Here is a 142,949-nt window from a genome sequence, read left to right on the forward strand (position 1 = left end):
TCCTGTCTGTGTAAGTGTCCTATCCCTCCTGTCTGTATAAGTGTCCTATCCGTCCTGTCTGTATACTGTAAGTGTCCTATCCGTCCTGTCTGTATACTGTAAGTGTCCTATCCGTCCTGTCTGTATAAGTGTCATATCCCTCCTGTCTATGTAAGTGTCCTATCCGTCCTGTCTGTGTAAGTGTTCTATCCGTCCTGTCTGTATAAGTGTCCTATCCGTCCTGTCTGTATAAGTGTCCTATCCGTCCTGTCTGTATAAGTGTCCTATCCGTCCTGTCTGTGTACTGTAAGTGTCCTATCCGTCTGTGTAAGTGTCATATCCCTCCTGTCTATATATAAGTGTCCTATCTGTCCTATCTGCCAATTATGTATCAGCCATGCAGCCATTTCGTGATGGTTCCTGTCTTACCTCACTTTGACGGTGGCAAAGACACCGTCAAAGTGACGCCATGTATTTATACAGTATTTCACCGTATTGTCACGTGTCACGTGAGGCTTGACCAATCGGTGTGTCATATTTAGAAAGTGAAAACAAAACTCTCCTACGGAGAGTAATAACTACGGAGAGTAATAATAACTAGAAAAAGTGCTCCTCGGAGCACAAGTCTCCGCCAGCAGACTTGTGTTGGGAATGTTGGGAATGTTCTAATTCTTATGTTCTAATTCTTTAAAAAAAATAGAACATGTTACTGTGTCAAAGTAACATGACACAAGTGTCCTATCCGTCTGTATAACTGTCCTATCCGTCCTGTCTGTATAAGTGTCCTGTCTGTATAAGTGTCCTATCCGTCCTGTCTGTATAAGTGTCCTATCCGTCCTGTCTATGTAAGTGTTCTATCCGTCCTGTCTGTGTAAGTGTCCTGTCTGTATAAGTGTCTTATCCGTCCTGTCTGTATAAGTGTCCTATCTGTCCTGTCTGTGTAAGTGTCCTATCCAATTGTTACAGTATCCGCCATTTCGTGATTATTCCTGTCTTACCTCACTTTGAAAGAGGCTAAGACTCTTTCAAAGTGACACATGTATTTATAGGCCGCTATACGTCACTAGCCAATCAGATCACACTATTTCACCGTATTGTCACGTGTCACGTGAGGCTTGACCAATGTTAGCTTGACATGTGGAAATTGAAAACAATGTCTCCTGGCGGAGACAATAATGACATGTGACGTGGCTCTGTAAGATGCTCTGTAAGAGATATTTATGAACCATGACGGCTAATTATAGCTCTGCACACACGTCATGCGAAGTCCGTCTCCCCTCGGCTCCCCGCTTTGCTTTGCTTTGCGGCCCTAACCTCTAGCCATGTCTGCACACACGTCAGACCTGGCCTATATGGCCTATGACCCCCTAGATCCGAGGTCCAAAACTCATCAGATGTCAGGGCCGCTTCAAACTCTCCAAACATTTCCTCTGTCATTCCTTCTAAATAGTCAATTTCCTCCTCATCCTTCAATGGTGTGGCTAACAGTCTGATACAATCATCATAGGCCTAATATATAGGCCAGGTCTGCACACACGTCATGCGAAGTCCGGCTTCTCTGGCCTCCCCTCTCCTCCCGGCTCCTCTCCTCCCCTCTCCTCCCTCCCCGATTTGCTTTGCGGCCATAGCCTCTAGTCACATCCTCCCAACCTCCCAACCTCGGTCATGTTATAAAGAGGTCAGACTTCCTGTACCTGGTTGCTATGGCAACCTGCCAGATCAGGCTGAGGGTCTGATAGGCAAATCAGATAATCAATCAAACCGAGAGTCCAATCATAGATCGAGGTAGGGTAAGTTGCCTAAAACATAGCCATAGCTCTGATCAACAGTCTGTGGCAAATCTCGGGGCAAATGGAGTGATCCTGTGCTTGCTTACCCCGCACGAACTTTCGGAGCTTTTGTCAATTATATAGTACTAGAAGTTCGGGCCGCTGCGCGGCCCTCACATCTAGCGTCCGCGCGACGTCGCACTGTGTAGGTGTGTACATGTAGTGTGCAAGGAAGTAGTAGTGTTGAGTAATGTGATTGAGGCAAGAGAAGTATTGGGTATGAATGTAGGCGGGTTGTTGTTGATTGAAATGAGATTGCATTGTTTGTTAGATAGCATGGTTTATTGGCATGGTGTGATGTCGGACAGTGTTGGTGGCAACATGTAAATGTGAGAAAGGCAAAATAGCAGTGAAATGAAATGACATCCAGAATAACATTAACAGTGAAGCATTAATCAGGAGCAGGTGTACAGTATGTTGCATTGGGGGGAGAATACAAACAAAGGCAATGGCAATTATGTTGAAGAATGAAGGTCATTTGTCACTATGCAATCAGGGAGTAGCAGCACATGCAAAGTGTTTGAATGAGCATGTTTGGATTAATAAAAGAGTTCGGGATAAACAACGTTGTCAGTAATTCCCTCATCATTGTTCACAATGAAAACTTTGACGGCGCTGGCTCTCTTTCCCCTGGAGAAGGCTGTGTAGAGTTGGCCATGAGCGAACACAGGTTGAGGCAAGTAGATGCCAACTCGTTCGTTCTCTTGCCCCTGCCCCTTATTGATGGTAACAGAGAAAGCTAAGCGGATAGGGAACTGTCGTCTGATGAAGGTGAAGGGAAGCTCCTCATCTCTGTCAATGTAGTGGGTTTGGCTGCTGCTATGGCCTCCTGTGCATGGCCTTCTCTGAAGACTATGCTCTGCTGGCCGTCTGTGTGGATGGCGAGATTGGTGACAGCAGGGAGTCTGTCCTGGATCTTGTACTCCATAGTCCTCCAGTGTGCATCATGAGCATCAATGGTTCTGGCATTGATGAATTTGGAGATCTCATCCCTGTCTTCAATGTCGAGGGTGCCAACATCAGCTCCCTTATGTACGTATTTGTACAGGTACTTGATGGTCTGGAAGGAGCCTACAAATTCAACGTTGATGTGGCATTTGTATTTGAGAAGGACCCAGGGGTTGTAAGGAACGAACGTGCGAAGTTGTGGGTACTGTGTAGTAAAGTTTCCTGTTGTCTCTGTGTCGTTCTGTGTACTGCGTAGTAAAGTTTCCTGTTGTCTCTGTGTCGTTCTGTGTGCTCTGCGGGGGTAGGGGCTACGTGCAGTAGAGGGGGTAGGGGCTACGTGCAGTAGAGTTGCAAGGCAACAACACGTGGACGTGTGTGGCATTGGTAGCGTCGCTGAGGACACTGGCATTGGCCAGGGCATCCAGGTCCTTTATAGTGATGGCTGTGCCCCTGTCATTATGGTGATGTCAGATAGTGTCAGACATCTCCATATATGGAGCTGCCTAATATCAGTTATGCCCAAATATGGGACCGTGATGGCTGTGCCCCTGTCATTATGGTGATGTCAGATAGTGTCAGACATCTCCATATATGGAGCTGCCTATATCAGTTATGCCCAAATATGTGGGTTCTCTGATGTCAGACCAAAATAAGCACCCGGAAGTGAATTTCGCGCTGGGGAAGAGATTTGCATAGTATTGGGGCATAATGCGTTTCATATTTATTGTACATCATGGAAGTAGAGTAACGGTATGGGAAGCAGCCGGTTCAGAGGCAGAATATTGAGGAATTTTGGGGTAAAATGTGGAGTTAGTTGGGCCATGTGTGTGCGTGGAGACCGCGCACACACACATGTGTAGCCCCATGAGTTTGGCCGTCAATTATAGGTGCAAGATAAGTAAGATGAAGACAGGTTGAAAATGGGTGAACTCGTCAATCCTGATGTGAAAGAAAAATATTAATATAGAAGAACAAAAAGATTGTTTGGTTGACAGCACCTCAGTAAAACTATGAAGGTGCTGTGAAGTTGGGAGGCACAAGGGGAAAATGAATGACCCCTGCTGGTGGAGCTTCCTCACCACAAGTATATCATTCTAAGGGGTTTACGGTTTTATGTCCCACAAAGGTTTGATAGTCTTGCAACATACTTTTGTGAGCCGTAGCTTTGATCTAAAAAAAAGAAAAAGAAAAGGCATTAAAAACAACATCGTACAGTCATTACATGTGGTGTTAATGACTGTCTGTAGATCCTATTGCTTACATGTTAGACTACAACTTTTACTTTGAAGGACAAAGACCATGTGATTTAACACATAGTCACGTGACTTCTTTGTTTTGATGAAAAATGTAGATTTAAAGATGACTGACATTTTGAAAAACAAAGACAAAAAAACATGTTTTCCTTTGTCAGTCCCAAATCAAAATACGCCAAAATACTAATCAGAATATTAGAAAAATGGAGCATTTTCCTGATTTTTGGGTAGGCGACAAATTTGGAAAAATGAAGCCATTCTTTGATTTTTGTTCTGGGATAAAAAAATGTCAAAACCCGTTTTTAAGAGCTTTTTTCAGTGTCAGTCCCAAATCAAAAGATGCCAAAAGACTAATCAGAATATCAGAAAAATGGAGCATTTTCCTGATTTTTGGGTAGGCTAGAAATTTGGAAAATTGAAGCCATTCTTTGATTTTTGTTCTGGGATGAAAAAATGGCAAAAGCCGTTTTTAAGAGATTTTTTCAGTGTCAGTCCCAAATCAAAAGAAGCCAAAATACTAAGCAGAATATCAGAAAAATTGAGCATTTTCCTGATTTTTGGGTAGGCTAGAAAATTGGAAAAATGAAGACATTCTTTGATTTTTATTCTGGGATGAAAGATTTGAAAAAAAAACTATTTTGAGCTTTTCTCAGTGTCAGTCCCGAATCAAAACAAGACAAAATACTAAGCAGAATATCAGAAAAATGGAGCATTTTCCTGATTTTTTGGTGGGATAGAAAATTGAAAAAATGAAGCAATGTTTTATCTAGGTTCTGAAACGAAAATCAGTAAAATAGACTTGAGAAGTGAATTCGAATTGAATCTCAGATTATACTAAGATTCCTTCACAGGCTTATGGGATTTTAGTATAATCTGAGCTTCAAATTGGAAGTGAATATTTGAAAAATTGAGCAATATCTAATTTGGGGTCTGAAAGGAAAATCAGTAAAATATTTTTTTAAAAAGTGAATTGGACTGAAATGTAAGATTATACTAAGATCCCCTGACCCATGTTCACAGTAAGGTGGAGCGCAAATGATGTGAATGGAGTTTCTAGGTGAAAGTGTTTTTTTGAGGTCCCAAAATCTTCCATCGACCTCCATTATAAATCTCTGAACTTTTAAAGGAGTACTATTCTAAAACAATGAAACATTTCAAAGATCCCGTTTCAGGAAAAAATGTCCATATTAGGATGAACATTTTAAAGTTTGAATGGGGTTTCTATTCTATATATGACATTTTGAATCTTTACAGTCAGTTCACCTTCTTTTGGGTCTTGAGTCGAACCAATTACTCCCGCGGAGACATCAAATTTCTCTTTTGGGCCTTGAGTCTTGGGACTCAAGGCCCAAAAGAGAAATTTGATATCTCCGCGGGAGTAATTGATTCGACTCAAGACTCTTTTGGGTCTTGAGTCTTGGGAAAGAAAAAAAAAGTGCGCCAGTTGGATTTGAACCGAGAACCTTGTGGTTGCAAGTCCTGTATCTAAACCACTGCACCGCAGAGGTCCTCACCTGCTCTATTGACTTGCGTGAAGTTTTCTCAAAGATTATATAAAGGTAAAAGCCCCAGGTAAAAGTTAGAAAGATGTCCTTGTAGGGTTTGAACTCAGGACCTTCAGTATGCAAGGCCTGAATCCTAACCACTGCTCCGCCATGGTGCATTCTTTCCATGGTCTCTTACACGCTCTTCACTGAAAGATCAGATAAAGGTTTTTCGGATTTAACTTTCGTTTCGGTAGTGACCAACTTTCGTTTCGGTAGTGACCCAATGGTGAATTTACTAAGTCCAGAGCTCGATGAATGTTAGGGACCCAAAAAAATGTCACTACAAAGTACTACCAATCAACTCTAAATTGCCTGAAACGTACCCCTAACAGGTTTTCGGGTGGACGATTTTGGCCTCCACACTTAGTGATTTTTTCGGATTTAATAGCCATTGCCATAGACAATGCATTAGGCGCTTAAAGTTAAATATTTCAAAAACTACAAATCATTTCAAAGTAAAACATCTCAAGGATGCATGTTCACAGTAAGGGGGAATTTTTTAACTGTGAATGGAGTTTCTAGGTGAAAGTGTTTTTTTGAGGTCCCAAAACCTTCCATCCGCCTCCATTATAAATCTCTGAACTTTTAAAGGAGTACAATTCTAAAACTATGCAACATTTCAAAGATTCCTTTTCAGGCAAACATGTCCACAGTAAGATGAACATTTTAAAGTATGAATGAGGTTACTAGGCGTAAGTATGTAGTTGTAAGCCTGCCTTTAAATGTCCATTGCCGCATCGACAATGCATGGGGCGCTTAAAGTTAAATATCTCCAAAACTACAAATTATTTTTACAAAAAAATCTCAAGCATGCATGTCCACAGTAAGGTGTTTTTTTTTAACTGTGAATGGAGTTTCTAGGTGAACGTGTTTTTTTGAGGTCCCTATACCCTAACCCTAACCTTCCATCCGCCTCCATTATAAATCTCTGAACTTTTAAAGGAGTACAATTCTAAAACTATGCAACATTTCAAAGATTCCTTTTCAGGCAAACATGTCCACAGTAAGATGAACATTTTAAAGTATGAATGAGGTTACTAGGCGTAAGTATGTAGTTGTAAGCCTGCCTTTAAATGTCCATTGCCGCATCGACAATGCATGGGGCGCTTAAAGTTAAATATCTCCAAAACCACAAATGATTTAAAAAAAAAAAATCTCAAGCATGAATGTCCACAGTAAGGTGGGTTTTTTGAACTGTGAATGGAGTTTCTAGGTGAACGTGTTTTTTTGAGGTCCCTATACCCTAACCCTAACCTTCCATCCGCCTCCATTCTAAATCTCTGAACTTTTAAAGGAGTACAACTCTAAAACTATGCAACATTTCAAAGATTCCTTTTCAGGCAAACATGTCCACAGTAAGATGAACATTTTAAAGTATGAATGGGGTTACTAGGAGTAAGTATGTAGGATTTGTAGCCTGTACTCGTTTCCCATTGCCGCATCGACAATGCATGGGAGGCTTAAAGTTAAATATCTCCCAAACTACAAATGATTTCAAAGAAAAATCTCAAGCATGCATGTTCACAGTAAGGTGGAGCACAAATGATGTGAATGGAGTTTCTAGGTGAAAGTGTTTTTTTGAGGTCCCAAAATCTTCCATCGACCTCCATTATAAATCTCTGAACTTTTAAAGGAGTACTATTCTAAAACAATGAAACATTTCAAAGATCCCTTTTCAGGAAAAAATCTCCATATTAGGATGAATATTTTAAAGTTTGAATGGGGTTTCTATTCTATACGTATATGACATTTTGAATCTTTACAGTCAGTTCACCTTCTTTTGGGTCTTGAGTCGAACTAATTACTCCTGCGGAGACATCAAATTTCTCTTTTGGGCCTTGAGTCTTGGGACTCAAGGCCCAAAAGAGAAATTTGATATCTCCGCGGGAGTAATTGGTTCGACTCAAGACTCTTTTGGGTCTTGAGTCTTGGGACTCAAGACTCAAATCCTGGAAACCAAATCCTGGAAATGTCAAATCAGCATGTGTGGGATACGAAGGTGCAAGAGTCAGGTAAAAGTTGGAAAAATATCCAAGTCGGATTTGAACTGGGAACCTTCCGGTTGTAAGCCCTGTATCTTACCCACTGCACCACAGTGATTCTTACTGACTTTGTCCACTTGCGTGTTGTTCACTAAAAGATTAGATAAAGGTGCAGGAGTCAGGTAAAAGTTGGAAAAATGTCCTCATTGGATTTGAACCAGCAACCCTCTGGTTATAAGCCCTGTATCTAAACCACTGCACCAGAGCGGTTCTTATTTCTTTTGTTAACTTGCGTGGTATTTAGTGAAAGATTAGATGAAGGTAAAAGCCCCAGGTAAAAGTGGGAAAGATGTCCTTTCTGGTTTTGAACTCAGGCCATCTGTGTGCAAGGCCTGTATCTTAACCACTGCTCCACCATGGTTATTACTTTTTTGGGTCTCTTGCACATTCTTCAGTGAAAGATTAGATAAAGGTGCAAGAGTCAGGTAAAAGTTGGAAAAATGTCCTAATTGGTTTTGAACTGTGAACCTCCTGGTTACAAACCCTGTATCTAAACCACTGCACCACAGTGATTCTTACTGACTTTGTTCACTTGCGTGTTCTTCACTAAAAGATTAGATAAAGGTGCAGGAGTCAGGTAAAAGTTGGGAAAATGTCCTAATTGGATTTGAACCAGCAACCCTCTTGTTACAAGCCCTGTATCTAAACCACTGCACCAGAGCGGTTCTTATTTATTTTGTTAACTTGCGTGGTATTTAGTGAAAGATTAGATGAAGGTAAAAGCCCCAGGTAAAAGTGGGAAAGATGTCCTTTCTGGTTTTGAACTCAGGCCATCTGTGTGCAAGGCCTGTATCTTAACCACTGCTCCACCATGGTTAATACTTTTTTTGGTCTCTTGCACATTCTTCAGTGAAAGATTAGATAAAGGTGCAAGAGTCAGGTAAAAGTTGGAAAAATGTCCTCGTTGGTTTTGAACTGTGAACCTCCTGGTTACAAGCCCTGTATCTAAAACACTTTACCACAGTGGTTCTTAATCTGTTCACTTGTGTGGTCTTCAATGAAAGATTAAATAAAGGTAAAAGCCAAAGTTTGTACTTTCCCCCCTTTAAATGTCCATTGCCATTGACAATGCATTGGGCGCTTAAAGTTAAATATTTCAAAAACTACAAATTATTTCAAAGTAAAACATCTCAAGGATGCATGCCCACAGTAAGGTGGAATTTTTGAACTGTGAATGGAGTTTCTAGGTGAAAGTGTTTTTTTGAGGTCACAAAATCGTCCATCGACCTCCATTATAAATCTCTGAACTTTTAAAGGAGTACAATTCTAAAACTATTAAACATTTCAAAGATTCCTTTTCAGGAAAACATGTCCACAGTAAGATGAACATTTTTTTTTTATTATTATAATTTTTATCCCGCGATTTTTGTAACCCATTTTTTTCACCCGGTGCCAATTTCCTAAGTGATCCTGGGCGGAGTGGGCGCTACACCAGCCCTACACCAGCGCTACACCAGTCCCCCACAGCCAGGGAGGCCAGGGCCGAGCTCATGCTTCCTTCAGTGCATGAGAGCCAACTGACCTTCTTGTCACCTGACAGGGGGGAGTTTCCCTGGTTGGACATAGCGCGTGGAAGGAACACGTTATTCCAACCAGTTCCCTTCCCCTCCATCAGGCGCCCCGGCTGTCATGGGGGAGGCGGTATAGCGACCAGGATTACTACATGTTTTTGTGAGGGTATTAACTACCCTAGGAGACACGGGGAGAACATGCAAACTCCACACAGAGTAGGCCCTTTCGCCAACCCCACCCTGGGTATGGGCGCTGATGACGCGGAGGAGAAGACACGCCCCCAGCGCCCACAGCGTCCCTGGCGGGAATCGAACCCAGGACCTTCTAGCTGTGAGGCGAGATGAACATTTTAAAGTATGAATGAGGTTACTAGGCGTAAGTATGTAGTTGTAAGCCTGTCTTTAAATGTCCATTGCCGCATTGACAATGCATTGGGCGCTTAAAGTAAAATATCTCCAAAACTACAAATGATTTCAAAGAAAAAATCTCAAGCATGCATGTCCACAGTAAGGTGGATTTTTTTAACTGTGAATGGAGTTTCTAGGTGAAAGTGTTTTTTTGAGGTCCCAAAATCGTCCATCAACCTCCATTATAAATCTCTGAAATTTTAAAGGAGTATAATTCTAAAACTATTAAACATTTCAAAGATTCATTTTCAGGCAAACATTTCCACAGTAAGATGAACATTTTAAAGTATGAATGAGGTTACTACAGTACATCTTGATCACATGACCCCAGAGTTAATGTGTACTGGTTTGTGTGTTTTGCACAAAAAGTTGCAAAAATAGCCGATTTACAAGCTCACAACGCGTCGCATCGCGCCACATTGTGAGCTTGTACTATTGTGCTATTTTTGAAAAAATTACGAAAATGAAAGTGGTTGAGTGTGCCTATGGGTTTTATAAACGTAGAACCAATGAAAAGCAGAGCTCCATTTCCTGAAAAGTAATGGTTTTGGACATGAAAGGTTTCCACCCAACGACGATATCACAATTGCCTTTATATCATCTGCAATTTATCAGGTGTTGCAGTTTCAGGTTTCTCATTAATTGTCTCCGCCAGGCCGAAGATATGGCGAGAGAGTATGTTTTACCCTCCGTCCCTCCGTCCGTCCGTCCGTCCGTCCGTCCGTGTGTGTGTGTGTGTGTGTGTGTGTGTCCGTGTGTGTGTGTGTCCGTCCTGTCTGTGTGTTACCAGCTAATCTCCGGCACCGTTGGCCCGTTCGCTCCGAAACTGTGCACACACACTCCCTGGATGCCAATTCAGAACCTCTGCCCCATTTTTTCACATGGGCCTGTTATAGCGCCACCAGGAGGCCGATTTGTTCAAAACACATTTATTTACATTACTCCTACAGATTGTATCCAAACGTCATGCAAATCGGTACACAGTATCTCTATAGTCATGTGATCAACACGCATCTGTCCGATTTCCCATATTCCATCCTCATTGCCTATGGTTGGCTTCCAACGTTTGCAGGATTGGTCAGTTTTGAACAAAAAGCCTCAAACTATGCACGCAGCTTGCGATTTCCGTGAAATTTCACACGCATATTCCCACTAGGCCGAGGAAGAAATGCCACCCTTTTCACATTGGCCTGTTATAGCGCCACCAGCAGGTCTAATTTAGCAAAACACATTTTTGGAACAAAATGCAAAACATGAATGCAGTGTCTGATTGCCGTGAAAGACCTAAGAATAGATGGCACCCTTTTCACATTGGCCTATTATAGCGCCACCAGGAGGCCAGAATAACGTACCTGACCTGGCGGAGGCCTGTGCTCCGAGGAGCACTTTTTCTAGTTAATGTATTGTATCATGTAGTACAAGTAGCTTATCGACAAGCTCACAACACCAATGGCACAGAAAGAAACGTACTTGTTTCTGGTCTGCAAAACGGTTATGTTTTGCATTAATACATTTAAAGTTTGGATGACTTTTCAAAAAGAGGTCCTATAATAATATTCTAAAAAGTGAAATGTGTTTTTCAAGTCTGTCTGTGTAACATCTATTTTAGATTTCTGTTGTCTTGGTACTGCGACTCCCAGGATTAAGTTAACAAACACACAGACGTAGGCCTACTGCTCAAAAATTAATGCTGCAAGGTCCTAGCACCAAGGTCATTTTGGAACACATTGTCAGAAACAGTCAATTTTTACTTTTAAATACATAAACAAATAAATTTCTGGTACATTTCCATTGCCTGCATCATTATGTGTAGGTGACTAAAAGGTTTAGAGAAGTTATAAAGCAAACACACTCATTTACTGTATGTGGAATGGCATCCCTGTTTTGGGAACATTTTTAATTAAATCTTTAAAAAATAATTTAATATTTAAAAAAAATAGCCAAAATAGCAGATCGACAAACACAAAGCATTGCGATGTGACAAAGGCTCAAGTGGTTAATTCCAATACACACAAACAAATTTGACAAACATCATGAAAGTTTGTCTTCATAACATGTTGAGGGTCCATTAAAATAACCGTTGGTTAAAATTCAAAGGATACTTAGATCTTATAGCAGATTATACTTAAATGTTTTATTGAATTAAATGAAAAGACAGATAACAAGGCACAAGGTTTATTTTTGCATCATAGTCAAGCTTTGGCATCATTTGCTGGTACAATGTGGCTTCATTTTAATAAGGATAAGTTGTCCATTAAGCTTATAATTGTTAGTACATTGTGGTTTCTGAACTATAAGACGGCTGTTAATAGCAAACTAGGTTTTTCCAAAAGTCTCGTATTGTTGGCATAATAATATATTTGAACTGCTGAGCAGGCTGTTTCCAGCCAGAAACGTCTGGCCTATTGTTGTTCGGACTGAGGGTGGAAATGACTGGACTGCAGGCTTGTGTGAGAATGTCATGGGTTCGGAATGTGTACTGTAAGTGCAGTTACAGTATAATGTTAAGTACTGTAAGTGTTACAGTATAATGTATGTATGTATATATATATATATATATATACATAATATTATATTATATATTATATATATACATAATACGGAGATACAAGGTTTCCGCCCAACAGCAACAATATAATTAATTGTGCTGTAAGTAATGTAATGTAAATGCAGGTATTGTTTAATGTACGTAGGTTAGTGTGGTCTGATGTGCGAGAATGTCATGGGTTCTGAGTCAGCCTAAATGACTACATGTACTACAGTACTTCTTATACTATTACATTTTACAACATGCACTACTTCTACAGTTACAGTATAATTCAGTGGTTCTCAAAGTGTGGTTCGGGGACCCCCAGGGGGTCCTTGAGGTAGTTCCAGGGGGTCCCCCGCAAAGGTTCATATATATATATATATATATATATATATATATATATATATATATATATATATATATATATACAGTTAATATATATAGCATCAAAATGAGTTTAACCACTTAAAACCTTTATACAGCTATTTTCAAAACATCTTGAAAAAAACAAATCTGAAAATGTTTTAATATTTTTGAACCATTTTAATACCACAAATCTTGTATGGATGTCCATGGCCAATTCCATATTAATTTGGGGGTTCTTGACATGAAAAGGTTTGAGAACCACCGGTATAATGTAATGTACTGTAAAGTGCAGTTTCATTATAATGTAAGTTACTGTGGTCAAATCAGCATGAAGAGTGGACGTCACAGGAGCAGTCCTCCTCAGAGGTCACTGCTCATTGTTCTCACTTGCACAGGACTTCCATTTTTTTCTGTTAACAGATACCTGTACATGCTGGTGTAAGTTATGTGCTATATTTCTATCCAGAGTTCACTTCAATCCCCAAATTTGGACAACGCTGATGTTGCAGGAGCATTCCACTCTGAGTCCTAACCATTTACATTATACGGTAGGTGGCAGTGACAGTTCCAGACCGTTGGTCAGTATGTCAATGAGATTGTCCAGACCCCATAAGTAGCCATCTTCTCGATTCCCCTCTACCCAGGGAGTGCGATGATCCAAGGTGAGGGGTGGTGGTAAGGCAACAGTCTTTCCAAAATCGATCATCCAGACCCCTGTTTTCCCTGTTCCATCATGTACAAACAACAGGGAGCTGCCTACTACCTGCAGGGAGACAAGTGTTCGTGCTGATTAGTGTGGTTGCCCGAATAGGGCAACCAGACTATAGTAATAGATGAACTTTTTTCTTTCTATCTATATTCTAGATAAACTTTATTTTGGAACGCTACTCCTCCCACAGTTTCTTTTTCAAAAATTCGTGCCATATGTCAAAATGACCAGCTTCACCGGGAATTGTGCGCTTGTATTTTGCTAAGAGATTGGTTACATAGTTTAATTGATATTGATGTATTAGTGCATTACATTTCCCCATCCACTTATGGAAAATGGGAAAATGAAAAAAATCTCAATCAAGTGTTTTTTTCTCAGAAACCGTAAGGGCTATAGTTACAAGGCTTGGAGGGGAGGTTCATAATTTAGTCCAAAATCATTTTAAAAATAATTACACCAGTAGGCCTCATGGTGGCACTATAACAGCCCACTTTACGTTTTGGCCTATAACTCTTTAACCGTAGGTCGTAGAATAAAAAAAATATTTTCCCCCTAAATTCCTTGGGTCATGACGCAACTCCCCATATAGGCCACGCCCATTTGCGTCAGGATAGATTTTCCACCATTTTGAACTTTCTTCAAAACACACTTTTAGCTCCTCCTCCCACATATTTTGTCCAAATTTCACAAAAATCGGTACACAGGATCTCTGGACCCATGCGATAAACATCTCTGAGCGGAATTTTGATAGTCATTACCGTTCGTCTGTAAATGGCTTCCAAAGTTAGTGGGAGGGGCCCGTTTTACCAAAAATGCCAAAAATCACGAACAAAATGTCCGGTCAATCCCAAATTTGAATCACATGTGGAGGGTGGTTTACTCAATGAATCCCCAAAAGCATTTCCACTTTGATCCATAGCGGGCGCCACAAATGCACAAAACGTAACCATTTGATGCAAAAAACAGATTAACGAGGGGATCAATCTTCTCAAAATGAAACGCGAGTGATCTAAGGAGTGACGTGGCGTGACTATATAATTGGCCCGCTACATTTGTGGGAGGGGCCTGTTTCTTTGGTGGGAGGGGCCTATTTCCTCAAATCAAAACGGCACGTGTCACGAACGCGGGATCCGATCGGCACCGAATTCGAATCGCACGTCGCGCGGCCTCCGACGGTATCCTCCAGGCGTATTCCTCGAGTCCCGGCGGTCGCGGGTCGCAACCACACTTTCGCAATTTCCCAGAATTGCGACGCGTCTAGTTGTGGATTGTACTCTAAGGTTTAACCACTCGACCTGACGTCCATATTTTGGGCATGTTATTATAGGTGAAATGAATGACTATTCATTGTATGATGAGGTAAATAGGGTTTAGTGTTTTATACGTTATACAAATGACCAGGTTGCTCACCGCAAATATGTTATTTCACTTATTTTCTGCGATTGACACAGTTGAACGACAACTAACTTTCCAGTGTCACGTTCACAACATTTAATAAACAGTGGCAAAAGAGAGCTAGAATCCATCCCACCTCATGCATTCTGAAGAAGTGTGATGTCTCCAGCACCCGACGTAACTGTTTCAGCCGCCTCAGATATCCCAGCTGAAGAAAGAGAGCGAGAGAAGAGAACTTCAAAAGAGGAAACAAGAATGGAAACGTTGGACGTAAATTCAAAGTAATAACAAGGTCAGACTCACCACAATTTGGGTGTTGGAATCAAAAAAGTTTTTCAGAGCCTCCATCACCTGCTCTCTACTTTTGGTCCTTTTGAAGTTTGTCTGACACACTCCATTTGCCTGCTGCACAGGTAATTAGAAGACAAAGAATAGAATACAGAACTACAGTAGATGCAGGGGCGTCACGGCCATTCACTGTGCGTACGACGCGACACCCTCACTCTCACAGATCCGTGATTTCATAACCCCCACTTTTTGAAAAAATAAATATATATTTTTTGATAATACATCGGTAAAATCAGGCAAAAATAAGATTTAAATAACCTAACCCTAACCCTGAAACCGAAATAAAGTAACCAAAACACGAAAAAAAACTAACAAAATACGCCCAATATGCTATTTTTGAATAGCCAAAGTGTAAAGTAAGGGGTATAGTCCACCGAAAGTCCATCCCCCCCACCTTCTGGGAGCCTGTGACGTCCCTGAGTAGATGGAACTGTATGCCACTCTATGGCACAGCATTTGTTTTTATTATTTTGGGGGGCATTTGTACTTTCTGACATGGCAATGAGAGACAGGATACTGAGGACATGTAAAGTGACATGTTTCCGAGCCGGAAGCCATCCAGGGATGTTGTGGTTGTATCATGACAGTGACGTGACAGTTGTTTATGTGCTGTAGTACAATAGTGGTTCTCAACCTTTTCAGGATCAGGGCTTGAAAATGTCGAAAAGCGTTCACGGCACACCCATCTGACCACTTAACACAGCATGCCATGTTAAGTGGTCAGATGGGTGGACCATGTGCATCTTCAGTTTTATTTTCATGTTTATTTTAATCAATCGATCGATTGTGTTCCAGCTTCAATCAATGGAACTAACGTAGTATATTTTTAAGTTCCCCTTTATCAGTATCACAAAGAAAACCTTTTACCAAGGTTTTAAAGAGACAATTGCACATTATTGTTTTGTATTAACACATTAAAATGTGTTTTGGGGGCCCACTTGCAATATCCCACAACAGCCCATAGGTTGGGAATCACTGTGTAGTAGTACTTACTCTCACTCCCTCTATCCGGAAACCCAGTGTTGTTGTGGAACTCAGGCTCTCCCTCCATTGCATGTATCTTGTTTTGAGTACTGCCTGCTGGTCTTGCTCCTGGGCTGTGGGGGCCCCTGGATCCACAGCCACCATCTTTTCATACATGTCTTTACGAGGCTGAGGCCGCTCCCTTGCCATCAGCAGCTCCTCCTCAAGGTATGTACTGTAAGAGACAGTCCCTAAGCACTGAGTCTATTTGCTCTTCTCAAGTATGTGACGTGAGCAGACAGGCTCCTCTTCCATTTGCTGTCTAGAATGGTGTTTCATATCAAGGACCCCCAAATTGATAGGTATTTGGCCGGCAGACCCCCATCTCGAAAGATTTTGTGCCAGGGGCCCCAAAAGAGAAGATTTGCATCTAATTTATATTCTTATGGGTTTTTTCAAATGTTTTGAAAATTGCAGATCTACAAGCTCACAATGCGTTGCATTGCGACACAACATAAAGCTCTTACACTTACCGGCTGCCCATCTTACAGTCCATTATGGCCGGAGTGTTGAAATGAGTGAGCAGATTATCCATCATGTTGTAATCCTGCTCATCTCGCTGCACCACACCATGGTAGGCTGGCACAAACGGCTTCAGAGCGTCCTCCATCAGCCCCTGGAAACACTGTCGCTCCCGTTCGCAGAATCTCTTCAGCAGCAGGCCATAGTCCCCGGCAAGGAAATTTCCTGCAAAAGAGGTGAAAAAAGGAAACAAGAGAACAAACAATATTTTGTCAGTTTATAAAAAGCCCTTAATTTAGCTGCTTGCCTCAAGAAGGCAGCCATGTAAAGCAAAGTGAGCACGGCTGGTGATGATCAGTGGTGGAAAGTGACTAAGTACAGGTACTCAAGTACTGTACTTAAGTACAATTTTGAGGTCTTTTTTACTTTACTGGAGTATTTCCAATTTTCTATACTTTTGCTTCTACTCCACTACATCTTAGAGACAAATATTGTACTTTTACTCCACTACAATTATTTGAAAACTTTAGTTACTAGTTACTTTGTGGATTTTGATTATTTTTACAAAACATACATTAACCATTCAGCCCTATTTAAACTTTGGCAATTTGAAAATAGACAATCTACAATCTGCTATTTTCAAATGAATTTATACATTTTGAAAACATGATGACCTGCATAATGACCACTTTTACTTTTGGTACTTTAAAGTACATTTTGATGCCAATACTTTTGTACTTTTATTCAAGTAAATTCTGAACACCAGACTTGTACTCGCAAAAGTAGCATTTCTGCATTGTAAGCATTGACACTTTTACTTAAGTAAAAAAAAACTGTGAGTACTTCTTCCACCACTGGTGATGATCCATCCAACAACAAACCTGCATGTCCAACCACTTGCAGCCACTCCTGCTGTTTCTCCGGGGCCTTGGAGATGGGAGATGATGAGATCCCCAGGCTTGTCTGTGTCTTCCATATGCTGCTCTGCATGGGGAAGGAGAGCATTCATTAGACCTTTAGACAGTCATTCCTCAACATGCATGCCTCCCCCGCCAAGACTGCATTCCACGGCTTGTTTTTGCAACGTCTCTCCGCTGACACAGACAGACAGACAGACAGACAGGAGGACCTCAGACTTCAGACTGACCACCACCAACTCAACTTCAGTGTTGTGTTGCCAGATCGTGTGAGAGAAACAAGCAACCAGGTCTATGAAAACAAGCCCAAAAGAAGCGACTATAGGACTATTTGAAAATAGCCGATCTACAAGCTCACAACTTGTCGTGAGCTTGTAGATCGGCTATTTAAAAAAGAAAAGAAACAAATAATCTTGGGGGGGAAATGTAAATTGGGGGGGGGGGGGGGGGTCCATGGCACATAATATTTTCAGATGGGGGGGTCTGTGGACGAATACATATTAAGGGGGTCCTTGCTATGAAAATGTTTGAGAACCACTGGTTTAAACAACATTAGGAAACGAACCTAAATAAAAGCGACTACACTTTAGACCCCTAGAGGGTCCTCAGAGTTACTACAGGGGGTTACTACAGGGGGTCCGCCAAATCTTTGAGTGTTATCTTTTTTTTTTTACCTTAACCACTTGAACCCTGGCATCCCTTTTCTGCGGAGAACTTTAGCCAAAAATAGCAGATCTACAAGCTCACAACGCCTCGCGCAAGTAAACAAAAAAAGTTTAATCTGAAACACAATTTTATACAATATGGGGTCCCTGCTTCATCTCTCTCTCAGCTAGGGATCCTTGGCCTGAAAACGTTGAAGACCCCTGCTTTAGAAACAAGCCCCAAACAAACACAACCCACAACCACCAATATATTTACAAGCAACTTCTCAGATATAAGCAGACATGGCAACACTGCTCAACTTCTGCCTTTTAACGCCTACATGTATGTTGCGCCGTACGACGGTGTCGCGCGCAGGGGCAAAAATAAAATGATAGTCGATCCACAAGCTCACAGCGTGTCACGAACGCGACCCGCTGTGAGCTTGTGGATCGGCACATTTTCCCAGCGCACGACACGGTCCTACGACGAAGTACATCAGGCCGTTATGGCCAGTGGTGGAAAAAGTACTCACATCACATTCTTTACTTAAAAGTATCAATACTGCAATGTAGAAATACTCTGTGACAAGTAAAAGTCCGTAATTCAAAATGTATTTGAGTAAAAGTACAAAAGTATTGGTATCAAAATGTACTTAAGTACCAAAAGTAGAAAATACTCAGAATGTCCCATTTCAAGTTTTCAAATGTAACAATCTTTTGAAAATAGCAGATCTGCAAGTTCACAATGCGTTGCATGTCGCGATGCATTGTGAGCTTGTAGATCGGCTATTTTCAGGACCGTTTTGAGGTAAAAAAAAAAAAAAAAAAAAAGACCTCCACCTACATTTCTTGAGTAAATGTACTTAGTTACTTTCCACCACTGATTACATCGTTATGGCTGTATTATGTCTCCATGGAAACAGTCATTGACCACTAGACTGTGCGGACGCATGCATGCAGAGGAGGAGGAGGGGGGGGGGGGGTCTAGCTCACTTATATTATGCAACAGGTGCATAACGTTCATCAAACATTTACAGGCCGGAGTTGTTTTCTACAAAAGCTCACACAATGGAATGTTAAGAAGCACACGCTTTGTGTAGCCTGTGATGCTACGTCACATTAAACCATTTATTAGAAACACATTAAAATTTTAAATTAAAACATCAGTCTATACAAGTGGTTTTCAACCTTTTTCATGCCAAGGACCCCTAAATTGTTATACATTTGGCTGCGGACCACCACTTGAAAATGTTTTGTGCCAGGGACCGCCAAAAGCAAAGATATCAGTTAATTTTTGCTTTAAAAGAATATAAATATTCAAAGATATGCACACACTTTTTCAAGGTTTTTCAAAAATAGCAGATCTACAAGCTCATGAGCTTGTATATCTGCTATTTTTGAATAGCCAAAGCTAAGCGGTTAAAATGATTGTGAGTGACGCTTATGTTAACTCATTTCGCTGTTACTCCCTCAAGGATGAAAACCACTGGTCTATACCATAGAGAGGTAATATAACTATATAACGGTCTATACCCGTGTGATAGCCTAATAGGATCACAAGACGGTCATCTTTCATGACCGTCTTAGATGATCTTCCAAAATAGTGTTTGCACTTTCTTCCTTTTTGGACTTATAGTAAAAGTACAGAAAATTGGAAATACTCCAGTAAAGTTAAAAAAAAAACTAAAATATGTCCTCAACTACAGTACTTGAGTAAATGTACTTTAATAGTAACTTTACACCACTGGACATTATTATATTTTAGAAGTTAATAGACCTACCATTCTTTTAAAGACAAGAGTATTTCCTTGTCATCACCCGTGGATGGCAGTAGTTCACCTACACGTGCGATGATGACCGTGCTTCTCCCAAGAAGAAGAAGAAGAAGAAGGAGCAGAAGAAGACGACGACGACAACAAGCGTAGAAGAAGAGTTCAACGTTCCCGGTGGTTCTGGCGCTCCATTATTTGCCATTAGTCTGACTGTGATTGTTGTGGTTTTTAACAGCTATTTAAGGTCTCAGACTATGTTTTTCAAGGCGTAGCTAATCCGGCACGTTACCCACGTTTGAGCTCATCACCGCCGCCGACGGGTAAACGTATGTGTTTGGTTGTTTCTGAGCCGCTTTATATTGACATCGAAGTAACGTTTGACACAGAGCACAGCTAGTACTGTTGCCAGGTTTTGTGAGAGAAATAAGCAACCAGGTCTAGGAAAACAAGCCCAAAAGAAGCGTCTACTCTTAGGCCAGTGGTTCTCAACCTTTTTCGTGCCATGGACCCCTAAATTGATACACATTTGACCGCGGACCCCCATTTGAAAATGTTTTGTGCCAGGGACCCCCAGAAGCAAAGATATATATTGCTGAGAATAATATGCAATATTTTTGCTACTTTACAGAAAAACAAGCCCCAAAGTCGCTTATAATAAGCGGAAATGGCAACACGGACAGCTAACTGCCCAGTGACGTGACGACCACCAGACCAGTGTTGTGTTGTTAGCTTTATCCATACTATAGACTTATAATATCTTTTATATCACTATTCAGCTTTATCTCACCATTCAGGGTTTTGTGCCGAAAAACGACTGCCTGCCAAAAAGTGACTGCATCCGACGTATGTATAATACATTTGTCGTATATGATGCATATAAGTCATGATAACGGAGAGGCGATAGACTATTATTTGATATATAATGAAAATAGTTATTTTGTTTGTTTGTTTTTCCTTCTGTTGGGGGGATAAGATAATCCACTGGGCTGATGTGTTATTAGTTGTTTGAAATGCATTTTTGCCATGTTTTGCAAAGCAGTGATTCTCTGTCAAGGACCCTCCAGTTTGATATTTATGCACATTCCAGTGGCAAAGCCTGCCAGTATGCATAAATATCAAAATCGTATTATTGTGCCACAGACTCCCATTTGATACAATTTGTAGCTCTGGCCCAGACCTACAAATCGTATCAGATGGGGGTCTTTATTTATTATTTATTTTACAGTGTAGATTGAGGTCCCAGAGCCTCTGGGACCTCAATCTACACTGTAAAATAATACACTGTAAAATAAATTCTGAGAGTGTCCAAATGGATTACTTTACTACATGAATACATACAGTATAGCCTGCAGTACATGTACATCTACTTTGGTTTACCACTTATTATAACATGCAAAAAATTTAGCGTGCCTTGCATTGGTGAGTGTCTTTACTTTGGTTTATTATCATTTAATCAATGAGACTACAGTCTCAAGAAGGACATCTGGTGTTCAATAAGTGCAATACATGAAAATAACCAGCCTCAGATGGTCATAGCCTCATTAAGCTCATTATGTAAGCATAACGTGACTTTACAGAATATTTGCAGTTGCTCTGACTCTGTAAATAAAAGTCTCTGTTGGTTTTAGGTCCTTCGTGGATTAGGGTATGGCAGTGTGCCTTCCCTACATGTATTTGATGCTTTCATTGGGTCATAATTTGTGGACACACTTGTAACATGTACAGGTGATACTCAGTTTCTTTGTACTACAGACATTTTTAATCATATGTTCATGACATCCACCAAAACTAAACAAAAATCCTCAGTTAATGTCACTGTAAAATCTTTTTTCTAGGGTCTTCAATTCAAGGGTTTGCCGGAGGACTTACTGTCAATAACAAAACATTGACATTTGAACACAGGTCTAGAGCCATGGAGGTGGGCTCAGCAGTGCTGGAGGATATTGTTTTCAGAGGTGTGGAGTTCACTGTGAAGATAGAATTGGAGAAGGGTTTGCTGATTGTCGAGATCTCTGATTCAATGACAGCTGATCAATGGCGGGGAGAATTTGAGCCGGCATGTGAGTGACAAATATCATTAACATGAATCCATTGTCATAGGCACAACCAAACACACTGACTCAAACTATTCTTTTATTTTGTAGATATTGAGGACCTCACTCGCAAAACTGGCAACTTCAAGCAATTTCCTATCTTTTGTAGTATGTTGGAAAGTGCTGTTAAAAAGGTAAGCCTCACACTTCACTTACTGGTGCCTGGTAAAATTAGCTAATGCTAACTGCTGTTATTGTATTTCTCCTTTTTCAACAATTTGTTTAAATTGATGAAAGGTGGAAAGATGCCTGTGGTCTTTTTGGATAAAAAACAATCAGAAGATCAGAAGGCAGCTTGGTACATGAGAAAAGTGAAGTCCTATTTGTATCACTGTCTCGTCTTAGTCATTAGAACAATTAAAGGGATTAATCATTTTAAACTGTAACATTGCTGAGCAGATCACTTTTATTAGTGGTGATGGTATAGACTAACCTGGAATCCAGACTGAATCGCTCCGTTCTGCAGACTTTTTTTTCTCTCACTTTGTTTAATAAAAAAAATAATTATCCCACAATTTGTAACCTTTACTTTAATTCACCCGGTGCCAATTTTCTAATTGATCCTGGCCGCTACACTCCCCCACCAGCCTAGGGAGCCCAGGGCCGAGCTCATGCCTCCTTCAATGCGTGAGAGCCAACTGACCTTCTTGTCACCTGACAGGGGGGAGTTTCCCCGGTAGGACGTAGCGCGTGGAAGGAACACATTACTCCAACCAGTTCCCTTCCCCTCCATCAGGCGCCCCGAAAAGAAATGTATGCTGAACGGAGCGAATCAGTCTGGACCAATTGTTCAATTGCGTGTTCTCAAAAAATGCACTTAACATGACCTTTTCCTGCAGACTAGTGATTCTGTTACCCTTGACCTCCTGACGTATGGTGATCTGGAGCTCCTACGTAACAGAAAGGCTGGGGTTGTGGGCCGCCCTCGTGGCCAGCAGCAGTCACCTGCTCTCAGTGCCAAAAGATATCTGATCCTCATCTACACTGTGGAGTTTGACAGGTTTGTGTCTCTTTTTTTGGATATTCTTACAAGTAATATCTCAAGACAGATTCAGAGCTCCCTTTTTGTGCCGATGGGTTCATTTTGACAAGTTAGATTGTTGGATGTAGAAATAATTGATTAGGCATAGATATAGATTTTCTGTCTTTTACATAATTTTTGGCTTTTTTAAAATGTATTTTTACTGTAGATCGAAGAGTGTAGTCTACACTCTCTATACTATAAAGAGACAGGAAGCTGGGGGTTGAGAGGGGGATTGACATGCAGTAAAGGTCTCTGGCTTGAAGTGAACCAGGGTCGTGCAATTACTTTATGTGGTTCAATTCAATTCAATTTCAATTCAAAGGGCTTTATTGGCATGAGAAAACATACGTTTACATTGCCAAAGCAAAAAGCACAATACAACAATACAGCAATACAATCAAAACAAAAAAAATGTACATTTGAAAGTCAGAATCTTCAATAGATCAATTTCTATGTACCAAGATCACTGGGTGCAGGTATAGTGCAGGAATATACACAATGATTAGTCTATTGGTGCTCCCCTGATTTTCTGGTTTTACAGCATACTGTAGTTACTAGTTTGTGTCTAGATCTGGGAGATATGACTTTAAATTGTTATCGCAATATTTATGGACTGAGCTGGGAGATGTTACTTAAAAAACTTCACTAACACATTTGTTGAAGATATTCCCACAAATCAACACATAAAGATTTTTGAATCACACAGGCAGTTGATGTACTGAAATAAAAGAAAACTGTTGCGATATTAACGGGTGTAATTTATGTGACCAAAATGTGTTAACTATAAGCCTAATTTTCGGCATGAATTGAAAACCCCCAAAAAGCCTGGGGCAACCCAATAGCCAAGTGGTTTGGGCACATACCACATGGGAGAAGATGTGCCCTGATCAGTGAGTCTCCTGTTCTAATCCTGGCCAGCCGGACCATTTGCTGAATGTCATTCCCCTACTCTCTGTATTTCCTGTCTCTGTTCGCAGGATACACTACCCGTTGCCTCTGCCCTACCAGGGGAAACCTGATCCTGCTGCCCTGCAGAAAGAGATCAGAGCGCTGAGGATGGAGCTCAGTGCCGTCACCTCTCATGGAGGTCACAAACCAGCAGACCGTGCCGAGATACAACGACTACGATCAGAGTACGTTTTGTGTGTGTGTTTGGTCTGTCATTTTCTCCTAAGCCAACAGATAAGAGAAGTTATGAGGCTTTACTTACCTTATGTCTTCAAGACTCTGTCTGATAAAAGAAGAGAAGGAGGCCATGGGTAAGGCTCTGGAGCGCCTGCAGGTTGGGGGGGTTGTCTCCGCAACCGGAGTGGAGTCATGGAGGAGCAGAGATGTGGTGAGGACTTTGGAGGAACAGCTTCTGAAGGAGAGAGCTAAAAGTCAGCGCTCTGCAAGCAAGAGAGGTCAGGAGCAACTTCTGTTAGTGGAGCAGGTGGTGCTTTCTTTTACTTTACAATCTAGTCACTGTTCAGTAAAGGTGGTATTTGTCAGTTGGTTTAACGTTTTTTTGCTTTGTCTAGTTGGAGGAGCTCAGGGCATCAGAGTGTGCTCTGCAGATTCGAGTCAAGAGCCTGATGAGTGAACTGGCATTACTACGGAGAGGGTTAGACAATCTAAGCATGTATATCTTTTTTCTCTCTTTTCTCTCTCCCATTCATTCACTTGTGTTGCGTGTTCTGTACCTCTTTGAGTTCTTTCCGACCTCCACATTTGACCTCCACATTTAGCTAATATGCACACATCTGTTTGTCCGTAGCAGGGTGACACCTGTCCACTTTGGCCGCCCTGGCTCTCGGGGTGATGGGGAAATCTATCGCTCGCTGTCCCGTGAGCGGAGATCAGGACACATAGCGATCAGGGCTCGTTCAGGGTCAAGAGAAAGGATAGAGCACAGAGGGCTATGGTCAGAGGAAAGAGGGAGGAGAGCAGACTCCTCAGGGCCCCGTGCTCGTATTCCCAGGCCATCACCTTCTCCCACAGGTAATAGGTTTTGATAGTGCTTGTTGCCATTATCTCACACAGACAAAGACGTTGTCTCTTTCTTTGGTTTGACTTCAATAAAGTAATCAACAACATGGATACCAATATACTGTACAGTGCCAGTCTGTATTTATATTAAAATGTGTGTTAAAGGTAGGGTAAATGATTTGTTTTGGTTAAAACAAAAAGTATTTTGTTAAAAGGTTAAAGCACTATATTCTGATAGTAATCATTGCTATAGAGTGTTTGTTCAGTAACAGGAGTCTCCCCGTCTCTCCAGCTCTTTAATAAACAGAAAATACATTTTCCGGTAGGTGTCAAAATCTCAGCCAATGAGGAGAAAGTACCCATTTTTAAGCTTCATTTTTATAGTGTTCCAGATCAAATTTTGCCTGCTCATTTGTTAGTGTCATCACTTCCAATTTCACTTGTTTAATCTATATCCTGATTGAGTTCTCTATCCTGATTGGATAAAATTGGAAATGAAACGAAAATGCATTTTCTGTTTTATAAAGAGCTCCTTTTACTGAACAAACACTCTATAGCAATGAGTACTATCAGAATATAGAGCTATTTAACACTTATTTTAACCAAAGAAAATCACTTACCCTACCTTTAACTATTTAAAAATATATACAAAGTTTGTGAAAAAATATGATACGATACGATACGATACGATAATACTTTATTGTCAGTTCACACTGAAAAAAATCTACTTCCTTGGCCAACTGGCAGCGTACACAAAAGATATGGCACTGGTCGGTCCAGAGCAGTTTGCGACGTCAATTCCAGATGGATAATTGAGATAACTAAATCGAATCAACCTTTCTTTTGAGCAACACAGTGGCACTCACTTTATGTGCGAGTTAAAGACGGATCTGACCACATCAACATGGACAAATGCTTCCCATTCGTTACATTTTTTACATAACTTAAGTTGCTGTGACTGACAAAGCTTCCTGGTCCCCTAATCCACCCCATTAGCTTTCTTTTTTTTGTTGTTTTCCTACTCATTCTTTTTTATTATTATTATTATTATTTTTACAACTTTATTTTACAGTTTTTATGTTATACACATGTACAAAGGTATAGCATATTATACAAAAAGATCACATAAACACACATAGGTATAACATACAAAGACCACATAAAACACACATACAATCCCCCCTCCCCCCTTAGGCTCCAACCATTAGCTTTCTTACAAGATTTGCAAGATCAAAAGACACAGAGGGAAAATCGTTCAATGCATTCAGATTTAATCTTAAATCCACATAATTCTTTTCAGGGTCACGGGTACAACGCTTTAACCCAACTGCTTACGTAGAAGACAAACAACGCAGACAGAAAGAAGCAGACCTTAAAAAGTGAGTTGCTATTTTTATTTTGTAATTCAAATTGTTTTTTTTTGTCAGTTACAAAAAGCAACACACCAATACTTGCATTTCTGGCTGCTTAACTCTGTTCCCCCCTCCCATCAGACAGAGAAAAGTGCGGAGGGAAATGTTGACATCACCGGTCATCCCAGAGAGAGGGCGTTCACGTTCAAGAGAGGTCTATCCTCAGCAGACCCGGGATGGCAGCAGAGGCAGGAGTTTATCTGTGGAGCGTAGAGGGAGCAGGAACTCCTCTGAAAGCTCACTTGTAGACAGGGACGAAATGGACAGACCTCTTGTATTCAGGTGAAGTAGTTCATTAGCTAATACTATGCCTTGTCTTAAAAAATATGCCCTACTATTATATGATCAGAAATACCACATACGGTATTATGTCTTCAACAATATTACGTACTGTACAGAAACAGGATACACTAAACTACTTTTAAAAAGTAATTTACTATTTAGTAAAAAAAAAGGTATATAATCCAAAAAGACACAAAGATACCAACTATATCCCAAATATATGCCCTATTATAGTTTGTTTAAAAAATAAATAACACATACTAGACTAGGTTGTTAAAAATAACACATACTACACTACTGTATGTCATCAGATATAAGCCATATTGTACTGTCATCAAAAATACTTCGACTAGTATGGAATAACCTTCATTAAAATGTTTAATGAAGGCCGCCTTCTTTACTTTTTTCCCCACTGTTTTCAGGGAAAGAAATCGCATGTACAATGGTCCTAGCATTGTCAGTGACAGAGGAAACCTGTTGACCAGGAAGCCATTATGTAGCACTCCCACATACAGGATGAAGACAGACAAAGGTAACCGGCCACATGACTGTACATCATTCATGGACTAAAACTCAGAAGTTCTTCTAGATGATAGTTCCTAAAACATGCAGAATATTGTACCATCACAAAATACACAAAGTACTGTTTGAATTCCAACCATTACATTATGTCTCCACTCCAGAACGTTCCATAGATACTGGTGCTGCTGAGCTGTCAGAGATTGATGCCAGGCTACATGCCCTTCAGGAATATATGAGGGACCTGGACACAGGACACTAAGTACCAGTGGCACTACATGCTACTCAGGCCAACTGCACAACACTGAACTCAAACTGTGGATTTTGGTTTTATTTAATTTTTTATTTGTTTCATTTTATCAGCATGGACTGACCAAGGCCCATATTATGATGCAAACATGACTGACACATAAAAGTGTTGCATTCATATAAGTGGCTTATTTGCTCAGGAAGGCTGGAGTAACTACCACTGTGAGGGGTACTGTGTTTAACTTAAATGTGATTTTTATGATTTATACTGTATGGTTTTATTAAAAGATTCACCTTTTAAAAGGTGAATTTTGTCTTGATTACAACATTCCTTGCCATTTTACACAAAGCTCCCACCAAAACATGGATTTTCTATCTTAACTGCTCCTAAATATTTTTCTTTTATACACTGGTGTGCATTTTGTTTGATGTATTATATACATTTGAAGTGAGCATTTCCAACAAATTCCTTCAACTGCACCTTAGTTTGTGGATCCACATAGAATACTGAAATTGACCTTTTCCTGTCTTAACAAAGCACTTTCCTAAATTGTTCACTTTTTGTGGAAACGTTTTTTTTTTATCCTTCGATGTCATTAAGTGTCAAACTAGTAGTGCTCTGCTGTTGATGAATGGGAGAACCAATTTGCCAATAGGAAAGTTCAGGCTGGATAATTTTTCTATAAAAAGATATTAAGCGATCCAAGACTTTTCATACAGTACGTGAACCCCTTGTAGTGCATAAAAGCTGGTGGTAATGATCATGTTCAAAAGGAAAACTAAATTTGGTTACCCAGTATCGTTGCTGTCGGGTAGAAAACTAAAAGTTACTTTTCATGGAATTATGTACGTAGTTATTTAGTCACAAGCGCTTAATACTTTGCACTGGTTGGATATTTATATAACCCACAGACATGACCACTTTCAATGTAGCGTCCCTATTTTGGGCTTTTCATTATCAGTGAAAATGTTAATTAACACTCAACACGTTGCATTACCATGCATTGTCATATGAAGTATAAAATAGGTCATTAACATGAAATATTAAATCTGTACTGTAGATACAAGGCTTCTGCTCTATGTATTTATTGATAAGAAATACATAGAGGAAATTCTAGATTATTCACACAAATCCTTAACTGACAATACTTGCATTAGTTGACATGGAGCTCACAGGCATCTGCCACTACAGCTGGCTGGGTTTCATTAATTAACAACTCTCTGAACATGGAGCGCTCTCTCCAGGCAATATCTCAGTTGCTTGAACAGCTGCTATTTATACTGGGATACTGAGATGCGAGAAATTATCGTGTTCTTTATGCTTAGAGATTCTTTGTAATTAATGCACAGTACAGTACACTTATATTTTAAAAGTTTTTAATTGCAGTGCCATTTTGTCAGCAGAAACAGATTAATCAAGAACTGATATTTTCTTTACCTGTTCAGCCTACATTTACCTGGCCAGGTGGTCTGGTCAGAATCTATCATAGAGCACTTCTGTAACTTTCACTATTTTGCAATAGGGAAATCAAAGTAAGCCAAGCTATGCAGAAATCAGAAGTGTGATTCCAAAAGGTATCGTTTGTTCGCCTTCCTTCAATAGTGTAATGTGCCATTAAATGTTCTTGAAATTGATTTTTCAATGTATAATTTTCTAATATGTTGAATAAAATGGTAGTGATGAATGGGGAAAAACGTTCACGGAGGCCGTAAAAGACAAGCTTAGAGGGTAACATGTTAAGTATAGTACTAGAAATAGGAGGAACATGCACACCGAAAACCCAGGTAAGTCTACTTACAGCCAAAGATTCACTTTCAGACCGCTGAAAAGAAAAGCTGCAGCGCTGTGCATTGCCTCGTTGCAGCTCGGCTGATAGAGCTGCAAGAGATTCAAGCAACCAATCAGTCATAACCTTGAGCTTGCCGAGTGATTTCACAGACAAACGGATAAAAGAATATTCTCATCTTTATTAGAGCATAAAAAATTAAAATAAAAACCAAGATGAATTAACATTGACAGAAAACTAAAATAATCTGCTAACTAAAAGTATATACAAGTTTGGACAGCAGCATGAAATTGATTACCATCGTTGCTGTTGGGCAGAAACCTTGTATCTCCGAATTTAACCCCCCCCCCCCGTTAATTAGTGCCCTACTTAAGTGTACTTGAGTGTTGCACAAAAGTAGTGAAAATAGCAGATCTACAAGCTCAAGGTGAGCTTGTAGATCTGCTTGCTATTTTCACTATTTAAAATAGTTTATAAAATAATAAAAAAGGAACGGTTTTGGATAAAAGGTTTCCACCCGACAGCAACGCTATATTACTTTAGAGGTGTAAAAAGAAGACTTAAGTACACCATCAGCTTAATTTAGGCAGTTTTGGCAGTTCTTCAGTGCAGTAAAGCTGACTTTACCATATATACAAAAAGAAAAAAAGGACAAAATACATTCATTTAAATAGAAAAATACACCAGAGTGCTTTATTTACTCGTTAAAGCAGTACCCCCAAAAAATTGGAGCTTAAAGGAGTAGTTCGCCCAAAATATTACACACCCCACGAAGCCTTGAATTCATGGAGATTTTTTTTGTTGCATTCCTAAGCCAATAATTTGATGACCGGCGGTCATCAAATTATTGGCTCAGGAATGTGACAAAAACAAAAAAAGCCTCCATGAATTCAATGCTTCATGGGGTGTGTAATATTTTGTTACTACTTCTTTACGCTTTATTCTTATTCCGGGCACCCTCTAGCAGAAAACACGCTGAAGGCCAGGAACTTCCAATCATAACATGTTCTTACACAAGTGTCCCATTTGGGTTCACAGTCACACAGTCACAGTCAGAATCGTAGGCTCCTTCTCTTGGTTTCTTCTGTTCAATATGGACCGGATGTTCTGCGTGAGCTATGGAGGGCAAAGTCAAGAGGCATTAAAAATGGCACACATACACATACAGGTAAAGTATAGCATCTGAAGGAGTCATCTACACAGTAAGAGGGTCTGTGTGTGTGTTTGTCTGGAGGTAATCTCACAAACCGCCAAGCGGCGCCAAATTTACTGCCAGTAGGCCAAAATGTGTTTTTTGCTCATGTTTTATTTATAGCTTTGAAATATTCATCTTTAATTTCATAATGCAAGTCAATTCCTCAGATCGGACTGAAACGTGCCCACATTTGGAGATGACTGTGATCGATACGTCATGATAGAGCCTTTATCGTCAATACTACTTACTTAGAAGTAAGCGATAAGTTTAACTACAACACAATGAGGGGTCGTGTCCACAGAAAGTGTTTCATTCGCGGTGGAGCACTTTCGATATCATGTCCAGAGTGCCCGCAAACAGCATTTATTGATGCCCGAAATGTTCAAACCAATCAACCGTTGCTGTGCTCGAACATCCTGTCAACTTCATTATTAGCACAAATAGCTTAGCTGAAACAATATAAACATGGACTTCTCCGTGGTAACGACTCAACGTTAGGTTGTAAATTACCAGCTTGTCAGACACAATGAGGAGCATCAAATGACCGGCGCTCCTCTCCGAAAGTTGAACTATTGTCTGAGGAGCCCAGGGTGCTCCACCAAAAGACACTGGGGGCCGAGAGCACTGAAGTGCGATGCTCGGGTGCGGGGAAGAGGAGCGCACCAGTGTGTCTTTACCATAGAATTGCATGGCAGTCAGGCGCTGCCAGCTAAAAAAATGCTTTCTGTGGACACGGCCCCTGACTATCCATATTAGGCAAGACTAACGACATCAATATGTCAGAGATCCACATTGGAGGCATTATTAGACCCAGTCTTGTTTACTTACAGCTTGTTGTTTTCCACAGACGTCTCTGTATACAGCTTGTCTACGCTGCACTTCCAAGTCATTGGATAATTTCCAAGCCAAGGCCTTGGCCCTGACTTGCTTCTCATCCAAATTGGGATTGGCATGCCACTGTAAAGGTGCAACAAATTGAAATGTACAATTAATCATTTATTTATTCACCAATTATGACATGACAGCTACTCTAATAGACTGCACAACATCTTTGATGTTCCCAAAAAAAACTTTATTAAAGCGGAGTACGTTTCGACCTGTGCGGTCTTGGTCAGGTATATAGATATAAAACTATATAAAAGTTTGGAAACGTAACTTCGGTTAATCATTTCTCCCCTTCAATAATACCAATTGGTATTGTATTTTATATGGTTATCGTTGATTAGTCACCTTTACAACGAGGTATAACTTGTAAGGATAGTGCAATTGTGAAATGAGCAACACAGCTAAACGTGTGGGTAGCGCCGCCATAAATTTGCCAAAATCCCCCAATTTGCTTCTGTTGGTATTCGCTCTCGTTTTGAGCGACCTACCAGCACACCTGCTGGCAGGTGTGGGGAGTTGCCTTCTTGGGACGACCACTTTCGCAGTCTGTCGTTGACTTCACCAGTCTCACGGAACTTGGTCCTAAGTTTGGAAATGGTACCAGGGCTGACACCAAATAATGCTGCCACTCTGCGTAATGGAACACCAGCTTCCACTTTCCCTATTGCACCTTATCCTGAAGGGACAAACTTGGCATCTTTCCATAGAGGCAGTGTTGCTGCTTGGAGCATACATAAACTCAACAAAGTTGTCAGTCACACACCTGTGGCAGTTCGCTCAAAACGAGAGCGATTAACAACAGAAACGTATTGGGGGATTTTTTTGGCACATTTTTGGAGGACGCTTCCTACACGTTTAGCTGTGTTGCTCATTACACGATTGCACGATCCTTACAAGTTATACCTCGTTGTAAAGGTGGCTACTAATCAACGATAACAACGATATCAAATACAATACCAACTTGTATTATTGAAGAGGAGAAATAATCAACCGAAGTTAAGTTTCCAAACTTTTTATTTCATATGTATATGTATATGTATACGTCTCTCTCACGAGTGCAGTTACTCACCAATCGCACAATGCAGTCTTCCAGGGTTAGGACCCTAATCGATTTCAGTGACACAATGGCCTTGTTGACATTTTCTCGACACTCATTCAACATAATCTGCAAAGTATGAGAAGTAATATAACAGTGTAAGAAAATCAAACATGACATATTGGCAAGTCAATAGCTAGAAAAGCAGCTAGATGTGTACCGTTAGCTGTTGATTGCTCCTCTGGGCCAGGGCGGTGTGAATGGACTGAAGACGCTGATCTGAAGGCCCAGTGATGTTTGATGGCTTCTTCGAGATGATGGCACCCTTTGTTGTATAAGACGTAAGCGTGTTTAAATAAGAACAAAATAATGGTATAAAATTGGGTCTATTAACCACTTTCACTTTGGCATCCATACTTTGGGCATGTCAATATAACCGACATATAAAAAAAATTGTGAAAACCTTTCAAAAAATAATTAAATAGATCTACAAGCTAACAACTCGTGATTGGATGTGAAGTTGGGACCTGAAAATGTTCATGGTATTAAGTCTAATATTTTGTTGGACGACCATGTCACTCGATGAAAATAACGTTCAAGTTTTTCAGTTGAAAATCTTATTTTCGCCGAGCGACATGGTCATCCAACAAAGTATAACTGTTCCTGTGTGCTAATGTAGGTGTTCTTTACCTCTGCTTCGTACTCGGCCCAGGCAGCTTTGCGGTCAGCCTCGCTCAGCTCCTCCTCCGTTTTATGGTCAAGCAGAGACTCATGCTCATGGTAGGACACTATGTGTTCCTTAGAATTTTGCAATAATTCTGCCAGGACAAAATCCTGAGACAGATGGACAGAAAAAGTTCAGGCCATTCTGAAAACTCAATCTGAATAACCATGTAAATGTACTGGCTTCAAGCCAGAGAAAATGACAAACTAAGTGGTTCTCAAAATGGCATCCAGGGACCCTCAGGGTTTCTTGAGGTGGTCCCAAATGGATCCTTACAGGTCTGTAACTCTGAGAGTGTACAAATGGACCTGTAAAGTTTGAGAACCACTGAACTAAACAATCAAAATGAAATCCTTTAATTACCTTGGGCAACACAGGGGTGGCCCGCTTGCTCTTTTTAGAGTTGGGGTCATCCAGCAGGTCTGGGTCAAACATGTAGAGTTCAGTCAGTTCAACTTGGGTGAAGTGCCTCTCTGTCTGTTGTTGGTCCACCACACGGAATGCCAGAGACTGCTTGGCCACCTGACGATCATAGATCTTCTCCTCCATTGTGCCCTAGAGTTTGAAAAACAAAAAAGACACAAAAAAAAAACATTGAATGGTTTCAACATGTCAGAATGTATCAAACCTTTAAGAATTCCAGTTTGACAGGGGGGCAAGTGATTCTCGATTTATCTTACAAGCTTGACACTTAAGCCCAGGCTATCTGCAGGTATCAGCACTTCAACAATGTTTTAAGACCTTTGTAATACCAGTGAGAGGGTCCATTTAAGACCAATTTTACATCAAAACATTCTATTGTTAAATGTCATCCCCAATCCGTATCAATCTTTGCAATGCCAATGCAAGGATGCCAACATTCAGGGATTGATTAGAGGGGGTTATGGCTGCACATATGGTTCATGTAAACATATGTTAATCAGAGCCTTGGTACCAATTAGGGTGGTTTTATTCAATATTGAGGCTGTTTTGCGTGTATAAAACCCCTAAATACACAGCAAGCCCAAGCTGGTTATCATCATTTAACATTTTACTGACTATTACATATTATATCGTTACAGACAACCTTTATGAACAAAACTGTTTTATCTTATCAAATCTTATTATCTTATTATTACTTATCAAAAAAAGAAAGAAAAAAAGAACCTACTTATTTTCATCTCAAAGCATGAAATTGATAGATCAATGATAACACACAATGAAGAGTTTAGATACCTGAGCCAAGAAGCGATACACAAACACGTTCTTCTGCTGACCGAAGCGATACACCCTGAAGATGCTCTGCGTGTCGTAGGACGGATTCCATGAGGCGTCAAAGATAATGACCCTGTTGGCTGCTACAAGGTTGATGCCCAGTGACCCGGCTTTCGTTGAGATCAGAAACAGCCGACCACTATGGGAAAAGATTAAGGCAGAGGGGAGAAGCTTAGTAACAGAAGAAGGGAAGCACACTGGAAAATGTTCCCAGAGCAATTAATTTAGTGCCACCACATGTGACATTTCAACGGTCAGTTCTTCATCAGACAGGCATTGTCCGTTTTTCTGTCCAGCACCTTTATTTTGCAGTATTTAATGTTTGAATGTGCTTAAGTTCACACAAATGTGGGGAAATGTGTAACATCATGCTGTCATCAAACATTAAATACTTCTTGTTAGTAAAGAGTTCTACTGTAGTCAGAGCACGTGAGCGGAGCGGGTGGAAATGCCGCTCGGCTTGGAGCGGCAGGCGGTCCTCGCTCTGACCTGAGCGCTACAACCTTTTTATAAACCAGCTCCGCGCTCACGTCAAAATCGCGTCGCTCCGCTCCGCTCACATGCTCTGACTGTAGTGTAGTAATATGTAGGTGGATATTAAGTACCGAACATTAGTCGCATCATTGAACAGTTCGGTCCATTTCTTCCTAGAGGTAGCAGTTGTTGACCCGTCAAGACGATAGTAATCAGTGTTTCTAATCCAGCTGCCAGTACCTACAAAGGCAAGAGTTTGAAGCAGAAGGACAGTGACACATTTTAACACCCTCAACTAATACATTGTGCAGGTGTATTGCAATATGAAAGAATACCACAGTACCTTCAAATGGGGATGATTTTCCACTCATTGCGGTATGGTGAGCAGATTCCAGAAAATCTTCAATCAAGTCTAATGCTAGCAAGGATTGACTGAACACCAACCTAAGAACGCAAAATAAAGAAAACAATCATTCGGTATGGAGAACATTAGAGATGTCATCACATAATGTATCTCTGTATTTAAAATGTCCACAGAAAAGACATACACTTTGTCATCTAGCGCTTCAGCCATCCTAAGAATCTCGAACAAGAGAACCATCTTCCCCGAGTGCTCCAAGATGTGGGCATCTGCTCGAGTCAGCATGTTCTTGTACCAGTCTTCAGCTTGGCTATTAGGTCTCGAGCTGCTGGTCACCATCTCTCCTGTATACAGTTAGCACAGGGAAAACCGTTTTAGATGTTCACTTTACATGCTATTGGCTGGAGGCATTTCTAGCATGTGGTGTCTTAATACCTTGCCCTCCTGCAGTGCCTTTGTTGTTGTGCGTCCCTTTATTCTCTCTCTCTCCACTGTACAAGGTATGCAATGGACAGAAGGGGAAATAATTATGAGAGATCTTTGGTTTTAAATTCAATTTAGCAAACATAAATGTAACATGTTTAGTCAGTGCAAGTGCTTGGATTCAAACTTGGTAAAGAGGTGCACACACATCCATAAGTCGGCTATTTCGACGGGTACTAGATCAGAATAGATAACATTGTAGAGAGGGAGAAGGTCCGCACGCCAATGCTCCCAGAAAATCAATGTGTGAAAATTAAACTCACCTCTGAACATCAGCGGATTCTTCACCTCCCAACAGAGCATTGGCTTTAATGTAATTTCTTCCATCAAAATGCCCCTGCAATCAAAAAGCATAACCACCAGTTAAGTGAAATTAAACGACGTCAAGCCAAGATATAAAGACAAGCACTTTGGTCAGTATGTTTACTTTGTTTTCTTTGCTGATGTAGTTAAGATGCAGGCACCAGGGATGTGTCCAGACTCTGCAGAGTATCTGGTAGTCTTTGAAGAGACTTGTTCCACTTCCAATCCTGACAGTGGCTCCACCCCCCATGGAGCCCGCACCTGCAAAAGCGGTTTGCTTCAGACTGTCTCAAAATTCAACAAAAGCCATAACATTTGACATATACTGTACATACATACATGCATGCATTGCCCAGTATGTCCAACAGGGAAAACAACTTTGATAGAACTACCACAGCTACTTATATGGATTTGACTGGATTTACTTTCAGTCCAATGGATAATTAAGCATCTTATCTGCTGCCAGAAACTTGGCCTTAAAAAAGTATTTAGACTTCCATTATGATGGGAAAAATAAATAAATATATATATTTATATGTGAATAATGTGAGCAAAAATGGGTAATAATGGACCACACACCAACATAATTTAAAACTTATATGTAATAACCACAACACACACATACACACTTCATATATTAGTGAATTTTACTATTGAATTATAATTTCCTTCTCATGTTTTCACAACAGATTAATTGTGGAATACTTGGAAGAGAGTTCCTTACCAGTGAAGTGCTCAATGTAGTGGCGATACAACTTATACTGCAGTGGGGTCACCCTCACTAGTAGCACATACTCATATTTGGGAGGCAGGAATTGGGTCAATTCTGAATAGTCTCTTCTCTAGTAGGACGACAAAAAAAGAACAGACTTAACATGAAAAGGAAACAATTTAATTTATGTTCTCATTCAAATTAAGTTGAATACATTTTTTTGTGATTTGATTTGCAAAAGCTGTTTATCATAAACTATTTAATATAGTATTTAATTTGTGTATCAATGGCAGCCGATTCCTCGAGAACATTGGAATAGTAAATTACTGTTAAGTGATTACATACATGAGAGCTGGGGTTTGAAATTATTGCGTGCACATGGCACATAGGTAGGCTGAACATTCAGAAGACATGCTCACCTGTACACATCCAGCCAGCAAAGAATGAATGACATGCGCACGGTTTTTCATGATTCGGACATCTTTAGGGGTTGAGTCAGCGCACTGACCATTCTGTATGGGATTGATGAATCGGTTTCGGAATTCCTTCAATGAGCCAAGGAGGTTCTCCTTGATGAAATTGACCATGCAGTGGTCTGGGACGGCAGAAAATGTATTCCATGACCATCTGAACACACATAATTTAGTTATTTTAATACCATAATATAGTCTGTATAGGGTGTAGTGCAGCCTTACACTCGATCAGGTTGTTTTGCATCGGTGTTCCAGTTAGCACCACTCTCCGTCTGGTCTTAATGCCACTCATGGCTCTGGAGATGTTGGTCGCTTCATTCTTTAGGATGTGGCCCTCGTCACAAATCACAAAGTCTGGACCTGGAGAATAAACAACAAATGCCTACAAATTTACAACTGTTCCAATGTGCAAGGCAATGGAACATACAATATATATATTTTTTTTTTAGTAACATGTCATTTTACTGTTAATTTACCTGGATCAACAAGCACTCTCTTAATCGTTTTCTTTAATTCTTCATTGTGGATATTGCGGCCAAGTGAGAGGTTGCGATACATCTCATACCCTATAATCATGACACCTCCAATCCTGTGCCATTTCTGGAGAGCCACGTTGCGGTCCTGAGGTCCCTTAAGTGTGGCCAATTCTGTAACCTGCAACATGTTTGCGTATTTGAGAAATAAAAAGTTACATAAAGTTATAACCTGGTGGCACATTATGATGCCATAAGGAGAAGATTTGGGGGGCTATGTAAGTAATTGTCGGGGGGAGTGTGTGACATACAGCAGGGACTAAGTGGGGCCCGGGGACCCCAGGGGTCCTTGAGGGGGTTCCAGGGGGTCCCCAGTAAAATTAGTTAATAAACCGTAGCATCACAATCATTTTAACCACTTTAACCCTATTTTCTACTTTGACTATTTAAAATTAACCAATCTACAAACTCACAACACATCGCAATGCAACGCGTTGTAAGCTTGTAGACCTGCTATTTTGTACAGATTTGGAAAAATCTTTTTTTTTTTTTTTTTTTTACACATATCTCCTCTTCTGGGGGTCCCTGGCACACAACATTTTCAGATGGGGGTCCAAGGCCAAATACATATCAATTTGGGGGTCCTGCACATGAAAGCGATGACTGTCCATTAGGCCATATCAATTAATAATGCCTTCATGTCATTTGCAAGAGTCAAATCATTAAAAAGTTTAACCACCTTGACTCTATCGTTTCCCATGCTTTCTTGCCATTTGTCGAACTCATTGATCCAGTTGAGGATGGTGTTGAGTGGACAAACCACAAGAGCAGTTTTGAAATTCAGAACTTTAGACTGCAGCATTGTGTGGAGGAATGTTACAACCTGTAGGACAACAGACAGCAACACCATGAACACAGTTCAAGACAAACAAAATGTGAAACATTGTAGCCAAATACAGTGCAGACTAAGTACATGGGATGTGTGCCTGCTCTACAAGTATAGATGTTTCTTCTGTCACACCTGAAGAGTCTTCCCCAGGCCCATGCAGTGTGCAAGTATACATCCAGATCCAGGGCTGGAATTGGCCTTCTTCACAGACTCACAACAACAGTCCCAGATGAACTGGACACCTGTAGTGAAATGAAGCCAAAATACTGTTGACAGTTGTATATGCAACATCATTGGGGAATACTATTGGCCAAAAAAATAGAAATATAAACATAAGAAGCACTTCAGTATAGTACATTTATTGCCCCACAATGTTTTGGGCGTGGTCCTTACTTGCCCAGTATGTAAGGCAAATATCTGACAGTGAGTCCAACATTTAGACCCAATCCACAATTCAAGTTATTAGTTTAGTTCATGAATACTACTGGCATTCATAGTATGTAGTATTACATAGCATTCATATACAAGTCATAGAATTTCTGACTAACCATCCACCTGGTGAGGCTTCAGCCTAGTCACCAGGTTCCGATGAACCTGAACAATCGGTTCCTTAGTGGTGCTATCCTGATCCAAGACCAGCTTGGTGGTGACGGGACATGTCACCTGCGACACTTCATCCTCTATAACGATCACCTGGAAGACAATGGTAAACTTTAAGTAAGAGTAAACCACTAACTCAACATACACTGAATGCAGGGTTCTGTGCACTTCCAGAATGATAGTACCAGTTTTACCCAGCAGCATGGCAGAAGTTGTCATTGAATGCTTTCGTGGATATGGCAATAAGTACCACCCTAAATTTCTTCCCAGTTGAACATGAGATTTGGAGATTCTGGAACAAGTCCTGAAAGAGTACCCAATCACTGTGGGTGGATACCCGCCGATATACCAGAGTCAAGTGTGGCTGTAGATGTGTAACTGCTAGTGTTGTGTGCACGTGTTCCGATCAATGGTACAGTGAAAGTGAAATCCATCTTTGCATACCTCTCTCAGGGCCTCCCTCTGCTGTTCTCTGTCTGCCAAGCGTTTGCGTCTCTCCTCTTCCTCCCTCAGTGCACTTTGGGTCTCAGCACGAAGGTGTTCATCATTGATGATCCTGCGGATCTTTTTGCGGCCCTTTGGTGTGCCTTTAAGGTCTCCCTCTTCATCCTCCTCATCCTGTTACAAAACAATATATATGCATATATTATTATTGTAATCAAGCTCATTCAAAAGCCAATATGACCGCCTCCCAAGAACCAATAAGCAGTAGCGGTGCAGGAGGAGTGTAAGGTTCTAAGTTATTGATAAACATAACAGCAATAAGGGTTCCCAGTACCTTTTCATCACCGGAGTCTGACAACACAATCAAGGGTGGTGGTTTTTTCTGTAGATAACTTCGAACTGCTTCCTTCTCCACTCTGGTGGATAATCTGAGGTGTTGCAAAAGCAACACAAAGAAAGACATTACACTTAAAGGTAGGGTAAGTGATATTTTTGGGTTAAAACAAAAAGTATTTTGTTAAAAGGTTAAAGCACTATATTCTGATAGTAATCATTGCTATAGAGTGTTTGTTCAGTAACAGGAGTCTCCCCGTCTCTCCAGCTCTTTAATAAACAGAAAATACATTTTCTGGTAGGTGTCAAAATCTCAGCCAATCAGGAGAAAGTACCAATTTTTAAGCTTCATTTTTATAGTGTTCCAGTTCCAATTTTGCATGCTCATTTCTTAGTGTCATCACTTCCAATTTCACTTGTTTAATCTATATCCTGATTGAGTTCTCTATCCTGATTGGATAAAATTGGAAATGAAACTGAAACTTAAACGAAAATGCATTTTCTGTTTTATAAAGAGCTGGAGAGACATGGAGACTCCTTATATGGACAGGACACTCTATAGTAACGAGCACTATCAGAACATAGACCAATTTTGCAATTATTTGAATAATTGCAAATCACTTACCCTACCTTTAATCCATAGACGATGCACAATCCTGTCAATCTAATAAAAGCAGTACTGATATATTCTGCATCAATTGAAGGCCATATGATTTACTGATTAAATAATGAGAATATGATCACATTTTTCAAACTGATCTAGTGTTTTTTTGTTAAGTCCTTATACGAGCTATCTATATGTGCCAGTTTCACAAATAGATATTTATACGTATACAATAAATTAAATTACCTTTTCGACTTCTCTTCATTGCCATCATCCTCTGATGAACTGAGTTCTTCGCTGATACCAGACTCTTCTAGCTCTGACTGGCTATTGTCACTACCACTCTCTGCATCTATTCAAGAGAAATGCAGATAGGCCTACTGTTAAGACGTGTTCTCTCAACTGATAGCCTGTCATTGTTAAGAGGCATCCTTGCTCTCCATTACTCCGTTACCTTGGCTCCTGACTCTTCTTTTGCCTTCTCTCTTCTCTCCATTCCTTACTCCTGGAGTCTTATCAGCTGCCGTCTCATCATCAAGGGTGAGTTTGTGACGCAGTAGGTGGTGCCTGCCTCTGGGAACATCAGAATTTGTGTCTGATGATTCTGAGGTCAAGCTCGAGTCTTCCCCTGCAGGAAAACATATTTGATTATTAGGCAGAGAGCATTCTTATTTCCTGATTAAACCCCAGACTCTGTGTCCTGTCAGCTCCACCCCAAAAATGACAGCCCTGGGTAGGCAACCCAGCCTGGCGGAGATCTGTGCTCTAAGGAGCACACTAGTTGATATAGTCTACAATTCTCCAAATGTGAAGTGCTGATGTGAAATATATGGACGTTATAAATGAAATACCATTCAGTTCAGCGGCGTCAGTGTGGCAAAAAAGTAACTACTTAAACCCTATTACAAAAACATATCATTATTTTTCTCTACACTACAGGTGTTCAGTTTATCTGGGACTGTTGTCAGTCTGGGAAGGCTTGTAGATTGGCCACTCTTTTGTTTTATAAAAACGGTGAAAATGCTGGCGTATAATGAAATGCCCAGAACAGGGATACCAGCCTGAAATTGGTTAATGAATGTATGGTTGCAGACAAGAAAACATGTCACAATGTAGATGGACAAATGTGGATTGAGATGCACTCAAAATCAGATTAATCTGCACAATCTGTTCAGAAGGAAAATATGCATTAAAGAGCCGAATTTGAGGTTCATTGCAATTACCAGGGGTGGCAATTGCCATCCCCTGGGACCCCAAATAACACCCCTGAGTCAGTTGTATTTGAGACACAAGGTGAACAATATGCTAAAGACTGACTTACCATTTTCATCTCTGTTGTCATCCTGTTTGTTTTCTTTAAATTCCTTGTCTCCATCAGACTCAGATTCATCTTCCTGTGTCTCATCATCTGAAGAGAAATCTTCCCCCGAGGAGTAGTTGGCAGTGATTTGGGCCAAGAGCATTTTCTTAGCAATTCTTTTAGAAGCAGGGGAAGAGAAGGAGAAAAGGGACCTGAGGTTCATTTCATAAGAAATATGTTGTCTCCAGATATGTGCTATCAACAGATACATTTACAAAAATGTGTTGTAGAATTTCTAGAAAGGCTGCTAAAATGGAGTGTTAAAGAGACAACCAAAAGGGCTCTTTAGTCTCATTTGGTCAGTAAGTCTGAAATAATGTGAACAAAACCAAGCCAAATTCAAGCAATATTTTCTAAAATAAACATGGAGAATATTCTGTTCCACTGACATAAGCCCTGCAAACCCATCACTTATAACTCTGTTTTTTCACAAAAGGCTAAAACAAAACAGTACTGGATAAAATCAGACAGACACTGGAATGTTTACATTTATTACATACAATTTCTCAAATATAATTAACTTAAAAGCTTAAGTCAAATATCTACTTAATGTAAAAAGAAACATTGTGGATAGAATAACACATTTGAAAGGTAGTCACTATGTGAATGTTTAACATTTCAAATGTTTTACTTATTTTTTGGCAATCTGTACATTACGTATATCTATGACTGCTTCAAGTCATATTCAAAGCTGAAATGCATTGTGTTGTCTGTTAAATAACAATACTCCTAATTCAGTTCTCCATTAGTTAACATGACATGGTTGGAAAAGTTGTGGAACCATAAGGAAGCGAAAGTGTAAAGAAACATACATTGCAGGAGAAAAACTCTACATCACTGCCACACAGACGTTGGGAGGGACTGACCTCACGAGAACATTTTGACTTTTGAAGTCAAAGCATGGATTTGCCATGATAAACGTACTTCCAAATAGATGGAAAGATACTTTAAACAGTGTTACAGTAAAAAGAAAAGCCAACACAACTGTTTACTAGTAGTGTCAGTGAGTTAACTAGATAGCTCTGATTTCGACTGGGCCATGGCCTACTGTACTGTCAAAACATTTTTTTGGGCAACAAAGCTTTGTGCTACAATTAAGTACTCAAATTCTCAGGCGAGCGGTTTCATTTAACAATGGCCATTTTTCTTTTATCAAATCAAAAGTCAATAAAGCTCTAAGCTGATGACTTACAATTACAAATAGTAAATTCAACAGGATGTTGACATTTTTATTAAAAATAAAATAAAAATTGATTTTGTGATATGTATTGGAAGAATCAGAAGCTTTAAAATGTCAGACATTTAAAGGCCCAACAGTTGCAGACAATGTAAAGAGTTATCTTGCCATGATGTAACTCAAAATTGTCGAGATTTCTATTTATCTATCTATAATAGTAACTTTTTTTAAATTAATATTCCAAAATATTCTCATTGATTTACAATGTACAGGTCTCAAAGTAAAAGTTATGTTTTTAGCACATGAATGAACATAATCAAAGAAGATTCTGCCAATGTAGAACATTACAAAGCCCGAAAGTGTTTATTTATTTATTTAATAAAAATGTCAACTTCATGTTGATTTAGCTATTTGACTTTGGAAGAAGATACAGATTGTATCCATGGATTGGGATCAACAGTAAGTGGGTAAACAGTAAGTAAATATTTTTTAAAAGGAAGTCATATTTTGCAGGGGGCACCCGATAGCCAGATGGTTATGGCGTGTAGCCGTGTACCCGGGCAGACCATTCGCTGCATGTCACTTCCCTGCTCTCTTTCTGTTTCCTGTCTATCTCCACTGTACCCATCAATAAAGGCTCAGATTTCATTTTATTTTGTATACACTAATGAGGTGCCCAGTCAGAACGGGCCGACAGCTTGGCTCCCAGTATTGCTGCTTGCAGCATTTTCAGGGGTATTGCCTGTTTGGAGCATGTGGCCGTTCGGCACGGGACGATCGCTTGGCCCCCAGAAATGCTGCGTGCAGCGTTTGTTTCGACAACTGCGCATTCGATCAACTTCACATTCAACACCGTACTCAATAACCCTAACCCACGCTCAAGTGTGGAGTTGAACTGATGAAAGGTTCTCAAGATATGCTAAGGATACAGATTATAGAATATACAGATGTTCAAAAGGTCTCACAAAACAGAAATCAATGTAATTGCGGATGAACAGAATAATAAATAAAACAAGGATGTCATACTCTTGTTTAATAACATGAAAGGCAGCCTACATTATAGCTTATTTTAATTACAGTATCTGGGGAAATAACACTGCCAAAGGGAAACGTGGATGTTATTTTATTAAAAGATTTTCTTCACTTTCAGAATCCCTAAAGTCTCCCTTAAAAAAAAAGCAGGAAAATTATTTCCTATACCTTACAAACACTTGCATTTGAAAATATCACAAACAAAACAAATACTGTATGTACAGTAGAGCAGAGCCCACTGTGTTTTAGGGCAACTTCAATGACCTTTAACCTGAATCCTAGCATTCTATTGAGAGGACGTGAATGCATTTTTGAGTGCTTGCAGGCAGCACTGTAAAATCTGTTAGCCTACGGATATACACGTCCTCTTCACAGTAGAACGATAAGATGCAGTTTTAAATACAAATATTTTTAGTGTTTCAACTAAATCGCAGCAGCAACAAAAATGTAACCAAGAAACAAGTATTGAAGGAAGCAGATGCACAAGTACATCTACTTAAGTAAATTGGTATGGTTTCATTCTAATAATCAAACCTAACCCATCAATGGCAGACTTATATCTTTACGAAGGTTTTGATAGTTAAGCATGTAAGTTTTTCAAAATACTCACAATCTTCTCAAACGTAAACTATAATCGTTTACGATAAGCTAAAATTTGTATAGAGTGAAAATCAATTACACTTTATACACTTTTAATGCAAGTGTTTAATGCAAGTGCAAATAATCTGGCAAGCAAAAGCTTCTTAACAACTTGCATACTTAACCAAAGTTCTACTCTCAAATGTAACCATACTGCTTACAGTCATTCTTTTATGCATATATAATGGGACAGCTCAGTAGGAGACTAACATTTAAAGATTATTTTTTAAGCAATCATGCTTTATTGAAATGAAAGACAGGAAATTGAGAGCAGAAGAAGGGATGACATGTAAGAGGCTCTGAGGCAGAAAATGAAACCCAGGACATTTCAGTTATGTGGTCCGCACATTAACTAGCTGGCCCACCTCTGTGTTCAAAGAGACCAAAATTCAAAACAGTCTAAACATAGAACAAATATGCTCGCGATAAACTTTAGATATATCTTTGTATGGAGTTACAAAAATATTAGATACAAAATGTGCTTAATTTGTTCTCTACGCTAGCTAGTGCCAAGTATTATGCTCATGGACCAGAATCCTGATGTTAACAGTCAATGCCAAATTAATTCCAAAATAATCTTAACCAAGAAAACCTTCAAATGTCAAGTTGGCCAATCATTCTTAAGACAGGCAAGGTTTGTCAAGGATTGATATCAGGTTCATCAAGTGCACTTAACACTGTACATTTAGAACGTATATTTGATTGCTGCTGGTCTACTGCAGCTACGTTTTGGTCGCAACCGGCTTGTTTCGATGACAGGACTGACACCAGATTTAGCACAGGACTTGAGGTTCTTAGGAGCTGTAGGCGTTCCCCCACATTTAGAGTGTGTTACAAATGTTAAGTCCTGTCTTTTTGAGCCATACCTATTTTCTGGGTCATCATCTTCCTCTGCTGCCCAAGAGGGCCCAGAATGGGACTGCTCCTCATCCCCTAAATAATAAAAGTACAAAAAAAACGTAAAAGTGAGCAAGTTGTACACGGCACATATTCACCACATGTTTTTGACCAAAGATTTGACAGAGACGTGTTTGATCATATCACCCAGAACAACCCGTTTTCATTGACCAAAATGCATGACTAGAATTAAGCCACATGGATTCATTTTCTCTCCAAAGACTCAATTGCTTTTTTTTCCTTTTTCCATTTATTTCCCCAAGATAAAACTTTATTTTGTGTGTGAATTCTGAATTTGATCTTGACCTTACTTCAGGAATGGTATTTGCATTGATATAAACAAAGTAACCATTTCACAGTTGCGTTGATCTGTCTGTCATTGTACTGATCTGTACCATGTGACTTTTACCAGTCAGTCTCACAGAAGATTAAAAGTTTATTAAATTGATTTGTTGAGTGACTGCCCCTCCCAGACAAAGGTGATTCAAATCACTATGAAGTACAATATAAATCACATGACACTACTACTATATTCATGCTCTGAAGAAGGCCGACTAGGCCGGAAATGTTTTTTTAAGTTTGTGAGTGCTCTTTAGATACTGTGTTTTTTTAAGTACTCAAGACTTAATAATCCCAATACCCAATATTCAGGGTATGAGAAAAAAAGTAAGAGAGACAATTTGAGTGACATGTGCTTAATTATATTCGTGCACATAGGTAAAGAGAGGTTCACCGGATGACTGATGGAATGTCGCTGCTCCCTGCATGGACACATCCTCTAGAATTGGCTTCATCTTCTGGACATCTGTATCACTCTCAGAATCCAAGTCCACATCGTGTTCCTCATCGCTTGATGAGGCTGAGGTCTCCATTTCCTTCTGTGATTTGGCTACATTCTTAGACTTCCTGGTTTGTAGTCTACCCTCCTTTCTAGCAGTACCAGGGTCATGTCTCTTCATTAAGCAAGACCTAATTTTCTTCCGGTCTTTCATTTCACTCTGCACATTTTGGTCATCACTAGAGGAATCTGTGCTACCTCTCTGAACTTTGGCTCTTCTGTCACCCCGATCAGATTCAGAGGAACAATGCGAAACTTTGCGTTTGCGGTGAACCCTTTCTGGTGGGGTCCTAGTGAGCCCAAAGAGACATTTCTTTGTTACTTGTGTCGATCCTTTCTCGTCTTCATCAGTCTGGGGCTCATCAGAGCTGTGTGCCATGGCTGCCCGCTGGAGCAGAACAGCAGGGACTTCATCCGAATCTGAGTCCTCTCTTAGTCTGCTAAACCCTTGATCTTCGGCCTCATTGGCTGCCTTTGTGGTAGGGATATCCTCAGGATCTGAATCACTGTCACTGTTAGCAGCTGAAAGGGAGGGTTTGGTCTTCACATCGCTGGGTCGACGCAAAGGTGTAGTCTTCACTCGAGGAGATCGTCTGTTTGTATGTTCCTCTTCAACATGTGAAGACTCGGCTCCTGCGCTGATTTCATATTTTCTATCTTCATCAGCTTTAATATTTACAACCCGTTTCTCTCCGTCCACAACGTTTTTGTCTTCCTTCTTGTCCCTCAGGTGCATGGCTGTGTCGGCCTTCTCTTCCTTCTGCTCCCTCCTGTGCACAGCTGTCTTGGTCTTTAGCAATGCACACAGGGAAGGAAAAGGAAGAGGTTCCTTTTCCTTCCCCGTGTGCATTGCTAAATCCGTCTTCGGTTCCGTCTCCCTGAAGTGCCTGGCTGCCTCAGTCTCTTCCTTCTCCTCAATTCTGTGCACGGCTGCCTGGGTCTCCTCTTCCTTCTCTTCCATGTGCATGGCTGCCTCGGTCGCTGGGGTATTAGAAGGCAGTTTTTGTTCCACAGGCACTAGTTTAACTACTAGTTTCTTAGTCATGTCCAGGTCAGCAGGAATCTGGAGATCTTGTCTGTGTCTCCCCCTGAAGCGACTTGATGGTGACCTCAGATAATCATCTGGACAGTTGCGTGCAGCTTTCTCATGCGTTAAGGAGGAATCTTTTGAGTCAGAATCGTGGTCTTCCAAATGTTCAGCAGCCAACTTCTGTAACTCGTTCATGCATCTTTCATCAGAATTACTGAGTTCGGCGCCAATATTCTCTATATCAAAGTCCTCATTAAGCAAGCTTTCCCATGAGTCCAACATACCCAAGTCACTGAACTCCTCCTTAAGACCTTCCTCCAGTGCGTTGTAAGTTTTACGCAGGCCTTTCAGCACAGAGAGGAAAGACTTTAGATGGAGAAGTCTAACACCAGCCGTTTGCTTGGCCTTTGAACCACTTTGAATGAAATTCACAAATGATCTGTTTATTGTGTTTGTTGAGTCCATCAAGTACTTGGCCTTTTTGGTGAGCTCCTTTGGGATCTGCAGCATGTTGTAGTTGTACACCACATTGCCATCCATACCACTGTGGTCCCACTTATCTAAGGCAATGTTTTCGGGCTTTGGCAACGTATCAAAAAGTTCAGATTGCTCCCGTGCTGCATGGTTCCTTCTGTGCTGCTGATGCCAGAGATCTTCCATGTTGACGAGAACACTGTCACAGGCCACTACCAGATCAATCAGGGGCTCTGGGCTGCAGACGTAGCAGTACCATTTGCTCTCCAAAATGCCTGATAGTTCCTTCCTCCCCAAATTTCTTAAAATGCACTTTTTACAAAAGGCATTACTACAGTAGTCGCAACATATCAAGTTGCCTCCTTCTGCACACCATCTGTATGAAAAGAAAATAGAAAACCTTAACAACTTAATTTTATGTGGCAACAGGTTACTGAAAATGGTTAATACAACCCTCATACCTGCACTGTTCATCCATCCCGTCTCCATCCTTACTGATGTCATCACTTGAGTAATACTTGATACAAAGCTGATGAAGAACAAAACAAAGACTATTAAGACTCACTGATAGACAGAATACATTTCAGGAAGCTAAATGGCATAAATTACCATGACTATGTCTACACATTCAAAGTTTGATCGCAAGCTAAACAAAACAATTCTTCCAACATCATGTAAATGTTTTAATTCAAGTAAGATCTTACAACAACAACAACAAAATATTTATATTGTCATAGTTTCAATAGACACCACTTACAGGTGTTATGTCCAGATTGAATTAGTATTTTATTTTAGGGAGCATTTGACCCATTTTCAACTTTATCTTCATATAATTGATCATTGTCACTAATGCTCATTATATGATGGTACCATTTCTGTCTACTCGTTCTGTGTCTCAGAGGTGGGCTGTGGACAGTTCTGAACCATCTGTAGGCATTTTATTTTTATTTTATTAACTTTCCAGGAAGAGAAAGTCTGCAGTTTACGGTATAGTCTATTAGCTTGGAATCCCCATAGATTATTTCATTGATAGGCAGGTTTCTGTACTGACCGTAGCCCACTTCTGAGAGACAGAGCGAGTAGGGGGAAATGGTGTCAACTTATGAGCATTAGTGAATAGTGAGGACCAATGATATGAACATAAGGTTGAAAATGGGTGATGTGCTCCGTTAAGTGTTATATAGGACATAGAGTAACTAGTTCAACAACTACAGTTCTTTTTGTATTGCCTCTACCAAAAGTATTTAAATAGGAGTCATTCTATCATGTAATATCATTCTATGATATGATATTCATATCAAATCATGATTATATTATTGATTATATTCATTCACCAACCATCCCACAGTACATGACAGTCCAAATAATTGAGGAGCTAAGAATAAAGGTACCATCTCAACAGGCTTACCTTGCATACAAGTACTTTGAGAACTGGATGCCGATACAAAGAGTCTCTCTGGAAGTGGTTAACTTGACGGCCACAGGCTGTACAGTTTATAATTTGCTGTTGTGCACCTCCTATAAAAACACAACGATGTCATTAGCCAAGGAAAATAGTTACTTGTTGATTAATAGTGATTGGAAATTAAAATGTCATTAGAGCTATCAAAGTGTGATATACTATTGCTCCGCAACCCCCACCAACCGCCGCACAAACATGCATTCAACCGGCTGGCTACTTATTGACATACTAGAGCGGTAGGTAGGGGTGAATCTTTCACTATTCTTGTGAATACATGTCACTGTGTGTAGCATGGAACATTTTCTTGCATTTATTTACTTCCAAGTCTCTTTGTGTTGCGCTCTTTTATCCATTGGGAAACATTTAAACTAGATGTTGTAAATGAGACATTAAAATCAATGTTGAGTACCGGCATGGCCTATTTCTTGCCTTAATGTTACCATAAACTGTTTTTGATGGGCTGTATAGGTTAAAATGGAGACTGCTTCAGATAGTGTTAGCTTAGCACTCTTGTGGTTTAGAGCAGACGGGGAACGAGGGCAGTTGTAAACGGCATTGCTAAAGGAAAAGCAAACCCAGGAGTGGGGGTATTGCACAGGGATCAGAGTTCAATGGAAATGCTTTGATAGATGAGACCAAGTAGAGCAGAGTAAAGGCGAGGGGAGCTGATACTATGTGTGGAAGGAGCCATAAGAGGCGTTTATTATGCAAACAAACACGGCCCAAATTTACATACATGACTATCAGCACACAACAGCAGGGTCCAGTGCAGCGCTCGTCAGCAGAGCTCCCCTTAAAAACTCCAAACTCTCCCTCGGAACACACAAACTGTGCTGGTGGGTTGGCTCCTCATTCACTAAGTAAGTAAGCCAGGAGACCCGAACAGCCGAAGGCGGAGGATTATGTTTTTGCCATTGTGAGTCTGTCCGTCTGTTCATTTGAACAGCTAATCTCTGGCGCCGTTGGACCAATCCGCATGAAACTGTGCACGCACCCTCCCAGTAAGCCAAGAAGAACCACATATTTTGTTCAAGTTGCATTATGCGCAGGCATGCACAAGAATAAACATCCAGTCCATGGCCTCACTAACCTGGTTTCCATAAACATGTTTTTTATGCACATTCTGGATTTTGCACATAAAGCCCTGAATGGAAACACCGAAAATTCTAAAGAATTGTGATAATTTGCCCCTAAAAAAAGTTTGGGACGGACAGACAGACCTTTATTGATCCCGTGGGGGAAATTCAGTTTCCCTCACGCACTGAAACAGACATTGACAGGCCACTTGTTTAAATTTGAAGCGTCAAACTCATCTCTGTATTCGGGTGCAATCAATTGTTACTAATTTGAACCACTTCGCATGCACACCCGAATGAAACGAGGGACGTAGGCTACACACACACGCACAAGGACAAATAAGCATACACGCGCTCGCTTGCATGTACGACGTGTAGCTCTGTCATTCACCCTCTCTTTCTCGATCTCTCTCTGTCTCACGTGCTTCGGCAATGGCACCGGCAAAGCACTCTTCTCTTGGAACTTGATTTGTGGCTACTTTTGTACATAAATATTATGTATGAATATTTTTGCAGTTGAAACTGAAAGCGCTGCTGATACGAGCAAAGGAAAGATGGTGGACAATGGAACTGCCTCATTGTATTCACTTTCAACATGGATTCTTGAGGTTGGGATAGATACTCTTATAGCTTTAATATAGCAGCCTATAAGTGGGACTGTCTGTTTGATACTGAAAAATGAATAATAATCATAAAAACAATACTTTTTTTTATCGTCTACTCAGGCTTTTGTGAACTTTTTAAGTTGCTTGATTCAGTATTTAGACATTAAGATATTCATTTGATCAGACACGCCCCCTTCCTATACATACCCATTGTAACTTCAAACATTTTTACCACGTTAAGATTCATCAGAAACAGCCGTCCTTCGTTCTGGTGACTGATATTGTCCTTCTAATACGTGAGGAGACCGTGTTTTATCAATTACTTTTTTAATTATTTTTAATATTTGTTTTGGAAAATGAAGAAAATAAAATACAATATAAAATAAATGAAAAAAATAATTTAAAAAATCCGCCCCCTCACGCATTAGGGGGCCTAGGACTCCGGTCAACTAAGTATAAAATCAATAAACCAATTAAGCCTGACTTATACGTGCATGCACAATTTCAACTCTGTTGTATTGTTTGTACACATAATGGGGCATATTTATGTGAAATGTCATATCACATAAGATGTACAGTATATTAGAGTGAATTTTGGCAATACTAGATTTCAAGACATCAATGTCATTACAGGCTGTAAAATGCAATCATATACTGGAAATGCTACAATTTTATTATTATACTGCACTCAATCCTACCATAGTCCTTGTGTTTTGAAAACTGGAAAAACCCCACTAAATCTTTATCAACTTTGTTTGTAAATTACTTCAACAGCAGCATTAATGATCTTTAAACAATAGCTGACCTCCACGTCTCCTTGGAAAATCGCTCCTCAGCACACCAGATTTGCGAAACTCGGGACCTCTGAAGTCATCTCTTACATGACAGACTGGTTCAGGTCTTACCAAAACAGTTCCTATGTGAAGAAAACATGACAAGTGAAATCAAGCTACTTTCATTTGAAGAATTCAATAAATGTTAATTTCTTTATGCATCAGGAACGTTTAATACCTACCTTTTGGTAATCTGGTTACATCAAGGTCACCATTTGAATTGAAGGGCAAATCAATGTCATTGTCACTTGCATTTGATTCACCAGATTCATCTCGCCCAGAGTGTTTTATAACAACAGATGGTTTCCTGTAATATCAGTAAAACAGAAAAGAACATAAACTTCCTATAAGCATGGTTCTTAATGTGGTGCTATATTCAGACTGACTCGATTTACAATAAAAAATCAACCCACCTCCTCGATCCTGAATTCTTCAAGAGGTCCACAGAGATGCCAGCCTGAAAATCAAGACATTTTGTCAAAGGGACATTTGTGGCCAATTGCATGAAGCATCCAGAGCATGTGAGCAGAGTGGAGCGCGAGCAGAGTGGAGCGCGAGCGGAGCGACGCGATTTTGACGTGAGCGCGGAGCTGGTTTATAAAAAGGTTGGAGCGCTACTCAGAGCGAGGACCGCCTGCCGCTCCAAGCCGCTCCGGCAGGGGCGGCGCACCGAATGTTTGAGCATGCCCGGTCGCACGGACTCAGAGACACACAGACATCCAGCAGTGCACAACGCACCGAGATTTCATTAGAAGTTCTACTTTCTTTTCTTTTTTTTTACTGTTGAGCGACCCGGTGTGAGTGGAGCATGGAGCGAGAGGTGCGCAAATCAACGTGAGCGACGGAGCGACGGGGAGCGGAGCGCGGGGGGAATCAACGTGAGCGAATAGCAAGCGTGAAACCAGCCCCATGCAGCGCCGAGCGGCATTTCCACCCGCTCCGCTCACGTGCTCTGGAAGCATCTGAAGTTACGTTATTCCTTAATAATGCACCTAAGATTTCCTTAATAGCAATTTCTAAAAAAGTGAAATAGTGCCGCTTAAAAGTGAAAAGAAACAACCAAAAAAAACACATTACAAGTATTTCAACCTCAGTGGTATTTGGGCCCGTTTCCATGACACAGTCCTTGGCTGGCAGATCTGTGGACATAAAATAACCAGTTATCTACTACATGTTTTAACAAATGCATCTAAATGAATATCTTAATTTGTCATGAGATTTTTTTTTTTTTTAAATCATATTAATACCTTCCACATTTTGAGAAGCTGATGTGTCATTACTGTCATCTACAGAACGAGCCATGTACTCATGGAGTTTGGTCACCAACACATCCAACTTGCTACTACAGACAGGATATTAAGAATTGTTAGAACATACAAGTGAAGTGCAACATAATCATAAATAGCTCACAATATGCAGCAGCTACAAGATGTCCCACCTCATTAGACATTTTTTAAAAGCATAGGAAGCTTACCGACATCAATTTGTTTGTGACATGGCGATAAATTACTTAAGGTTCTTGTTATATAATATAGAGTACCGAAGTCTGACGTCACTGCCGCTAGAGGGCGCTGTCCCCCTGGTTCGTGGCGTAATTTTTTGTGTTGAAATCCCCATAACAGTGAACGTGAACAGCTTCTGAACGATACTTTAGCCCCATGGTCACTGAACTAAATGTGTGAACAATAAAAATGTGTTTTTTTCTAGATTCCTTGGATCATGACGCAATTTCCCACGTTAGCCACACCCATTCTCGTTTTTTGACACAGTTACTACCCAAGACAAAAATCGCAAGACTTGCCATCTCTGGTTTACTTCCCGTATCTGCATGCCATGAAGTAGGCGGACGCCTTTTTAAGAGACCGGAAGCACGTTTGAGTTTATTAATTCCAATGGGAGAGTGAATGTGAACACAGCTTCTGAACGATTCTTTATCCCCATGGTCACTTAACTAAATATTGGAACTGATCGTCACAAGCCACACAATCTTCCCAAGATTTTCATTCTAAAATGGCTTTTTTCAGAGAGACAAATAAGGAGAAAATCAACTTTGTTATCGACCCTTCTCTGTCCCAGCAACACACTCTTCCGGGATCTAGCACCAGTAAACATAGGACGTTCGTGAGATTTGCCATCAGACTCTGGCGTCCACTTAGGAGACCATTTGTAGGAATTGTGTACCATTTCGCCTCTAGTGGCTCCAATTGGGATGGTCCATATTCATAAATGAACTATCTTGCTTCTACTCCTACAGATTGTCCAAAATGCACGCAAATCATCTCTGTGGTCACGTCGTGGTCACAATGTATGAGTCATCTTTTTCATATTCACTTCTGATTGGCTACGATTGGCTTTCAAAGTTTGCGGGAGGGGCCCGTTTTGCACATAATGCCAAAAAATCATGAACGCAGCGTCCGATTGCCATGACACTATCCACCTGTTTCCTAGGCTTTTCACTGTGTTCCACTTCCTGTCTTTTGATCCAATGAAACCGGTCAGATGACTAATGATATCCAATGAAATCCGACAGGAAGTGGAAAACACACAGCCTAGGAAACAGGTGAATACAAGGCAGATCTCCATCGCAACCGTTTCAAATTGGCCAGATGGTGGTGCTATAACAACCACGTTTTGGCACCAACCATTTGTGCCAGACCAACATTTAACGTTTTCATTAAAACACCACATTCTGATTTGGTCTATTGTTTTTTATAATAATTCCGTAAATGTTTGATGTAAAAAGACACGCACCAGTCACAACAGTGTTTTGGCTTGATTTTTGAGGTGAGGGTGCTTATATGTCTCATGAGAGTTACGCTGTCGGCCTGCCTTTATCCAAGTCGCTTTACAAAGATGCACATTAAGTTAACCCATTCACATTCACACACACACACACACACACACACACACACACACACACACACACACCGATGGTGGAGGAAACCATGCAAGGCACCAACCTGCTCATCGGGAGCAATTAGGGGTTCAGTGTCTTGCTCAAGGACACTTCGACATTAACTCTGGGGGAGTGCCCGCCACTGCAACTAAACTATAATAAACTGGCAGGTTGGCACTGCCACTGCCAGTTTTGGCTACGACTAGTAGGCCTACACTAACTTACAGCTATTTAGGGATTTTGTCTGATGAGGTAATTATATATATATATTAAAGCCTGTTAGTGTTCAGTGTTGCCATCCATTGGTTCAATGGATTATGATAGATAGAATAGTTTCCGATCACGATTGTTTTTCGGGATGTCCTCCTGAGAACAATGGTTTACCTTTTTACTGTGTCCACATCACCGAGCCCGAAAACCAGTGGTCATATCCCCAGTTTAAACAATGACATTGGTCAATTCCGAGTTAGCTGGTATGCACTAAGAGTGTGACTAAACTAACAGAAAATGTAATGAAACACACGCATTTAACAGTTAGCTAGTTACGGCTACCCACATGCTAACAGCTAGCTAAACACATCGCTAAACAAGTCTACTTTTAATGTTTACCTCAGCATTTCCGCCATCTCAAGAGGTTATACGGGCCGACGGTGGATTCGCCCGTCTCTACATACAACAGATAATTGTACGTATCGTGGTAGTACCCATAATCTAATAACGGCTAAACCACAACAAGCGTCAAATGGTTCTTCTGTTCACGCGTCCTCCTAACCATGGACCTCGGCTCGCGCCTCCAACGGGACCCACTCTTACTCCAGCTGTGACCCGGAAATGGATTGAGTAGTTCGAGGACAATGTTGCCAACATTTGGGAGAGAAATAAGCAACCAGGTCTATGAAAACAAGGCCAAAAGAAGCAAGTACCTGGTGTAGACCAGGTACTTTTTTATATTGGGAAAAACACATTGACACATTTGAAAGAAATATATATTTTCAGATGGGGATGCGCACAATACAATTACATATTAATTTGAGGGTCCTTGACATGAAAATGTCAATATCTGAGAGAGACCCAATGGTTTGACAATATTAGGAAACAAGCCCAAATAAGCAACTACACTTTAGAAACAAGCCCTAAAAAAACGCAAACCGCAACTACCAATATTTAGAAGCAACTTGTAACTTATAAACCCAAGCCCAAAGTCGCTTATAATAAGCGGACATGGCAACGCTGTTCGAGGATCATCCAATAACACAAGCATAGATATATATCTATGAACACAAGAGCATAGGAGCGAGGAGCCAAGGAGATAAGCTGTCACACCTAGCTCTGAATCTGCCCACTAGAGGGAGATATTGCACGCTATTGTTCAATGGAAAGGCTGTACCCTGAGTATGAAACTTGATTGATTGATTGATTGATTGATTGATTGATTTTTTGTATTAGGCAAAATAATGTCAAACATCACAGTTACATTTATAATACTTTTGTCTAAAAGGGCCGACCAAAAAAGTCCTTGCTGACTTGTTTCCGTTGGGGTCCTTGAATTAATTTCATAGACGTATATAGTAGCACAGTTCAAAAATCAACATAAAAATACAGAGAAAAAATACCACTATGTACAAAAAAAAGCATGAAAAATAAAAAAATATATTCAAAAAAAGGGGAGGGGGGTCGTCTGTCTACAGGGAAACTGGTACTAGCTCCTCTTTTGGCCTCCAGAAAGATGAGTTTTTAGGGCTGTTTTGAATGAGCCCAGCGAACTGCATTTTTTGAGGGATGGGGTTAGACTATTCCATACCTTGGTGGCTGTGCTGTAGAAGGAGAATTTGCCCATGTTTGTTTTATGGGTGGGTGGTACCAGATTGTTGTTTACGCTCCCTCTAGTTTCGTGACTGTGGGTATCACTAATATTTTCGAGGTATTTATACAGATATGCGGGTATAGGGGGCATTTCAGGCAAATCTGCATACACTACTTACACTACTTACAATTTTGAAGACCAGTCCCATTTTTTGTTGTTTAACCTTGTCTTCCACCCTGAGCCAGCCTAGACTGGCAAAGTGAGTGGGAGAGAGGTGGGTCATGGGCCCCAGTCCGAGAAGTAGTCGAATCAGTTTGTTTTGGGAGGTTTGAAGCTTAGTCTTCAGTGACACTGAGGTGTTGGAGTACCAAGAGAAGCAAGCATAGTCAAAAAGGGGCTAAATCAGGCCCCCTGAGAGGGTCCTGAGGGCCTGAGGGTTGACAAAAGAGGAAACTCTGCCCATAAATCTGGTTCTCTGGTTTACTCTTTTTACCACCTTTGTTGCCATGCCAAACCACATGACCAATGGAGGTAGAAGTTGATTCCAAGGCCTCAGCAGGTGCTGTTCCACATAATGCCTGCACAATGGATAGATAGTATACATAAGTATCCATAGCGGACACAGATAAATGCATGCTATTATAACAATTGTTTGATATTGAGCCATGGTAATGTTTTTAGATTTTATAGATATGCCTATATAGATATCATAGTAGGTTCAGTTTAATTTAATTGTCATTCCAACTATTAACAAATGCAGACAGTGGAACAAAATGGCACCACAGTGCAATAGCCAAGTGCCAGTGCAAAAGTGCAAAAATAGCCAGTGCAAAAGGCAAGACACACAAGTGTATACTAAACAGTTTAAATGAATGCACAATTGTATTGTTAGTGGGAACAAACACAGACAACATCTTTTTTTTTTTTCAAAGGAAAAGCCACAGCTGCTTTACTTTTTAAGATTAGAGATTAATACACATAGTTTACTGATTTGGTCACCAGGATTTATCATCAAACCGAAATATTTCATTACCACCACCCACATTATCATCACCACCCACAACACATGTCCCTCCCTAGTTCACAAAAATGCCATTGAGACCTTAGGGGCCCGGGACAGCCATCCTGCCCTGGTCTGGGACTGGAACATGCTAGTGTGGGACCACAGCCAACCTGATCCAGTTCCTGGTGAGCAGGTTTGAGGTGATGCACAGAGTTGTGGTCTGGCTTACACCTGACATTGACCATGAAAGGCATTCTCGTCTGTTTTCAGGACATGGAAGGGAGTCCTGATGGGGTTCGAGTGAGTGTCTTGACAGATTCAAACATATTCCGCTTTATACAAGTTGGATAGTCTGGGACTGGGGCAGCGTGTGCTAGGAAGTGGGCACAAACTTTACATATTTTTATCTGTGTCTGTGTGTGAATTATGACAGTTTACCCGCTGCACAATAGGGCATTGCAGTTCCCGCCCACTTCCTGGTGCCACTGCAAAATACTCAATGCATTTTTCCCATTGACTTTTCCAAAAATATTTATATCAATTAATTCAAGCCTAGAATCAAGCTATCCAGGATCCTGGTGAATCATGACCATAAAACGTTTGATTCTGTGAAAAAACTATTTTGAAAACGGCAAAACAAAGGGTATTTATTAAACATAGTGGGTGCGTTCGGAAATTACGCACCGGAGCACACTCGCCTATTAGTTTGTATTGCCCAGTGTGCTCAGTGCTGTATTTTCGAACGCGCCCAGTATATCATATCATTAAATATAAAATAAAACAAAATCACAGAAAAAAAAACATGAGTTTTTCCTCGGTTTCCGAGGGGGAAATACTTGAATGGGAGTTTTCATATTTTCCCATTCAAGTCAATGGGGAAAATGTATTCACTAATAAATTAAAGGTAGGGTAAGTGATTTGCGTTGGTTAAAATAATTGTTAAATAGCTCTATATTCTGATAGTACTCATTGCTATAGAGTGTTTGTTCAGTATTAGGAGTCTACTTGTCTCTCCACCTCTTCATTAAACAGAAAATGCATTTTCGTTTCAGTTTCAGTTTCATTTCCAATTTTATCCAATCAGGACAGAGAATTCAATCAGGATACAGATTAAACAAGTGAAATTGGAAGTGATGACACTAAGAAATGAGCAGACAAAATTGGAACTGGAACACTATACAAATTAACCTTAAAATGGGTACTTTCACCTGATTGGCTGAGATATTGACACCTACCGAAAAATGTATTTTCTGTTTATTAAAGAGCTGGAGAGACAGAGAGACATCTGTTACTGACAAAACACTCTATAGCAATGATTACTATCAGAATATAGTATTTTAACCTTTTAACAAAATACTTTTTGTTTTAACCAAAAAATATCACTTACCCTACCTTTAATATAAATTAAACTATACAACATATCTCTCAGCAAAATGGAAGCACACGATTCCAGATGAAGCCGGTCGATTTGACATATGCCGCCAAAACTGTGGGAGGAGTAGCGTGCCAAACTTTTGGGGTTGCTCTAGAAATAATTATACAAAAATAAAGTCGCCCAAGTACTATAGTGTGTTGCCCTTTCGGGCAACCACACAAATAATAGCATACCGCAACCGGAAAGTGAATAAAAGGGTACATTAGAATAGTAATAATTCAACGCCCTGTTATTTGCTTTTTACCCCCTTTTTCTTTCAAATTTAGTCATAATGCCAATTGATTCCTCCCCACACACATTTCTGTGTTGTCACTGCGGTTGTATCCTACTGACTCACCTACCAGTGAGGAGCCCCCACTGGGAGGACGTAGCACATTCGTCCTACTCCTCCCGCCCAACACTCCCTGGTGACAGGTGCCGCCCCAGCCCGTTGGATTACGTGCAGTAACAATTATCTCCCTCCCACGAACATGGGCCAATTGTGTCCGTGTAGAAATATCTTGGGCGGCTGTGGGTAAAGGCTTCAAAAGGATTCACCTACACCTGGCCCGATAGCATCCTTGGCTGAGCTCTTAAGGTGTGTGCAAACCAGCTGGCAGGCGTCTTTACAGACCACTATCGTCCCTGTTAAGTAAACAAAATCTCTCTGCCGGAATGACTACCACCTTGTTGCACACACACAAGTCATCATGAAGTGCTCCAAGTTGCTGGTCAAATCATGTATCAACATGACTATTAGACACACTAAAGACAAAACAGGTCAACGGACCACACCATCGCCTTTCACGATCCACACTGCCTTCTCTCACCTAGAACTGATTAACTCATATCAAGCTCAGAGGCCTATAGGACTCAACATCACCCTGTGATGCAGCTAGATCCTGGACTTCCTGTCAGGCAGACCAGGTGACTCAGCCCTGGGGCTGCGTGCTCAGCTCCCTCCTGTAGCCTAATCCCTGTTTACTCACGCGACTGTGACAAAATTCTATTATAACGTTTTCTGATGACACCACTGTTGATGACCTGATTACTGACAATGACGAGACCACAGGAAATGAGTGCCCTGAAATTGATAACAACCTCTAAACACAGGAGATGATTGTGGACTCAGGAAGCTACAGGGAGCACACACCCTATTCACATCAACGGTTCTACAGTGGAGAGAGTGAACAGCTTCAAGTTTCTCTGGGTTCATATCAGCAAGGACGTGGCTGAAGAGAAATGCCACGTGTTACATTTCACCTTAAATTTGACGTTTTCATTTTTGTATTCAAAATATGGTGCCTTGTTTAGCAGGTACAACCAAGGTGGAAGCACTGTGAAATGTAGCCTATATATATTTCTATCATGCTCAAATACTATAATTTAATGCATTTCAAATGCATGTCACTTTAAATAGTATTGATGTCATATTACAAGGTTGGATGAAAAATGCTTTAAAACAGCTATAAACAGCTTTATCTTTGGCTGTAACATGATAATCTTGGGTAAAAAAAGATCAAAGGTCAAGGAACAATCAAGGTCAAAATCAAGAATGATTAATTCCTGCACAGATGTTGCCCTGTTAATACTAACCTTGTTCAATATTGACAAGTTATTAATTGTTGTTAAACTCAAGTATTTTTGGGTTGATCTCATGAGTAGACTTACTTATGTGTCATTTATTATTATACAGCTTTTGATACCACAAAAAAGGAAGCAAAATAGACCTGGCAACTACCGCCCTTTGTGCGTTTTTTTGATTTTTAATAATTGATTTTGTAAACTCTCTCCACATTAATTGATACGATTCTAAAATATATACTTTATATATGCACACTTTTCATAATCATAGCCATAGGTAGGCTAAAACCTTATTAGGGCTTGACTGAGCCTACCCAGGCAGCATGGGTGACCAATGTATGTACCAATGCGGTTCTCTGTGCAATGTTTAGAAGGAGGTGTTGGTTTGGGAGGTTGGGAGGCAGAGGTCTACATTGAATAACCCTACCTAATGTCACGTCAGTGCCTGGGCGGGGTGAACAACATTCCAGTCTCTCTTTCTACTTTTTTTGTGCTCCTACGTGGATGAGGGAGGACGTCTCCGCTCCAACTGGACGTTGTCTGGAATAATTTCAGGCGCACAGAAAGTGAGTATGAAGTGGCGGCTTGAGGCGTGCTACACTCTTCTTTTCTCCTTTGTTGTTGAAAATTGGCATACTACATGTGGTCCAATCCTGACCTGTCGGCCATGGCTGCATTTGTTTGTTTTATGATAAACTGCTGTGTTACACGGGAATAGTTTCCTGCATGTCCGTTGCTAGCCAGCTAGCACTTTCACTGTGTAGCCTATTCATCTCTGTTCGCGACGCTACCGCATCGTCTATGTATGGTAATACATCATTTCCACTCCTCTGTGGAGCCAGACAACTTTTGGCTGGAGTTAACCCAGGTTAAGATCCTATGGTAATTAAACGATTGCTTTACAATGAATACTAAATGTAGCAGCATGTATATTTAAGTAAAATCCACACTTTTAAACGCAGAAATGTAAAGTATTTGTGACCATGCGTATATGTACCCACCCACTAAAAGCGTGAATTTCAAGGACTAGTCTAGGGTCGCTTCTTTAGTAGACTGGCTTAAGCGAGCCTGCATTTCTGTTAAACATTCGTCATGTCCAGACTAGTGATGTAGTGGCAGCTTGTACAACAGCGACATGGACACTCTGGAGTAGGAATTGATGCCAACTCTGCGATGCAATGTAAAGAAGTGAATTCTTCACTTCACATCAGTGGTTCTCAAACGTATGCATTTCAAGGACCCCCCCTTAACTCTGACATCATAGAAATGGAACCAAATGGACCCCTATAGTGTCCATTTGTATACTGTCAGAGTTGCAGACTTGTAAGGGTCAATTTGGAGCCCCGGAACCAGGAGAGTCCCTGGACCTCACTTGGAGAACCACTGCTTTACATAGTAAAGTTTTTTTGCTTGGACATTGTGAAGAAAACGACAATAAGCATTACTTTAATACCGTCAGTTATTTGGGACCAAACTCTCCTCTGGTCATTCTGACGCATTTAGTGTATGTTAATGTAACTGTTGCCATGTTATTTTGGATCATATCGTATGGTTCAAATCAGTCATCTTTTGAGGTCTATGTTGTTCCAACATTGATACATTCGAATGCAAGTGCATGGAGGAGGGGTTGGTTATTTGCAGAGACCATGGGGGGGGGGGGGGGGGGGGGGGGGGGGGGGGGGGGGGGGGGGGGGGGAATAATGCATGTGTTGAAAAGGCAGCTAGGGCACCTGTTTGTAGCCTGTTGTTTGAATGCCAGCCACATAATACACAGTATACACACAGACAGTAGGCTATCTAATGCTTTACACACACTCTATAGCCAGGTGCTTAATGTTTCACTTCCTGTCCTGTGGATTAGTAAATCAACTAGCCTGTGTGTAGAAGAGATGTCTCTTGAAAGCATTCATCAAAACTGTAATCTTTCCAACAGAGGGCATAGAACATGGATCTTTGTTTTTGTTGAGTGGTGGGTCAGAGATGAGGGATCCAATGAAATTCTCATTTAACATCTCTAGACAGTCAGTCACCCAACCTCTCCCGTAATGCCTCACTTACCACTATTGATTCCTGATAACATTGTTCTATAGACTCTTGCTTCCCGCCTTTGTTTTGTAGATCCTCTTTAGGGAAATCTCTTGCCCCAGCTCTTGGTATCAGTAGTATAGGACTGTAATCTATAAGTGCTTGTACATTCTATTGAAGAGAAATTATCATTTGTCCCATCTACATTACAACAGTTGTATTGGCCATGTGTTGCCAGATGGTCAAAACCAACATTGGCATTATTAGATGCTTGTGTGCTTATGATTTGTTCTACATGTGTCCAGTTGTGTGGAATCTAGTTTGGAGGTATGCCCTGCTCATGCCCAGCCCTCACTGTAAGAATGTCTGTGTGTTCTAAATGCACGCAGCAAAAAAAGAACAAAACCATTATCTCTCTGGAAAGAAACCAGACTGTCGAAAAAGGAATCTTGCATAATATTGGTATCCACCCAACTACAACTTCACACCTGTGGGATTGGACAGGTTGCCCCACTCCATTCTGTCAGCATTTATCCACATGCTGAAATGTGTTACTCAATCCAGATGGATCCACAAGCAGCTGTGCACATGTGCAGGCCTTTCAATAATTTTGGTTTTACCTGTTTTATTATTGTTGTTTCTGCCCATTTTATTCTTATTCTTCTTACCTGTATAAACAAATGCTCTGCTGTTTGCAAAGCATTTTGTAACTTATTTGAAATGTGCTGTTTTATTACAGGGGCATATTGTGAACTTTCCATTACCTGACAGTGTGCAGCCTTTACAGCATTAAAGCTTACTGGCAGGCCACAGTACCTAGTATAGATATGTTTATAAAATAATTAGGCGTAGCAATGGAAAGTCAGCATCTTGTGGATTTGGATTATTTGAAGTTGAAACAACCTAACCGGCTTCATTAGGAATTCAGTAACCAACCTGATGACATTCCTCTGATGGATATCCTTTGTTTACACCCCTGTAGTGCAGGTGACTGTTACATGCTGCATTTCACGCAAAACTGGTAACACATTTCCCTCCAGGGATCAATAAAAGGTTTATCTTATCTTAAAAAGCAAATGTTTATGAATGGACAATACACATTAGCTAGTGATGCATGGTGAGGGTTCCACCTCATGAGCATTTGATTTGAATATTCACCAATGACCAAGTGGCCCTGTAGCCTTGTTTTGGATGCTTTTCCTCCTTTCCTTGTACGCTAAGACACGCCCTATATTATATTATTCTTTGGCCGGTAAATGACATAATTCAGAGTAGTGCAAACTGAAATAGTTTGCTGCCTTACCACTGCCTTACCTGTCTGTCAGTGTGGTTTGTTGTGCCTATTCACTTGGAGTTAAAGGGAAATGAAAGGCTTGTGTTATGGAGTGTGTAGGCTTTGAAGCTATCTGCGTGTGATTCTGACAGGGCTGAAAATGTCCATGTTCTTGCAGACTATGTTGGGTGTGTGCACATGAACTTGACCACACTTGGGAAGGGTGCCCGATCTATTTGTGTTACTTATATTTCCCATGTTACTCTGTGGATGAAGCATAGGCAGGGCGGGGTCTGTTGGCTCTTCAAATTTTACTCTGCCATCCGGGAACACCCCTCCAAAAATTTAAATAACTGTAAATGGTGTTGATGTGTTGTTTTGGCAAAGTAATTAAAGCTGGTACTTTAATTAGGAAGCCAAGTTATTTTCCCCTACATTCCATAGTATGATCATGCATGAAAAGTATAACAGCATAGCTCTGATAGGCTGTTTTTTTTCTTTTCTTTTCTTTTTGTTTCAACAGAGCTTTGGCTTTTTACTTCTGTACTTGATATGTAAACACATATTTAATTGTAAGAGCTTAGAGCTATCACTGTCATGCCTCACGGCACATGGCTTCATAAGATATGAGAATTTGCCACCATTAGCTTAAAGTACCTTTGCATGAGCACTGCAGTGTGCAGGAATGTTTCTGTTCCACGAGCAAGCGTCGTTCAGCTGTCAGTGACAGCAACTGTCTTTGGAGTCTTAACATTCGGGACTTGTTTTCTAGGGTCTCTGGGGATTTATTGCCACAGTTTATGAATGTGACACAAGCCCTCTATTCATCTGTACCACCAATGATACCCCTAACCCCTCACATTTGTCTATTGCCATCTGTGCCCTGTGCTCCATGTACTTAACTCCCCTACTACTCCATTCTCCCCCTCACTGTCGAGGGTGTGACAAGAGTTGGTAAATGAGGTAATGTTTGTAGTCCTTTATTGTGCCTGGCCGACATCTGCAGTCTCATTTCACATCCTTCTGGAGAAATGAGCTAAATATAGGCATAGTGGCTGGCACACGTCATTTTCCAAACTGTTTAGCTAGGGGTTTGTACTTGCCCAAAATTAGCAACATTTTGCAGTTGTTTTGAAAATATTTGAGCTTTTTTTTCTTATTTTGAGTGAGGTGTGGGAAAATATATTTTAGACGGTGGATTATCATTATCACCTATGTGATTACATTGAAATGACCCTTTATTGCACATTGCTGTGTCAGTCTAAACAATGATGTTATTATGGGAGTTGGGAAACTCCCTTGAGTAATTGTGAGGCAACGTGTTTTGTTTTCATCAGTAATGCTTTCGTAGCCTTTTGTATTATTTGATTGTAGACACTTGTGTCACTTCTTGGTCTCCTCATAAATGCTGAACCATCATATCCTCAATCAATAGTTTATTAATAGTAATTAGTATGTTTTCCTTATCCATTGTTTTCTTATTGAATGTGTGCCATTGATGCTGCCGTTGATTAGAAATGGCCAACTTACTGAAATTACCATGGATCAATGTATCAGTCAGGAAATTATTATTTCAGCAGGCATCCCTTTTTATAATTACAATTTATTACATAACAGCTCTGTAATAATAACATGTCTTAATGAATGTATGTCTATGACTGCGATAGCTCCGACAAAACATTGTTATGAAAAGCTAGCTTATAAAATACAGACTTCAAAGTAAGGAGTAACACTGTATTTTTTAGAGAATCTGTGCTCCTTGAGTATGCAGTCAGATCCTTTTCTGTATGGAATGCTATCATTCCAGTTTAGCTTTAAGAGTACCCTGAATGAGAAAGCAGCACACCCTGCTCACCTCTGCACAGGCCCACTGCATTCCTGTTCCACTAGATCTAGAACATGATCGGAGTCGCTTAAGTTAAATGAATTCCTGTTCTTTATGTGATATTCAGATGGCTCTTTGGTCTGAGAGCCGAGAAACTTAACTTGGGAGAGGCAAAAGTCCCCCAGCTGTCTGATTCCTTGTTTTTCTATTTCCTATTTATGCATTTGAGTGTTCTGGAAGATTTGTGATTGCCACTTATCATGGTTTTTCAGTTCTAGAAGGATGAAAGTTGTTGTTTAGTTCCACAATGTAAGCCGCCGCCACCACCACAACCACCACCCCCTCCCAGTAGTAACCTTATGTTTCAGAAACTGGTGCATTCATCCAGCCCACAAGGGCAAGTGCCCTTATCTTCCCTAGCTTCGTTCCCAGCCTTACTCATCTGCAAAAAGAAAGGCCTGGTCACGATCTAAAGCAGAGAGTGTTTATAGGGGCGGAACTTCCGTCGTACCTATTTCCCCCGGAAACTATTTTTTTCGACCAATCACAACACTCGTTTCATTCACGGAGAATGTTAACAGATTTGTAAAGCATCAACGTAATTTCCTTGGGCGGTACTTCCGTTTAGACACTCAATCGGCCAGGTCTTGCCCAGTGTGTATCTTCCCTTGCCTGTTGGGCCTAAATAGTTCACTCTGTGTCCTACTGCTGTCCTCCCTTTTGACTTTGCGCTCTCTTTCTCTTTAGAGGACCCACCTCTCTCTGACTGACCAATTCAGGTCAATCACGTGAAAATGGCAGGAAAAATCTCAAAAGACGAGCTGGAGGAATTGAGAGAAGCTTTTGGGAAAGTTGGTGAGTTTGAGTTATTTTCTGGTATTATTAGATAGATGGAAAAAAGGGCTTATAATTTTACTATGACTTTGTAGGACTTTTCTATTTGTCTGCATGGTAATCTTCAACATATTTTGTTTTATTAGTTTATTTTCTTGAACCTTTTGTGTTGTTTTTGTTGTGTATGTATTTGTATCTGTTTTTTTGTTTCGTTTTTATACATGATGCATCCACAGTATGTGTAATGCCATAATTGTATTGCTGATATGATAAATAAAAACAATTGATAACAAAAAAAAACATTTGTTTTATATAGCCTCAGTACCTTGTTTGACTCTATTGTACAATTATTTTCTGGTTTCTCATAGATCTGGACAGCAATGGATATATCTGTGACGATGAACTCCATGAGCTCTTCAAAGCTGCCAACGTTCCCCTGCCTGGCTACAGGGTCAGGGACATCATCCAGAAACTGGATCGCAACAAAGATAACAAGATCAGCTTTGACGAGTTTGTGTCGGTATGTTAAGTTATTCACTACTCCTTCTGTTGGTATTCCGTGAAACTTGTTGCCAGCAAAGCAGGTTTTACAAGTTTTTCACCTGTTGGTCAGAAATGTCTTGTCGGCGGTTGGTGTCTGGTTCCTTGTCTGGCAAAAGAACCACTGGCTACTGAGTGAGACCACTGTGTGGAAAGCACCTTTTTTAGCCACTGAGCGTTTCACTCGGTGCACAATAGCATTGAACCCCCACCACCCCCCTCCACATGCGCACACATGGGGAATGAGGAAATGAGGTCAGCAAAGTGGTGTGAGTTCCAGTATTTTGTTTCGCCAGCGATGAGAGGGCAATAATTTGGACAACATGAGGCATATAGTGTTGTTCTGTAGCGGGATTCAAAATGTCCAGTTACTTGTTTTTCTTTCTCTAAAAATTTCAAATACACTATATCCTGACACGAGTCTTTGCCTGCTGAGTCACCAAAGAGGACCACAGATGTTTTTTCTTTTTTCTTTTCATAACTTCCATGTCTCACAGTAATGGAATGGATGGTGGTGGGGGAAAGAGACTGTTACTGCAGAAGTAATTTGGGAAATAAATAATAAAAACACCCACGTCTGAAAAACAGCTAAGTTAGATCTGTACAAAACAAATAAGATGTACATTACACAGAACCATTTAACTTAGGCTTTCAGGCTCTGATAGTCATATACCATGACAGAAAAGTGGACAGAAGTGTTGTAGTTGAGGTCCTTAAAAGGTGTAGATTTAAAAATCATTATCATCCTATTTAAATGATGAGTACAGAAAAGCTCTGTAAAATGGTTTCATTTATTTTGGTTTGATCATTGGTTTAATCATTGTGTGAGACTTAAGTATGATAGTGTGTATTTAAAATGTTTATTATACACAATGATCTATGTGTATTCTAAGCCCATGTGGGCCTCGATACCTATAGTTCATGACATTAAAAGTCAATTAATCATGGAAAATGTCACTTCTGTCAGGCCACATCTTAACAAAAAAGATGTGGATGATATTATAATAACATAGTCATTAGTGTTAATTTTTGTTGGACATAGTGTTTCACTCTACTCATTGTGTGAGTTAATATATCAAATATATCGGACTATATTTTAGGGCCAATTTTATGTCTTCATTGTGAGGAGAGCGGAACCATCTAGGCTGTATTTGATTAGGGCCAATCAAATAAACCAAGTACTAACCCAGTGTCAAACAGGGGTAAATATTGACTATTTTCATTATGTTTGTCATTGAGGTACCTCCCCAGGTCAACAACATACCGGTCAGCTTACATTTTCACAGGCTGCTATTTGTTTGTTCCGCTTATTATCCTATTACACTGCACTGTCACTTAGGCATGTTGTCTTTGCACCTTAGTTTTGACTGATGAGGCTCTTCAAGTGGTTATTTTCCTATTCACTTTGTAAGATGACAACTAAGTAGCACAAAGCTAAATCTATACACAACAAACACAATGTAGTTAGTACATACAAATAACATAACGGTAGGACAGAATTTTCCCACTGTAGAAATGTTTTGAAATGGGAGATGCTGGTTGTTTCCACTAGTATAATCAAGAGTGGATAAGAGAGTGTATAGCTATTTATTCTTATATTGTATTTTATTTATTATTGATTTTATTTATAAGACCCTATGATAATTTCCTCTGCACTAGTATCCCTGTTCAGAATGTGCCCACTGACATCTGGAGAGTGGCTAGCCGCTAGAGGAAAGAGAGGTGTGGTGGGCTCATTTGTAATCTTACTATTTTTAGGGATGTGAGGAGTTTTAAACTTTTTTCTTATTTTGTTGAAACCACAGTTATGTAGGGTATGACCACTTTAAGGGGGAGAACAAACATGGTTTGCTTTATTTATTGTTTGGTTGGCTAAGTTGCTAAAAAGAAGTTGTTTTATAATGAACACAATATGTCTCTTTGGTTAATTATGTACATCCTAGATTAAATCAGTTAGAAAACCTATTATTCAGTATCCATAAACATCTTGGCTACAACTGTTGGCACTTTGATGCATTTACACATTTGAAAGAAACAATTGTCTGCAACGCAAAGCCATCATTGTATGTTGTGGTTACTTCCTCTTCCTCGAGTGTACAACTACAGTAACGTAAGCGTAGACTCTGTGGCCTTGTGTTTGTTTTATGGTCCATGGTATACATTTTTTTAAAGTCACTAAATTCCAGGCTGAATAGCTCATTGTGACCTGAATACAATAAGGCCTCTAGGGCTGGTACTGGGAGTATCAGACTCAGTAAAAATGTCTTTGTCAAATTCTACATTGTAAAACATTTTTTTTAAATTAAACCACATACAAACCATACCACATAGTAGGGCTGGGAGACAAAATCGATCCTTCAGACTTTTGCCTCGATTACGATTACAAATAGTGAAAATAGCAGATCTACAAGCTCACAACGTCTCGATGCAACACGTTCATTGTGAGCTTGTAGATGGGCTATTTTTGCTATGTATTTGTACGTTGTACAAGAAAGTATAACACAGGGTTAAGTGGTTAATCAGACTAATTGATTATACAATATCTTTTATTTTTTTTTGTGTATATAAGAAATTGTAAAAAAAAAACTGAAAGTGTGTGTGTGTGTATATATATATATATATATATATATATATATATATATATATATATATATATATATATATAATGTGTATGTACGTATATATTAATCTAAACCTACAAGCAAGCAAGATTCATTTGGTTATTGGTTTCGACAGCCTGCATTCCCATAGTCTTGTCTTGTTTGAGTAAAGAATGTATGGTATTTGTAATTTATTTGCTAGTACTTGATGTAAATAGTTTTAGCCTTTTTAAAATTTGTATTCTCAGATGTATTTAACTATGTATGTTTTTTGGGTATTGGGACCACAGTGGAAATAAGTGTATGACTTAACTGTGTTTGTGTTTTTATTATCCTCAATTGTCTTTTAACCTTCAATGTATGACTTATGGTTGCTAGCAATTGTATAAATCAAATCAAATCAAATCGTACAATGTACCGTATGTGATATGCAGGTCTTTCTATATTTTGGTTGCTACTGTCTATCACTTGGTTTGGAGGGTGCCTTTAGAACAATCTGCTACCAGATGTTTTTTGTAGACAATGGTAAAGATTTGAATACAGTTTAGCATTTTATTTTATTTTATTTTACAGATATTCCAAGAGCTGAAAAGCAGTGATATTGCTAAAAGCTTCCGAAAGGCCATCAACAGAAAAGAAGGCATCCTCGCCATAGGAGGAACATCTGAGCAGTCTAGTGAAGGCACGCAACACTCCTTCTCTGGTAAGACACAACGCTAAAGCCTGGGTCATGCTTAGTTGTGCAGCTTATCGCGCTGCGAAAATAGCTGGAAGATCACAACGTGTCGATTTTCAATGTGCAACACATAATTCCTTTGAGAGACCACGATGGATGGTGTTGCCTACCGAATGTGCCTTCCCAAGGGGCAATATATAAAAATTGCTTGCTTTGCTCTTTTTTGTTGGCTGAATGATGTCTTAATATGTTGGCCCTTGCAGAGGAGGAGCGCTTTGCATTTGTCAACTGGATCAACACTGCTCTGGAAAATGATAATGACTGCAAACATGTCCTGCCAATGGACCCCAACGCAGACTCTCTGTTCACGGCCGTGGGAGATGGTATAGTACTCTGGTGAGATTTATTGTGTGCTTCAAAGCCAAAATCATGACTAACTTCGTCACCTAGGCACCCTACTGATAGGAGCTGTATAAAAGGCAAATACCACTATCATAATATGCTTAGATGGCTCATAAACCTTTTATGTTTACCTTTCTGTGGTTGTATAGCAAAATGATCAACCTGTCGGTGCCAGACACGATCGATGAGCGAACCATAAATAAGAAGAAGCTGACACCGTTTACAGTACAGGTCAGTGCAAATGAAAATATGGGACACATTGTTTTTCTTTTCCCTTTCATTGGAACTTCCTCCAGCTAATATTTTGTATCTATAGGAAAATTTGAATCTGGCGCTGAACTCGGCCTCCGCCATAGGCTGCCATGTTGTGAACATTGGAGCTCTAGACCTGCGGGAGGGGAAGCCTCATTTGGTGCTGGGTCTTCTGTGGCAGATCATTAAGATTGGCCTGTTTGCTGACATCGAGCTCAGCAGGAATGAAGGTACAGTGCCATGTCATTATTCAGATGGACCATTTTCCTTTGGAATAATGGGATGTCGGAATTATGAGCAGACCCCCCCCCCCGTTATTTTATTGTGTTGTTTTCTTAATTGTGATATGGATCTTCCTGGGTCTGAAATAAAGATTGAATTGAATTCTACACACCATAGATATAATATCCATTGTAATTTGAAATGGTCTAGCTGTGTAACCATTAATAATACCTCCTTACATCTCACCCTCAGCATTGGCAGCCTTGCTAAGAGATGGAGAGACCTTGGAAGATCTGATGAAGCTGTCGCCTGAAGAACTTCTGTTGCGTTGGGCCAACTTCCACCTGGAGAATGCTGGCTGGCAGAAGATTAACAACTTCAGCTCTGATATAAAGGTGAGCCTGCTTACCTTGAACTAAAATAGATTTTTCTGTTGATGGTGTCACCTAGTTCCATCTGTTTAATATTTCTGCCTTTTCTCTTCCACTTCCTCTGTAACTGATGCTTTGTCCCTATTGACACAACAAACACAGCAGTGTTCGATTTCTGCCTGTATTGTTCACAATTCAGCTGGGTAACTGAAGCAGCTGTTGTTTGAATTAGTAACAGTAAGAGATCAGAGTTCCTGTCCTGAAGTTGATATAAACCTACAGTAACATTGAATAACTCAATAACCACCAGTTGTAACAGCCGTGACAATCATAATTATATCTCTAGTGACAAGATCCTCAGTAATTGTTTGCTGGAATAGAAATCCTGTAATGTTTACACAATATTTCTAGTTTGGTAGGAAGTAAGGCAACTTTTCTTCTGTTTGGCAAGGATCTTAATAGCTCAACACTCAATTCACACCAGCAGCATCATAACACTGACACGTTCTGATTGAGCATCGATTTTCAATGCAAAGTCTATGGAGACGAGCATCGCTGCACTCTGCCAGTGTCTGGACACTCAACAGCAAACTTGTGCACTAGGGTCCAAACAAATGTGAAAAATGCTAATATTTTAGGAAGGCTTTGTGGAAAGTCTTTGTTGCAAACGGTAGAATGTTTATCTATTCATCTGTCTGTTTCAGGACTCCAAGGCATATTTTCACCTCCTGAACCAAATCTCCCCTAAAGGCACAGAGGAGGACCAGCCACGCATAGACATTAGCATGGCAGGCTTCAGTGTAAGTGCACTGTACATGGATAAATGGGGCTTAAAACGGTTCCGTCACATCACAAATGCCTTTTTCCTACATGGGTCGCGAGTCCACTGTGTGAGTTATGATCCATCCCTGACCATAACTGATGCTCTCTGTGTTTTCCAGGAGAAGGACGACCTGAAGAGGGCAGATGCCATGTTGGTACAAGCGGACAGGCTGGGCTGCCGCCAGTTTGTCACTCCAGCTGATGTCGTCAGTGGCAACCCTAAACTCAACCTTGCCTTTGTGGCCAATCTGTTCAACAAATATCCATCTCTAACCAAACCTGAGAATGAGGACATTGACTGGGGACTTCTGGAAGGTGGGTAAAGAGTTGTAGAAGGCCTTGAAGTGGACTTGGGCACTTTTTGTGAAACTCAAGCAATTTAATTTAATGTCAGTTTCTGAAAATGATGTCCCCATAGATAAAGTTCAGCTCTGAATGCCGAATTATAATGGCTCTAACCATCACATTAAAGATTTTGAAAGGAATGTGGCTTGTTGGCATTGGTTTAAAGACATGGACAAATTACTGTCTCACTGAGAACTCTTTACATTCGATTCTAATTCTGTTTCCTTCAATCAAGTACAATTTTGATGCCAGACTGTTATACTCCGATTCCTGAATGGCCATTTAACTTCACCTGTCCTCTCTATTTTTCTCCCTAGGTGAGACGCGAGAAGAGAGAACGTTCAGAAACTGGATGAATTCCCTGGGGGTAAACCCACATGTAAATCATCTGTATGGGTAAGCTAGTTCACAATGTACGTACTAGTAACATACTGCATCTTGTATTTATTTAAGCACTGTATTTACTATAGGTGTTGTCTAATAGTTGTTTGAAGTTAATGATTATCAAATGTTCCATGTTCAATGTTCTTTTGTAGAGACCTACAGGATGCTATGGTCATCCTTCAATTGTATGAGAAAATCAAAGTACCCGTTGACTGGACGAACAAGGTTAACAAGCCACCATATCCCAAGATTGGAACCAACATGAAAAAGGTAACCATTTTCACATGATTGTTTTAATCCTCTGTACACCATTTAAAGAATATTAAAACAGCAATGACCCCTGATTTTTTATTTTTTTGCTCCTAGTTGGAGAATTGTAACTATGCAGTAGAGTTGGGCAAAACGACGGCAAAGTTCTCCCTTGTAGGCATCGGCGGGCAGGACCTGAACGATGGCAATGCCACCCTTACTCTTGCTCTGGTGTGGCAACTGATGAGAAGGTAATACGGCAATGCTTATACAGTATATATGCACATAACTTTTCAAATAGAATACGATTAACCCATTAAAACCGGGAAAGCCTCTGTGTCATTTTGCCAGTGGTTGTAAAATCATTTTAACCACTTTAACCATTATTTTATACTTTGGCTATTAAAAAATAGCAGATATACAAGCTCATATCGCTTCACTTCGTGCGGCGCTATGAGCTTGTAGATCTGCTATTTTTTTTATCTTGAAAATCTGTGCAAATCTTTGAATATATATATTTTTTAAACAAACATTTTGTTCGCATTTTGTTCCGGGGGGTCCCTGGAACAAAAATTCTTGAGATGGGGTCGGCACCCAAATACATATCATTTTGTGTGTCCTTGACATGAAAAGGTTTGAGAACCACTGATATAGTTTTTCAGAAAACTTAAGATTTAAAGGATTTTTTTTTAGAATCAGCCTCAGGTCTTAATGGGTTCAACAATTATTTGTTTTGCTATCAACAGTTAAAGAGAAAACTTAATTGGCCACCCATGTTGCAATTCATAATGACCTTGGAGACCAAAATACACTGCAACAAGTTGCCTCCATTTAGCATTCCCAGTGGTCCTACAAGGTGTGACTATGATTTGAAATGCATAGTGTATATTGTTCAACCTGATAGAGTTTGTATAACTTTCAGTTGCTTTGCTGTTATCAGCATTATTTATGACTTAAAGGTTTGTTTGTCCTTTGACACTTTCACACATCAAGATCATACAAGGAAAACGGGAGCATAAGTTCCCACTGGCAGAACACATTTATTGCACTCGACAATATATCATGGTTTTAATTATTTTGGTGAATGCATGTCAGTTGGCGCTCGCCTTTGAGTCACAAGGTCCTGGATTCAATCCCTGGTACTGGAGCTTGGCGTATCCCTTAACCCATTAAGACCTGGAACTGTGTCATTTTTAGATTTGAGCTAAAAAGCATATACACTTTGGGCTATTCAAAAATAGCAGATATACAAGCTCATAGCGTGGCACCGAGTGCCGCGCTACGAGCTTGTAGATCTGCTATTTTAGAAAAATCGTGAAAATGTGTGCAAATCTTTGAATATATATATTTTTAAAGCGAACATTTTTAACTCAAATCTTTGCTTCTAGAGGTCCCTGGAACAAGATATTTTGATGGGGGTCCGCGGGCAAATACATATCATTTTGGGGGTCCTTGACATGAAAAAGATTGAGCACCAGTGATATAGAAACATACGTTTTTCAGAAAACTGTTGGGATTTAGGAGACATGTAGAATCGGCTTCAGGTCTCAATGCGTTATGTACAGGGAGCTGATGGTGTGTCTCCACGTTAGCAATCCATCTCCCAGGCGTCTAGCGCATTGTAAAAGGGATAGACTCCCTCAGTGCTCGGCTGATACTGACAATAAGCTACTTCGACCCGCATACTTACTGACTTAATGGATGTACAAATGCTTTTTGTTCAATTTTAAACATGCTTATTTGTTATCTCTTTCAGATATACACTGAATGTACTGGAGGATTTGGGAGATGGACAGAAAGCAAATGATGACATTATTGTAAAATGGGTCAACGCAACTTTGTCTGAGGCTGGGAAAGCTACAAAGATTTCAAGCTTCAAGGTTTGTCGGGTGTATAGGGCTCTTTGGATTAGGTTTCTCATGACTTTGTGGAAACAATTTTAACGGTTGCATAGGTATTATTTGACATCTAGAGATAGTTAATCATTGAATGCGACCCCAGAGGAACACCACGCAGTTTATTACATTTTAACTTTTATTATCATGCAATTAACTTGTTATATCTCACTTGCAATTTATTACAGGTAATTTATCACTAATAAAACATATTGGCACATTCTCTGAAGTTTTAACAAATCTGATATCTCCCCATATTTATTCAGTAAACCCATTCATAATTGATTAAGTGTGTCTTTTATATCACTGGACTGGATTAACATCTACTTCTATGCTTGTCAGGACAAAGAGATCAGTAGCAGTTTGGCAGTGGTTGACCTGATAGATGCCATCCAACCTGGAAGTATCAGTTATGACCTAGTAAAGACAGGCAGCCTCTCAGAAGATGACAAGCTGGACAATGCTAAGTAAGATATTAACAGAACCCAACTTCACCGATAAATATTATGTGTATGTTGTGATTTCATAACTTTGTATCATGTCTGATGTTTTTGTTGCAAACTTCTACATTAAAGGGATAGTTCACCGGGTGTCCGCTGTGGTAGGACACTTTGGGTCTCCTACTGCAACGGTAGGAAACCAGGCACCCGGTGAATTATTCCTTTAACATTAACCCTGGCGTCCGTATTTTGGGCATACCGTTATAGGTGAAAATTCTCAGAAATATACACATCATACGCCGGTGTTGCACAGGGAAATGTGTATCTACAAGCTCACAACACGTGAGCTAATATCATGCTAATAATATCATGTGACGCGTCTGTGAGCTTGTAGATCGGCTAATTTCAGCGTATGACGTGTCATGCTTATGTGTTATGTTATTCTATGCATTAATCTTGATAACCCTCCCAGATATGCTGTGTCTATGGCGAGGAAGATTGGTGCACGTGTCTACGCGCTCCCAGAAGACCTTGTGGAAGTGAAGCCCAAGCTGGTGATGACAGTCTTTGCCTGCTTGATGGGCAGAGGAATGAAGCGAGCATAATGGACTGGCTGTGTTTGTGTGGCACTTGATAAAATACCCACCTACCAGCCATTTGGTTGATGAAGGAGACCCCCCCCATCCCCAATTTGAAGGAATGATATTTTTCAAGAAGTAACAATTTTAGGATGAAATATCACCATGATTGTTTCCAATCAAATTAAAAAAGAAATCATCTTGGTAACCCGAACTCTTGTAATGTACTGAAGAATAATATGCTGTCTTGTTATTTAAGGTAAGCCCCAAATGTTACATTCCTAAAAGGACACGGGCATTGTGTTATAGAAAACAACTTGGTATGTTACTTCTCAATTATGCAAAACGTTTGATTAATGTATAAAAATTATGATTTTTTTTTTCTTCGTATGTCTGGATATTTCCAGCTGCAAGGTTGTTTACATATTTTTACTCAGACTGATAAGTTAATTATATCCTCCATGTTAACGAAGAAGTAAGCATTCCGCAATACCATACTCCTTAATACTGTGTCTGTTTAACTTGGCAAAAACTGAAGTGGGAGGGGTTAGAGGTTTAGGCGTGGCATCTCCTACAAAGCACCCAAACATTCCCTCTACCTATTATGGAAGTGCATGCATGTCTCTTTTTTAAAACTGGTATCATGAACCGCTACATATCTATACAGAAGCCGTAAGGTCAAGCTATAGTAATGACCAAGCCTGATGTGCTCTCTGTATTCTTGAACACATCCATTTCTTGGGGTTATACATTAGGTGAAAGCTGTGGTGGGGGTGACTGGCTGTTTTTGTATCAATCTGTTTTTTTGTTTAGTTTTTTTCTTTATGTTGGATGAAATTCAAGGATCAGAGTTAACTCTCCTGGCTTCTTCTGTGCCTTTTTGTCTCGATGACAACTTGTATTGCGCTATGACGTTCTCTCTTTTGTATTCAGCATTACCAAATATAAACAATGGCTTCCTTACAGGTAGCTTCATGATATTCTATGACAATGACCAAATAATTTGATTTGGTCATGTGGTTAAGTGCTTTATACATAACAATAAATATGCCATTGAAAAAAATGTAGGCTCCCATTCTATTATTTTCCCCCTCTAATTTCAAATTGTGAATGAGACAAACTACTGACTGGAATGCCATGGTATTTTATGTGCACCTTCATGAACCTGGGTTGTTTTGGATGAGCCCATAATATTTAGACCTTTTTGTTTTTTGGAAATTCTGTTTTCAGCTTCACCCAGCTGATTGCATTTGCCACCCAAGTGGTCAGACTTGAGAGCAGGGGGTGAACAGTGAGGGGTTAAGTGTCTTTCTCAGGGACACCTTGACACATGGCTGGGGCCGGGAATCGAACTTGGGACGTTCCGTTTCCCAGGTGGGCTCTCTAGCCATTCAGCTAAATTCAAAAACTGCTGCCTTCATTGCCATGGAATTTGTTCTTCACCTCCTTAGGCCGCCATTTCCACTGGCACACGATTGCCATGCAACTCGCTGAGCACATACATGCCCCCTGGAGGATGGCCCCTACTGATTTGGGTGACCCAATGACTTTTCCTCAACCTTAGTCCAAAATGTCCAATTGCACACAAGTTATCTCAGAAAGTAAATTGCCATGAAACTCACAGCACACTAAGTGACCCCATGACCTATCCTCTAGTGCCACCCTCAGGCTAAAATGCCAACATTTCACTCAATATATCTAATCATTTGATGTGCTGATTCCAGGATGAACCCTACAGATTCCAGTAGGCTACAGCGGTGGTTCTCAAAGTGGGGCCTGGGGACCCTCGGGTTCCAGGAGGTCCCCACTAAAATGAGTTAATACAGCATCAAAATCAGAAACATAGATCAAGCATATTTGTACTACAACAAAATTACTGAATTACATAAATAAAGTGAGTGCGGCTATGATTGATTTGGGAAATACTAATTACTAAAAAAAAACTACTTTAACTCTCTTATACTTATTCTTCCAAGCTCACAACGTGACATGCTGTGAGCTTGTAGATCTATTTTTGGAAAATCTAGAATTATTTTGAAAGATATGGAATCATTTAGAAAGCATGTGTTTACAAATCTCTTCTGTCCCTAGCACAAAATAATTTCAGGTGGGTGTCCGTGGCCTAATATATATCAATTTGGGAGTCCTTTATATGAAAATGTTTGAGAACCACTGGGCTAGAGTTTAGGGTTTGAGGAGTAGTATGGCTTCTAGGGGCTACTGGTTGTGCTTTTAGGTTGTTATTGAAGGTGAGGGGGATAGAATAACAGACAACACTGTTTATAAGGAACTGCTACAATTCAGGGGAAAAAAGTAAATACCCAAATAAGGGTGATTTTCTCTATTGAATTGAATTAAGGAACCTATGTAACCTCAAATACCTTTACCATCATAGCTGCCTTTTAGTACACAGCTATTTATTGCACAACTGCAGAGAAAAATCCCTGTTGGCCCATGTTTCATTTTATGAGCACAGCCGTTGTGTATTTATATGAGTTGAACATTCATTTATTAGAGTTTAGAAATTATTTGTGGAGTTTGATACATTATTAACTAGGTACTAATCCTGAGTTCCCTTTTCACAGTGGTCTTTCATTCACAATGGTCCCCATACATATTTCAGTTAGGCCATATAACATACTTGACAGAGGACAAATTTCTCCACGGTACATTTGATAGCAACATTCTGGTCTGTTTGACGGTCTACTGGGTTGAATCGTTAACAGATACAAAAACCTACAGCATAGAGAGGGCCTATAGAGACCCTAGCCTAGGGCCTCAAAGCTCCACTCTCTTAGGGTATTTCATTAAATATGAGTGTCATGCTCTGTCAGACAGCTTTACGGCGAGGAAGACATGAAACGCAAATGCATGTCTCTTGTGGCCTCATCATCTGTGTTCTCAAGCGCTCTGTGCTTCATTAATACCCAGGTGTCTTTGATAGGTTATATCATGTAGGTCTATGTGTATTGCCTGACAACGTATTCCTTCCTGTTCACTTTAAGCCATTTCTTACAGGTCTATGTAAAGAGAGACACGACCACCAGGTTTGCACAGAGGATTGTAGCATCGGTTTGAACTCTGGTAACATCTCTCCGCCCTTTATTTCTTACAGCAGCTTGCCCACCAACCTTCTCCAACTAGTCCACCAGTAGACCTGTTGACACACCTGAGGTGAGGATACAACTGTATTTATGCCTGTATTTAGTACAACGCCTGACACCAAGAGGTGGAAACGCACACAAAGGCAAAGTGTTACATGATGTTCAGCAACAACGGGGGAAGCAATGGTCTTGGGAGCTCTGAGTAGAGTACAACAGGAACAGGTTGAGTATAGACCTGTAATGGACATTGACAATGGACTGGTTGGGAATGAGCTCTGGCTGTCTCTGTGTGAAAGCATCAAGGATTTTGTTGGAGTAACTGGACAAAACTAAGGTAGGCAAATATCCCTCTCAATCAATTAATTGATAATAAATGTATTGCATTTAGCATTCCAGGGACATACATATGATCAAGATTTATACATTAATTAGTATTTCTTATGTTATTGAAATGGAATAAAGATGAATGACAATTGCATTAGTAAAATGTAACTTTTGTCATACATTAGATACATTTACATGTCTTGTAACTAAATAGAAATAAAATAAAGCCAACTGTCTGGATATGTTTTTAAAGGAAAAAAATACAGTATGCAATAAGTCAACCAATTACAATTAACATAGTATAGTGGTGTCACTGTAGTACTAGAATATGAGTCAATTGTCTTGCCATAATTTCAAATATTATTGTAAGAATACATCTTTAAAATAAATCCCCCACGAGTAAAAGAAAAATGGAGAGAGAGGAGAGAGAGAGAACAAACAGCATACTACTCTGCAGTGTTTGTTTAACCGTGCCTACAGTATACCAGGGTCATGAGATAGTATAGTATACTACACGGTATATTACATTGAGCTTTGTAGTCAGTGCCCTGGTTTCCTAAGTGATGAAGCTCCTCGGGGAGGTGGGGTGACTGTCTCACTGAGCGCTGTGCTTAAGGATCACTGTGTGTGTTTTCCTTAATGATCTACCAATTAGTCACACAATGGTAACACCGTCTAAACACCTCATCATCTGTGTCCATTTCCAAAAGACACCACAGGCTCTGCTGCTGCCCCTCCCTTTGGGTTTCCAGCTCTGGATGCAAAACCACAATTTTCTAATATATTTGTATGATTAGAGTGCAATATCCTTGTACTTATCCTCAAATAAAAGCTACATTTTAAATGAAGTCATATCAGATCCCTACACCATTGTTAGATTGTAGTATGTGCTAGTCACCAGACTCACCACGGCAACCACTTGCACTGCAACAGGCCAGAACAGGGACTGTGGCAGGCAATCCCAACCGTCCTACGTCCCTTGACTATAATCTGTCAAACAGCATAAACACTGAGACTCCAGACTTTATTCACCCTCTTTCCCCCGGAGACTGACACTGCAAGAAACATGACCATAGAATCGAGATGGCTTTTGAGGGGTACAGTGACATACAGTAATACATTGTTTCTCCTCATAACAGATTTGAAGATGACGGGCCAGGTGGCTGGGAGAGACGTGTCGCCCCATAACCTTTCTGTGAAGACCACTTTAGAGGAGGAGATTGACAGAGACAGTATTCTTAGCAGGTTGGCCATTCAGAACTGCAGACAATTAGTATTTCCCAAATCAATCATAGCCGCACTCACTTCATTTATGCCTTCATTCAGTAACTTTGTTGTAGTACAAATATGCTTGATCTATGTACCCAATGTGACCATGTTGTATATAAATATTATACGTTTTATATAAACGTTTCTATTCAACATTTATCATATTTTTCTGTTTCAAGGGTGCCATCAGCTTGTGATGACACATCTTCAGAGCTACAAAGAGTAGCTGACCTTGATCCTCAAGGACGAAATTCTAGAAATTCTTTACAAAGAGGAGGTGCTTTCACAAGGTAAAGCTTTGGCCTGGCCTGGTATATTAATAGAATTTCCAACACATGCAATTCCTAAACACTTAGCAGAGAACAGGCATCATCAGTCTCTAGCCCTTGTATACATGGAATTAGGACCAGTTCCACACACTAGTTACCTAAAAACACAGAATGCCCCCACTAACAAACCAGCAGAGTTGAAAATAGGTATGAGTGGACTAGAAGTCTGTAGTGCTAATATTGTTTAGGTCAGGCACAATATAGAGTAGGGATATACACTGCTCAAAATAATTAAGGGAACACTTTGATCCAGTTTGAGCAGTTTTCGTTAGCATTATGTACACAGTTCATGAAAAAACTCAAAATAATTAAGGGATCAAAGTGTTCCCTACATTTCTTTGAGCAGTATATAATACTAGAGGTTTGGGCCATGTCATCTATGCATTTACCACATTTCCAGAGGCAATTGTCCAGAATTTCACTTAACGTATGATTAATACGTGCATGCCTAAATACAAAACGTTTTTAAAATGTAAGGAAAACATAATGTATGATTTGGATATTTCTCTCTTAGATTTGTGAGCTTGGTGGTGACACTGAGAGATTGGGCACACAGACGCTTAATAGAAGAAGAAGAGCGGCCAGACTCTTTTCTGGAGCGCTTTCGAGGGGGGCCTGAACTAAGAGCTGCCCCCAGTCGCAACAGCAATACGCAACCCGACGCCAATGGCAACAATACTAAAGGGATCTTTAAGTATGAGTGCTACTACTATTACTATTCAATATGAGTGACACACAATGAAGTGATATCTCTCAACCAACGTATTAGCAAGTTTGAGAGCTTTGTGTCTGATAATGAATGTCTCCTTTATTACCACTCCATGTTTGTAGGAAAAAGTGGGAGGTGTTTGTCGTGTCCCCATCAGATGATGCATACTATCGCTGGCTATTTGTAATTGCAACAGCCGTGCTGTACAACTGGATCCTTGTCGTGGCTAGGTACTGAAAGAAATTTAAAAAATAAGAAAAAAAGTTTGTCTTTAAAAACCTTACAGTTTAAATGATTATATTTTTATGGGAAAAGCTAACTGATGTGTTGTCTAATACTAAACAAATGCTTTGGTTAAATGTCAAATGTTTTATCCATAGGGCATGTTTTGACAAGTTGCAGTTGGGAAATTATATCTGCTGGCTGGTGTTGGACTATCTCTCTGATCTTGTCTACATAATGGACACAATGGTCAGACTTCGCACAGGTAGATCATTTCAACACAACACACTGTCACAAGATAAATTGAAGTTTTGTTTAAATGCAGTTAGAATGCACTTAAAATGTCCATACAGAATACAGTGTTTTTTTATTTTCAGCCATTGGATTTAATTAATTTGACTATGGTATGAAAATCTATTTGCCAACTTGGCTAGAGATGAACTGGCTAGAGATAATCAGATGCGCAACATATAATGCTAGAGTTATTTTTTGGTTTGTCACGTTATCGATTAGATTGATGCACAAAAGGTGTGCAATGACACCCAGCCCAGAGCCTAATTGGTTTAACTAATCTCAGGGCATTTGTGGCTGTTTATAATGATAATAAGCTACGGTAGACAAAATGCATTGCAGTATGGTCCTTTAAAACTGTGCTTTATTTGTTGTAGGGTTCCTGGAGCAAGGTTTGATGGTGAAGGATCACGCCAAGCTAAGAGACAGCTACATACGTACATTTCAGTTCAAACTCGACGTAGTGTCCATCCTCCCCACAGATTTGGCTTACATTACTACAGGCATCCACACGCCACAGCTCAGATTCAACCGTCTGCTGCGCTTCCCACGCATGTTTGAGTTCTTTGACCGCACTGAAACACGTACTAATTACCCCAACATCTTCCGCATCTGCAACTTGGTGCTCTACATTCTGGTCATCATTCACTGGAATGCCTGCATCTACTTCGCTATCTCCAAGTCTTTGGGATTTGGTTCTGATACTTGGGTATATCCTAACATCTCCAACCCAGAGTATGGATCATTAACCAGGGGATACGTCTACTGTCTGTACTGGTCAACCCTTACTCTCACCACCATTGGAGAGATGCCAGCACCAGTGCGGGATGAAGAATACCTATTTGTAGTTTTTGATTTTCTTGTCGGGGTGTTGATCTTTGCTACAATTGTGGGAAATGTGGGCTCCATGATCGCCAACATGAATGCAACACGTGCAGAGTTTCAGGCCCGCATTGACGCCATTAAACATTACATGCACTTCCGCCGAGTCAGCAAAGAGCTGGAGGGACGTGTCATTAAATGGTTCGATTATCTCTGGACTAACAAGAAAGCTGTGGATGAGCAAGAGGTGCTTAAGAACTTGCCTAACAAACTACGGGCAGAGATTGCAATTAACGTACACCTGGCAACACTGAAAAAAGTCCGCATCTTTCAAGACTGTGAGGCGGGACTATTGGTGGAGCTAGTGCTTAAGCTCCGCCCACAAGTGTACAGTCCAGGCGACTATATCTGCCGTAAGGGCGATATAGGAAAAGAGATGTACATCATCAAAGAGGGGAGGCTGGCTGTGGTGGCAGATGATGGCATCACACAATATGCCCTTCTAACTGCTGGCAGCTGCTTTGGGGAAATTAGCATTCTTAATATTAAGGGCAGCAAAATGGGAAATCGTCGGACAGCCAACATCCGTAGCCTCGGTTACTCAGATCTGTTTTGCCTCTCTAAGGATGACTTGATGGAGGCAGTGACTGAGTACCCAGATGCAAAGAAGGTACTTGAGGAGAGGGGTCGGGAAATCCTTATGAAAGAGGGCCTACTGGATGAGAATGCCGAAAGTGGGGGGCTGGGTAAACCGGACACAGAGGAGAAGATGGAGAGACTAGAATCGTCTCTAGACACCTTGCAGACTCGATTTGCCCGACTTCTTAGTGAATACACAGCCACTCAGCAACGGCTGAAGCAGCGGGTCACTGTTCTGGAGCAACAGCTGAACCACACATACTGTGGCCTGTTGGCAGATGATGAAATTGACACAGATGCAGAAGCTGTCCCTGCAGAGACCGAGTCTGCAGCCGTTGCCAACACAGAAAGATTTGCACATGGAAATAATATTCAAACTAAGCCCAATGTATAAATGTGAACTGTACCAGTGAAGGTTTTTAAGGTCAATACATTTCAAACTCCGTAATGTCCCATTGACTTCCATCATGAGAACGAATTTAAGTCAGAGTAATTGTTACAGGAGGAACATGAAAATATTGGACAAACTACAGGCTACTCACTTGAGGCTCAGTCTTTGAGTTCTACTGTATGTCAACATCAATTTAATATGAATGTCTTGAGGATGTTTATTACTGTGCTAAAGCTTTAAGATAGGATGAAAGTATGTATTAAATACCTGAAAATACTGTAAACTATGGTTGCCTCAAAATTTAGAAGCATTTGGGTTGCGATATTTGGGTGGCATCAGTTGAGGAAATATTTCTCTCTTTTTAATAGGGTATTGTGTTCTAGCACTGCACTTGTCTCTACTCCTCACAGCTAATAAGTCCCAGGAGGAATGATGTTGATTTGACAGTATACACAGTAAAAAACGGAACTGCAGATTTCCACATGAAGCTGGACTGGTCCAGTTTAAACAATATATCAAAACACGCCCTTTCTTTAATAGATTCAATCTTAACATTAACAGTGCCAAACTTATTTCTGGCTTTATCACCCCTGTGCCAAGGCCAAAAATACATTGTAAAAAAAAGTGCTTAGGAGCCGAGATACAGCCTTTTTCAGTAAGAAGCTAAACAAGAAGTGAATGGAGCAGCAAATCTTGAAATCATGATCCTGGGTTCTGAACATTTAAAAAATAATAATAATAATAATAATATTTAAACGTCAGTGGCACTGAATGAGTTAACAAAATACAAAGCCCTAAATAGATTGCAAGGAAATGCATTTTAGGGAAAGAGGGGAAAGGCTTAACAAATTCCTACTTTGTCAATGCAGATACCGCCTAAATGCGGTCAAGGAGAGCATGACAATTGCTAACCTTGGCATAACTCGGTGGATACTGCGCGCGTCAATAGCCCTCTGATGTAAGCTGACTCGTACCAAGTGTGATAATGTGTCACCACATGACAGACATCTCTTTTCAAAGAATAAGGGGTTCCGTGTTCGATAAGCCGTTTGTTGTATAATCAACACTTGGAATTCTTGTGCTGAACATTACTGCTCGAAAGTGGTCAGTGACCAGTGTGGACTACTACACTAATATGTTAAAGAGTTTGGTTCATATATATGCAGCCTGTTTTAAATGGGTGTTTCACTTTACAACTCTGGAGTGATTTTAAAGTATACTCTGGCTTTTGTGTTCAACCCAGATGGTTGTTAAGCCGCTTGATTCAATATTTAGATATTTGGTATTCATTTAATCAGACCTGCCACCTTCCTATATAAACCCATTGAACTTCGAAATCAATTTGAACCATGTTAGGCTCATTGAAAACACATGTATCTGCTTCTGATATTGTCCTAATGCGTGAGTGTCTTTTTCAGTTACTTTTTAAATCCAGTTTATACATTTTTGTAAACATTTATAGAAAATGGAAAAAATTACCCGACTCCCTCACACATTAGAACAATATTAGTCACCAGAACCAGGCGTGTTTTCAATTAGTCTAAATGGATATAAGTATAAAATGTCTAAAAACAAAAGCCAGAGTAATGTTAAAATGACTCAAGCAGTGTTTTGAAGTGAAATACCCCTTTAAATAAATATTAAATGGATGGTTAAACTTGGTTTTAGTTACAAGATTTAGCATACAATCCACTTGTGCACATGTGCTGACCTTTTGTTTTGGGAGTTTTGTACTTTTATTAATGACATAATTCCATACCAATATTAGCATGGCAAAGCATGACAGCATTGTTGGCCCTTTAAATGTAAACACAAGCATTTATTTTTCTCCTTTAATTCTTAATGTTAGGACAAATATTTCAACAAAATAGCATCACTGATCATGATACATATGATCACTGTAGAAATTAGACTAAACAAAAACTGATTTTCAAACAATAACTCAATAATAATTGTGATTGAGTGTGAAGATACAGGAGAGGCAGTGCAGGGCTGCTCATTTGAATCACGGCTGGACCACATCCTGTGGCCTGAAGTTTGGACTGATTGGTTGAGTGTATCCACTTACTCCATTCCTTTAGCTAGCGCATTCGCATATGCAGACTGTGCTTGGGTCCATCCACACGCTCCAACTTCTCAAAGTGTTTCCTAGCATTGCGAATATTGATGAGAGTCGCTGCAGATGCTATAAAATAAAAGACATTATGCTGATGATGATTTTCTGAAGTCCTGAAAATTATAATAATATCCTTTTATCATTTAAATGCATGGTTCTATGCACTGAATCTTCAAACTTACGTATGGAGGGGTCTGACATGATCACCATGACGTATGTGTTGGAAGTAAAGACATCGATGAAGGCTGCAAAGTTGGAGTTCCTCACCTCCATACTTTGGAAGGAGGCTGCAAGTTTACTGAAATAAATCAAGTCTAAAATCAGAATCACCAAGTACATGTATCAAGCAGTCTTGGAAGGGGTTCGGGGGGGTTCAGTGAAAGCTGTACATTTGGAAGGTGTGCTTACCTACAACTGAGCTTGAACTGTTTAATTATGTTGCTGATCTTCTCAAACCGGTGAGCATCACGCTGTTCTTTGCACTGATAGTGGGAGATCACCTACAACATAATGTGTAGGTGTATATAATACTAAACACGCCAATCACAAGAGAAATACATTTTTAAATACAAGCATGAATACATCCCAAGCAGCCTGCTTTCTCTTACCAGAAATGTGGCTCTCTCAAACAGAAGAACTTCGTCTGCTTCTATGATTTGTGCAAAGTTTCTCAGGTTTGTCTCCAACTGCTGTACGTTTGGTATCAGCTGGTATACAATACTGGACCATGCCTAAGAACACGGAGAGACAGCGGTTTGTTAGAGATTGCCAGTACTGTTGGCACACGGTTCAACATATGGTCAAATAGACTCTCAACCTTGTACAGTGTTTCATCCCAAATTGACGTCCTGAAGCATGTGCAAGCCAGTGGTCTGGACAGTCTCCTCAAGTCTTCTTCGCGCTCCTTGAAGATCTACAACATCAGTCACATGGATTGAGGGAGTTACTTTAAAGCAATTTAAACCATTTTCACTTTCCAATAGCACAACATTATCAACAGTGAACCTTAAACATTAGCCACCTATAGCACTGGTTCCCAAACTTCATTTTTTTGCCCGGCCAGGACCCAAACTAGTGAAAATAGCATATCTACAAGCTCACAACGTGTCACTTCGCACTGCGTTGTGAGCTTGTAGATCTGCTATTTTCATAACTTCTTAAAACTATTTTTTTCTATTTATGGGAATAATGTGATTTTCTGATTTTATTTATGAAATACTTTTGAAAAATGTTGGAATTATTTTTAATTAATGAAACTTGTGATTTTTTAAAAACAAGATTTTTTAAATGTAGGAAACGAGAAAAAAAAGGTAGATATTTACGACCCACTGTTTGGGATACAGTGACCTACTGTATACAATGCATATAATCACTGCTACAATTTAGTATTTAAAAAAGCAAGTAGAAATGATTACATTAGATGGGGAAAAAACAAAAACATTCCCCACCTGAGTCAATGCGTCAGAATTATGATATTCAGAATTTAATTTTTAATCAGTGATTGACTGCTGATAATATGGTGAAAATCCTTAGGCTTAGGTTCACCACACTTAACACATCAGGAGGACCTGTCACTTCTAGAAAATTAATACATTTCAAATGCAGAGGGGTAGACATATCCGTGGATCAATCAGCATGTATTATCTGTGCAACTTTAAAGCTTCATTTTGAAACCACTACATTTGTTTAGGCAATTATTTTTGTAGTTTAGAAAATAAAAGCAAGCAACTACAGCAAGGCCCTTTTTTGCAACTGTACTTTTTTAAACTGTAGTTGCTATAACTGAATGTTGATTGCTTTTTGCTAATATGACCACCCAAACTTGACCATCAGCTTTATAACAGTGGGTCATTCTCACCAGCCAATGTTTCTCCAAAGAGGCGCATTTATACTCTACACACATTGAAAATACATCAATTTTGTAAAGCATAAGTGTGCCACAAACTATAAATTTAAGCCTTAGCCTTCACTAAACTATTAATACATGTTAGCAAATGGGCTGTTAAACTATAGCTGCGACAAAAGATTTAGGAGTTTTACAATGGCAAATATTTATCCCCATACAGTCCCAAAGGAGCGGATCAACTATGATCATAAAGACTGCAACAGCAAATGGGAAGTTATGATATTAACCACTTAAACCCTTCATTAACCAGAGCCCACCAGCGGTCCCTTCCTCTTTTCCCACGTTGGGAGCTTGTAGGTCTGCCATTTTTGGCAAATGTTTTTCTATAATGGCATGCCCAGAACAGGGACGCTAGTGTTCATGTGGTTAACTGTGTCATGGAACACAGTAGTTAGTAGCTGATAAACATTTTCAGGGGTACTAACAATTATATTCGCTAAATTTACTAAATTAAATTATGGCAATTGTTATATGAACGTGCTTGTTTTATACATGTTTTATCCATTCATTTCTAATAATTTATACTTCATGGTCGTGTAGTACCTTATGTGCTCAAACTGAAATAGAAGTGGTTGGTCAACATGTTTATATGAAACAAATGTAATAAAAATAATGTCAAATTTGGTTCTAGAAATCAAAACATTTCCTCTTGTCCCAAAAAACATTATGAACTTCTAGCGTCGAAATTGAGGCTTAAAAGTGTACAATCTGTGTATGAACTATGAACAATTACACAGATTTTAGACCAAAGTGAATTATCACCTGGAGTGATGAAGCACCATGCCAACGTCAGTCATTTCACAACTTAGGCCGTACATGAACATTGACCAATTTTCCATGAATGGTTTTCTTTTTTTAGACAGCTGTATGCTTGGTCTATGAACCCACTTTCCCTGCCATTCATGTCTTTAAGTTGTGGAAAAACACTTAGTGAGACTTAACTTGCAGGTAATTCACCTTTGTTTGTTTTCACAAAAACAATTGTATTACTGTACTACAAGCCAAACAAGCTGTTTAACATGATTTTCACATTTCATTTCTGCATTACATGCTGTGATACGTTGTTGACAGACTATGGCATAGTGAGAAGGGTAGGGCCCTTTAGTTGCATGCCAATACTGATGACATCCTGTCACATGATGTATGACTATCACATTTAGGCCTTAAAGCAGAACAGAATTTCCACAGAAGGGCAGTAATAGCAGCCAGATTTGGCGCGTGTGTGTGTGTGTGTGTGTGTGTGTGTGTGTGTGTGTGTGTGTGTGTGTGTGTGTGTGTGTGTGTGAGAGGGGTGCACTGTTGATTTCCAAAGTATCCAAACCACATCTGTCTTACCAAATCCCTTTGGTCTTCCTGCACCAGATCCATTTTGTGCACAAGGCAGAACACTTTTGCGTCAGGGGAGTTCTGCAGGATGGCTTCCAGGCAAGACTGGTAGTAATGCATGTCTTTCTCCAGCTCACGGCTTTCAACATCGAATACATAGATCAGCACCTCCACGTTCCGGAAAATGTTGTCCCGCTGGCTTGTGAAATAGTTCTCCATGAAGTTGTCCTGTCTGATAGTAAAAAGGAAAAAAAAGAAAACAGTATTGTGAGATCATATTAGCTCAAACTTGTTTGTAGCTGGTCAGAAGGTGAATAATAAATAAGGTTTACCCTCCACAATCCCATAGGTTCAGAACCAGATTGCCGAGAAACCGCACATGGGAGTGTTCCACATCAACTACATTTTGAAGGCGAGATAGTAATTTGCAGATTAAAAACATAAATGCATTATTGATTGTTATAAAATAAACACTCATCATGTGACACGATGTCAGTCCATTCTACTTACTTGTGGCTCCAAGACGCCGTGTGTCTCGGGCTATGTAATTGGCAAATATGATTGACCTCATGCTGGTCTTTCCAGACCCACTTTTCCCCATCAACAGCACCTTGAACACAGTGCAAGACAAGGTTATCACTCAATCCACTCGACCCCAGAATCAGTGTTGCCGTGTTGGCTTATTATAAGCGACTTTGGGCTCCTTTTTCTGTAATGTTGCTTGTAAAAATTGGTAGTTGCGGGTTGCGTTTTTTTGGGCTTGTTTCTAAAAGGAGGAGTTCACCCAAAAAAATACTTATTTGCTATCAATTGCACACCCCATGAAGCCTTGAATTCATGGATTTATTTTTGTGGCATTCCTAAGCCAATAATTTGATGACCGGGTGTGCATCCGGTAGGAGACACAAATAATCTACTTTGTGTCTCCTACCGGATACATTAGCCGGTAGGAGGCGGGAATCAAATTATTGGCTTAGGAATGCCACAAAAACAAAAATACATCCATGGATTCAAGGTTTCATGGGGTGTGCAATTGATGGAAAATAAGTCATTTTTTGGGTGAACTACTCCTTTAAGTGTACTTGCTTGTTTAGGCTTGCTTCCAAACATTGTTTTTATTATTTAAATCAGTGATTCTCAAATATTTTCATGAAAACGTTTTGTGCCAGGGAGCATTTGTGTCGTTAGACTGTTTCAAAAGAAATTACACATTTTGTTGCAAGAGTTTTTGAAAATAGCAGATCTACAAGCTTGTGAGCTTGTAGATAGGCTAGCCGATGCATAGCATAGGTTTAAAGTGCTCATATGTGGCCTAAGTTGCTTCTTGTTTTCCTAGACTTGGTTGCTTATTTCTCTCACAAAATATGGCAACACTACCCAATTTACAGCGTGAGGCTCAACAATGGTTAATAATGAGACTCACCTTCTTTTTCATAGCTGTGCTTGACATTCCCTTTGGTGGAGAAGTAGACTATTACTTTGAATGTCTTGCTTCTGTTTTTTTCCCCAGGTGTGGCCTCTCACTTCTTCAGTTACTCTGCTGTGACAGCTGCAGGTCAGATGAGAACATTTTCACTTATGTGTTAGGGACAGTGGTGGAAAAGTACTCACATTTTTTACTTAAGTAAAAGTATCAATACTGCATTGTAGAAATACTCTGTTACAAGTAAAAGTCTGGAATTCAAAATTTACTTGAGTTAAAGTACAAAAGTATTGGCATCAAAATGTACTTAAAGCACCAAATGTATAAAGTACTCATTGAGCAGAGTTTTCAAATGTATGAAAATATTTTCAAATGGCCGAAATAAGGCTGAAGTAGTTAATGTATGTTTTGTAATAATTATCCAAATCTACAAAGAAACTAATAACTAAAGATTTCAAATAATTGTAGTGGAGTTAAAGTATAATATTTGCCTCTGGGGTGTAGTGGAGTAAAAGTAAAATAACTGAAAATTGGAAATACTCAAGTAAGGTCAAATAAAATACCTAAAAATTGAACTTGAGTAAATGTACTTAGTTACTTTACACCACTGGTGTTAGGTACAGGACAGCATAAGTTCATTTTAGTGTTCTATTTTAACTCACAAACGGGACCATAATCAGTGTTGGGGTAAACTGAGCCATGTTGGCGTAACTTTGAGATAATAAAACAAAACAACACCTTACGTCAATCACATTTTTGCTCATGCAATAAAGCTATGCTAAGCGCAAGCTAGCATATTATCAACCAAACAAACCGAATTAAGTGTTAAAACAGCTTAGCAAAGCTACGCTAAAGTTCAAGCTAGCCATGTTCCAATAGTTTCCCTGGCATGGTAGAGGGGCTAGCACTTTCATATGGACGGTTTTGTTTGTCTTTACAAGAAAAAACATGTTATACATTACTTGGTCTTATGATCACAAGCTGGCAGTGAAGTCCTGATCAGCTGCTTCCTGTTTACGCTGATTGACTCTCCAGTCCAGTGTTGCCAGGTTTTGAGAGAGAAACAAGCAACGAGGTATATGAACAGGCCCATCTACAAGCTCACAACACGATGCGACGCGTTGTAGGACCGCCTATCTAAGGAGCTTGTAGATAGGCCATTTTCAAAAACAATTTTTTAAAAACATTCTAACACAAATTCTCCCTATGCACAACACGTTTTCATGAAAATATTTGAGAACCACTGGTTTAAATAATAATTAAGTGTGGAAGCAAGCCTAAATAAGCAAGTACACTTTAGAAACGAGCCCAAACAACCGCAGCCCGCCGCAACCACCAATATTTACTTCACAGAAAAACAAGCACAAAGTCGCTTATAATAAGCGGACATGGCAACGCTGATCCAGTCTCAACCTCTCCATGGTCCCAACTGGTGGCCGCTAGGTGGAGCCCGAGACGTCAGCTGGGTTCTGTGGTCCTGACTGCTTCCCTATCGTTGTACTTGTTCTTTTCAAAGTGGGGTCCGCAGACCACCAGGGAGGGGTCCCCAGCTAAATTAGTTAATATACTTAGCATCAGGCTTTAAACCTATATTGGCTATTATTTGAAACTAGCCGACCCACAAGCAACGCGTTGCGAGCTTGTATTCATCTTGAAATTATCTTGAAAAAACTTGAAATATTTTAAAAACACTTGATCCCTAGCACAAGTGTTTTTTTCTTTGGGGGGGGGGGGGGTCCGCGGACAAATATTAATTTGCCATGAAAAAGTTTGAGACCCACGGACGAGACTTTGCTGCCATCTAATGGTCCCAAATGTCACCATTTGTGTGGTTGTTCTAAGCTGAGTAGGACAGACATCTTCAAAAATACCAAATACACAGAGACATAAATCTCTTCTTTTTTTTGTATTAATTTTTCTGCAGGGAATTTCACAGTAACCCAATAACACGTGGTACAAAACCCATAGGTCTACTACTATGGCATAGTGCAATGTTTATGTATAAGATATATATATAAAATGTTCACTTGCTGATTAACTTCAAATTGCAATTTAAATGAGTTTCACATGAAGATCAGACAGGGCTGTGATATCAAGCACCCGTAACGGAAAAACAAACTTCTTTAATTAAAGCGGTCTACTGACAATAACATACATATTAAAGGAGGTATGGGCTTTAAGGACTTATCGATGTCCCCCAACCAGGTAGGCATGTCGATGTAGGCTACATATATGAACTATGTAACTTGGGGTACGGCCCGGTGGGTGAATGGTACATTTTCTGGAGAACTAACATCATCCACCGGCTCACCCCAAGGTTGTGTTCTTTCCCCACTCTTGTATATCCTGTGTACTAATGATTGTAGGAGTCAACATGACAACAGACACATTGTTAAATTTGCAGATGATTCTGTGATTGTTAGTCTTCTGAGTGACAGTGAGGTCAGTCATGGCCCAGTTCAGAGAAGCTAGGAGGAACCTGACGGCGGGGATAAAAAGGGCCAAAGCATCCTATGCTCTGAAAATCCAGGGGCACTTCACCACCAATGACCCTCGGAGTATGTGGAAAGGAATTAAGACCATCACTGACCACAGTAAGAGAGATGCTGAGTGCCCTGAGGATCCATCTCTCCCCGACGCTCTCAACACCTTCTATGCCCGCTTTGAGGCCTCTAACTCCTCCCCCTGCACCAGGCTCACCCTTCCATCAGGTGAGCTACTCCCCAGTGTGACTGTAGAGGACGTGAGAAGGTCTCTGCAGGGAGTCAAGCCACATAAGGCTGCAGGGCCGGACAATATTCCAGGCAGGGCCCTTATGGACTGTGCTTACCAACTGTCTGAGGTTCTGACGGACATTTTTAACACCTCTCTGTCCATGGCTGCAGTGCCTACATGCCTTAAGACAGCTACCATCATTCCTGTCCCTAAGTCCGGAAAAGTGACAGAGCTGAACGACTACCGTCCAATAGCACTGACTCCGATAGTCATGAAGTGTTTTGAACGGCTGGTCATGACTATCATAAAGGCCAGCCTTGACGATAATGTGGATCCTTACCAGTTTGCGTATAGGAAGAATCGCTCCACGGATGACGCAATATCATCCGTGGTCCATGTGGCCCTAACTCATCTGGAAACTAAGAATGCATATGTCAGACTCCTCTTCCTGGACTTTAGTTCTGCGTTTAATACAATCATTCCGCAGACTCTGGTGAACAAATTGGCAGTTCTTGGCATACGCCCAGCCCTGTGCAACTGGGTCTTGGACTTCCTTACCAACAGGCCACAGACAGTGAAGATCCACAACAACATCTCCTCTCCCATCACCCTCAACACCGGCTCCCCGCAGGGATGTGTCCTGAGTCCCCTGCTGTATACCCTGCTGACATATGACTGTAAGGCCAGGCACCCAAGCAATCATATTGTCAAGTTCGCGGACGACACAGCAGTGGTGGGATTAATCTCTGAAAACAACGAAGTGGAGTACAGGCGAGAGGTGGAACATCTGGAGCTTTGGTGCAGAGCAAACAACCTCTGCATCAATGTAAAAAAAACTAAGGAGATGATCATGGACTTTAGGAAGAGTGGCCCCACCATCAGCCCTCCCTACATCGGTGGAGATGTTGTCGAGGTGGTCTCTAGCTTCAAGTATCTGGGAGTGCACATTAACAACTGCCTAACCTGGAAGCACAACTCGGCCTCACTAATAAAGAAGGCCCACCAGCGGATATACTTCCTGAGGAGATTGAAGCGGGCGGGGCTGGGTACCCCTGTCCTTACTTCCTTCTACGGGTGTGCAGTGGAGAGCATCCTTACATCCTGCATCACCGTATGGCACGGTAACTGCTCCGCTGCTGACAGAAAAGCTCTGCAGCGGGTGGTGAAGTCTGCTCAAAAAATAATCGGAAGCAGCCTACCTGCCATCAGTGACATTTACATCAGCAGGTGCAGGAATAAGGCTACTAGCATCATGGAAGATGCCACGCACCCTGCTCACGGTCTGTTCGACCTCCTCCCCTCGGGAAGGAGGCTGCGCAGCATTAAGGCCAGCACCACCAGGCTGAAAAACAGCTTTTCCCCCGAAGCTATGCGAATAATGAACTCTCGCTCTTAATGATCTGAAAAAATACTATCTATGAACTCTGCACTATGAACTGAACCGTGACACATGAACTGTTTTTTAAATGCTGATTTTAATGCTGCTGTTTTTTACATTAGATGTTTTATTTATCTTAGGTGTTTTTATTTATCTTATTTATTTACTTACTCTGCCATGATCAGGACCTGAGTAACAAATTTCGTTCTGTACTATGGAATGACAATAAAGCTACCTTGACCTTGTAGATGACTTTGTTTCTTGGTGCGAAGATGCATTCCTACAACTTAATGTCACAAAGACTAAAGAGTAATTGATTTTAGACGATCTCCACCAGCTCCTCAGAGTAGTGTCATAAATGGCCAGACAGTGCATTTGGTAACCACTTATAAATATCTTGGCTGAGTTCAATACTGAAATGGTGTGTAAGAAAGGTCAGCAGCGCCTCTGTTTAAGGAAGCTAGGCAAATTCCAGGTGGATAAGTCACTGATGATTTTGTTCTGCAGAGCTTTCATAGTCTGTTGCTGCCATTTGTTGATATGTAAACCTTGGCGTTAGACTGAAAAATGCCCTTAACAGGGTTGTGAGGGGGGCTAGCAAGATTGTGGGGGTACAATTCAGCTGTCTGAGTCATATACTGTATATGACCAGCAAGTGCTTAAGAAAGCATCATCTATTAGAGCGGACAGCTCTCACCCCATAAATCCTGAATATGAATTCTTGCCTTCCGGCCAAAAGGTTAAAGACCCCTGCAACTAAAAACAATAGGCTCATTTGTACCTACTTCCATTTGTGCCATCAATAATGGAAGCAGGAGGAGGTAGCTATTAGTAGCTATTATTATCTGGATCTTGTGATCATGTCTATGTCTATGTTTATGTCTTTTGTCGTATGTATGATTACTGTCTTGGAGTTTCTTACTATTATCTGCTGTAACATAAATTGCCCAGTTTGGGACATAATAAACTGAACTTGAATTTGGTGGAAATATGGTTGTCTGGGAGAAGAGGTCCACACCTTGTCTCAGTCCGTTTCACAGTAATGTTATACATTATATATTTTTGATGAGAAGCTTAGGCTTAACATTACACCCCAATTAGCAACTATCATCTCAATATCTTCTTACTATTGCGTTAGTCTGCCCAGTCAATAATATTTAGTAGAATTCTAGTAGATCTCAGACTCATCCAGGGTAAAGCAAGAGGGCAAATTATAAGTATCCACTGACATTAGACTAGATGAGATGCAATGCAGAGTTCTATTACATTTATTGAAAACCAAAGACAAAAGAATAAAAGGGTTATAAAATTTTATTATCTGCTTATGTAATTTCCAAGTTATATCCCATTTCCCAAAAGAATTGATATAATGGTCATCCAAAGACAACAGTTTTTAATCTACACCCCTAAAACACAAAACGCACAATACACAACACCACCAGAGGTCAATTCACCTCCAGAACAGTGATAAGATAAACAAAATTCTATTCCAAATATATTTCTTTGTTTAACCACAAATTACAAACTTATGCCCAAGAAATATATGAAATAAAATTCCAATTTACGCACTTCTGAAACATACTTACTTACTGATACAGTTGCATCATTGGTAAATATGTATTTTGAGAAATGCATATATTTTATACACACCACTCTTTTCAGTTTTTGGCATGCACCCACCCAAGTATTCATGGTGAGGTCATATTATACCAGAAACCAATAAAGGCCATAGACTAAAATATTATACAGTAGAACCCGAAGAGAGAAGTATGTAATGTAAAGGCAAAATAAAGACATCATTAATGTCATTTTAAAGTAATGGAGCCATTTGGAGTAATATACATTTCAGATAGTACACAGTTGACCTGAAGCTCTCAGTTATGTCCCCCATCGACTGAAGTCTTCCTTTACTCCTACATTTGGTCTCGGAGTTTGGCAAGCCTTTGAGACAATTCATCCTTCAAACAAAGGAACAACAGCATGTGTCATAGACAAAGGCAGAACATGGAGGCTTTTGTAAGTGTGTTAGAGTGTGTGTGTGTGTGTGTGTGTGTGTGTGTGTGTGTGTGTGTGTGTGTGTGTGTGGGGGGGGCTATACTGAGGAGGGACAAAATTTCCCCACAAGTATATTTGAATTTGAGTAATAGACATTGTGAGGACAATTTTCCTGGTCCTTACAGGAGAAATGGTTGTTTTTATGGTTAAAAAGATTTGTAGAGTTAGGCTTATTCCTTAATTAGGAAAAGATTTGGTTGGTGTTAAATCAAGATTAGACATTTAGAGGTTACATTTATTGTTTATGGTTAGAGCTATGAGTGATTTATTTTTGGTGTTACACCAACGTTGCAGCGCAACATGTTGTGAGCTTGTAGATGTGCTACTTTCAGTTTTAGGGTTAAAAACATAATAAATGGCATTCATAAAATCGGCGTCCTAAAATAATGATGTTCTCACAACTATATAGTAAAACAAGTACAAATAATACAAACATATGTGTGTGTGTGTGTGTGTGTGTGTGTGTGTGTGTGTGTGTGTGTGTGTGTGTGTGTGTGTGTACCTGCTCTGCCGAAGCAACACTGGTGCCGACCGATCCTGTCTGTCCCTGGGGTAGCTCCATGTTCAGATCCAACCTAAATATGCAATTTGAACATATTATATTACATTAACAATGATAAATATTATTTTACATTGACATTTTTTTTAAATACCAAGAAAATGAGCAGTCAAATTTTTTTTTTACCCTGCTTCATCGGCCAGTTCATGCATCAGTGACTCCACTTGATTCTGAAACATACAGTAAATATAATTGTGCAAATGAAAAATTGTTTTTCAAGAACATATTGCAGCTATAACTGGTGAGGATAATGGGGGAAGCGGTGTATGTGTACCTGCGGTGTTGTAAGTGTTGTTGTGCTACTCATGGTGTCTTCCATTTGGGCTGTCTGAACATCCAGTGTTTCAAACTGATGTTCAAATTTGTCCATGAGAGCTGAAATCTGAGAAAATAACAACATCAAAATGTCTTCTCCAGTCATGGCTCCAAGGTGATTTGTGATTTATTCTTGCAGTAACAGGTAGACCTTCTTTTTAATGAACAGGAATCATTGAGCATATTTTTGTAATAAGCATATTCATCTATGAATTCACAGAACCTAACCTAATATCTGCATGTGTCATCCGTAACTCAGTGGAGTACGCACCAAATCTCTGTGTTTAGGAGGGGTGTAGCACCGGCTTCCCTGATCTGCCAACCCGACCCATCTGCTTGGCAAAGGGGCCGAGCTTTGCGGCAAGTTTGCACCACTACACCAATATAAGTGACGGCGTATGAGAAAATGTGAGATAAGCCTGAGACTCCAACATGTCAGAAATTATGTATGACTAGTCGACTACATCAGGTAATGGAGTACTGCACAAACAGAGTGGGTATGAATTGCATCGTTCTCGACTTGCATAATGCCCTAGTAGTCTAGTAATATTAATACTTCATCAGATTATCAGCTTTACAAGCTACTCTTAAGTCGCTTAACAGAAAACTATATTTATTCTCTCTTTGCATATTTATTCTCTTTTACAAGCACACACATTACCTTTTCCAGATTCATACTCTTCAGTGTAGAATCCATGCCTTTCACCACTCCAGCCATAGATTTTGTGACCTGTGGAAAAATACATCATTATCTGAATGTAAATTAAACGTGTTGCTGACATAGTAGCGCTGTGTAGATCAACAACAACAAAAACTTTACAAACTGCATATCTGAACACTATGACTGATGATGTAGACTAGAGTACTGTATGTAAAGCCCAGGTATTCAGAACAACCCTACCTTGTTCATCGTGACTGCAGTTTGGACCCTTGCTGCGACCGCATCAATTCGAGCACTCATTCGCAGGAAGTTGACCGACTGATTCTTCTGTCTAATAGCATTTTCTGCATGGATCCTGGCCACTTCCATGTTTCCTTTTTGGATTGCCTAGTATGAGGACATATCAAGGTGTTGAGGGACAGCTCTCATCAGCAGGCAAGCAGAGATATTTCAGTGCCACTTTGACTGCTTATTATTGTCAGTACTTACTTTCTTGATTTTAGCCTTCTCTATCTTTTCCTCTTTGTCACATTTTTTTGAATTGCGTAGAAGTTCTTTGGCAGCAAACTTTAGGTTGAAGAGTTGTTCTGTGATGGGAGGTTAAAGACTAACAACGCTCAATGACATACAAGTATTTTTTGTTGACTACCTCTATGGTCAAATCAACATAATAATGCTCTCTATTAAAGAAAGAAGGGAAAAAGAGGGATATACTGGGCATTTCAAGAACCTTTTATGACCAGCTATTGACAGGTTGTGGTATCAAGGCATCACGAATGTTGGAGACAATCCAAACGTCAATACAGCACTGCATGGTTGTCTCCTTCCATAATCTCAAGATCAAACTAGAATCAAATAATTAAAGGGCTAAAAACAATGAAATAAATCTAAATTAATGATGTCTCGCCTAATAGCTAAGTACTGGTATAAAGCTTTTTCCTATGCACACAATTCCACGGTCTGGTCTATTACAATTATCATACAACATGCATAGGCTACAGGCAGTGTGTGTGTGTGTGTGTGTGTGTGTGTGTGTGTGTGTGTGTGTGTGTGTGTGTGTGTGTGTGTGTGTGTGTGTGTGTGTGTGTGTGTTGTGACACACACACACGCACGCACGCACGCACGCACACACACACACACACACACACACACACACACACACACACACACACACACACACACACACACACACACACACACACACTAAAGAGCAGGCTTTTAGTGGAAGAGCCACCCAAATAGTATGACATTTTACAGTCTAAAAAGGGACAATCTAACAGACATGTTAGATAAAGTACTTATCCATTCTAAACTGGCTAAAATGTAGACTATTTAGAATTGATAAGTTCTTTATCCAATTTGTCAGTGTGACAATCCATAACTCAATGGCTTGCTAAGGGGCCTGTCTCTTAACTGTAAACTGTACAGTACCTTCTTGATGGCCTGAGGCCACATCTTATAGTTGCTCACTAAAATAGCCCGATGTACTGTAGTAACTATTTTGGTGACCAGCTTTAATATGCACTGCACCCCAATCAACAGTCACTATAACACGAGGATCGAGTTTCGGGTGAGAAGAGAACATGAATATTTTTTCATGTACACACACGTCGTGATTCACTGCTTCGACAGGACAACCACAACATACTTTTCACTGTACGTACTTTTCACTGTGCTTCGTTTTAGAAGGAACAAAAATACTTGGGGCACCTTGATAATAAGTAGTATGAAGTAAAGACCACTAAAGCTTTTACGGTGTTAGGTTGTTTTCTAGTCACTGTACATTCTGCTACGTTACCATTTTGACTCCCATAACATTCTCACAAAGTTTTCAAAAGGATACTCTCCATGTTCGACATGTTGAGACGTCACAATCCCCCAAATGAAGCGGATCGAATCCTTAAGAAGGGCCGTCGAGGTGTGAATATAGTATTAAATAAAGTTAAATACTGTAAAGTTGATATTTTGAGTCTTCGCCTCCTCTCTTTTCCTACTTCCTGATAAACTACCAAAATATGAACTACGTCATTTGTCACGTGGTCGCGACGTCACAAAAGAAGTGAATGCCCCTCGACGCTCAGGAAAATATTGTTGTTTTTAAAGCCTTATTATTGCCTTAAATTAAAACATTGTTCAAACACTAAAACTATGAAAACCAGAAGAATCTGTGATCAATAAGTCTATAACCTCGTGCTTGATTTTATTTTGTATTTCTTTCTTTAATTTTTCCAGTGTTGTAACTGAATGTTGTCCTGTTATTTGTAACGTTGATATTTTGTCAACAAAAAATAAATACAATTTGATGTTAAATATGCCTTATGAAAAGAAAAAACAGATATCATTATGCAAGATCAATTATTTTCGACAAGCGACACCGTCGCTTCACTCTTTGGATGGAGCCTGATTTATACTTCTCCGGTACGACGAAAATAGCAGATCTGCAAGCTCAAAACGCATCTCGGACCGCATCACACCACGATGAAGCGTTATGAGCTTGTAGATCTGCTATTTTTCGGCGAGTGACACCGTCGTACGACAGAGTAGATATAGGCTACTAAGCATAATAGTGTTTTTCCAGTGTGGCAGAGGAGCAGCCAGGAGTAGAGGAGGATGACTCACTCTCTGTCTGTTATATGCAGTGGTGGAAAAGTACTTAAGTAAAAGTATCAATACTGCAATGTAGAAATATTCGGTTACAAGTAAAAGTCTTCAAAATGTTCTTGACTAAAAGTACAAAAGTATTGGTATCAAAATATACTTAAAGTACCAAAAGTAAAATTTCTCATTGAGCAGATCGAATGTCCCATTTCACAAGTTTTCAAAAATATTTCAAAAATAGCCGATCTACAAGCTCACAATGTGTTGAATCGCGACACATTGTGAGCTTGTAGATCTGCTATTTTCAAATGGCCAAAATATATATATGGCTGAAGTGGTTAGTGTGTTTTGTAATAATATAATCTAAATCTACAAAGTTTTCAAACAATTGTAGTGGAGTAAAAGTATAATATTTGCCTCTGAGATGTAGTGGAGTAGAAGTAAAAGTACTGAAAATTGGAAATACTCCAGTAAGGTAAAAATAATAATAATAATAAATAAATAAAAAATGTAGCCTACTTATAAGTACAGTACTTGAGTAAATGTACTTAGTTACTTTACACCACTGCAACTGATATGATGATGATATTTCACCCTGCAGAAGCTCAGCAGTGACATTATAGGCCTACTACAACATTCCAGTAGAGTAGCAGTGCATTTTACAGTGAAAGAAGTTCAACTCTTTTTTTTTAAAGAATAGAAACTATGATCTAACCACGATCTGGCTCTTTCAGACTTTTGCTAATTATCTGATGTGATAATGACAAGTGAAGTCAGTGCAGCTCGTCGTGATTTAACGTCAAGTTTGTGACGCCAGATTGCCATGGAAACACCGGTTCCCCGTTGAGAGAATAAAAGGCGTCTGATAAAAGAGTGAGCATTATAAGCTAGAAACTTAAGCATTGCATTGGACAGTCTGTCAGCAGCACCTGCGCTTCCTCAATGTCAAGGCTGTTGGAGATCATTTAAACCTGTTGGATCTTGTTTATGGGCTACTCTAATTCAGTTGTGTATGTTTTAATCACACAAGAATACTGCAGGTGAGTTCTTATGAGTCGAATATGTGCGCACTTTTATTTCATGGTTTCTGTCCAACTATGTGTTTTTTTTATCCTATATAGCCTTCTTGTTTTCTGTCAAATATATGTACAAAGTATAGCCTATATTAACCAATTTAAAACAGATTGAAAGTCTAGAACGTTAAATCATTTGTGGCTGCATGCATCTATATATGCTTTAAAACATGCGGGCAATAATTATTTTACCAACATTAGAGATCACTTTATGAATATGAAAATGTAGATGGACTTCAGCATAAATCAGTGACACAAAGAAAAGTGATCTACCTCAAGCAGATTTCTAGCTATAAGTTCAATGAAAGTGGTGGTCATTATTACATTGCTACATGTGTGCGAATTGCCAATCAATATTGCATGTCACGACGACCCTGTCATGTTTTCGACAGGTTTGGCAGACCAGGCATTAACGCATTATAACCTAAACATTACATAAACTGTGACTTTTCTAAACACAAGCAATTGTGTCATTTTGTGCACAAAGAGAAACTTTGTACTCCTTTCCAGAAAGGAGTGCTGCTTCATTCAGTATGACTCATACTACTAGTCTTGTTTAAAAGAAAGCACTTGGCAGCCACAGGGGTCCTGCTGCAGGACGCAGCATGGTGTGACCCCCATGATCCACTGGAGGGCACTATTGTCCTTGCAACACAGCAGTTTGGTTTATTATTTAATACATTGTCTAGACTCTAGATCACTGTTTCCCAACAGTGGGTCGGGACCCATCTTTGGGTCGCGGACCAATTTTTATGGGTCGCGAGTAAATATCCCCATTTCCTACATAAAAAAAAAGGTATTTTCTCAAAACATAAAAAAAGCTTTAACAAACAAATCACAACTTTTCATCAATTCAAAACAATTCCAACATTTACCAAAAGTGTTTGGGAAAAAAATGTTTCAGAAGTAGTGAAAATAGCAGATCTACAAGCTCACAAGCATCGCCATGTGGTGAGCTTGTAGATCTGCTATTTTCACTAGTTTGGGTCCTGGCTGGGCAAACGTCTAATTTCTCTTTTGGGTCTCAAGCTTAAAAGTTTGGGAACCATTGATTGATTGAATACTTTATTAGAAGTTTGCAGAAAAAAGTACAGTTCAACACAAGGTCAGCTAATAGGATTTAAAACCCTAGAAAGCCTATGGCTTGTTTCCATTGGGGTCCTTTGTGAGCAGGGGTTAGATGAGTTGTCGGTGTAAGTCCAAGAAGTAGCCTTACCAGTTTGTTTTGGGATGTCTGGAGTCTTGTTTTTAAGGCCTTTGTGGTGTTGTGGTACCATGAGGTGCATGCATAGTCGAAGTAACCTTGGATGAGGACTTCTGTTAGAGTCCTCAAAGTATTCTTACTGACCAGAGAGGAAATCCATACAAAAATAGTGTTCTTTGGTTGACTTTTTTGATTACTCTTGTTGCCATTTTATCACTGGAAAGGTTCACCTCCCCTCCAGATAGGATTGCATCCAGCTCACTGATGTGCTATCAAAACCAATTGCTTTTAGTTTATCAATCAAAATAGAGTCAAAAGCCTTTTGTATTATTGTCGTGTTTTTTGCAATTTCTACCACCACTGATGAACCAGAGAACGTACAAAAAGTATTTCCTTCTTTATAAAATAAGGGAAAGTGGGCATTCCACTGACATTTGCAACTCTGTTCCTTTAAACAAATTTAAAAATAAATACTAAATACAGGTTGGCAGATGTGTCAATAGCCAGCCTCCTTGGCACATACAAAATCATCTCCCAAACTGCTCATGCTATTTAATTCATTCATTGTAAAAAATAATGAGTTCTTGGATAGCTTTGCTTAAAGTTTGCTATTGCCTGCACAAGTCAGTCAGTACAAAAGTATCTATTTTATTGTGGAAAAAAACGTAATTTCTGACTGAATAAGATGTAACATGGTCGAACAGATTTTTTATTTTATTTTTTATTTATTAAAGTGGACTCTAAAAGTGGGTCCCATAATAAAGATTAGGCTAAATAAATTGCCAAGTTATTATGAAAGAGATCTTTACTCAAACTATTGATTGTAATATAGAATTCCTGCAAGCTTTAAATAAGTCTAAATAACAGATAAATGGTCTAAAAATGATAATAATTTGGGACCCAGCTGAAGTTTCCTTTGAAAATGTGCATCTATTGTGAAAAGACTTTGATGCCCATGTGAGGCAGAGATGCAGCCTTATGGTAGTGTCTCTCTCATTTTCCATTCCATTCCAGCTGTTCCAGGATATTCAGGCTTAATGTTTGTTCTACTGTGTGCATATATGAAAAAATAAATAAAACTTGAGGGTTGCCCTCAATGAAGTATCTACAAAATTCTGTAATGATGGTAACTGCTTCCTTATTACATTGAATAGACACAACACTAGTTAGAGTGAACAAGCTCCCTAAATAAATCTAGTCTACTATGACTACACCTGATTTGGAAAGACAAATGTAAACACTCTACAGGATGTTACACAAGAGTGTGTATTCATTTTTAGATGGGATCATCATCACGGTAAATAGTTAAATCACTGGTAAAGTCGCTGATGTGCAGAATTATGAAATGTGCATCCTATATAAACTGTGTACAAATATATGTGGACTGCAGTACCTTTTCTAACTTCTTGTTTTAACTTAGTTGATTTGGCCATGTTTACCATTACTTAAATATTTATTTGTGTTTACTATTAATATGCCATAATGTGATCAAGTCCTTTCTTTTTACAGATTAAGATAATGGCGCTTCAGATGGATAAAAGGTTCCATAAATTGACCCTAGAACAAGTCCAGGCTCTGGATAAAGTCCTGACTGAGGTCATTCCCATCCATGGGAGAGGGAACTTTCCCACATTGGAGGTGAGAGCAAAAGATATCATTCGTGTAGTGAAGGATCGGTTGGTTGAAAGAGACATCCAGGTCAAAGACATTCGCCTTAATGGCTCGACTGCCAGTCATGTGATGGTGAGAGATAATGGCATGGGCTACAGAGACCTTGACATCATTTTCGGAGTGGAGCTGCCTCAACAAGAGGACTTCCAGGTTATTAAGGAGGTAGTGCTGGAGAGCCTCAGAGACTTTCTCCCTTGTGGCGTGAACAGGCGCAAGATTACTTGCCTTACCATGAAGGAGGCCTATGTGCAAAAGATGGTCAAGGTTTTCAATGAGCATGACAGATGGAGCCTTATTTCTTTGTCCAACAACAGAACTAAAACTGTGGGGCTTAGGTTTGTAAGCTCTCTGCGAAGGCAGTTTGAGTTCAGTGTAGACTCCTTCCAGATAATACTCGACCGTATGCTGGAGTCCTACTGGGAGACTGACAAGAAACAAGGAGAGAAGTTTAACGGATTAAAATTACATGGTGGGAAGTTGTCAGATGTCGGACTGGAGGGGAGAGAAACAGAATCACAGAAATCTTACAATCTAAGAGAGGACAAAGAAAAACACTCAGTGATGGCAGGCAGCAGTGAAAGTCCTTGCCAGGAGGAAGATGTCATTAGGCCTGAGGAAGACTTTCTGCATCCAGTAGTTGAGTGTGTAAAGGAAAAGAAAGAACCACAGGAAGTGAAACAAAGTGACGGTACTGGCCTTGATTTAACATCTCTGGAGGGTGAAGAGGATGTAGAAGACATAGACATTCCCTCTGGGGAAGACATGGCATTTAAACTGCATGAAAGCAATACGAAGGAGGAAGGACAATTTAACAGAAGAGACTACGTGTCAACCTCATCCCCCAAACCTTCATTTGAGGATGCAGAACCTTCTGTGACAAATGTGTGCATGAATTCGCAGAAGAAGGAAGAAGAGCTACCAGAGTCTAAAGCTTTCAAACCACTTTCCTTGGTACATACAAAAACATCGAAAGAAATAATCCAATATCAAGAAACACCTCAGTTCAAAGCAGACTCATTAATCCATGTGAGTGACAATGCAACAGTTCTACAAGACTCTCATTTTGAATTCTCATTTCCTCCCCCAGCTAAGAAAACCTGCAACACGTCACAGGACATTGTACCAGATTATTGCCCCTCACCTAAATTACAAAGAAAATTATCACGGAAGAATAGCAGCAAGTTGGCGCTTCCTGAAAATGTGCCTTTACTGACAGATTTGTCAGACCTTACAGCACAGCTGTTCCCCCCAATAGAAATACCCAAAACAATCCAGCCAAAGCCTCCTGTACTGCAGGATGCAGAGGTTCATTACTCTACCCTGCCAGACTTCGTGCACAAATCTTCAAGGGATGCAGAAACCTGCACAAGTCCCACATATGATCCCCCCGTCACGTGCCAAGACGGAAAAGTCATAAAAGATGTTTTAAAGACAAAACTCTCTGACACAAAGGCTCAAAGTCATTCAACAGACACAGCCATGCAGCCCACCCTGGCTGACCAGGAGCCAAGGCCAACAGACGCAATCAGAGATAACACAGAGTCAGGCTCATGGGCAGACTTATCAGAAGGGAATGCCACAATCATTGTTGAGGCAGAGTGCATGTACGGAGACTTTGAGCAGGCCATCAGCCACCTCCGAAACCACCTCATCGCCACACACAGCCCGGAGGAGATTCGAGGAGGGGGCTTACTAAAGTATAGCAACTTGCTGGTACGGAACTTCAGGCCAGCCAGTGAGACAGAGATCAAGTCCCTGGAGCGCTACATGTGCTCCCGTTTCTTCATTGACTTTCCCGACGTGAGCAAGCAACAGCGTAAGATCGAGGCCTACTTACAGTGCCATTTTGTTGGCAATGAGGAGACCAGCAAGTATGACTATCTGATGACTCTGCGGCGTGTGATAGATGAGAGCACTGTATGTTTGATGGGGCACGAGAGGAGACAGACACTCAATATGATCACCGTACTGGCATTGAGGGTGCTAGGTGAGCAGAATGCCATCCCAAACACTGCCAACGTGACCTGCTTTTATCAGCCGGCGCCATACATAGCAGACCCTATTTTCAGTAGCTATTACATTGCCCCGCCCCAGTCCCCGCTGCTCTACCATCCCTACCCTTTGCATGTCCGTATGCAGAGTGGCTTAGTGTAGCTCTGGCATGTTAATGTGGAGAGCATGTACGCTGCATTGAGTTATAATGCATTATACTATGGAGCTCTGTAACCACCAGAGGCACATTTGAAGTTCAAAAATAAGAGGCACGCATGGTTGCAGTATATTAAATGCTTTGAAAACCCCTCCTGCCTGCGATATGAAAGATGGCAGTAAGACTGAGAAGGGTGGCAGCTCTGTCTTTTGTTAGAGGCCAGCATGTCAATGTTTCAAGATGAATACAATATAGAAGTACAGTAGGCCTAGAGTAGAAGTTGATTTAAAGGTTGGAAAGCTTTGCGGTGGTTACTCTTCCATGTAGAGGAGAATACGATTGGACAATTCTCCATGGACAGAAGTTATAATTCTAACAATAAAAAAAGGTAATTGTTTAGAAAAAGTCTTTATGACAAAGGCTATAGGTCTGGACTAGATGAGTCAGAGTCATCATAGCATAATTTACTTACTGAAATCATGCTTTTTCCATTAGACGTGAGAGTATTTCTACACTGATTCTATAAATAACACATTATATGTTGTTGGCATTTTTCTGTGGAGCCATACAATGGCAAAATTACACAATAATTATTTGATACCAGACATTTTATACAGTTAGTTCTGGAACCGAATTTCATTGAACTTAGGGTGACTGGGGTCAAAAGTAACAGGGGGCAATTATAACACACTCAATGATTTTCATCAGAAACAAGCTAGAGGGATGAGAATTTTTCTGCACATGCTCTCTGACTGTCCTTAAGAGTAGAATTATCATTTCACCTCAGCAAAAGCTTTGAACAAAAACTGATTTTGAGGTGTAAAAGTACATTTTTGAAGGTACAGTATTTCCTTCTGCTGTCTAAAGTTTAGATGACAGCAATTGTAAACTTAGATTAATTGTATCTCTTTGTTATTGGTTACAAATTAACGTTATCAGCCTATGCTAATATTGGTGTTTCTAGCTATGGGATTTTATCATGGCTGCCCGAAAAGGGTCAATTGCAACACAGTGATCTGGGTCAATTGTAACATTGTGTTACAATGCAAGCAGATTTTTTGTCTGGGATTACATACTTTTATGTTAGAAAATGAACATATTTCACCACATTTTAAGTAAAAATGCATCTAAATAAAAAATAGACATACTGTACATTTGAAAAAACAAAATTGAAAAATAAAGTAATGTAATTTAAACAATTGTAATTATATAAAAAAAGTAACAGTATCCCTTTTGTTTAAGTAACAATATTACATTATAAAAAATAAATATTACTTAGTGATAGTGCTTTTATATGAGATATAGTGGGTTAATATGACCAACCACTAGGGTTAGGGTTAGTTAGTGGTTACAACCACTGTTGCAATTGCCCCCGTCACGGACGCAATTGTAACACTTAATGCATTAAAAGTAATATTTTAGTCTTGTTCGACTCCTTACTAGTGAAAGCTTATAAATAGTATCATTAATTAGGCACATAGTGTGTTTCTTATGTCAAAAGATGACAAGTATATTTCAAGTAGTAAATTAAGATGTATTGGTAGGCTACCTACACACGTGTCCCATTGATGGATCAGTGGGACTGTTATAGATAGCATCTTTTGATGGCATCACAAAACGAGTCTTGGGATTTATGTCTTTGAAAAGGCCATGTACACAAATATATACTAGATTTTGTGATTATAAAATTATCACCTGTCTTAGGGTAAATTTTCCCTTTAGGTTTGATTGTCAATAGATAGATGTATCACTCTGTGTAATAAATGGTGACAATTGTGTTATAATGTGTGGAGAAAATGCCTGTTTCTTCTATGTGCAATACAACACAAAGTTAATAATTATAATTAATGATTTGGTAATTAGTTAAGCATTGTTAAACAGTTTACACGGCCATTTGTGCATACACATTCATTGTATACAGACTACTGAATCACAAAATAATTTCAGCACAGGCTTCTAGGTGATGTTCAAATACAAACTAGTAATGAAGCACAGTGTTCATTTAACATTGTTGATTAGGCTGTTTATGATGTCTGTGATACTGAATACATTCTGTGTGCACAAGCTGTGCGGCAGTACATTGTGTCATTTTATGTCATTAATCACAAAACAAAATTAAGGTATTTCTGTGATATCCAGTTGATACATTTTGTTTTGTCATTGTGATAATAAACAACATAACACATCATTATGTAATTTATTTGAAATCTTCCCTCCAAATGTAGCCTAATGATACTCCTCTTCTTTAGGAAAATGGGACTCTTCTTGAATAGTCATAACATCTTGTGAGAAATACAGTTATGAGAGTGTATTGCAGCATGCCCACATTGACCATCACCATATACCACCATCTTAAGGTAATAGTAAATCTGGGCTAAGTAGCTGTTTATAATTGGAATTACGTGAGTTTTGCATTGTAATGATAATAATAATTATTATTTGGTCTGTACTCCTTTGCTGTATTTGGGGGGCCATGCATTCATTTATATTCAGGATGTTTTTATAGGACAACTGACAGAAGACAAAAGCAAAGCCCATGGTGACCTGTAGGGCAGTGCCCAAATCATACATACAGTATTCATGAGACTCCCAGCATACAGATGATAAGCCTTCCCATTGCTGTTTTGCCATTCTAACATTCACAAGCTGGATGTTAAAACTATGCAATCTTGGCTGTGTGCCATGGGACAAGTATAAAAAAGTTAATAAACCCAGGAGATGCACTTGGCCCATTATTCCAGGGACATGTGGTTTCATGGTGCAGTGTCTTAAAATATGTCTGACACACCTCAGTATGCAGTACAACGACCATCGATATTGGATGCAAAATATTCCAAAACACTGTGAATTGTCCCAGCATAAATTCATGTTGTGGAAGTGTTTTCATCATGGTGGGTGGATTAGTCATTACAGCAGCCTGTGGTGCATTGGTGACTCATCACTGTGCTCTTTGAAGGAGTAAAGATGACTCACCAACCCAGTTATAAACCAGGGAAAAAGGGAAGATTTATTTTTGTGATTTGTTTTGCCAATTGTTTAATTGTGAGGGCTAAGGAGAAAATGGGGAGTATATTGACTGATGACTATACCACCATGACAATCAGAGGTAATGAAACATTGTCAGATAAGTGTATTAGCATTTATTGATCTTTTTAACTCTGGTATTAAGATTATCTCAGCAGGGAAGAAAAATGACATGCCAAGATGAGAAACCCACTTCTTTATTTAAAAAAGAAAATGCATACAATCAAAAAACATTGTGTAAAAAAAAAAAACAGTCACATAAGTTTATCCCACCTAGAATGTCATTGTGTTCGCAATCAGATGTTTAGAGGTGAGCTTAAAAGCCTTCTATTAGATATGAAAATAACACATTCCCAAAATATTAATATCATACATTTTGGCCCAATGGAAGCCTTCACACACACTCTACCAGAGTAGTTCCAAGACACCAGTTAATGCTACCTCTCAGAGAAACTAAAAGACCAACGTTGATTTTAGTTTATTTCTGAGATTGTGACCCCTATCCATACTCTATTGATAAATGAAAAAATAACAGCCTGTGTAAAACATTAAGTCATTTCTGCTGATATTTGATAACTCTGACTGCACATATGAATTATACCACTCTTTTTAAGGAAATGGTGCTGCAACAAGAGATAAAAGAGAATGCAGTTGCAGTGAATGGGTTGTTATACAATGGGCAGAAAAAAAAACAAGATAGTGTGACAAACAGATCAAATAACTGCTAGTATAACATGGCAACGGCCAGTCAATAAGCCCAAATTATACTTCATGTATTTATCATTCAGGTGTCACCTGCCAGCTAGATCTGTTCCAACCCAATAAAAGCATAAAATAAACCAATATCTAGCTTTTTGTTTTGTTGGGGTGTATCTAACAGGATAAATGTCTCTTTTATTTGAACTTTTAATTATGGCAAACATTTTTTAAATCCGAGATGGGACCAAGTATGCTGGCACAGTTTAAGCATTCTTTCACAAAAAACAATAAGTCTAGGGTTTATTTTTTCATATTTTGTCACTTATCCAATATATTTATCACTCAGCTGCCACATAGAGTAGATCATGTGCAAAAATGTCCCTTTCCTCATTATTTAGGAATAGTTAAAGTAAAGACACTGAAAAAATTATAAATTCTGTGGAAGAGTTGGCCGTGGGTAACCCTTTGTTTTTGAACATGCTGAGCAGAGACAGTGCCATGGAAGCCACTGTGGGTGGATGCATCTGATGTCGGATCAATCGTGGATTACAGCAAGACCAATACCATGTGGTGCCTTTATACCAAGAAGAAGAAAACACCACCACCATTTCATTTTGTCCCCTATAGTGGAGGACAAGCAATGACACATGATGAAAGGCCAAATATTCCACATACCATAATGCTATGAAACAGTGTATGCAACCAAAGGGAAATGGGGAGACAATTAACATTCAATGGCCCAGGAGGTCAAACTGTCTGATTTGGGGTTAGGTTTCTTTTTCATTGTGGAGTTGCAGTATTCTATTAAAATGATTATGCTTGTCACTGTGTTTACTTAGTATTGCTAGTGCCCACTCCTTATCTGAGCTGCAAACGTGTGACAGAGTCCATACGAAAACTAGAACATAATTAATGGTAGGAACAGACGGTTTTCTTCAAAAGATTAATGCTAGAGAATATAGCAAACACGCGGAAAGTTGACATCAGTTACTGTATGCAATACTTTAAATGTGGGGCATGAGTTTACAAAAACACACTAACAAACGGGTGTTATTTTATCAAGGCGGGGTATATGTCGGGAAAACCAGAACCAATACACTCCTTGAGAAACGCAACATGAGCACCAGTATTTTGGCATCTCTGAACCTTTCTTTGGTGACCTGGAAAGAAAGCCGAGGTGGTGGGTTGGGAGAAGGTAGAAGAGAGGAGAGAGGAAAAGATGTAGGGAGGAAAGCAGGTAAAGTAGTGGATAAGAGAAAATGACAGCGGAGAATAAAAGACGTCGAGGTTGAAGAGCAGGCCCATGTGGAAGGCTTCAGAGAGCGGTAAGGCGGAGGTGAGTTCGTTGAGTTTTGAAGAGGGTCCTTGTGGAGCCGTTACTACTACAGACCAGGGAGGGATGCTCTCCTTGGCAACATTATCAAGAGCACCAGCTGTCAGTCTCAGATAAAAAAGAAAGTCATACATATTTATATATATATTTATATATATATATATATATATATATATATATATATAAATATATATATATATATAAAGAAACAAAAACAAAAAATCCCTGCAGTATATTACTTATTTCTAGACACCAGTCTCTTCATTTCAGCCGTAAGCCTCGTTTATACTTTGTCGCACTGTCCTGTGACAAAGTAGAAATAGGGCTTTAGAGGGCAGGGTTGGCAGGGCAACGTGTCATTGCTTCCAACCCATAAGGTGGCTGACACGGGCTTTCTCAGTCATGCGCCGTACCCGTCCCGAGCGGGACTTACCCAGGTTCAGGGGGTCATCCTTTGACCCGTGGCCATCGTCCTCAGAGTCGTCCCCATACATTACCGTCCTGCGGCCCCGGTTGCGAGTGTTCACCGCCGCCTTCCCACCCTGCCCCGCCTCCTCTTCATCAGGCTCCTCCTCCTCTTCATCAGGCTCCTCCTCCTCTTCATCAGGCTCCTCCTCATCTTCATCATGCTCCTCCTCATCCTCCTCTCCCACCTCCTCCTGTGGTTGTTGTTTCTGTTCCACCTCTTCTTGCTCCTCTTCCTCCTCCTCTTCCTCTTCTTCCTCTTCCTCCTCATCCTCTTCCTCCTCATCCTCTTCTTCCTCCTTCTCCGGTTCTTGGAAATGTACTCGCAACCTTTTGGGCCTCTGTGAGATGTCCTCTCCTCCCTTGTGCCTCCTTTTCCCTGAGGTGGCCGTCTGGCCCTTAGAGGCCTGGCTATGTTTTGATAAGCAGGAGGCCTTGCTGTAGTCATGGGTAGGTACTGATCCGCAGGGGGCCTTGCTGTAGTCATGGTCTCCCCCTCCCACTCCCCCTTCCATCTCTGAGTCAGAGCCGTCCTCGCGGTCAAATGAGGATGAGGACCAGGACGAAGAGGATGACGAAGACGAAGTCGATGAATCTGACGAGGACCCACTGTTGGACTCAGGTCCCTCGTCTTCATTTGACTGCATTAATGCTCGCCTGTGGCTCTGGCTGGATCCGTTGGTCAAAGCCTTGGTAAGCAGTTGCCCTGACACAAAGAAGAAACAAACAGTTAATCTCTGTGCCACGTTGGAAAGATCACACTTAACTCCCCTCTGCTCTGATGCACACTGTGCCAAAGGGCCATAAATTAGTGCTTATTTGCATTCTTTACGGGAAAAAATGCCCTAAGCTAACTCTCAGATAAACATGCCAACATTAATTGTCTTTCTGATGTATAAGGTACATTTCTCTTAAGGATGGAGTTCTTGTAATGTCACCTTGCAACTAATCTTTCAAGACAGATTCTGCTAACAGCAGAATCTGTCAGCACCACTGCACTAAACATGTAGTGTTGTTGTTAATAGGAATAAACACAGAAGCACCTGGGAAGAAGTGGACTAAGAAAGGGGTATCTTTTGTTTCCTTCTTTTTAACACATTGAGTGCCAGGGGTGTTTTAAAACAGGGTACAGTCAGTGCCTGGATTTTTAACCATTTTTGAGCCTTTTTCAAGTAGTCACAAAATATTTTCAGTGATCACCGTCCTCACGGTGATCCCCTCATTACACACATAGAGGTCTCGTACAATCGGGGGAAAAAATTAAAAACATTCGGTGATCCGTTCCATAGTTGCAGCCAGTTGAAAATAGTCGAAAAAACATAGTAAAAAAAAAAGTACACACGAGATACAGGCTTTTGAAGTCATAAGTTAACCAGGAAGTAGATTGGAGTCTAAATCTTCAAAAAATGATATCTCCTGGTGCTGTGAAGGAAAAAAAAATCCCAAAACGGTCATAACCGTTTTTGGCACTCCTCGTTTGGATTATGAAAAACGGTCCGGACCGTTTTTGGCACTCAATCAATGTGTTAACAGAATGGGTTCCCAGATTGCCTTGCAACTAATATACCTGATTTCCTCTTCTTAGTTGGCGTTATTTGGCTGCGGGTTAGCCGAGATGGCTCTTGATCCGCGCTCTGACTGCTCGTCCCTGAACTGGAAGAGGAGGGTTCCTCGTCCCTGGCTTCTACTGGAAAAGAGGAGAAGCAAAGAATGTACATTGCTGACTAGCAAACCACTACACCACAGAGGCGCGTAAAAACACACTGCACCACAACATTATATTCATACCATCATTCGGCCGACGAGAACGGTTCTTTGAGGTGGTCATGGATTTTTTTGGTTTCGACGCCTTCCCTGACTTGTGCTTCCCTTTCGGGCTGAACATTAAAAAAGAAAAGAAAAAGAAAGTAAGATAAAATAATGATTACACGAGCAGAATACTTTATATAGATAGAGTAAAGAATGACGTAGAGGTAATCTTCTACTGTGGATAGGCCCAATGCCAAAGGGGCTCCAGTGAGTTGGGACTCAGGTGCAGTACCTGGGAGGTGGACTGGTGGGAGGAGACTCAGGAGAGCTGCCTCTGCTGGGCACCCTATTCCTGTAACTGAGTCTCTGGCGACTCCGTCGCTGATTCTGAATGGCTGACTTGTAGTCAGAGATGACGGGGATAATTTGCCTTTCGAAGTAGGCCGACAGGCTGAGAGTTATGTTGTACATCTGGGAAATAAACAGGAAAGTAGATTTAATTGACATACCGGGAACCATAAGAATCAAACTGTCACAGAGGGATTTGACACATTTATATCCACGATCTCAGGGGCCATTGCCTACCTGTGATTTCTTGTTAGGCGTGTATGCTTTGGAGTTGCTAAAAATGAGCCGCATGTCTTTGGCAAACTCCATCGGGTTCTCATAGTTCCCTGCAAGCAGTGTCTCTGACACCGCGCCCAGATCCATTGGAGTGTCAATAATGTCTCGATAGTCCTGAGTTGAGATAGGATTTAGAGAAGTAATGTTTAGTAGACAATTGAACTTAGAGAATCACAGCAGTTTCGTTGTGGCCACTGCTTTTGATTTACACCCTATGATAGGCATTTTATAACATTTAGATGTCATTGCACATCAAATGAAGAGATGACAGTATTATGAATTCAGTCGTTCTGTAGCTGGTGGAAATTATCTTTCTGTGTCTTACAGGGTAAACAAAGAGATCCACAGGCTGTTTGAATGGCTCTGAATCTGGGTTGTCCATAATACGACGTAGCAGCTCCCGACATTGGCCTTGCCATGCTTTCACGTTCAACACCACACCGCGTTTCTTCGGACTAGGTTTGGGCCGCTGATAGACAGAGAAGGCATAGCTGAGAATGAATCTTCATGAGCAAAGATTTACAATGTTGCAGTTCTAAGTTAAGTGGAATGTATGAATCATTTATTGAAAAAAAAGAAGAAAAAAAAAAAGAAAAAAATCACTCTTCCGCTATACATGTGTCATCCATAGGCAGGAACTACATATTTTTTGCTATGCTTGTGTCTGTGTGATTTATCACTTAATTTACACACCATCGTACGACGGTGTCATGCGCTGAAAATAGCCGATCTACCAGCTCAGATCGGATTGTAGCAATTTTCAGTGTTTGACACTGGCGCATGACAGAGTATACATCAGGCTTAATAAAGCATGAAGCTGAACTAGAATCCAGTCTACTTTACCTGTCGGCCCGTGGATGTCCCTGGAGTGTCTGAGTCCACATCCACCTCAACTGCCTGCAGAACGATAAGACACACAAATGCATATTATTACCCTGTCACAGAACAATCAGAGGAAGCAGCCACTGATGTCGATTAGCAGCGTAGTTCACGCAACACCATTTTCTCACCTCCTCCTCTCCTCCACTGCTGATCTCAGACTTCAGTTTGTGGTAAAGGTCCAAGATGTCCGTGCAGCTCTGGTCACTGGCCAAATAATAATGGACACATTTAGGGTTAAATATTATGAAAATCCCACTTAATGAGGGAAGATGAGGGATCATTCTTTCACTGGCGTCTTACCCAATGTAATGGAGAAGCACGTCAGTCACCACCTTGGCAGCAGCTACGATGGGGCTCTGTGGCTCGTTAAAGGTTCGGGCATTGTGCTCGATGTAGCGCACCTCCCACATTAACGCCGATATCCGCCTGCAGGGAGAGGAAGCAGTTATTTTAAACTCAGAACTTAACTCAAGACTCCCAGTGTGATGTTGTTTGGTTACAATTTGGAACACAGGTAAAAGGACGGGACCTATAGAAGCGGTTTTCCAGTCGTCGGCGTGTAGTGCTGAGGTCAGTGGGGTAGGCAACCACGGTGCAGTACAGCGGGTAGTCCCTTAAGTCCACTGGTAAAGCAAATGCTTTGGCTACATCTGTGTACAAAAAAAATAACAAATCACACTCCAACGCCTAAATACTTGACTTTAGTTAAGCCCATACCCATAACACCAAATCATTACCAGTAACGGCTGGTGAAACTACATACAGTAAATATGATACATGGAGGATATGACAACTTCAACATAATAATCCGTCTCTTCTATTTCCATTGACCTACCTAGTGTGAGGAGGTCATCGATGGCGTGGATGACCCTTTCGCAGTCCTCATCCCGTATGTGAGCCCCCCATTCCCCCTCCTGGGGGCTGTAGAGTAGAGCCTTCACTTCCTCCTCTGCCACCTCCACCCCATCAACAATCTGTTCTGGCAACGTGGCTGATATACACAATATAAAAAACATTATGGCAACATTGAATCGATTATTTAGCTACCAATCACAAACATATACATTAATTATATGGATTGCAGCCTGCAGTTCATTTTTAAAGGTGTACTGTAACACAAAAATGACATGTTTACTTTTGACATAAATGTGTATGAGGCTTAAAACTGAGGACATCAATAGCTTTAAAAGAATAAACCACAAGATGTGCAAGTAAATGACAATCTCAACTACTACAGATATCACTTTCTTTCTCTAGCCATGTGTTGTTGAATGTTGATCAGAGGTAATCACAAGACTGACCTTCCTCAGGAATAGGCTCCATGTCCCATGGGCTCATCTTCTCCCTCTCACCATTATCCCACCTGAAGAGTGAACATCACATTTCCAAATCATGAAGCTATTCAACCATGCAGTCCATGTCAGAATCACCCTCAGGTCTCCATACAAGGTTGGAGTGTCACACAACTTACTTTACTGCATAGCACTGAAACAGGCTGTCTGGATACTCTGGCTGCAGAGGCCGCTGATCCTCCACAGAGCCAAACCACCACGCATCATCAATGATGCTGCGAAATCGCATACCTTTTAGGGAGGAGGAGGGACTGGATTAGCATGCAACACGAGTTGTAGCGTGAATATCACACTAAACACTAAAGCTTACACAAAGTTAATAGCCAGGGAAGTTGGGGAGTGACAAACCTGGCTGCCAGTTGCGCTCTTTTGCCTCATCGTAAAACTGCAGCAGTACCAGGAAGTCTATGACATCAGGCATGTCATGGTACCTGGAGGAATATGGGAACAGAATATATATAGGACCATAGAAACGCGTAATATTTACAGAGAATTCATTCATCGTTAAAACAGTCATACAACAACCTTAAAACACTCACTTTAAAGAGAAAGACTCATTGGTCATTTTCCCTGAGATGGGGTCCAGGAATGCCAGCTTTAGGCAGCAGAGTGTGGGAGGTCCCACCTCATACTTAATGCCAACCACCTTCACTGACTCCTGGTCCTGAAATGCACAATCGCACAAGTTACGATGAGGGTAAAATGAAGGAACGTAAAGTTTGGTGGTTAAGTAATTAACAGTGGATCTCACCCTGAGTTTGAGCTTGTAGCAGGGCTGTTTCTGAGGGTTGATACTGTAAGCTTTGGCCCTACGGACAGCCCTGACATACGCCTGGTGGCCCTGATGGAAGTACATGAGCTGGAGGAGGAAGTTGGAGGTAAATTAGAAAGAAATTACTTATTTTCTATCAATTACACACCTCATGAAGCATTGAATTCATGGAGATGTTTTAGTTGTCGCATTCCTAAGCCAATAATTTGATTACCGGCAGAAAGATGCATGTATCTGGTAGGTAGCCTGGCGTTGCTAGACTATATCACTGCGTGGATATGAGTCTGGTGCTTCCATGAGGACGTTTTTCTTCCCAAGGGGCGGGATCAAAACAATAGCCCTCGACGCAATTGGTTAGACCTACAACCAACTACCAATTACAGTCGCCCATATTCGAATACTGAGCCCTGATTGGTTCCCCACGTCTCCTGGAACAGGAAATGGATTCTCTATGGAGCGGTGCCAGACCCAAATCGCAGAGTGCAATTTTTTTTTGCACTCGCAGATTCGTCTGGTTCCAGGCTATCTGGTAGGAGACTGAAAGTAGACTCTTTGAGTCTCCCACCGGAAATACACCTGGTCATCAAATTATTGGCTCACGAATGCGTCAAAACAAACAAATCTCCATGAATTCAAGGCTTCATGGGGTGTGTAATTGATAGAAAATAAGAATTTTTACTATTCCTTTAAGTGTTGTAGTAAAGGTGGGGTCATTGTGGGTAGGGTGAGGGGGAAGACACTTTCTGGATGAATGTTGCTGGTCATAACTGGAAGAAAAAATAATAAGAGACCTTGAACTTTGCCTTTTCCGTTTCACTGAGGTAGTGCCTCGCTCTCTTACCTCATCTCCCATTTGTGGAACGAAAGGAGACCGGCGAGGGACTGTCTCCATTATCCATGACGGGGGCAGCCACTCCTCTGCATCGACCCCAGCCAGGGAGGAGGTGGGTTTCTGAGCAGAGACAACCCGCAAAACGTGATGCTCAGTATCAGAACTCAGTTACATGATCTTGCCTGGTAAACAAAATGCACTGTGCTTTTATGTTTCCAATCATCTAGGACCCCTAGTTCGCTCACCTGTTTAACCTGTTTGGGCTTCTTCCTCTTCGCGCTCTCCTTCTTCCTGGCCTCCTCTCCCCGAGTGTCTGCATTCCCTTCCTCCTCCTCTGAGCTGCTGTCAGCCTGCGGGGGTGCCTGCCGCCTGCTCGATCGCTTTGGGGGCTGGAGGTTGATCCCGGCATCGGCTGTCCAATCGGAATACTCGCTGGAAGACTCACTGAGAAAAGAAGGGTGGTGAGGTGATACAATGTTATAAAGCAGAGCTACACAACAAAATCCTCATTCATTTAATTAAAAAAGTTTTGTTAAAATGTTATAGCTCAATATTCTGATAATCATCAATCAATACAAAAATGAAACATTATTCAAAAGAATTTCAGAAATGTCCATAAAAATAAATAAATAAATAAGAAAGTGAAAATAGCAGATCTACAAGCTGACGCGTTGCGAGCTTGTGGATCTGCTATTTTCACAATTAAATATGGCTTAAGTGGTTAATTGTCTTTTTTGCACCATGTCCGTCCGTCCGTCCGTCCTTATGTCTGTGAACAGCTAATCTCCAACACCATTGGTTTGCAGCAAAACTGTGCACAAACACTCCCTGGATGCCAGAGCAGAACCTCTGCCCCAAATCTTTTACATGGGCCTGTTATAGCACCACCAGGCAGCAGATTTTTGCAAAAAAAAAAATTGACAGTACTCCTACAGGTTTTGTCCAAACATCACGCAAATCTAGACGGATCCATCCGATTTTTCATATTCCATCCTGATTGGCGAATTCCAAACATTGCTGACCTGGAGGAGACCTGTGCTCCGAGGAGCACTTTTTCTAGTTCATTATGTATTTTCGTAAGTTTGGGTTCCGGCGAGACACCAAATTTATCTTTTGGGTCTCCACTGAAAAGGTTTGGGAACCACTGCTATAGAGTGTTTGTTCAATAACAGGGGTCTCCCCGTCTCACCAGCCCTTTAATAGACAGAAAATACATTTTCAGGCGGGTTGCCAATTTCAGCCAATCAGTAGAGAGTTTTTACACTTTTATTACTATAATTTTATAGTAGTCCAATTTCAAAATCGCGTCATCGCTTCCAATTTCTTCGTCCTTCCTGTATCCTGTAGGAGTTCTCTCTCATGATTGGATAAAATTTGTATCCTGATCGGAAAATGCATTTTCTGTTTACTTGGAGTGACAGGGAGACACCCGTTACTAAACAAACTCTATAGAAAAATGCTATTTCAGAATATAGAACTATTCAAATGAGTATTTCACCTCAAAAATGACTTATTTTCTATATTTGAGTCCGGTAGGAGACTCAAAGAGTCAAAGAGTCTCCTACTGAAGACTCAAAGAGTCTCCTACTGACCGATGACCCGGTCATCAAATTATTGGCTTAGGACTGCAACAAAAACAAAAACATCTCCATGAATTCAAGTCTTCATGGGGTGTGTAATTGATAGAAATTAAGTAATGTTTTGGGCGAACTACTCCTTTAACAAAAATGTAACAAAACATTTGTTAAACTTACTCCACCAATCTAATATGGAGGGGTAGGCTATTCCAGAGCCTGGGGCCCTGGCTCAATCAACCCTGCTTTTTTACCTAGATCTCAGAGCGACCAGTTCAGCCGATCTCAGAGATCTAGTTGGAATGTGGCGATGTACAAGATCGGCCAGATAGGGAGGAGCCAGCCCATATGAACATCACTCAGTTGAGATTGTTTACCTGGAACTGCTGTCCCTCTGCCATTGTGCTTCACCATCAGAGGAAGCATCACTGGCCGGCTGTTCCGCTGCCTGTGGACAGACCCACACATTGATTCAGTCATTCAGCTTAAACAATAATGTTCAGTATTATGTTGGGTGGCCTGATAAAAGTTATTATTGTCTGTTAGACACTTTGTGTGGTGACTTTCTTAAGTTATCAAACTTCTAAATTAATTGAAGGATCACTTCATCCATTTTCAACCTTATAGTCATATAATTGGTCCTCACTAATGCTTATATAGGATGGCACACTTTACGTCTTCTCATTCTGTGATTTGTGAACTGTTGCGATAAAAGAAGGTCAACTAAGGACTACTAACCATTGAGTTTCCTGCATTTCTACCGAGTAGACCTCTAGACATTTTAAATGTGAGGGTTTATTTGTATACTATTTAAATAGTTTTGAGAATAATGCTGCCAATTGTCCCAAAAGTGACTGCAAAAGATTGTTGCTATTTGTCTCAAAAAGCTTTATACCCTGTATATAGAACATGTATATAATGACGCAATGTGACATAGCTCTATTTAACACAATGCTGTACCCCCTCCAACTGTACATACTTTCCCCATTTTCCTAAATAGTTTTTTATTATATTTTTGATACTTGCTTTGGCAATGTAAACATATGTTTTCTAATGCCAATAAAGGTGGGCAATAGACAGTTCAGAAACCTGCCTACCAATGACGTCATCAATGGGGATTCCAAGCTAATAGAAACTACAGCCTTTCTCTTCCTGGAAAGTTAGAATGCTAAAATACTAGAAGCTATCGTTCTTGCATTAATAATAGTAATAAGGAGTAATACGTTTAAAAGGTGTCTGAAATTACAAAACCTGCCTACCGATGATGTCACTGGTAGGCAAGTTTCTGATCTGTCCACAGTCCTCCTCTGAGAGTGAGTAGACAGAAATAGTGCCATCTTATATTGAGCATTAGTGGGGACAAATTATACGAAGATAGGTTGAAAATGGGTGAAGTGCTCCTTTAAGTATTAAGTGCAGACATGCTGCCCCACTCACTTCTCCATCACTGTCCGAGTCTATCTGACTGTCAGAACTATGGGGGCTGCTGACGGTCCTACTCCTGTTGCCACGACGGCTGCCTTGAGCTGAGCGGGTCTGATAGGCATGGCGCCGCCGCTGCTGCGGCTTCTTTTTTGCCGGCCGAAGGGAATTCATACGCCTGGTCAGCGGGCCTGAAGTCTGCCATCCAAAAGAAAGAGGATCATGAGTACAAGAGGACATACTTTAAAAATGATAATGACAACAAATGTATTATTAGTCTCAGTGATGCAGTGTGAACAAAGCATTTTGCAGACAATAAGAACCTTAGGTGTGGTGGTCACTCGTTTCTTCTTCCTTTCTGTATTGTACAGGGAGCATTCCACCTCCCCCTTGGCTCGTCTACAGTCCTCCATCGTCCTAAGTAAAAAAAAGACAAGAAAGTACTATAAATACGACCATATGAAACAAGCCAAAACGCCCAAACAGACTTGGTGAGGTAGCCTGTGGCTGTTTTGAGTACAAACAAAAATCCATCCTAGGGACCCTGAAGTAAAAGGTATATGGGTGTAAAATGTGTAGTGCCCATCTAATGGATGCTGTGCCTGCTTCACCTGAAAGTCCCTCGAGGGACCTCAGTGACCACAACTCGCCGGCTCCAGGCTAGCAGGTCCCTTTCTGTGGCCATCTGACTACGGAGAGTATTTTGGGGCATCTGCCGCACACCTTCCCCCTGGCCGGCCCTCTGTTGATCCATGACAGGGGATGAGGCCTCCATCTCAGCTGCTTCGCCCGCTGGTAATGGAAAGATGAGATTATTCTCTAGTGAGGGAAGCCGCCAACAACGAGTTTAAATCGTTGCCATCAGTATGTAGATCTATATGAGCCCTCAGGACATCAAACCATAACAATTTGTATATGTAAACACAGTAACGTACCCCCTGCCTCTTCAGGCGGTCCCTCTGTGTCCTGCTGCTCATCTTGCTGATTCTGAAGCTGTCTGATGATGTTGTCCAATATACTTTCTCCATTCTCTGCCGTCTGCTGATCCATCACCTGCTCAACCACCTCTCCATCACCTAAGCAGCAAAGACACAGATTCACTGTCAGCATCGTCTCAACAGCGTTTGGTAAAGTAGACATTTTAACATATTCTTTGATCAACGAGAAAGTTCAGATTTTACGGTTAGCCATGTAGCCTAGCTGGGGCACGAGCTGTTCCTCCTTGCAGTTCTCCCTGCCTGGCACCAAGCGCTGGAAGTGAGGCGGGTGGGGGTTCCCGTCAACATCCACTAAGAAGGGTGGAGGCATGAGATGTGGGGCCTGCTGCGTCTGCTCATCCAGGACGTAATTATTAGCGTCGCGGATGAGAGGTCGGTAGTCCGTGTGGAAGAACATCTGGTCAGGAATCTGAAAGGGAGTTAAGGGCACATTACTATTGTTTGTGATCATGGTTCCTGACAAGTGGAGTTAATACGAAGGAGCTGAACATTAGATGGGGGTGGGGGGGGGGGGGTTGTCACCTTCTCATAGGGCCTGCTGCAGCCAAAGCCAAAGATAAGCAAGTGACCATGGGAATCAGTGCAGGCAAAATGCTGTCCGTCGGCTGAGAACTTGCAATCGAAAATAGCACCGTGGCCTTGTCCTTCAATCTGTAACATAAAACAATTCATTTAAATATGAACTATAGTTATAATAGACAAAGGGCTTGACTATATGAATTAAAAGTGGACGAAGTGTTGCTATTTGATATGTTCCAATGTCATGCTTTTCCTAACTATATATATATATATATATATATATATATATATATATATATATATATATATATATATATATATATATATATATATATATATATATATATATATATATATATTTAGATATACTGCAGGTCATTTACCATATTGAAGAAATTACGAATCTTGGCTCCTTTGGACAAGTCCCACATGAAGATATTGCCATCATGGCCAGCAGAGAGCATGATGCGAGAATCATACGGATGAGCCTCCATCACAAATACCTCGTCATCATGACCCTGGAAGAGTAACAGAACATAGGACATCAGCTTGTGATAACTCCCTGTGTCCCTGTCCCTGTGACACCCAGGTTCAATTCCGAGCAACGAACACAATCGGCAGTGTTGAAGCCAGTAGGAAATCGGACAGAATTATGTCCTTGTTGCTGCACTAGGCGACCCCTACTGGTTGGTCGGGTGCCTGTTATTAAAGTTAAACAAAATCCCCAATCTGCTAAAGGTAATGTTATAGGGGTGACTGGTGGTGTAACCACTGCCAGTTGCCCTTACATGCTACTTGTGAGTCATGAGAACCCGAATTGAATCCGACTCCCCTCTCTCTGCACTCCTGTCTCTCTATACCTTCCAATTGAAATAAAAGCCCCAAATTCCCCAGAAAGAAAAAAAAGAGAACTAGAAAAGGTCTCCGCCAGGCAGGGTTGCCTACCCAGGACCATGAAATTTGGAAGACAGTCGTATTCCAATTGGAATGGAATATGAAAAATCTGACTGATACATCTCGATCACATGAGATAATGTGTACCGATTTTTGTGGAGATTAGCTGCTCACACACACACACACACACACACACACACACACACACACACACACACACACACAGACTGACTCACTGACAGACTGACGAGAAAATATAGCCTTCAGTCCGTTCGGCCTGGCGGAGACAAAAAGTCATGTTATTGTACAGGCAACCAGACAATTCAACACTCACAGATAGCACATGCTGCAGCTGTCCAGTTGTAGAGTTCCACACTTTGAGCAGGTAGTTAGAAACAGCTGTAATGACACTTTGGTCTCTGCGGTCCCAGGCCACCATGGTCACAACCAGTTTTGTTTTATCATCCCCACTGACAACAGCACTCCTGGAGGAAGACACAAAAATTAAAACCACACACAAGTAGCCAATTTACTACAAAGGAGACCATGTCAAAGGGATCATGGTATAAAAACGAAAATAAGACTAACATCAGCACGGTCTCCCTGTCCAATTTGTGCAGTCTGTAAATGAAACTACACAAATCACAATGTGGTGTTCAGCGGTGAAGCCACACTATACAGACTGGCTGCTTGTGTGCATGCATGTCCTAGTGTGGTAATGATCTACGCATCACTTGGAAACAGCAATCTTTAAACGAATAAAAGTGCTTCACAAGAACAATGTTGGTGTATGTAAGAGATTCGGCAAAATATGATTTACATGCATAGATTTTTAACTACAACCAACGTTCACACTGTTCAAACTGTGCACTTTTACTTCCCAAGGCATTTCAGGCTTTCATGGCGAAAAGTGGCTATGCTGCCTCTTCATCCACATAGCAGCATGAGTTTTGATCCACTTTTGAGGGACGTAAAAACCTTTTGGCCGTAAAAATATATATATATTTGACACGGTAGAAGTTCACAACGCAGTTATCTGAAACACTTAACTTACCCTGGCAGCCTGGTAGCAATGTCTAAAGTGATGCTCTTCCATTCTTGTTGCTGGTATTGCCAGATCTTGGCGGTGCCATCACGACTGCCACTCACAAATCTTAGGCTAAGGACATACATACACACAAAAAAACATTCACACACACCAGTTAGAATTCAAGAACAACAAACATCATGAGGGTTGATACCGTCACAGATATTCAGGACACACACTCACCTGTCGCTGTTATTGCAAAACTGGACAACTACAACCTTATCCTAGAAAAAGAGAAAACATAAACATAACAAAAGTTAGTACTATAAAATTACAAATTTGCTTAGCAATCAGCACTTCTTTTGTTTATTTTCTCACTGTGTGTGCGTCCATCTCAGAGAGCTTCATGGGAGTTTCACCACCAAGGTAGTACACCCTGATCACATGATCTGTGCCACCAGTAGCCAGGAACATCCCTCCTGTGAACATTGACCATAAAACATGTTAGTCATACACAGTAATCAACACCTGATCATGGCGTTATGCAACTTTCCCTAAGATCAGCATCATGAACACACAAGCACAACTTCATCGGGTATGTCTAGTTGTCTATTTTTTCCAATTTCTTGACAAGACTGAAGTTACAAGGATTCATAGGCCTTACAATGTGTGGGACTATACAATGTGTGGGAAAAGCAGGACTTTGGATTATTCAGCAAGAAAATCTTTTGCGTTAGAAAGCCAAGGCAAGATCCAATCACTGCTGAATTCAACTGTGTCTTATTACCAGGGGTGTCAAACTCATGATAAGACACGAGCCATGTAAAATAGAGACTATGGACATAAACCATCAGCCAATTAGAGCACAAGATCCCACTGCTGCAGCTGCACAGGGCAAAATATGGCTTCATGGAGGACAGACCTGTTGTGCAAGCGTGAAAGCTCACACAAGCGTGCAGCTGCCTTTGTATTTTTAAACATTCTCATGTGGCTCTCTGCTATAACTACTACATGTTTCACTTCATGGATTTCATTTGTTATGAAGATTTCTCAGCCAGCATTCATTTTATGATTGGTATTTACTTATAGTCATAGGCTACAGGAAAGTTGTAATGGGAGAGAGATTAAAAAAAAAATACAATGCCATTTCGGTTGTACTGGTAGCCCCAAAGGTCAGTTATAGTTTTTGGTAAAATAAGAGTGAACTAACTCTATACTTCTCTAGTAATCATCGCTATAGAGCAGGGGCAGGCATGTAACAAATTCACGATATGATCACTTGACTCCAGAGATAGTGTGTACTTTTTGGACAAGATAAGAGTAAGAGTAGTACGGTAGTAACAAAAAAGTGAGTTTTGAAGAAAAGGAAATGGGCGTGGCCTAAATGGGAGTTGCGTCATGATCAAAGGAATGCAGGGGAAACTATTTTGATTGTACAACCTACTGTTCAAGAGTTATAGGCCAAAATGTGAAGCGGCCTGTTATAGAGCCACCATGAGGCTGTTTTGGAAAATTTAGGGTGACGGTTCTTCCTTGGCCTAGTACCGGGAGTGTGCGTGCAAAGTTTCACACTGATCAGTCCAGTGGAGCTTGAGATTAGCTGCTCACAGACACACAGGCACTATACATATTAAGCTGATAAATGGATTGCACCAGTTTGACACCCCTGCTTAAATCATACATCTGGAATAAAATATAATCTATGCATATAAAAACAGGACCAATGTAAATTCAAGGTGAGTGACTGACCACCTACCACTACTGAAGGATGAAGTGGACACCTGTACACCTGGACGTGAACGCTCCACAAACTTGAATGGTTGATCACTGAGGAGAAATGTAACATTGAGGAAACACTGACTTGCTTTGAAAAAACTTCAGCTGAACCACAGGTAAAACAGCAATAACTGTACTCTATATTATAACAGTGGGCAATGGTCACAAGTTCTTACTTAAATTTCATGCTGAGCGAATGCCATTGCCAAAAGCACACCATGCCATCTGCACCAGTGGAGGCAAGGTACCGTGTTGTCCCCTTAACTGCTGGACAGAACTAAGGGCAGAGAACCAGTAACTGAGGGTCAGTGCAAAAATTCACAAAGGCTTCATTACCCAACACACCTAATTTTAAGGGTTTTATATATTAGGTATCTCAATCACCTTCCCCGTAAAACAAATAGCCCCTTTGGCCTTTCCATTGCATAGTCCTGGCTCGGCACGCCACGGCTCTATCCTAATTTTTTGCCTTTCCATTAGTACCTGGTATAAGGTACCAGTAACGTGTAGGTACTTTTTTGTGCTGTCGCACCCAACGTTCCATGCGAGCCAAGCGTGGCTAAGCTGATACCTAAGGTGATGTGAAACTCTGCCGAGTACTGATTGGTCAGAGAATCTTCACAGCCATGAACAGATAGTCCATGAACGGACTCCTTGGAAGGTCAGAAGTCGCGAATACTGTTGTTATGTTATCATTTTATATTTGCATTTTGTTTGTGATGTGTGATTGCTGGTGTGTTAAAAATCGGTGAGATTAGACTGCACTGTGTTTGTGTTAGTGTTGTAAGGAGCCTCTGAGGGTGTACAAATGAAAATAAGTGGATACTTATAGAGCATTAGCCTTGTGCTGCGCATAGCACCTTTCTGTATCTACATGCACTTGTAGATGCATCTAGCAGTAGGGGTGAATCATGCCGCTGGAACATTTTCTTGCATTTATCTCATTCAGAGTCTCTTTTGTGTTACACTCTGTTAGAAGCATACAATAGGGAGTTCAATAATAAAGACATTTTTAAACTACCTATTGTAAATGATAGCAACTGCATGGCCTATTTCTTGACTTATTGTTACCAGAAACTGTTTCTGATGGGCTGCCTAGATTAAAACGGAGATCATTTCCAGGTAGCATTAGTATTAGCTGAGCATTGTTTAGACAGGGGTACTAAAGAGGGGGGCCAGTACAGTCTGAGTACAGTGGGAAAGCAAAGACAACCAGTAGAGCAGAAGAGTTCAGAGCCAGGACTATGGAAAATAGCCAGAAATCAGATTATTATTGCATATTGGTATAGACTCTATAGTACCATACAGTATAGAGTTTATCTAAAACTGATCTCAATTACAAAAAGCTATCACATGTAACTGTATTTTATTCCACTTTTTTGGATGGGGAATTAAAGACCTAGATAAGGATTTGGGACAAGCCCAGTGTTGTTTCAAAAGCTTTATTGTTTCACAAATTCTGTCCACAATTTGTCACCTGTTGGGAAATGGGAACCCTTCATATAGACCTTACTGAATGAGCATAATCTTAAAATATAGCATAAAAACAATCTGACCTGTATAGAAGTGATGGAGGCAGCATGGCTCTGCAGAACAGTAATGGGAGCACAGGTTCGCAAGCACCACAATCTGATGACCTTGTCACAGCTGGCTGAGGCAATGAGAGTGTTTTCATGGTTCACAGCCATGTCAGAGATCTCTGCAGCATGGCCACGCAGTGTGGACAGGAGCCGGCCATCGTCTGTAGCCCAAATTTTCACCAGGCAGTCATCAGATCCCTGATAAAACAAAACAGCCACATGACAAGTTAAAACAAAAAAAAAATCTGATTATCATTTAATCAGATGACAAAGAAAGAAACCTTGACCCACGGTAAATATTCGCCGTCCAGTACGGTCAAACGCTACACAGTAGACTGAAGAAAGGTGACCCAGGATACGTTTGTGTATCTTCATACACTGGTAGGTGGAAGACGGCAGGGTGTGGTCAAATCGGGCCGTGCCTGTGGCCTGGCGAGCGCCCATGGTGGACACTAGATAAATATAGAAAAGAGCAATTGATAGAGGCCAGAGATTGCTTTGCTGGCTTAAGCACTTTTGATCATGGCATTGTCTGTAAATTAAAACACACTTCACATACCAACACTGGGAGGGTTTCCATCGCTGACTGGTGGTTCTGGTGGTCGCCCTCGGTGGAGTGCAGCAATGGCTGAGCCAGTGCATACTTTATGGCTACAACCTACAGTACAATAGGTGGCAGATCAATAGACATGAGGTTAGCTATTTTGGAGACAACCAACTTCAGTATTGCTTTCAACAAACCAATATTGTTTTTGTAAGAAGAATAAACTGTGCTTGTAGGTTTATTGTAAGTTTAATACAGAACAAACAGGACTTTAAGATCACACACTTTTGGTGGTACGAAGCAAGGATTGTTTTCCCAAACCCAGGAGGGTCTGGACGCCAGGGACGCTAGGTGGGATCTCCTTCTCTATAAGCGGGCCAATCTGCTGACATATACGCAGCAGGTAGTCGGCAGGAATGTGCTGGTTGACAATCACCTAGGAAAGTCAGAGAAACAGATTTCATACAGTCTGAGATCACCTGCATACCAGAGAAATTAGTTCAAAACAATATAATTAATGATCCACAATAACAGCCAACAAGTTTATATGGCTGGTACAAATTCCTTCCTGCATTATAAGGTTAAGCGTGACCCTAAAACAACTCTTCTAATGAGAGTTCAGTACATGACAGAGAATATATACAAGTAAGACGCGCGAACGCTGGAAGCGAACGCAGCTCGAAAATATTGTATATTTACAGACTTTGTGTGTGTGTGTGTGTGTGTTTGTGTTTTGACTGTAGCTGCACTCTGGCGCACTCTGTTGGCCGCACCCAGGCAGTGCACTGCACACAGACAGACAGACAGAGAGACACACACACACACAAGCCGAGCAGACTTTCATAGTAAGCTCCACTTGGGCGGAGGCGCGCCTCCTTCCGCGTTCGCAATAAATTTATCAGGTGTTCTGATGAATCTTTGACCATCACTGAGGGGTTTGTGGAGCTGTGGCTAACGCCAGAAAATGGACAATACCAATTTAATATATAAATAAAATGAAATCCTGGCAATGGACTCACCTATCGGTTCTTGTCTGAAAATAATATTTTACACAGCCTCCCCTGCCACACTGAAACCTGCTGGTTGAGTGGAGGGGATGTGTTCAAATGTTTCTTAGGCTATGTCTGGAAATTGGACTACACATAGATGACTAAGTTGTTACAGAAAGGGCTTGAATTGGGTACTACTCAGTGGTACAGTGGTACCAGTTCTGCTTACTATTGCGCACCCTTATTACCTATAATGATGTATCGCCACAACATACTGGTGAATCTAGGTACACATGTTGGGCAGCCTTGCGCAATCATGTACGTAGTTCCCACATCGCTTTCACAACTGCCCGCAGTGCCAGTCCCCTGGCACATCTGAGCACCTTTCTAGGCTTAGTGTACAATTATTGCCAGTTTGTTTTTACATTAACCACTGGAACCTTAGCATACTTATTCTGCGGTGACCATTTGCCGATCTGCAAAGAATTAGCAGATCTGACAAAGAGGTTTGGGGTAGAGGGGAAAAAAGAGCAGACCAATTAGAGAGCCAAAGGTAAAGTTGACTAAGTATTGAGGGTTTAATATAATAATAGAAAAGATCATGTGCAAATAAACAAAAACATGAATGAGCACAACACTGACTATAATGCTGTCTAACTTCCTCAAACAAGTATATGAAGCCATCTATGAAATCTATTAAAATCTGCAACACAATTGTATACAATATGTAGTGGGGATCCCTGCTTCATCTCTCTCTCAGCTAAAGGGCCTGAAAACGTGGAATACCCCTGCAATATTATGCATTATAAATCTACATTTTCTTTTGGCCAGTTTCTTGCCTATGTTCTTCCACTTGCCGTCCCTCTCTCTGCCCCCTCTATGAATAATGGAGCTTGAACAAAAGTGAATTCTTTGATTTAGTAATTTTACAACAAAAGTACATTTTGGGAACAAAGAGTCCTATGTGCTAAGCTTGTAAAACACTATTTACTTATAATTTGTTTAAACATCTTCATGTATGTGTGTATATTTCATGTTGTTATTTCCCCCCACTCCATAATAGCCAAATGGAGTGGGGGGGAAATATAAAACATGATAATAGCTTATCCTAACTCTATGTAGCTTATACATAAGCATTCTCTTTCACAAACATGCTCGCATCATGACACGCCCACGCACACAGTTGCTTAATGCTAATCAGGGATCAGGGCCAATCAAAGGCTTCCCCTTCCAATTCTTCCGCTTTCTACAGCGGTAACTGCGATTTGATTGGCTCCATTGTAAAGATTGACAGCCTCTATGTCCATCCGCAGCACCCTACTTTAGCATTAGCCTTAGACCCGCCCCTCGTCCCCTGATAGCAGTGTTGCCATATCCGCTTATTCTAAGCGACTTTGGGCTTGTTTTTCTGTAAAGTTAAGGGTTGCGGTTTTTTGGGCTTGTTTCGTAAGTGTAGTTGCGCATTTGGGCTCGTTTCCTAATGTTGTTTAAACCAGTACTTCTTAAACATTTTCAAGTCAAGGACCCCCAAATTAACATGTATTTGTCTGATGACCACCATCTGAAAATATGTTGTGCCCGAGATCCCATACAAGATTTGTGTTCTTAAAATGTTTCAAAAAATATTCCTCTTTTTTTTCCTTCTTTTTTGTTTACATTTCTTCCTAGATCTTTTTTTAAATAGCATATCTACAAGCTCACAGCGCGTTGTGGACTTGCAGATCGGCGATTGAATGTAATTGTTTAAAGGGCGAAGGGCTGGCTTCTTTTGGGCTTGTTTTCATAGACCTGGTTGCTTGTTTCTCTCACAAAACCTGGCAACACTGCCTGAGATCGCCACACAATAGATAATCCTGGATAAAATTATCACCTATAGGCCTACACTTTTATAAAAGCTTAAAAAGACAAATAACAAACGCAATCACACGGGTGCACAACATAAGACTAAAAGGTCAATCATGTTGAAAAAAAAAAAAAAAGAAATTAAAAGCCCAACTCTCGTTTTTATTATATAATAAACTTAATTATGCAAATTTACACTCACCCAGTCTTCGAAGGTTCGTCTGTATATCTTCCCGTCCCAGCTCCATCGTTTAGGAATCAACTATTTAAAATTAGAAACGAGCTGTTAAAACCGATACAACAATGTTGTAAACGAGCTCAGCAGCTCCTCTGCTGAGCGCATTGCTAATGATCCAAACAGTACAATGTGACCAAAAAGTCAGGAGTACGGAAATCACACATGAGAAATAAACACAGAAAGGGCAGCTTTAACTCACCTCATACTCTTCCAGTTCTTCCACTAGAATCTATGAACACAGACGGTGCTAACGTTAGTTATTAGCACACGAAGCTACACGTTCAGACTTATGTTTTTAAGATCGATCTACACGAGTTGTCATTTTTCTATTAATATATTTACCTGTGCTGATTTTTTACACGGTCCAGACTGCAGGAATCTGGCAACGAGGTAATACAACTCTGGAATAGGAAAGAGGATGCATTCAGAGCACTAAGGTTATTATGGCCAGCCATGCTAGCTAGCATTCGGCTGCAATGGTTAGCTGGCTAACTGATATATATTACAATACACCATATATATTTTTAATTAGAGAAGTTGGAGTTCGATACTCACCAGCTTCGATTTGCGAACACCGTTCGTTTGCCATCACTTGGTAAGATAGACGACATTAGATTAACTGATGTTTTTAGCTCGCTCGTCAGCTAGCTAGCTAATGTTAGCTATGGCTGTTTAGCAAACAGGCTACTGAATGGCCTCCTCCTTTCTCAAGTTCTGCCTGTGACCACCTGGTGCTTTGTGTTAGAGCCCTCCAGCGAAACAATGCCATTCTCCAAGCAATCATGGAATGCTAGTAGTGGGTGAATAATAACATGAAAAGTAGTCAATAAATGCATACGTTTAGTTTTTTATTTGTATATATGTTTTTTTTTTAAATGCTACATGGAGGGCCATGAATACCATTCAGATCGCTTTATATCACTTCTGCTGCTACTCAGGAATTATATGATTGTGTATGTTGTTTGGAAGTCCTTGAGCTTTTAGGTTTTCACAAAAGCAAAGCTCATGGAGAGTCTGGAGTGGACAATGCATGGCTTGGTTGGTGGCAGTGGTGTAAAGTAACTAAGTACATTTATTCAAGTACTGTACTTAAGTACACTTTTGAGGAATTTTTACTTTACTGAAGTATTTCCCATTTTCAATACTTTTAACTACATCTCAGAGGCAAATATTGCACCTTTACTCCACTATTATATGAACACTTTAGTTACTAGTTACTTTGTAGATTTAGATTATTATTACAAAACACACTAACCACTTCAGCCATATATATATTTTGGCCATTTGAAAATAGCAGATCTACAAGCCCACAAGGACATCGTGAGTGTGTAGATTGGCTATTTTCAAAATACTTTTTTCTACAGTTTGAACTTGTGAAATGGGACATTCTGCACAATGAGTACTTTTAAGTATATTTTGATGCAGATACTTTTGTACTTTTACTCAAGTACAGGACATCTACTTGTAACAGAGTATATGTGTGAGTACTTCTTCCATCACTGCTTGGTGGTTCGACCCATAGACTGTGGTTCGACCTGGGAGATGAGCTGAGGCTTACATGACATTCAGATCTGCTGGGCAGTTGGGACGGTGCATCTCTAAAAGAACAGTTTTTGCAGCAGGTGTCTACGATGGCTCAGCTCGTGAATGCATGTGTGTGTGTGCGTGTGCGTGTGCGTGTGCGTGCGTGTGCGTGTGCGTGTGTGTGTGTGAGTGTGACTGTGTGTGTGTGTGTGTGTGATTGCCTTATTATACTTGTAGACATCTGGATGACATCTTTTGTTTTTATTGTCTTCTGTCAGGTATTTTGTATTTTATATTATATTTAGTTGCCGAGAGGTGCTGCACAGAGAGACACCTGGATTTTATCGGAATAAACAGACATGTTTCCAAAAGAGATCCTGGCCTCTTCATAATGCACAACACAAAGCTCCACCGGTTACACACACACACACACACACACACACACACACACACACACACACACACACACACACACATAAATGATATGTATTGATGTGTATTATCATGTGTGTATTTAGACTTTCCTTTAGTTACAAAGCCATTGCATTCAGCAGAAACATACTTTTGACCACTAGATGGCACATAATGCACTAAGAATTCATTTGACCAATGAGGATTATTAATGAATGGACAACTTGAGACACTAATTAACTAGAAAAAGTGCTCCTCGGAGCACAGGTCTCCGCCAGGTCAGATAGGCTATTGTGGCCTCCTGGTGGCGCTATAATAGGCCAACGTGAAAAGGGTGCCATTTCTTCTTAGGCCTTGCACGACAATCGGACACTGACTGCATTCATGATTTGAGGCATTTTGTTAAAAACATGTGTTTCGCTAAATTAGACCTGTTGGTGGCGCTATAACAGGCCAATGTTAAAAGGGTGGCATTTGTTCCTCAACATAGTGTGAATGTGCGTGCAAAGTTTGAGCGCAATTGGACGGTGCGTTCATGATGTGCGGAATTTTGTTCAAAACAAGCCAATAATGCAAACTTTATATGTCAATCTTAGCCAATCAGTATGGAATATAAAAAATCAAACACATCCGTCGTGATCACATGACTATAGAGATCATGTGTACCGATTTGCGTGACATTTGGATAAAATTTGAAGGAGTAGTATAAAAAAAATGTGTTTTACATAAGTCGGCCTCCTGGTGGCGCTATAAAAGGCAGATGTGAAAAATGCAGGGCAAATGTTTTTCCTTGACCTATAGGGAGTGTGCGTACAAAGTTTTACACAGATCGGTGCAATTATAGGTAAAAACACGAATCGGCCTGGTATAGCGCCACCATGTGGCTGATTTGAAAATGTTCAAATGGTAGTTCTTCCTCGGCCTAATGGGAATGTGCGTGCAAAATTTCACGGAAATTGCATGCTGTGTTCATGATTTGAGGCATTTTGTTCAAAACGGAGCACTCCTGCAAACTTTGGAAGACATTTTTAGCCAATCAGGATGGAATATGAGAAATCTGAAAGACCCGTTTCGTTTAATGACTATAGAGATACTGAGTACCGATTTGCGGGATTTTTGGACAAAATCTGTAGTAGTACTGTCAAAAAATGTGTTTTGCACAAATCGGCCTCCTGGTGGCGCTATAACAGGCCCCTGTGAAAAAATTGGGGCAGAGGTTCTGCTCTGGTATCCAGGGACTATGTGTGCACAGTTTGGCTGCGAGCAAGCCAACGGTGCCAGAGATTAGCTGTACACAGACAGATCGAATGACGGACGGACACACGGACACACGGACACACGGACGGACGGACAGGGGGTAAAACATACTCTCTCGCCATGCCTTTCGGCCTGGCGGAGACAATTAGGTTATAGTTTGACACTGTTGAATGTGTCCTTACATTTTTCACGTTTGTCAACACTGAAGTGAAATACAACTGTACAATAGATAAGACTCTAAATTCTGTAGAATTTCAGTCAATCTTTATTTAGGCTAATTATCTGAAAACACACTGGGGTTGAGACACTAAATTTCCAGTGGTGCTGAGATTACAAGTTTGGTGAAAACGCAAATGTATTTTCTATCTACAAGTTTCATAATACTGTGAATGAAAGGATCATATATTACACCTCACTTTTACACTGATTGCATATTTGGCCAGACTTGCTGTTTTCTTTTTTTAAATAAGAAAAGTTTCTTAAATGTTTTGAATGCCCATTTCTGTTAAATGTGATACTACAATATGTTTATAAGCTTATGTGGGTTATCTAAATTCAGACTTTTTAAGGATGGATGGTGGATGCTGTACCCAGTGCAGTGTACTGCTTATCATGTCTTTGAAAGTCAATGCTTGCAATTCAATTCCATAGGTGATATCTAATTTCTGCGTGACTTATTTGGTTTTCTTTCTTAACTGATGGGTCAAAGTACTGAAAAAAACATGCTACTATTTCAGTATTTTTTTCCACCCTATTAAAGGGAGGCAGCAATGGAAATCCTGAGAGCATGTCTGAGTCTTGACTGAATGTAAAGCCAGCAGTCATCAAGCTGTTGTTTCATGGAGGGAGACATTTGGAAAAAAATATGCAAATGTTCTATGATTCATTCTTATTCCACTAAAACACAATCGCAGAAAAACCGACAACCAGTATCATCCAGCCCAGCCCAATGTCCAACATCCACTTGTTCCCTAAAGCAGTGGTTCTCAAACTTTTTCATGTCAAGGACCCTTAAATTGACACTTATTAGCCCGCGGACCCCCATTTGAAAAGATATGCCAGGGACCCCCATAAGAGAAGGTTTTTTACAGCTCTAGCAGTGATTCTCAACCATTTTAATTTCAAGGACCCCCCAGTTTGACATGCATTAGGGCTACGGACCCCCATGTAATGGCATTTCTATCACTTGGACCGCAATTTATATTGTGAAATCAATGTTAATTTAACTCTGAGAGTGTACAAATGGAACCAAATGGACCCGTTAGGGTCCATTTGGTTCCATTTGTACACTCTCAGAGTTACAGACCATAAGGGTCCATTTGGTGCCTAATCTATCATTTAGCTGGACTCCCTCAAGGACCCCTGGGGGTCCCCGGACCCCACTTTGAGAACCAATGCCCTAAAGGCACTACTCTACCAAATGACCCTACATGATAAAGTAAAAGAATATGTGCAATGTTAAAATATCAACAGTAACATGGTGACTGGAGCATCTGGAACACAGTATACTACTTACGATTGGCAATGCGTTACTGTGATTACAGTGTGTGGAAATTGAAGGGGCAACATGTGGTATTGTGGTAAACTGATAAGCCACCATGCCTGAAACAGACTCATCTCAGCAGGACACTGACAACCATGTGGTTGCATTTGGGTTGCATAACTGTCCTATTAGAGTGACAGATTCACTTTTACATGAAGATGGAAAATTATATTTTCATTATATATTTACTTTTATGCCCTAAAAGTGATTTTAGATCTAGAGATATCTGAAGCATTTTAAAGGTAACATCATGGCAACGTGTTTGTGTGTGTGTGCGTGCGTGCATGTCTCCCCCTCCTATGAGTCTCCCCCCTTCTATGAGTCAGCCTTATGGATGAGTCATGGAAAGGTGAATGGGATTGGCCACGTAATACAATTTATTTCCCATATTTCATTGTCCCATGAATCCTTCTCAAATAATGCTCAGTGCTGTAGAAGCACTATCACTAGTGAGATGAGTATTAATAAGGAAGTGCATCATTGATGTAACCTTCATGGCCTGGCACATTAACTGTTAGTTGTTTTTTGAGTTATGGTTCACCTCTCTCTGTCTCTCTCACACACACACACACACACACACACGCACGCACGCGCGCGCGCACACACACACACACACACACACACACACACACACACACACACACACACACACACACACACACACACACACACACACACACACACACACACACACTAATGGACATACAAATGTAATTGTCTAAACATGTAAACAGGTATAGACTTTATGTGTATGATTTGACCTTTTGGCTAACTTGACATTTATTCAAATGTCAACCCGATGGGTCAGATCAGCTTGCTTAATGTCTTGCTTAATGTCTTGTGTAACTGGCTCGAGCTATTAAAAAACTATTATGGAACAATTCTATAATCTTTAATTTGTCTATAAGATGATCATGATTTGAGATTTACATAGTTAGGCATGCATTATCAAGACACCAACCTCTCTCGCTGGCCCGAGGGCGCTGAGAGAGGGTACTAACGCTGCATTGACCCACATGCTGCCAATCCGCTTGTTTTCCAGCAGCGGCAACTCCAGCAAGCTACTAAAAGAGTATCCACTGACAAGACCAGGAGCTACAGAGAGCGGCCACTTACCTCCACCCTGCATGCCCAGCAGTATGCCACAACCACTGACAATGCCAAGGCCCACTGACAGGCCCCCAACATCAAGCATAATTGGCGTTATACCACCTCTGCTGACATCTCCAGGAGCTTCGAGCAACCACCCTCCCCCACCACCAAGCATTGATGGAGGCATGCCATCTAGATGAGGTGCTAAGCTACCCCAGTACAATGGAAATGGACCTACAGATGTCTACCTTGTCCAAGTTCAGATGGTGTTAATGTTGTGCTAGCATTAGAGGGGCAAGCACAGACATATGAACTCATCTCCATCTGGAGGAACGGATGATCCATGGCTCACTAAGCAAGTACAGCATGCGGAGGCTGGTTCGAATCTTCTGCGGTGCATCCAGCTTGGCTGGGCGCTTCAATTAACACAATTAGCCGTGTTCATGGATGGGATGCCTGGTGGGGGGGCCATCACTGCTGCTGCTGCACTAGCAACTCCTACAGGTTGATCAGGGCAATGTGCAGAACTGAGAGAGTGTGTTCCTCACCTCCTCCGCAGGCATTAGTCTACATCCTCCCGGTGAGGCTCCTCACTCTCAAGGGTTGACATTACATTACATTACATTACAGTCATTTAGCAGACACTTTTATCCAAAGCGACTTACAATAAGTGCATTCAACATTGGTAGGGAAACTGTTAAAACAAGCAACCAAGAGTATAGCGCTATGGTAAAAGTGCAATATCAGCTACCTACTTTCTTAAACAGATGAGACAAATAGCTAAATCAAATGAGCAAGAGCTAAAACAAATAAGTGTATCGACTAAACAAGATCCAATAAAACAATACAACAATAAAGCAAGAGTTTGTACAACTAGTTAACAACAAGTAGGCAAATCGAAGAGGAAGGGTAGTGTTTCCTGAAGAGGTGGGTTTTCAGCCTGCGGCGAAAGATTAGGAGTGACTCTGCTGTCCTGACATCAGTGGGGAGTTCATTCCACCACTGTGGGGCCAGAACAGAAAAAAGTCGTGACCAGAAAAAAGTTGTGATTATATTGCCTTTAATGTTTATTTGTTTATTTGTTTATTTGTTGGATCCCCATTAGCTGTGCCTTATCAAGCACAGCTTCTTCCTGTGGTCCACATATAAAAACAATACATACATACATTTAAAAACATACACTTGGAAAAACAAAACATAAAGAAAAAAATAAAATAAAATGTAGGCCTATTGTGCTATTATTAGGCTACTGCAGTGGTTCTCAAAGTGGGGTCCAGGGACTCTCAGGGTTCCTTGGGGGAGGTCTAAATTTACAAGTCTGTAACTCTGACAGTATACAAATGGAACCAAATGGACCCCTCAAGAGTTAAGGGGATTCCTTGAAATTTTAAAGTTCGAGAACCACTGGGCTACTGTAAACTAAAAATGTCAACACGACTGACAATGCAAACTTATTACAGGTCCAGTGGGCGGGGCGCTCGCTCTCAGCTCATTCAGGGGTCCTGTCATAACACTACCTACTGTACTACCTACCCAAGTTACGACACAACATGGTATGGTAGTCTACTGCTTTCAACTCACTTTCAACTAATTATGCTTTAAAGAGTGAGGTGTGCGGCTTGGAAAATGGTCATCACACAAACCACGTTTCGTCGGCTGCTATAGTTTGCACGGCAGTGGAGTTCAACTCTGGAAGTTATAAAGGGTGTTATTCCATGGAAATATTGTCTACCCACTGAATTCGTGCTTTGAATAAGGTAAGTTCGTTTGCAGTAGTTTAAGCATAGAGTTTAAGTGTTGCAACAGGTGTGTTGCTCAAAAAAACGGCATTCGTAGTCTATGCTGTAGCAATGAATGATGAATCATGGTGATAAATAACTTGTGAAATGTTTGATATCATGCCTCTATACTCATAGTTTAAAAGTGAAACGCCAGCCGGTGTACCGGCGTAATAACCTTAGATTAGCGTGTGTGTGTTCATTTGAAGGTGGAATGTTTCGAGGAAAATGTCCTGTTGGCAGTTAGATTGACAGTGATCTGTGTCACAGCGCTGTCACTGTTGGTGGCCAATCAATTCATGTATCAAGGTGATGCAATTCAAGGCATCACTGTAAAGATGGCATTATTCTTCAAGTGTTTATAGTTTCATGTTCAATGTGTGACATTAATTAAACCATTTAACATTCTACACGATTGAACGAAAACCTATTGCGTGTACGTGATAAACCTATACATACATAAGTATGTAAATATATTATATATATATATATTATATATACTAGGGTGTAATATATATATTACATGTATATATATATATACATGTATATATATATATGTATATATATATATATATATATATATATATATATATATATATATATATATATATATATATATATATATATATATATATATATATATACATATACACACACACACACACACACACACACACACACACACACACACACACACACACACACACACACACACACACACACACACACTGTACCGGCAACTATATATAGTCGGCCTATTAATAGGCCTATTACGTTTAGTATTGTGTCAATGAGGCGTAAGAGGCAGTGAGGGGCACTGGATGAGAAAGCTGTTTTAAGCCTGGAAATATTGGGTTATGCATGAATCATTCTAGCATTATATGAATGATTCTTGCGTTTTTCTATTTTTTATTCATGTTTATGGCTGAACCATAGGCTATTTGTCTGCTTTTCCACATCATTCATTTATGAGGTCCATGGCTAGGCATGCTTGTCTATAGACAAACTGTAGACAATTAAGTGTGACAAGATTTACATCCCATTATGTGAACTGGGGTGTTTGCCATGTGCCTGTTATGTCATCCATTTGGGTCTGTTTCTGCCTTATAGCCCATGCCTGTCATTCACTCTTTTGCACCTATTTGTTCCCACTGTCAGTAGAGTGTGGAACCAGTGATCAGTGTTGGTTAATGCCCTTATGCCCATTGGTTATAAAAGCAAATAGTTGTTTTCTAATCACCCTCCCGCTTATTGACTGGTGTCTGTTCTCTCTTTTAGGATTTAAAGTTTTTTTTGCTACTTTTTTGCTTAAAATATGCTGGGTTAGGTAACTGATGACACATAGCCTAGTCTCTGATCTTACAGAGTGTGTTGTAAGGAAAGTAGGTTACTAGGCCATGTCCTGCAAGCTTAAACTGAACGCTAGTCTGAATATTGCCAGAGCTGCTTAGTGTGACTGTGCATGCACAAATGGTGTAGTCCTGTGCAGTTTCAAAGGGATATGTTCTGTCCTCTGTCCCTTTAAGAGAATAGAGCAGCGCTCTGCATTGAATGAATGTTGTATGTTCAACTTGTGTTGATTCATCCCTTTCACACATGAAAATTCAGTGAAATTTAAGCACACAGTAAAATTTGCAGTGGTAGTTGAACTATGAGTAAAACTTATCCATTTACACTCAGAGTTAAATTGTCACTCCAGATTTTGCTGTCAGACCTGTGCATCCCAAGATGAGATGTAAAATAACTTATTCTATTCATCCTAATCCTAATTCGAATAACTTTGAATGTACATCACTGACAGACCAGAGAGCTGGACCCTCCTTAGGAATTGTGATATCATTTTGGCTGGTGAATGCGGTGATAATTATAGATTTGTGATAATTACAATACTGTATGTTGTATAAGTTTGAATTGTCAATGATGATATACCTAATCCTATATTCAAAGTCTTCTGTCAATTAACCTGTAAAGAAATCTGTTTAATTTCATTTATTTAAGCTTTTTCTTTTTTTTCCCATCATGGATCTCTTTCAAGACACCTGACTGAGACAGCAGCAGTAAAACACACACACAGAATAATTATTAGTTGAGAGAGACAGATTGTAGTTGAAAATCAGTTATTTTTGGCAAGCAACAGTGTCGTATAGCAGAAATTATTCTTGGTATCTAGAGATACCTTCTGAGTAAAATGAATGACATCATAGACAATAGAGAAGTATTTCCTGTCCATCCAATAGCAGCACTTACTGTACATGTATTCCTCTCTTGAGCTTTTAGCTATTTCTGTAATTGATTTGACCCTAGCAGTGGCTCTACTGCAGCACTGCAGAACCTGTTGGTTGGTAAGGAGATCCATCAACACTTATGTTACCAAAATGTTTGTTTCCGGCCTGCCATAATGGAACTTCTAGTTTTCGATGCTTCCATGCCTGTAATTGTTGGGAGGAAATCGTAGGAGGAGCTTTTTGTAAGGTCTCTTGCGTGATGGCCAAATGTGCAGTGAGACATGAGAAAATCGAATCGTACAACACGACAGACATGCCTGTCGTCATTGTTCAAACTTTGCAGCGTTAATAGCTCACAGATCTGTTCTATACTGTAGCACTGTATACTTTTGCCCCCATGCTACACATTCCTTGTACTTGATGATGACTTCTTTGCCCAGTGGAACTATGTTGCACATGACTCTTGGGAGCATGTCTGGTATTCATGTCACCCTCTTTAACCTTCTAACTGTGACAGACAAAATGTTCAGCTCTGGTTATATAATATAACTGCCTGTACAGACGTCACTGGCCTTGCTGCTGATGTCGCCCATCTCCCAGTGAACAGCACTCCCCCTT

General features: G+C 40.4%; 9 protein-coding genes across 18 annotated transcripts in view; 4 read left to right on the top strand and 5 right to left on the bottom strand.

The window, feature by feature from the left end:
- Positions 1-12,593: 12,593 nt before the first annotated feature.
- On the bottom strand, positions 12,594-19,805 carry itpkca (inositol-trisphosphate 3-kinase Ca). The gene is made up of 7 exons (XM_084073162.1): positions 19,693-19,805; positions 17,232-17,334; positions 16,362-16,575; positions 15,859-16,063; positions 14,821-14,922; positions 14,654-14,725; positions 12,594-13,176 (listed from the first exon to the last, which is right to left on the bottom strand). Exons 1-7 carry the CDS (start codon positions 19,693-19,695, stop codon positions 12,955-12,957), a joined length of 921 nt encoding a protein of 306 aa, XP_083929288.1. The 5' UTR covers positions 19,696-19,805; the 3' UTR covers positions 12,594-12,954.
- Positions 19,806-19,882: 77 nt separating this feature from the next.
- ccdc61 (coiled-coil domain containing 61) lies at positions 19,883-27,558 on the top strand. 4 transcript variants are annotated; one of them, XM_084073147.1, is made up of 14 exons: positions 19,883-20,009; positions 20,478-20,526; positions 21,312-21,408; positions 21,586-21,743; positions 21,828-21,910; positions 22,616-22,776; positions 23,778-23,933; positions 24,025-24,232; positions 24,321-24,421; positions 24,557-24,780; positions 26,069-26,147; positions 26,262-26,462; positions 26,885-26,994; positions 27,146-27,558. In XM_084073147.1, the coding sequence occupies exons 3-14, from the start codon at positions 21,401-21,403 to the stop codon at positions 27,241-27,243; spliced, it is 1,587 nt and encodes a 528-aa protein (XP_083929273.1). In that variant the 5' UTR covers positions 19,883-20,009; positions 20,478-20,526; positions 21,312-21,400; the 3' UTR covers positions 27,244-27,558. The 4 variants fall into 4 exon arrangements, with proteins under 4 accessions (XP_083929273.1, XP_083929275.1, XP_083929276.1 ...); XM_084073149.1 differs by having other exon boundaries at positions 24,321-24,403; XM_084073148.1 differs by lacking the exon at positions 20,478-20,526 and having other exon boundaries at positions 19,916-20,009.
- Positions 27,559-29,373: 1,815 nt separating this feature from the next.
- Positions 29,374-55,376, bottom strand: atrxl (ATRX chromatin remodeler, like). Of its 3 annotated transcripts, none has more exons than XM_084073139.1 (35): positions 55,189-55,376; positions 52,931-53,025; positions 52,773-52,822; positions 52,097-52,140; positions 51,866-51,990; positions 51,656-51,766; positions 49,116-49,225; positions 48,169-48,236; positions 46,099-48,083; positions 45,335-45,401; positions 41,582-41,736; positions 40,715-40,888; positions 40,507-40,612; positions 39,658-39,751; positions 39,324-39,497; positions 38,828-38,972; positions 38,412-38,521; positions 38,130-38,273; positions 37,394-37,571; positions 37,140-37,277; positions 36,864-37,039; positions 36,457-36,574; positions 35,857-35,993; positions 35,693-35,766; positions 35,382-35,437; positions 35,134-35,290; positions 34,929-35,029; positions 34,717-34,825; positions 34,073-34,250; positions 33,221-33,412; positions 32,824-32,967; positions 32,354-32,458; positions 32,167-32,262; positions 31,041-31,169; positions 29,374-30,133 (listed from the first exon to the last, which is right to left on the bottom strand). In XM_084073139.1, the coding sequence occupies exons 1-35, from the start codon at positions 55,203-55,205 to the stop codon at positions 30,056-30,058; spliced, it is 5,940 nt and encodes a 1,979-aa protein (XP_083929265.1). In that variant the 5' UTR covers positions 55,206-55,376; the 3' UTR covers positions 29,374-30,055. The 3 variants fall into 3 exon arrangements, with proteins under 3 accessions (XP_083929265.1, XP_083929264.1, XP_083929266.1); XM_084073138.1 differs by having other exon boundaries at positions 52,761-52,822; XM_084073140.1 differs by having other exon boundaries at positions 35,857-35,959; positions 36,438-36,574; positions 52,761-52,822.
- Positions 55,377-60,791: 5,415 nt separating this feature from the next.
- Positions 60,792-76,765, top strand: pls3 (plastin 3 (T isoform)). Its single transcript, XM_084073144.1, has 16 exons — positions 60,792-60,950; positions 66,255-66,362; positions 66,710-66,861; positions 70,055-70,184; positions 70,421-70,553; positions 70,709-70,790; positions 70,876-71,041; positions 71,286-71,428; positions 72,109-72,204; positions 72,346-72,541; positions 72,889-72,967; positions 73,108-73,225; positions 73,322-73,455; positions 74,961-75,084; positions 75,442-75,566; positions 76,012-76,765. The coding sequence occupies exons 2-16, from the start codon at positions 66,302-66,304 to the stop codon at positions 76,142-76,144; spliced, it is 1,872 nt and encodes a 623-aa protein (XP_083929270.1). The 5' UTR covers positions 60,792-60,950; positions 66,255-66,301; the 3' UTR covers positions 76,145-76,765.
- A 2,664-nt stretch (positions 76,766-79,429) lies between these two features.
- cnga2b (cyclic nucleotide gated channel subunit alpha 2b) lies at positions 79,430-84,387 on the top strand. The gene is made up of 7 exons (XM_084073143.1): positions 79,430-79,555; positions 80,685-80,790; positions 80,994-81,104; positions 81,658-81,837; positions 81,975-82,082; positions 82,233-82,339; positions 82,743-84,387. The coding sequence occupies exons 2-7, from the start codon at positions 80,693-80,695 to the stop codon at positions 84,218-84,220; spliced, it is 2,082 nt and encodes a 693-aa protein (XP_083929269.1). The 5' UTR covers positions 79,430-79,555; positions 80,685-80,692; the 3' UTR covers positions 84,221-84,387.
- Positions 84,388-86,039: 1,652 nt separating this feature from the next.
- On the bottom strand, positions 86,040-92,026 carry rraga (Ras-related GTP binding A). Of its 2 annotated transcripts, none has more exons than XM_084073156.1 (10): positions 91,951-92,026; positions 90,989-91,114; positions 90,076-90,175; positions 89,898-89,964; positions 89,575-89,797; positions 87,151-87,246; positions 86,942-87,064; positions 86,742-86,833; positions 86,516-86,631; positions 86,040-86,402 (listed from the first exon to the last, which is right to left on the bottom strand). In XM_084073156.1, exons 2-10 carry the CDS (start codon positions 91,013-91,015, stop codon positions 86,299-86,301), a joined length of 948 nt encoding a protein of 315 aa, XP_083929282.1. In that variant the 5' UTR covers positions 91,016-91,114; positions 91,951-92,026; the 3' UTR covers positions 86,040-86,298. The 2 variants fall into 2 exon arrangements, with proteins under 2 accessions (XP_083929282.1, XP_083929281.1); XM_084073155.1 differs by having other exon boundaries at positions 91,946-92,008.
- Positions 92,027-96,333: 4,307 nt separating this feature from the next.
- Positions 96,334-100,687, bottom strand: LOC311056509 (charged multivesicular body protein 1B1). The gene is made up of 8 exons (XM_084073172.1): positions 100,515-100,687; positions 99,161-99,258; positions 98,912-99,058; positions 98,672-98,740; positions 97,970-98,077; positions 97,822-97,865; positions 97,639-97,711; positions 96,334-97,039 (listed from the first exon to the last, which is right to left on the bottom strand). The coding sequence occupies exons 1-8, from the start codon at positions 100,528-100,530 to the stop codon at positions 96,995-96,997; spliced, it is 600 nt and encodes a 199-aa protein (XP_083929298.1). The 5' UTR covers positions 100,531-100,687; the 3' UTR covers positions 96,334-96,994.
- A 9,879-nt stretch (positions 100,688-110,566) lies between these two features.
- brwd3 (bromodomain and WD repeat domain containing 3) lies at positions 110,567-133,290 on the bottom strand. 2 transcript variants are annotated; one of them, XM_084073142.1, is made up of 40 exons: positions 133,057-133,290; positions 132,844-132,902; positions 132,701-132,730; positions 132,466-132,525; positions 129,718-129,868; positions 129,448-129,546; positions 129,180-129,340; positions 128,865-129,086; positions 127,485-127,585; positions 127,289-127,359; positions 125,911-126,011; positions 125,776-125,816; positions 125,560-125,664; positions 124,840-124,990; positions 123,995-124,129; positions 123,615-123,743; positions 123,276-123,501; positions 123,030-123,170; positions 122,706-122,886; positions 122,418-122,511; positions 122,110-122,292; positions 121,050-121,120; positions 119,344-119,542; positions 119,108-119,218; positions 118,246-118,353; positions 118,034-118,158; positions 117,843-117,925; positions 117,614-117,725; positions 117,444-117,505; positions 116,978-117,133; positions 116,672-116,792; positions 116,443-116,568; positions 116,271-116,346; positions 116,104-116,157; positions 115,586-115,729; positions 115,222-115,374; positions 114,929-115,107; positions 114,676-114,764; positions 114,455-114,574; positions 110,567-113,593 (listed from the first exon to the last, which is right to left on the bottom strand). In XM_084073142.1, the coding sequence occupies exons 1-40, from the start codon at positions 133,088-133,090 to the stop codon at positions 112,779-112,781; spliced, it is 5,379 nt and encodes a 1,792-aa protein (XP_083929268.1). In that variant the 5' UTR covers positions 133,091-133,290; the 3' UTR covers positions 110,567-112,778. The 2 variants fall into 2 exon arrangements, with proteins under 2 accessions (XP_083929268.1, XP_083929267.1); XM_084073141.1 differs by having other exon boundaries at positions 114,455-114,564; positions 114,657-114,764.
- Positions 133,291-139,702: 6,412 nt separating this feature from the next.
- npas2 (neuronal PAS domain protein 2) overlaps positions 139,703-142,949 on the top strand; it is a 49,873-nt gene continuing 46,626 nt past the window's right edge. For all 3 annotated transcript variants that reach the window (XM_084073666.1, XM_084073669.1, XM_084073668.1), the window contains exon 1: positions 139,703-140,085. The gene's annotated coding sequence lies outside the window, so the exon portion shown is untranslated. The remainder of the gene's footprint in view (positions 140,086-142,949) is intronic.

The sequence above is a fragment of the Gymnoscopelus microlampas genome (assembly GCF_963454915.1).
Source record: "Gymnoscopelus microlampas genome assembly, chromosome: 12".
In the NCBI taxonomy this organism is placed as follows: domain Eukaryota; kingdom Metazoa; phylum Chordata; class Actinopteri; order Myctophiformes; family Myctophidae; genus Gymnoscopelus; species Gymnoscopelus microlampas.

Excerpts from the sequence above, each read along its gene's own strand:
- itpkca (XM_084073162.1), bottom strand. Across the intron at positions 14,726-14,820 it reads ATTCCAACACCCAAATTGTG|CTGGGATATCTGAGGCGGCT; the intron begins GTGAGTCTGACC and ends CTCTTTCTTCAG. Across the intron at positions 13,177-14,653 it reads ACTTCTTCAGAATGCATGAG|GTAGTAGGCAGCTCCCTGTT; the intron begins GTGGGATGGATT and ends GTCTCCCTGCAG.
- pls3 (XM_084073144.1), top strand. The coding sequence starts at position 66,302 with ATGGCAGGAAAAATCTCAAAAGACGAGCTGGAGGAATTGAGAGAAGCT. Across the intron at positions 72,205-72,345 it reads TTAGCATGGCAGGCTTCAGT|GAGAAGGACGACCTGAAGAG; the intron begins GTAAGTGCACTG and ends TGTGTTTTCCAG. Across the intron at positions 72,542-72,888 it reads TGACTGGGGACTTCTGGAAG|GTGAGACGCGAGAAGAGAGA; the intron begins GTGGGTAAAGAG and ends TTTTCTCCCTAG.
- rraga (XM_084073156.1), bottom strand. The coding sequence starts at position 91,015 with ATGTCAAGCACAGCTATGAAAAAGAAG. Across the intron at positions 90,176-90,988 it reads GCACAGCTATGAAAAAGAAG|GTGCTGTTGATGGGGAAAAG; the intron begins GTGAGTCTCATT and ends ACTGTGTTCAAG. Across the intron at positions 86,834-86,941 it reads TTGAGAGAGCCACATTTCTG|GTGATCTCCCACTATCAGTG; the intron begins GTAAGAGAAAGC and ends ATTATGTTGTAG.
- ccdc61 (XM_084073147.1), top strand. Across the intron at positions 21,911-22,615 it reads TGGAAAGTGCTGTTAAAAAG|ACTAGTGATTCTGTTACCCT; the intron begins GTAAGCCTCACA and ends CTTTTCCTGCAG. Across the intron at positions 22,777-23,777 it reads TACACTGTGGAGTTTGACAG|GATACACTACCCGTTGCCTC; the intron begins GTTTGTGTCTCT and ends CTCTGTTCGCAG.
- LOC311056509 (XM_084073172.1), bottom strand. Across the intron at positions 99,059-99,160 it reads AGAAGGCTAAAATCAAGAAA|GCAATCCAAAAAGGAAACAT; the intron begins GTAAGTACTGAC and ends TCCTCATACTAG. Across the intron at positions 97,712-97,821 it reads GAACTGGCCGATGAAGCAGG|GTTGGATCTGAACATGGAGC; the intron begins GTAAAAAAAAAA and ends TTGCATATTTAG.
- cnga2b (XM_084073143.1), top strand. The coding sequence starts at position 80,693 with ATGACGGGCCAGGTGGCTGGGAGAGACGTGTCGCCCCATAACCTTTCT. Across the intron at positions 81,838-81,974 it reads AATACTAAAGGGATCTTTAA|GAAAAAGTGGGAGGTGTTTG; the intron begins GTATGAGTGCTA and ends CCATGTTTGTAG. Across the intron at positions 82,083-82,232 it reads TGGATCCTTGTCGTGGCTAG|GGCATGTTTTGACAAGTTGC; the intron begins GTACTGAAAGAA and ends TTTTATCCATAG.
- atrxl (XM_084073138.1), bottom strand. Across the intron at positions 39,498-39,657 it reads CAGACTCCGGTGATGAAAAG|GATGAGGAGGATGAAGAGGG; the intron begins GTACTGGGAACC and ends GTTTTGTAACAG. Across the intron at positions 38,274-38,411 it reads GCCTGGGGAAGACTCTTCAG|GTTGTAACATTCCTCCACAC; the intron begins GTGTGACAGAAG and ends GTTGTCCTACAG.
- brwd3 (XM_084073141.1), bottom strand. The coding sequence starts at position 133,090 with ATGGCAAACGAACGGTGTTCGCAAATCGAAGCTG. Across the intron at positions 127,360-127,484 it reads TCGCTCAGCATGAAATTTAA|TGATCAACCATTCAAGTTTG; the intron begins GTAAGAACTTGT and ends ATTTCTCCTCAG. Across the intron at positions 119,219-119,343 it reads AGCCCAAACAGGTTAAACAG|AAACCCACCTCCTCCCTGGC; the intron begins GTGAGCGAACTA and ends GTCTCTGCTCAG.